The sequence below is a fragment of the Oncorhynchus tshawytscha genome, linkage group LG03, assembly GCF_018296145.1.
Source record: "Oncorhynchus tshawytscha isolate Ot180627B linkage group LG03, Otsh_v2.0, whole genome shotgun sequence".
Taxonomy (NCBI): Eukaryota; Metazoa; Chordata; class Actinopteri; order Salmoniformes; family Salmonidae; genus Oncorhynchus; species Oncorhynchus tshawytscha.
In genome coordinates this window covers 34,397,374-34,541,552 of record NC_056431.1, presented here as the reverse complement: position 1 = coordinate 34,541,552, position 144,179 = coordinate 34,397,374, and the positions used below count along the sequence as shown (strand labels likewise).

The window sequence follows — 144,179 nt, the reverse complement described above, 5'->3', positions numbered from 1 at the left end:
GTCGAATTGGAGTAACAACTTCAGTTCTTCAAACATGAAAGTTAAAACACCACTACTACAGATGTGTGGGTCCTGCTATTTCTTATGAAACACTGCTCAGTTTTTAGAGAACAACTGACAACAGTAAGGTATTCATACAGAAGTATGTTTGGATTACAGAAAAACTTACTTTTTTCATTCTTTGCTCGATACCTTTGATTCAAGTTAGAACCCAATGGAACATTTATCTGACATATGTAACACTGAATGGGCTTCTCGGCATGAAATATTTTGGAAACAATTCAAAGTTTGGCTGGACCTCTGCTCACAGATACTTCTGAATTAATTTTCATGACCGGCTCCTCTCTACTCCGCTCTGCGCTGAAGACTTGGCTACTGCAACCTGGAGTCTGTTCCTGCTACAACATTCTAAACTATTACCCCTCAGAGTGCACTGTGATTTAACACATTTAGCATTACCAACATAAGACCCCTTTTTTCACCCCAATTTCTGTCCAAGTGTCTTTCCGTTGTGACACCCTGGGACCAGTTAAGAGTGACATCTATTTGCACCGCTCTGGTGGTGGTGTGTGGGTGCACATGTGTGCACATACTGAAGAGAGAGCACAGATTGCATAGTAGTGAAAAAATAACCAGGGTGGAAGAATTTCTTTTAAGAAAGAAAGGCTACAAAGCAGCTTACTGTAGCAAGCTTAGCATGTGCTTATTGGGCCTGGCATTGTAGCGGCATTGCTGACACTTTGGCTGATGAGAGTGAGTAGAGTTATTTGGTAACTGGTAGAGACACAGCGACACACACGAGGACACACACGAGGAGGAAGCCCCAGAGTTACCTGTGTGGCTTTGGGCTGCTCTCTCAGAAAACAGAAAATAAATACATTTATCAGAATTGGATAAACTAATATGGTTGTGTCTGTGGACACAACTAGAAATTAACCAAAACGTTGTTTAGAATTTTGTTTTAGTTGACTGGTTTGCTAGATTGACATATATTAAATACATTTTTAAACAGGTAGATTTATTGGTGTGAAAATACACAAAAATACACAAACGACAAGTTTGATGTCAGACGACGCTAGAATGTTCATTATGTCACTGCGACAACTGTCGCTAGACTTAGTATAAACCAGCTTTTAGTCTTAAACTTTGTTTAGTACATGGCCTCACATGTGAATCCTTAAATAGATGGGTACTTCTTTAGGCTTAAGAGGGTGTGAACGATGCTGAATGGGTGTAGGCAAAGAGCTCTCCAGTAGGTTTACCAAAACATTTAAGTACCATTTTCTCAAAAGTGAGGTTACAAGTTTAACGCAGAATTACTTTCCCATTATTCCTCAACTGTAGTGTATGATATAAACAACACAATTTCAAATTTGTGACTCACCACTTGGATTCGGTCATATGTAGCAAAATTTGAACTTTAGATTTTTACATTGGATAAAAGTAGAGACTCAGAGCTACAAAATGGTATGTCATACACAGCCTTTTTGAGGAACAGTGGGAAAGTAATTCTACTTTGAAAGTTGGTACACTTGTAAACTCACTTTTGAGAAAATGGCCTTTGAATGTTTTGGTACCTACTCCAGCTCTCGTTTGTCTACACCCATTCAGCATTGTTCACACCCTCTTAAGCCAGCCCCACCCAACTATTTAAGGATTCACATGAGGTCATGTGCTAATGACTAAAAGTGGTAGTAGTCTACAATAAGGAACATTTCCAGGTAAACAAACTGTCCAGATACAAATATTTTAGAAATAGATGACGCTTACCCAGATACACTTGTCTAAATTGATGGGTCATGTGAAAAAAATGCTATAACCCCCCAGCCACATCCTGTGGTGGAAAACAGACTAAATTGTCATACTTGAGTAAAAGTATAAATCATTTCAAATTCCTTACGTTAAACCACATGGCACAATTGTATTTATTTTTAAATAGCAAGGGGTACAATGTACCTAGGTATCAAAAGTAAAAATATAAACCATTTGAACTTCCTTATATTAAACCAGATGGCACAATTTTATACTTTTAAAAAAATTGACAGATAGCCAGGGGCACACTCCAACACTCAGACATCATTTACAAACAAAGCATTTGTGTTTAGTGAGTCTGCTAGATCAGAGGTTGTATGGATAACCAGGGATGTTCTCTTGAAAAGTGATTAAATTTGTCAATTTTCCTGTCAAAATGTAACAAGTACTTTTGGGTGTCAAGGAAAATGTATGGAGTAAAAAGTATATTATTTTCTTTACGAATGTTGTGAAGTAAAAGTTACAGATACCACAGAACGACTTAAGTAGTACTTTACATCACTCCCCAAATGCCTTCACACCAGTACATTAGCATATGTTATATACTGTTACACATGCACTTAACTTATGTATGGAATACTATGTGATAAGGCCATGTAACCTGAGTGAGATGCACATGTACAGCACATAAACAGATGCATGCGCCATATATTCAAGTGGTGGACAATTGATACGTTCACATGATATTGTTGTGTTGTCACAAAATCATGTTACGACCACACATATCAATATTCATTTTATTTATCAATATTTTGCTAAGTCTTGTGAAGTGGATGGTCTCTACAGAAGGTGTAAACGGTACAGCCAAATGGTTACTTGCATAGTAGCAATATCAGAAATAGTGTCAATATAAATAAAATATACAGTATGAAGAACAATAACGATATCAGTGATAGACGAGGTAGTTATATGCATACAATCAGGGATAAAGTGGCTGAGCAGCAGGAAAGGATAAAAAATAAATAGCAGCAACGTATGTTCCTAACGTGTGTTAGGAGTCATATAAATAGAGGCACTGCAGATAGCGCTGATGACTGGTCCGTCCAAACCAGGTATGAACAAGGGAATCTATATTCTGATTGCCTGTTTCTATCCTGCCCTTGACTTTGGTGCAGGGACTCTTCGTTGCAAAAATATAGTTTGTCTAGCTTTGTCCAGTCCAGGTGGTGTTTTTACAGGCAGAACATCTATGGGAGGAAGAATGTCAGCGTTGCACAGCAGCTGAAACCTGGTTCCGACAGTCCGAATGCTCCTTGGCGACAAAACCAGGCTCCAGAGCATCGAAGCTGTAAAACAGGGAATAACAAAAATGTTGAAGACTTTACAGCCCTGCACAACATCAATTCACCTCCCAAGTTCAAATAAGAATCACCTTCATACAAATAAAATATTTTTTTTACCTGAAGAACTGTACTGCTTGATCTGTGGCAGTGGCCTGATGTACAAAGTCAGCTGTTGTGTAACGGTCCTCTTTTGGTGAAGGAGAGTCGGACCAAAATGCGGCGTGTAGATTGCGATCCATGTTTAATCAACAAACGTAAAACACGAATCAATACAAAAACTACAACAAAAAAAACAACAAACGTGGAAACGTAACGAAAACCGAAACAGCCCTATCTGGTGAAAACACAGAGACAGGAACAATCACCCACAAACACACAGTGAAACCCAGGCTACCTAAATATGGTTCCCAATCAGAGACAATGACTAACACCTGCCTCTGATTGAGAACCATATCAGGCCAGACATAGAAATAGACAAACTAGACATGAAACATAGAATGCCCACTCAGCTCACACCCTGACCAACCAAAACATAGAAATATACAAAGTAAACTATGGTCAGGGTGTGACATGTTGTTGCCAACCATAGCTATCCACCAGCACCGTACCATCCTCCAGTTAATGTTAGCTAGCAAGCCAGCCACCTAACCTCAGCTAACGTTAGATAGCTAAAAGCAAGCTTTAACTTGGGATCTTTTGTTTAGGCATGTCACGTTAACGTTAGCTAGATGAACTATAATCCCAATCCATAGAGTAAGGTTACTAGCAATACAAACCGATTGTCATAGCAAGGTAAAGTTACCCAAATAACTGTAGGTTCATTGTTAGTTAGCAAGCCAGCCATCGAGCTGCAGCTTTAGCCTTCAATGAAAACAACTTCATGACAAAATTTGAAACGTATAATATCTGAATCTGTAGCCAGATTCCTACCTGTATACATGGATGAAAGCTTCACGTTACGTTCATTGTGAGTTCATTGTTAGTTAGCAAGCCAGCCATCGAACTCCAGCTGGCTAGCTAACATCTAACGTAAACTCACCCCATTCCGTACAAATGTGCGCAGCCGCAACATTCAAACGAGGCTACAAAGAAAACTAATGGGACTGTAGCGACTGTGTTGACGTCAAAATCGGGGGGGTGAACTAGGTTTCTATTCAAGCGTTGATCGACATGGTAATGGCTCTATAGTATTGGAGAAAAGTTGAAAAAACTGACCCTCCGTTACATCTTGACGTGTCATGTCGTAACGTACAGCACACATAAAGCAACTATTTCTGTCTTACAATCTCGCTCCACCAGGTGTAGCACTTCTATCATCCTTTAAAAACAAGAAATGGACAGTGACCGGGGTAAGGGGGGATACCTAGTCATTTTTTTCGTCATCATTGCATGCGATCATCATTCTTAAAGCCTCTGTTTACTTCTAAGATCACTTTAGCACCGCCCTAAAAACCCAATTCAAATTCAACAAACCTTCAAATAGGTATGTAATGACACATTGTATAAACTCTTTATAGTGTTTTATTTACATTTTAGAGGCAATAAGGTGATAAGTTGGACAGATCGAGTGAAAAATAAGCAAAATAAGCATCTCTCCTTACTATCACGCATTACTTTCGCTTCCCCACCCGGCATTTTTAAAAAGACCTGACGGGACTCATTGCCTGCTTAAATTATGCAGAAACGGGCAGCGTTTAGGTCATGTAATTGATTATGTTGGAAAGGGGAGAAATTGTGCTTTACAATGGTATTGACATTACAGTTGATCTGGAAGTATTACGTTTTGGGGGTGCTAAAATAAGGGCAATCGTACGGACCAAGGCGATGTACGAGTTTACGTGAGTTTACGTTAGCTTTAGCTTTTGCAATGAAAATAACTTTCCGACAAAAGTAGAAATGTATAATATCTGAATCTGTAGCTTGATTCTTACCTGTATTAATGAATGAAAGCTTCACGGCAGACTGCAACCCCTTTTATAAAAGACACATTGTGTTGTTTCCGTTTAGTTAACACAGCTTGTTTGGCCCATTGTGTTCCACTGATTCCACTGACACACAAAACGTGTTATGAAATGGAAGAGTAAGCAATGCAAGGCACAATCGTCATCCAGAAAGTAGTCCATCACCACTTTTTCCCACTGAGCTTTGACGATAGTGCCTGATATCTTCGGGGCAGCAATGTTATTGAGAGCAGTAGCAACATATTTGCAGTTCTCCATGGCTAACAATATATATTTTTTAAATGCAGTATGAGCAGCTCATTTTGTAGGCACAAGATGCAACACCGACCAATCCAAACTCATCTCTCGTCATAATCAGCCCACTCATTATCTCAGCCAATCATGGCTAGCGTGAAGGTTGCTGGCTTTTTCTGTGGCTAAACCAACTAGGCTACCAATTTTATTGGTATTTACAGATGACATGCAAGTTTGATATTAAGGCACATGAAAGTTCACATGTTTGAGAAGGCATTTCTGCCAAAAAATACATTTTGATAAAAAATAATTTTTTTAATGTTCAAAAGGCTCTCCTGTGAAGTCGTGACATGTGCCTAGTTTCCTGAATCGGGTCATATTTTGCGACATAAGACCGAATCGAGCTGGTCGTTAACATTTGGTCGAAGACCCACATTTTTCAAGTGGTAAATCAACTAAAAATTACGTCCGCTGCAATTTGATGAATGCACAGTAAATCCAACTATCTTACTCAGCATATCATAGTTAAGACCTCCCCAATAGGAATACAGTCTCTCTAATAATATACAATCACCATGACATACAGTACCAGTCAAATGTTTGGACATACCTACTCATTTCAGGGTTTTACTTTATTTTTTATTATTTTCAACATTGTACAATAATAGTGAAAGACGTCAACACGATGAAATAACACATATGAAATCATGTAGTAACCAAAAAGGTGTCAAAGTAGCCACACTGCCTTGATGATAGCTTTGCACACTTTTGGCATTCTCTCAACCAGCTTCACATGGAATGCTATTCCAACAGTCTTGAAGGAGTTCCCACATATGCTGAGCACTTGTTGGATGCTATCCCTTCAATCTGCGGTCCAACTCATTGCAAACCTTCTCAATTGGATTGAGGTCGGGTGATTGTGGAGGCCAAGTCATCTGATGCAGCACTCAATCAATCTCCTTCTCGGTTAAATAGCTTTTACACAGCCTGGAGGTATGTTGGGTCATTGTCCTTTTGAAAAACAAATGATTGTCCCACTAAGTTCAAACCAAATGCGATGGCGTATCTCTGCAGTATGCTGTGGTAGCCATGCTGGTTAAGTGTGCCTTGAATACTAAATAAATAACAGACAGTGTCACTAGCAAAGCACCCCCACCCCATTCCACCTCCTCCTCCATGTTTCACGGTGGGAACCACACATGGGAAGAACATCCGTTCACCTACTCTGTGTCTCACAAAGACACGACAGTTGGAACCGAAAATCTCAAATGTAGACTCATCAGACCAAAGGACAGAATTCCTCCAGTCTAATGTTCATTGCTCGTGTTTCTTGAACCAAGCAAGTCTCAAATTCTTATTGGTGTCCTTTAGTACTGGTTTCTATGCAGCATTTCGACCATGAAGGCCTGATTCAGGCAGTCTTCTCTGACCAGTTGATGTTGAGTTGTGTCGTTACTTGAACTCTGTGAAGCACTTTTGGGCAGCAATATCTGAGGCTGATAACTCTAATGAAGCAGCAGAGGTAACTCTGGGTATTCCTTTCCTGTGGTGGTCCTCATGAGAGCCAGTTCCATCAGAGCACTCGAAGAAACTTTCCAAGTTTTTTACATTTTTCGGATTGACTGACCTTCATGTCTTAAAGTAATGATGGACTGTCGTTTCTCTTTGCTTATTTGAGCTGTTCTTTCCATAATATGCACTTGGTCTTTTACCAAACAGGGCTATCTTCTGTATACCAACCCTACATTGTCACAACACAACTTATTGTCTCAAACACATTAAGAAGTAAAGACATTTAAAAATGAACTCTTAACAATTAATTAATTGAAATGCATTCCAGGTGACCACCTCATGAAGCTGGTTGAGAGAGTGCAAACAGTGTGCAAAGCTGTCGTCAAGTCAAAGGGTGGCTACTTTGAAGAACCTCAAATATAAAATATATTTTGATTTGTTGGAAACATATTTAACTTTTTTTGTTACGACATAATTCCATGTGTGTTATTTCATAGTTTTTATGTCTTCACTTTTATTCTACAATGTAGAAAATCCTGGAATGAGTAGGTGTGTCCAATCTTTTGACTGGTACTGTGCATACAGTGCATTTGGAAAGTATTCAGACCACTTCACTTTTTCCACATTTTGATATGTCTTATTTTAAAATGGACTAAATAGCTTTTTTCCCTCATCAGTCTACACACAGTACACCACAATGATGAAGCAAAAACTGTTTTTTAGACATTTTTGCAAAAGTATTAAAACTATGAAACTTAAATATCACATTGACATAAGTATTCAAACCCTTTACTCAGTACGTTGTTGAAGCACCTTTGGCAGTGATTATAGCCTCGAGTCTTCTTGGGTACACTTCCTCAACTTGGCACACCTGATTTGGGGAGTTTCTTTCATTCTTCTCTGCAGATCCTCTCAAGCTCTGTCAGGTTGGATGGGGAGTGTCGCTGCACAGCTATTTTCAGGTCTCTCCAGAGATATTTGATCGGATTCAAGTCCGGGCTCTGGCTGGTCCACTCAAGGACATTCAGAGACTTGCGTTGTCTTGGCTGTGTGCTTAGGGTCATTGTCCTGTTGAAGGTGAACCTTCACCCAGTCTGAGGTTCTGAGCGCTCTGGAGCAAGTTTTCATCAAGGATCTCTCTGTACTCTGCTCCATTCATCTTTCCCTTGATCCTGACTAGTCTCCCAGTCCTTTCCAAATCATGTCCAACCAATTGAAATTAGAACAGGTTGACTCCAATCAAGTTGTAGAAACAGCTCAAGGATGATCGATGGAATCAGGATGCACCTGAGCTCAATTTCATAGAAAAGGGTCTGAATACTTATGTAAGTAAGGTATTTTTGTATTCATATTTTGTATAAATTAGCAAAAAAATCTAAAAACCTGTTTTTACTTTGTCATTATGGGGTATTGTGTGGATTGATGAGGAAAATGTGTTTTACAATCAATTTTAGAATAAGACTGTAACGTAACAAAATGTGGAAAAAGTCAAGGGGTCTGAATACTTTCCGAATGCACTGTACATACAGTGCCTTGCGAAAGTATTCGGCCCCCTTGAACTTTGCGACCTTTTGCCACATTTCAGGCTTCAAACATAAAGATATAAAACTGTATTTTTTTGTGAAGAATCAACAACAAGTGGGACACAATCATGAAGTGGAACGACATTTATTGGATATTTCAAACTTTTTTAACAAATCAAAAACTGAAAAATTGGGCATTCTTTTGAGGCATGTCTTTTTAAAATATCAAAACATCACATACTGTTTAAAGTTCATCACTCTGTAATAAAGTTTTGAAATACACCATCTTTCTCTCTTTCTAAACCCATCTCTTTCTCATCTCTCTGACTACTATTTTCTCACTTTCTCTGTCCATCTTTCCGACTCTCTCTCTCTCTAGAATGTAAAGGCGAGGTCTCAGTTTATTAATCTGAAGCTGAAAATTCACCAAACGCTCAATCTTGGCTCTTCTTTGATCTGGAGAAACTTTGGGAAATTCTCCGGTCTTGAGCTCGCTCCCGTCCCCCCAGCCCCCATCAGCCACTGCTTCATTAGCCAACCTTTAGCTGCCGTGCAACAATTAGGCCTGTCGGGCGTTCACTGTAGATCGAACTCCGCTTGCCAGCTCCGCTCGCTATCTATACCCAGGAACAAATCCTCACTAATGACTGGCTAAAGAGACCTGACAGCGTGTTACAGCTGGAGACGTAATTTCATAGAAGCTCTAACAAGCCTTTGAAGGAGTGGAAGAAATATTTCATAAGCTTGATGCAATTTGGTGGGTGCACATAATGAAAATAATGAGTGCGCTCCCTTCAGATTTTAACACAAAATTGATGCCTCTTCTTTTTGTTCATTGCAAATAATAACAAGCGCAGACACAGACAGCAGATCATCAGATGTGGTTCCTTTCTCCCTCTGCATGTTGAGTAGGCTAGATAAAACCATTGTTTCCTGCCATTTTACATACTAATATTTTTTTGGTCCCTTGCGTTTTTAACGAGATTGATGTTCCCATCTGCGAAACACCTGTTATACACCGAACATGGTGGCCCTTGACAACCAACTTATTAATACATGGGCAATGCACAATGAAACCAATGTGTTCTTCCATGGAAAACCATTCTGGTTGTATTTAATCATTAAGCTATATCCATCTGTTACAGCTCTGCCTCTTTTAGTGTCAGCCTGTTTTTATCTATCTTGTCGCACCCAGTCAAACTGGCTTAGTTTGTAATTCAACTATGTAAAAACACACGGTAATCAGGACCTTCTGAAAAACAAACATTTTGTTATGTTAAGCACCCAGACTATCAAAATAATGAAGCATGTATGAATAATAATCCTGTTTTGTTGGCGATGGAATCTGCTCATCCTAAGAGTTAGAGAAAGGAGCAACAGAGAGGGAGAAAAGTTTTCGGCCCCCACAGTGGCCAATAAATGATGCCAAAAGAAGAAAAATATGGAACATCAAAAGATAACCCGATATCATAGAGTCCGGTTAATCAGGACATCTAGATCAGAGTGATGCCACAGGAGCCAGTAAATTAAAGGAACAAAATGATTAATTGGACCAAATGACATTGAAAAAAACAATCAAATATTAAAAGAGTGTACACTACGTTTAACTTTGGCATCAAGGGTGCACAGAGAGTAATCGCCAGGCTGAAGTATCATCATTTCCTCCATTTAGTGTAACAGTAATAAAAGACTTGTCAGAGGTTTGAAGTGAAGCCCAGGCCCCTCATTACCGCCATGGGAAATACAATGTTTTCTGGCCCCTAATAATGACAATATTTTGCCAAATAAAGTCATTTTGTTAATAGGAACGCTAATAATAAGGCACTTTCTGCTTGTTTGTTTTCTAGTTTTGACATATTTACATTATATTACACTGATGAACAAAAGGACAGTCCATTTGATTGCATCCATGTCTTTGATTTTGGTTCTGGGCGCAGAGGATGGGTACGTGTGCTTTGAATTCACTAGGGATGAATCTAGATGGGGTTTGAATATTTAAACAAGGCCCTCCTCTGAGCTTGTTTTATGAGATGATATTCCTCTTTGTATTAGGCTCCTCTATAGGAAATCATTACCTGGGCTAGTTAAGTCTAAAGTAGGTTACCACCGGTCAAAGTTTGGTTGTATTGAAAAGTCCTCAGAACTCAATTGGTTTGGTAGAGTAAACTTGAGACATTTTCTAAACTCTTCATTATGTGCCAATATTCCCTGTAGAAGGCAAATAAGTAAACAGATGGTCATACTATCAACAAACTATCTGTTGATAAGCAACTGCTTATATAGGGTTTGGTTTAGAATAAGCATTAGGGTAAGGGTTAAGGTTATGCTTAAAGCTAGGGTTAGTAGATAGTAGAAATGTTACGATAGTCAGTAGATAGTGTGTAGAGAGGATCTAGAGATGGACTATCCAAATAAACTGTTACAGCTCGTTACAGTTTTTGACGTTTATTCAACAGCCACAAATGGCTGCAAACTGCGAATTAGGAAAATACGAATATGACGATCCATATGGGAGATGCACCTTGTCAATATTATGAGTTTTGCTCATAAAAAGATTACTTACGCTTATAGATGCACCTTGGGTGAGGTGCCATTGCATGTCTAACAGAGCAGATTGACAGTCAACTGGAATTGAAGGCACCATTTTTTTTCTTTTTTTTTCTTGCTTGTATATATTTTTTTCTTATGGGACACCTGGAGAAGGAAGCAAATAACATTGTTGTGTATCTGTATTTACCTCTGTATGTATCTCTATAATGTACTAGGGCCTCTACCAAGAGGTTTGGACTTTTACTGTGTGCCACAGGAGGTTGTGTGCTTGTCCTGCTTTCACATGATTGATGGTTCAAGACCTGCTTTGTCTGTTCCCTTTTAATCACTACAACAGTATTTACCAAGAGACCATCCCTGGGCCTTGTGTCAACAGACAAAGGGCTGTGTGGCCTATCCAGCAGAAGTCAGACAGCAACAGAGTGAGGTATTTTCCTTTTGAAACCTCTCCCCCTGAAGTCAATTAAGTGATGCTGACATCTGCAACACCCGGCCCTGATCAAAGGTTAGATCGCCTGCTCGGCGGAGGGACATTACATCTTAGCTGCCTCGCTACAAGGCCGGAGACGAGGCCTAATGCAGATCAACAGGTCAGGTAATTATCAGAAAGTTGGTGTTTTGCTACCGCTGCATCACCAGCGATCCCTTTTATTTATTTTGTTACTATTATAGGCACGGAATTCCCGGAGAGAGGTAGGAAAATAGCTCCTCCAGGAGAGGAGCGTGTGACATGAAACGGTCCCTGCCTCAGACAAGGGCAAGAGGGAAAAAATACGGAATTAATTTGACTATGAGTAAGTGCCAGCCATTCCTGTCGTTTAATGCATCGCTCACTCTCTTCCTATTCTAATTGCACTGTAGACAGCTTCAAGCACGTTGGGGAATTCCTGGCAGAGAATACCAGTCCCCCAATCCTTTGTTGCGGAGTTATTTGCATGATAATTAGTTGATGGCAATATCTATTCTAATTAATTTATTATTTCACAACCGCAGTGATAGGGATAGTGTGTAAGAAAGACGGGGAGACCCCATACATTAATTATAGTGATCATAGCATTCACTGAACTTGAATGTTTTATTAAATTAGTAAGTCAATTTACAGATGAGTCTTTGGTTTCCTCATTGTCATTTACTCTGATCTATTTCAGTGAATCCATATCCATTTTCCAGCTCCTACACTTCTCCACCAGGGTCTCTATCCTTATATGGCTTTCTACGGAACATGCTGCTCAGGTTATAGCCTGTGTATTTACACTGGTTTGAACACATGACACATTAGGGCACATATAGACATGAATGAGGTGTGCTTCAACAGGGTTGGAGCAGGAACCTGCATACCTATAGTTGCACTCCAGTCCCTGATTTAAACCAAAGTGAGTACAATTCATCAGTGCTATGCAGTGCTAACATCCTTTAAAAAATGTATGAATATCAGTACATATTACTGAGAGAAAAAAGTTAATTATGACCCCATTATCCACGAACAGTGGAGAATCGGTGCTCTGCGAAATTCAGAGCAACACAAAATAAAGGTTGCAGGCCAAACAAAAACGCATCAACACAAAAGTGTAGAAAGACCCTTGGTACTTCGTTGCTCCTTGACAGATGGAGAAGCCATCTCCCCCTATTCTCTCCTACTTTCCTCTTTCCTGGAGGGTCTGGGATAGGACAATGGAGGAACCACTGTGGTCCCGTTATGTTTGTGTACACACACACCACCCCAGCCTACATAACACTACAGCACATTAAAATTAAAGCACAACCTTATTGTTTTCCTGTGTGTCCATCTCGCTCCCCCAACACATCTCAAGGTGGAGCAAAGGGAACAATATGTGTGTGATAGAAGCCAACAGTTGGTAAGATATTTGAGATGAGTGCGTGGAGTGGTGTATGATGCTATTTGCCTAGAGAGCGCCTGAGGATTCAGGCCAGTCGGTGCTAGTGGTGGAATAGGCCTGTCAGCTGGCAACCAGCAATAATTGCTTCCTATGGCAGGGCCTGATGAAGAGCGGAGAGGAGGTATAAGCGGTCCAGGTATCCCATCTCCACAACAGCCCTAATAATTGTTTTGTGAGGGATGCAGAGAGTTGTTGCCAATCTGCACGCCGGGCCGAGGCTCTGATTGACCGGAGAGATCTGGGGAGATGGAAGGGAATGGGTATCACAGCATTTTTCATTCAGAGAGAGGAGATGAGAAAGGGCAAAGTGGGGGAAAAGTTAGAGGAGAAAAGAGGGAGTGGGGAAAAGGTAACAATAATTTGGCTATATAACACGGTACCAGTACTGAGTCGATGTGAAGGGGCACAAGGTAATTGAGGTATATATGTACATCTAACTAGGTATAAAGTGTCAGATAATAAACAATAACAGCAGCATATGTGATGAGACGGAAAAGTTAGTGCAAAAAGGGTTAATGCAGATAGTCCAGGTATCTATTTGGTTAACCATTTAACGAGCTATTTAGCAATCTTATGGCATGGGGGAAGAAGCTGTTCAGGGTCCTGTTGGTTCCAAACTTGGTGCATCGGAATTGCTGGCCGTGCAGTAGCCGAGAGAACAGTCTGTGACTTGGGTGGCTGGAGTCTTTGACAATTTGTAGGGCCTTCCTCTGACACTGCCTGGTATAGAGGTCCTGGATGGCAGGCAGCTCGGCCCCAGTGATGTACTGGGCTATACGCACTACCCTCTGTTGCCATACCAATGGTGATGTAGCCAGTCAAGATGCTCTCAGTGGTGGAGCTGTAGAACTTTTGGGGAATCTCAAGGCCCATGCCAAATGTTTACAGCCTCCCAAGATATTCTCTTGCCCTCTTCACAACTGTATTGGTGTGTGTGGACCATGATAGATCCTTAGTGATGTGGACACTTGGAAGCTCTTAGCCTGCTCCACTACAGCCCCATCGATGTGAATGGGGGCGAATTCGGCCCTCAATTTGCTGTAGTCCACGATCAGCTTTGTCTTTCAGGAAACCCTCTTGTGCTGCAACTTTGCCGTATAATTATCCACACGTAACATTATTATTCATTTGACATGTGTTGAATTTGATAAGTGTTTCAAAAGGGTTCTTTGCAGAGGGATAGGGTTCTACCAAGAACCATTTTCATCTGAAGAACACTTTTTGGAAGACAAGGGTTATTTGTAAGGCAAATAACCTTTTTTTATTGTAAGAACTGTTTATGAAAGAAAACAAGGAGCATTCTTTGGAAGACAGAAAGGGTTATACATAGAACCCTGCTGAATCTGAATAAGCTTTTATAAAAGGTATTTTTTCTTTATTTCTTTTAAATAGCGCCTTGGAACATTAGTGTTTACCTTAGTGTTTGAACTTTAACCCTCTAGAAATAAAAACAAATTGCTGTGAGGATTTTTTAACTGTACCTACATTATATGGGAAGATTTGTACACAGCAAACTGGCCAGTGTTACCAAGTGTAGATTTTTCTGTGTAACATTTCTAGAGTTGATTCAGGATTTAAATTAACACTGTAAAGAGGTAAATTAACATTCAGTATAAAATAACCCCAGTGCTGGTGTTAATAACCAGAGGTGAGTGTGATTTCCGGCGCCGACAGAGATGGCCGCCTCGCTTCGCGTTCCTAGGAAACTATGCAGTTTTTTGTTTTTTTTACGTGTTATTTCTTACATTGGTACCCCAGGTCATCTTAGGTTTCATTACATACAGTCGAGAAGAACTACTGAATATAAGAGCAGCGTCAACTCCCCATCAGTACGACCAAGAATATGACTTTCGCGAAGCGGATCCTGTGTTCTGCCTTTCACCCAGGACAACGGAACGGATCCCAGCCGGCGACCCAAAAAAACGACTTCGTAAAAGAGGGAAACGAAGCGGTCTTCTGGTCAGACTCCGGAGACGGGCACATCGCGCACCACTCCCTAGCATATTTCTCGCCAATGTCCAGTCTCTTGACAACAAGGTTGATGAAATCCGAGCATCTGTTCTTTGCTTCACGGAAACATGGCTCACTCGAGAGACGCTATCGGAGTTGGTGCAGCCAGCTGGTTTCTCCACGCATCGCGCCGACTGAAACAAACATCTTTCTGGTAAGAAGAGGGGCGGGGGCGTATGCTTTATGGTTAACGAGACGTGGTGTGGTCACACAACAACATACAGGAACTCAAGTCCTTCTGTTCACCTGATTTAGAATTCCTCACAATCAAATGTCGACCGCATTATCTACCAAGGGAATTCTCTTCGATTATAATCACAGCCGTATATATTCCCCCCCAAGCAGACACATCGATGGCTCTGAACAAACTTTATTTGACTCTTTGCAAACTGGAATCCACATATCCTGAGGCTGCATTCATTGTAGCTGGGGATTTTAACAAGGCTATTGTATCAGCATATCGATTGCGCAATTAGGGCTGGTAAAACCTTGGATCATTGTTATTCTAACTTCCGCGATGCATATAAGGCCCTCCCCCGCCCTCCTTTCAGAAAAGCTGACCACGACTCCATTTTGTTGCTCCCTGCCTATAGACAGAAGCTAAAACAAGAAGCTCCCGCGCTGAGGTCTGTTCAACGCTGGTCCGACCAATCTGATTCCACGCTCCAAGACTGCTTCCATCACGTGGACTGGGATATGTTTCGTATTGCGTCAAACAACAACATTGACGAATACGCTGATTCGGTGAGCGAGTTCATTAGAACATGCGTTGAAGATGTCGTTCTCATAGCAACGATTAAAACATTCCCAAACCAGAAACCGTGGATTGATGGCAGCATTCGCGTGAAATTGAAAGCGCGAACCACTGCTTTTAATCAGGGCAAGGTGACCGGAAACATGACCGAATACAAACAGTGTAGCTATTCCCTCCGCAAGGCAATCTAACAAGCTAAGCGTCAGTATAGAGACAAAGTAGAATCGCAATTCAACAGCTCAGACACAAGAGGTATGTGGCAGGGTCTACAGTCAATCACGGATTACAAAAAGAAAACCAGCCCAGTCAAGGACCAGGATGTCTTGCTCCCAGGCAGACTAAATAACTTTTTTGCCCGCTTTGAGGACAATACAGTGCCACTGACACGGCCCGCAACCAAAACATGCGGACTCTCCTTCACTGCAGCCGAGGTGAGTAAAACATTTAAACGTGTTAACCCTCGCAAGGCTGCAGGCCCAGACGGCATCCCCAGCCGCACCCTCAGAGCATGCGCAGACCAGCTGGCTGGTGTGTTTACGGACATATTCAATCAATCCCTATCCCAGTCTGCTGTTCCCACATGCTTCAAGAGGGCCACCATTGTTCCTGTTCCCAAGAAAGCTAAGATAACTGAGCTAAACGACTACCTCTCTCACTCACTTCCGTCATCATGAAGTGCTTTGAGAGACTAGTCAAGGAACATATCACCTCCACCCTACCTGACACCCTAGACCCACTCCAATTTGCTTACCGCCCAAATAGGTCCACAGACAATGCAATCTCAACCACACTGCACACTGCCCTAACCCATCTGGACAAGAGGAATACCTATGTGAGAATGCTGTTCATCGACTACAGCTCAGCATTTAACACCATAGTACCCTCCAGACTCGTCATCAAGCTCGAGACCCTGGGTCTCGACCCCGCCCTGTGCAACTGGGTACTGGACTTCCTGACGGGCCGCCCCCAGGTGGTGAGGGTAGGTAACAACATCTCCACCCCGCTGATCCTCAACACTGGGGCCCCACAAGGGTGCGTTCTGAGCCCTCTCCTGTACTCCCTGTTCACCCACGACTGCGTGGCCACGCACGCCTCCAACTCAATCATCAAGTTTGCGGACGACACAACAGTGGTATGCTTGATTACCAAGAACGACGAGACGGCCTACAGGGAGGAGGTGAGGGCCCTCGGAGCGTGGTGTCAGGAAAATAACCTCACACTCAACGTCAACAAAACTAAGGAGATGATTGTGGACTTCAGGAAACAGCAGATGGAACAGTAGTGGAGAGGGTAGTAAGTTTTAAGTTCCTCGGCGTACACATCACAGACAAACTGAATTGGTCCACCCACACAGACAGCATCGTGAAGAAGGCACAGCAGCGCCTCTTCAACCTCAGGAGGCTGAAGAAATTCGGCTTGTCACCAAAAGCACTCACAAACTTCTACAGATGCACAATCGACAGCATCCTGTCGGGCTGTATCACTGCCTGGTACAGCAACTGCTCCGCCCACAACCGCAAGGCTCTCCAGAGGGTAGTGAGGTCTGCACAACGCATCACCGGGGGCAAACTACCTGCCTTCCAGGACACATACACCACCCGATGTCACAGGGAGGCCATAAAGATCATCAAGGACAACAACCACCCGAGCCACTGCCTGTTCACCCCGCTATCATCCAGAAGGCGAGGTCAGTACAGGTGCATCAAAGCTGGGACCGAGAGACTGAAAAACAGCTTCTATCTCAAGGCCATCAGACTGTTAAACAGCCACCACTAACATTGATTGGCTGCTGCCAACACACTGACTCAACTCCAGCCACTTTAATAATGGGAATTGATGTAAAATATATCACTAGCCACTTTAAACAATGCTACTTAATATAATGTTTACATACCCTACATTATTTATCTCATATGTATACGTATATACTGTACTCTATATCATCTACTGCATCTTTAGGTAATACATGTATCACTAGCCACTTTAAACTATGCCACGTTGTTTACATACTCATCTCATATGTATATACTGTACTCGATACCATCTACTGCATCTTGCCTATGCCGCTCTGTACCATCACTCATTCATATATCTTTATGTACATATTCTTTATCCCTTTACACTTGTGTGTATAAGGTAGTAGTTTTGGAATTGTTAGCTAGATTACTCGTTGGTTATTACTGCATTGTCGGAACTAGAAGCACAAGCATTTCGCTACACTTGCATTAACATCTGCTAACCATGTGTATGTGACAAATAAAATTTGATTTGATTTGTAAGTTTTACTCTGTGTAGAGTAAAACATTCAAAACCATGCCCATCCTTATCATATTTCCCAGCATACTCCACAGCAGGTCGATTTTTATTGTTTCAAAATCTGTTGTTTTTGCATCGATTGATTCAGCTTGTGCAACACAAAGATACATAACATCCATTTTTCTACACTAATCAAATCTGTTAGTAGTTGGACTTATTGCACCCATTACTGAGGTGATTTTTCCAGTTTAGATGGTAGTGTCATTTATCAATCTTCCCTACCCTGGCTGTCATTCTGAATGTATGTTGCGAGTGATTAAAAGTTTGAATTGTTGGATATCCTAGCACTGGATTCCAATAGGAATTACATATCACTTTGCAAGCCAGCATAATGTGACTTGTAGATCTTGCACCACTGTGGTAGGGTATAACTAGGCCATCAAAGAAAGATAAATGATAATGATAAATGTAATGTACAGTGTATTCTCATAAAGAGTTTAATTTAAAAGCTAATAAGTCTGGTGGAACTGTTCTATGAGGATTCTAGGTAGAACCCTTCAAAGATAAAATGGTTCTAGGTAGAAGCCTTCATAGAGGGTTCTAGGAAGGAACCCTTCACAGAGGGTTGTAGGTAGAACCATTTACAGAGGGTTCTATGAAGAACCCTACAAAAGGGTCCTACCAAGTACCCATATTTGTATCCTATGTATCCCATGTGAGCTATCAGTTAGCAAATGTCAATAAAAGTGTAACCCTGACAGCTTATGACAATGTTCTATGGGGAGTGAGGCATATTTCATCCTCCGTAAAATGCAGGAAAACTCTTGATCAGACAAATAATTGATACGCTTGTCTTTAGAGACTCAAATCTCTGTCTGCCGATCTCAAGAGATGATATCTATCATTGACCGTTTTTAAATGGGTCATTATCATATCCTTTTACTGTTCAATATCTCTCTTCAGGCACGACCTAATCTGTCTCGCTACCGCAACACTCTGGTCTTCTCTGATCCTGGTGAAAGTAGTGCTCTGTCCCAAATGGCACCCTGTTCCCTATGTAGTGCACTACCTTTTATCAAAACATTATGGACCTGTGAAAAGTATTGCACTAGATAGGGAATAAGGTGCCGTTTGGGATGCAACCCAGGACCTTATCACTCACCTGTCTAAAGCAAATTCCTGCCAGTGTCAAGCATAGGATTGGATTTAAAGGCACTGGAGATGCGTGGGTCGGTCTACTGTCAGCAGGTCCCGGTGCCCCTACTTAGATGTCACTTCTGGAAGAAGGCTAGCTGAACCGCTATCACAAGACATTCAATGTCACTTCTAGAGAGCGCTAACATGCTAAATTGCTAGCACGGAGCATCTTAGGTCCTCAGTGACAAGTGACAAGTGACGTGCTATTATCTGTCAAGGAGAGAAAGGAGAGAGAGAGCACTGTGTTGTCAAGTCTCTACATGTGTATCCATCACAGACGTCTGGGGTGTCGTGTTAAAAATGGTCCCTCATGAAGGTTTGAAATCTGACATGGCCGCATATACTTCCTGTATGGAGGATAATAGAAAAGCATCTTGGGAGAAGTCAGCGACGTGGCCAAGGGTGGGATTTGGGTGTTTTTGTTTTACATGTAGCTAAGCTACAGTTCAAACATAATTTAAGAGAATGGAGCGTTTCTCTATGATTCATGTATCCATTTATCAATCTTTCAATCAGAGGGCTTCCATTTTCAGGCTAGATAATCAAAGACACACAAACATGAACACACACAGAAGTGTGTTGCGCATGTGTTTGTGTGTGGGGTCGCTGACGGCAAAAATTCAGAGGGAAATAATAACCACACACAACCACATCACCAAATCCACACAAAAAAATCACAATGTTCAAATATAGCTAAATCAGTACAAAGCAACCCATAGAAACTCTAAGTGTATGGCTTTCTTGTCATAGCTGTATTTAAGGGCCTACCAGATTTAAGCCAGTGATTTGTGGGTCTCCCATTCCCCCTCAGGGTGCCATAGCAATGACAGAACACTGCAGCGCTACCTTCGCTAAAGCACTGTACAACACATGCCCTAAATAAAATTGTGTATAATACAGGCCTCACTAAGGAATAATCTACACCTGCTGCTGTATTCCCCCTAGCTCACTCCACTCTGAAAACACATGATTAGGTGCATCTCATTGGGGATGTTTGCACATATTAATGTTAATAATTGACGGATGCTTTTGCTTCTTGCCCCTACCTCATGTCGTTAAAGAGACAGATTGGCAGGTAGTTGCTGTGTGGTAGAAGGATGTCTACAGTATGTGTGTTTGTCTGTTGTGTGTGTTTGTTGACTCTGTGTGTGTGTTACCGCTACTGTCCTATGATCTGTATCCTTCCACCTGCATTTACACTAAGCATACGGGTGCTGTAATTACTGTGTGCCGATAGACACCCCACTGAGTGTGTGTGGATGCGGTGGCTGTCGTTTTCTGTCACACTTTGTAACGCCTGCCGCAGGTCAGTGCACACCGCTAACATCCATGGAAGAGCCCAGTAATTGCCGTAGTAACAGAGCTGTTTAGGGATTGGTCGTGGTCAAGGGTGAGGGATTATCCTGAAAATCTTTCCTGATTTAAATGGCTGCCTCAGCTATCTGCCTGCCTGGTTGGTTGGCCTTGAGGCATTCAAATTGACAGGATTCAAGTTTCTCACACACCCCCAATTCTCTTGTCTTTCTCCCATCTTGTGCAGTCTCAGTCCAAACCTGCGTGTCCATCTACTTACACTGTATCACATCACCACTCTCTTCACCAGACACAGCTCAGAGCCATAGCAGGAGAGTGTATATGTGTGTAATTAACTTACCTGTCTGATATCTTCTTGTGTGTTTGCCTGCATGTCTTTGTGTGCATAAAATGGGCCTGTTGGCTGACAGTCTGACAAGGTTCCCCTTGTAAACAAACCTCAACAACTACCATGATCTGATCTTACCCACAGCATTGTGCTTTGAATTAGAATTAGATTGAATCCTCTGTCTGTCTCTTATCACACACACACACACACACACACACACACACACACACACACACACACACACACACACACACACACACACACACTCACACACACACACACACACACAGTCAGTACCTCTGCAGAATCTTAAGTACCTTATGCAAACTGTGTGTTTGTTGGGGAAAGCACAGGCAGAGCGCTGATGAGTGTCTCATTAAGGCAACACCAGCAGTACACACTGGGTATCGCATAATCAAAGCCTGGGGGTACGGATTAATTATCTGTTTGAATAGTGATGACATTTAAAAAATGTTCTCCTTAAGGCTCCCATCATCAGCAGATGAAACAAAGAGCGATACAGCTTGCGCACTCGGGCTCACATGTGTCTTTACATCTGTTCAGGATATTTCAATTTGGTGCTCAACAAGCTGAGACTCAGATTAAAGGATAATAGTGTGTCATCCTCTCTCACAAACATCTCTTCCACGGCGTGGTAATAGTACGTTGCTAGACAAGCAGCTCTGCTCCTGGAGAAAAGAAGCTAGCAGCTGTCACAGATGACACAGACTCTACAGTCACGCATGTGTCTCCTATTCGTCTATAGCCACGGCGGCTGAGGCAGTGCCTCTCTCACATCACATGTACAAGTTGTCGAGGAAGAGAGGGAGAAAGAGAGAGAGGGAGTTTTTGTATCGAGATTTGCTTGATATAAATATTTATGAGATGCTTTTCTTTTTAAGAAAGCATTGTCTTTAATGAACATGTTTCAGTATTGTTTCAGCATCTATACAGGTAATTTATAAGGTAAGGCTTCATTGGCAAACAGGGCTAGTTTGTAAGTGTGAATTCTTAATAATGATGAAAAAGTGCATCCTGCACAGCCGCTGCTGCACTGGAGTAGAGGGCGGCAGGAAACCTAGCGGTTAGCGCGTTGGGGCCAGTAACCGAAAGGTTGCTAGTTCGAAACCCAGGGGTGACAAGGTGAAAAATCTATTGTTCTGCCCTTGATCAAAACAGTTAACCCTCCACAACAACAGCTCCCCAGGCATCCAATGTGGCAAACCCCCACACCTCTTTCATTCAGAGAGGTTGAATTAAAAGCAGAAGTCAAGTTTCGGTTGGACCTTGTTTGCAATTGACCATAAAATACATGTATTTATTTAAGACATTTCTGGAGCAGGGTAAAATGTTCCATAGAAGGACTATGTGTGTTTGTGTGGGCACTTGTATGTGTGTGTGTTCAAAATTGCAGCTAGGCTAAGCCAAATCCAACTAGGCTCGACCTACAAGCCAAGTCCAGCTAGGCCGGATTACAAGCAAAGTCCAGCTAGGCCCGACCTATATTGCCGTACAGCTCACCAGTGATCCACAGAAAAAGCCTTTCATCTGCACTAGTGGCAAATCCCCCATTAAAAAAAAGCCTCCCACAAAACCGAGACATTAAACTTTGTGTTTTTGAATTCAAACAGGATCCTAAGTCAAGGAGCTAAACCCAAACACAACACACATTAGACTTCCGTTGGATTTGTGTAACAAGTTTGTCTGGGTGTCTCCTTTTATGACCATGGTAGAACAGTTGGAGATACACGCTTGGGAATGACAGTGTTGGTGAACAGATGAGGTTACAACCAATAACCAAAGAATAAAAGGGAGATCAGCCTCGGCACTATAAGTCTGGAGAAACTCTATATTCTGTGTATTTGGGTGGGTGCATTAGCATAGAAAAAAAAAAAAAAATACTGTAGCTGTCAAGCTTTCACCCTGTCTAAGTTTCACTTTTAGGAGTGTCTCACTCTATGCACACACCACACACACTGTTTGCAAGATATTCTTCCATTTGTCAGGGATGTTGGCAAACCTGTCACCCTCACAGAGAAAATCAAATGTCTTTATTTGGCTTCTAAGTAATTAGAGGCCTTACTGTGGCGCCTCACCGTGACAACCCTTTCTACAATCAAGTGTCAGAGTGCGGAGAGTTAAGACATGCCAGGAGAGAACGCGAGAGTTCTCCTCTTCTAATCTTTAATGAAATTAAATAGGTGAGCACTGTTTTTCCCTCTTTTGCCCACCCCTCCCTCTCTCTCTCGAATATGGCAGAAAGTAAAAACATTGTGGAACAGCTAGGAATACATCCAGATAGCACTGAAAACATTTCCAATCAGGACTTCGATAGATGTTGGTCCTCAGGAATTGTTCAATTTGACTCACTCTGTACAAATGAAGAAGGCACAGCGAAACACCAGTGCCAAGAATCCAATGGAAGGTATTTGTTTCCATGTCCAGCTATTTGGCAAAGACGAGACTAGATAGATATGAACGCAAAGGCTTAAGAGGAAATATGTTGATACTGTTGCCTCTTTTCTTTGACTCAAAATAATTGAACAGAGAGAGGAAGGCCTCTGCAGGGTTTACAGTATATTGAATTTGACAGTTTCACCCACATCTGTTTCACCCACTTGTCTCCACACACACACACATCTCTGCATACACCAGGTGACAAAGTGCCTGTCTGTGCTTCAATTTCTTTTAGCTTTTTGACAAGGCGAAAAAGATTAACACTAGCATACAGGTACGACGTGGTCAGACTCTGCTGGGTTTGGCCAGCAGTAACACTCCTCCTCTACCACTAGACACCCACGCCCCAGAGCCCTGACAGGAGAGATATGACATATTAAAAACAGAGGACTAGAACAAAAACAACTTCCCCTTTTAAAGCTGCCTGTGTTCTACATCTCCCTCACACGACAGCTTCGGGGACAGTTTATGTGAGAAAGACAAAGACTTTGACACTGTCAGCTTCTGTCACTGATGCAGCAGATGGGTTGAGAGTTACAGTCATTGTTACAGCAAAGCCATACACAATTCATTCCCGCACCACTTGTGTGTTCTGTGCTGTCTTTGGCACCTTGTAAAAGTGTGTGACTTGACTAACTCGTTTGTGCGATTGACTGAATGTCTGAGGGGTCTTATGATAATGAGTGCATGAGCCAAGCAGTAGGTTAGGTCTTCCCACACTAAAAGAGTTCAATAATACATGAAACATTGCAGCTCCTGGTTGATTCACCAACATCATTGGAACGACCAGAGGAGCGGAAGAGCTTACTTTCACTTTAACACAGCAAAGTCGAGCTTTGATACGCATGCACTATCCTAAGCCACCTAAGAGCAAGAAGAAGGTTGCTTTTCCGGGGCAAAGGGAGGATAATTTAGAGAGTCAAGTGTAAAGATGTAATCATCTGGGTTGTTGATTATCCTGATTACCATTATAAAGTAGCTTTTAAAGAAACATGACTGTGAGACATATTTACAAGGGTTGATTTATTAATCAGCAGCTATTTGTTCGAGCACACGAGATACAGTAGTAGAGGTATTAGCTTGGTTATACTGTTGCGTTAGGGAGAAACATACAAACAGTACAGTGGTGCAGAATAGGGGGTTCCCCAAAAGCTTCAGAGATAACAGGGATTTTGTATTTAAATGCATGAGTTGCTGAGAGTTATTTGTCATGCAGGTGTTTTTTTCTGAGCAGCATACTCACAGAATGCTAGGTAGAACCAAGTATCAATAGTCTTTCCATCACAGGCTGGAAGCTATCAAGCCTCGATTGGTCAATTACACATGCGATTTTGCCCGGAATTTGCATATAGTTCAGCTTCTCCAACTTTATGCATGCTCTGTTTACCGAGCTCCTCTTACTGAAAATTAATGGTACATCATTTTGTCAGCAGCCATCACCCCCAGTGGACCAGATATTGAGTACCGCATTGTTGGGAAAGAGCTTGTAAGTAAGCGTTTTACTGCACTGTTTAACACCTGCTCTCCTGTGCACGTGACAAATGAACTTACCGTTAAACATCGACTGAGTTCTACAATTCTCTCTCACTGCAGTGTGGAGAAACAAAGTAACACATTAGCTAGAAGGCTCTCAGTTCAGTACTGTAAGATAGGGGTGCACTGACAGTGATACATGCACTCCGACTTTATAAACTATGTGTGAAGAGTATTTACTAAGACAATGGTCCTTTAACACACACCATTATATTTATTAACCATTATCCTATCTTGCCAAATATTTTGAGAGTTATTGATATACAATGTATCCCGTACTCAGGTTTTTTGTGGCAATAAGTCATTATACCATTAAACCAGAATTTATTCATATTATTGTTATCTGCAGTTTTTATGGAAGTCTGTGCCACCTTTCCTGGTTGTTGAGTTGCCATAAAAATAAATTATTGATTGCACATACAAAACAAATACATATTTCAGACTGTACACAATTCTCAATCTCTTATAGTCTTGCTACCTTTCACACTACAGTAGTTCTAATTTTAAAATCATAAGATGTGACTTTCCAATAGAACAGCAAAGCTTTATGGAATATGCATTTGGGCAATAATTATCAACCAATAATTATCAACCAGATTTTGTTTGGGAACCTGTCCATCAAAGCCCGTAGACAGCTCATTTCACATTACACAAATTTTGCCCCATTATTTCCATAGGATGCTTGCCTGACGACTCATCCTGAATTTAAGTCCACTGCTCTATTGATCGCTCCATGCATTCAGTCTGAAACTGCCATCCTGTCATTTATTTGTGTTGATGTCAAAATGAGGGGCATTGTACAAAATAAGTTAATCAGCGATTGGATCTTCTCTAACCAATCAGAGTATCAAAGGCAATTATGTGATTCATGTAGGACGGTTCTGGCCCAACCCATCAGTATTGTCACAATCGTCGTAAAGAGGAGACCAAGGCGCAGCGTGATATGAATACATGTTCTATATTTAATGAAGAAAACTGAAACAAACCGTGACGGTATATAATCTAAATGTGCAGCCACAGGCAACTAGACATAGACATAGATAATAACCCACAAAATACCCAAAGAAGATGGCTGCCTAAATATGGTTCCCAATCAGAGACAACGATAAACACCTGCCTCTAATTGAGAACCAATCTAGGCAACTATATACATATTTAAACACCTAGATGATAAACAACCCCATAAACCTACAAAACCCCTAGACAGTACAAAAACACATACATCACCCATATCACACCCTGACCTAACCAAAACAATGAAGAAAACAAAGAATACTCAGGTCAGGGCGTGACAAGTATATGGAACCAATCAGAATGGTCAGAATAGGTTTACGGTCTACAAGACATGGGGGAGGAAAGCAAATCCAGACTCATTGTGGGAAAAAACACTAGTGGGCATGGCCTTTGGCTGGAGCGATGTGTATGGGTAGTCAGACTAATAAGATGCCCAGAAGTCCCGAAGAATTTTGGGAATTCCTAGTGAACATTCATGGTGAATATTGTGTTATGTGAAAGCAGCTGAAGGCTGTCCTGCAGACCAGGCCCAATAAATGTAACCAACCCGCTTAGTCATCTTAAAAGTTTGGTGAAGACATTTAGAGAGCCTCAATTTTGTTGAAGGACGATGAATTCGACTAGAACACATTCACGATCACTGATAATGAAACATTTAAAGAGAAATCCCATGATGCTCTCCACTTTGATTATCATAGAGACAAACAAATTAGCAACTGGTCAGTCCCTTCTGCCCTTTAGAAAAAAAATAGACCTCTGTTTTCCCCTGATTGTAATAGTCAGGTTGTGAGTGGTCCCCCAATGTAAGGTTAGAGCTTAGGTGCCTGCAGGTTGACTCTTCAAAGAGATGTTACCCACCACAGACTAGTTGGTTGTAAAAAAAAAAGAAGAAACATTGAGAAAAAAAGGGAGAAAAAATATAGAACTATTTTTCCAGAAGCATGGTTGTAGTTATGAGAAGATCAAATTAGTTACATTTGATGAGGTGATGGTATAAGGGCACAAGGCGAGATAAAGATGCAGACATGAGAGCAGATGGTTTGAGTCTTTGATATTTATTATAATCCAAAAGGGTAGGCAAGAGAATAGTCATGGACAGGCAAAAGGTCAAAACCAGTTCAGAGTCCAGGAGGTACAGAGTGGCAGGCAGGCTTGAGGTCAAGGCAGGCAGAATGGTCACGGTCTACAAGACATCTAGATAGGCGGGTACAGTCCAGAAACAAGCAAGGATCAAAACCGGGAGGACCAAAAAGGGAATAGAAAACGCAGGCGCACAGGAAAAACACACTGTGACAGACGGTTTGATTTAGCCTGGATGACTCGTGACACGTGACTACACAGTGAGTCAAGAACGTAGAGAGGCTGGGGTTAGCAAAATTAGGTTTGATGATGATGTGATGGATGTTAATTATTTAGTTGTGTATTCATGAATACATTACACGTACTATGTCAATGGTAATTTTTCCAGACACTAATTTAAAAAATATATATATATATATGCTGTACACTGAGTGAGTGTGGCTTAATAGTGGAAATATGGTAATAAGATGATCAAAGAATTTGTTCATTGGTTTGTCAATGTGGCAATACGCACTAGAGTATTCAGCCAGGCTCTTTCTATAACCTGTGTGCTGCTGTGTCCTACCCAATGATGTATATAAACCCTGGTGATGTTATGTATTGACCTTTAAGAGGCTTTGAAGCCCCCGGTTGGCCATATTGGCACTCTCCCTTATGAGCAGTCCTCCATATCAATCAATCAAATGTATTTATAAAGCCCTTTTACATCAGCCGATGTCACAAAGCTCGATACAGAAACCCAGCCTAAAACCCCAGACAGCAAGCAACGCAGATGTAGAAGCACGGTGGCAAGGACAACTCCCTGAAAGGCAGGAACCTAGTTAGAAACCTAGAGAAGAACCAGGCTGAGGGGTGGCCAGTCCTCTTCTGGGTGTGCCGGATTGAGATTATAACAGTACATGGCCAAATTGAAATTAATGGAATCCTACAGTATTTCAAATATATTTTTCAAGGACAAAATTATAACAATTATTTGTTGTTGTGGTGGGGAAAGTAAAATTAGCAATCTATAAAATTATACTTGAAGGAAGCTTTATAAGTAAATTTTTTCTATTTTTATTTGTATGTTTAGCTCAAATAATTTAATTATAATTTTAAAGTATGCATTAACGTGTAATGCAAAATGTGGCAAAAACTATATAAATTAATTTATATAGCTTCCAACAGTGGGGTTGTGCTAAGATTGAGGCACGGTGGCTTCAACACAGTGCACCCCATCAGTCATTTAGTGTATAGATAAATCATTGGTTCTATCCCTCAATTTCCTGTGTCTATTTTCCTATTGCTCCAATTCATCAGTTACAGAGTTCCGGCATGGTAGAATTCCAGACATTGTCAGGATTCCCCTTACAAAAAAAGATCGCAGTATTTTGGATGCAGTAATTTTTGGATCCCTTTTTCGTATCTGAATGTTTCTCTCCATCGCCTTGGTCTCCGGACCAGACAGGGAATAAAGTCACCCCCGAGGTGGTGTAGTGCCGGGGAGAAGGTCGATGGCACAGTCATAGGGCCGAAGGAAGACGTCCCGGGGCAATGAGCGTGGCAGAACGGGCTCCAACCCTTGATCAAAATCAAATCCAATTTAATTGGTCACATACACATGGTTCGCAGATGTTAATGCGACTGTAGCGAAATGCTTGTGCTTCTAGTTCCGACAGTACAATAATATCTAACAAGTAATATCTAACAATTCCACAACAATTTCCTAATACACACAAATCTAAAGGGATGGAATAAGAATATGAACATATAAATACATGGATGAGCGATGACCGAGCGGCACAGGCAAAATGCAATAGATGGTATAAAATACAGTATATACATATGAGATGAGTATGTAAGATATGCAAACATTATGTGGTATCCCAGGAGGTCTACCCCGGGGGGTGGTAATAGAGGGGAGATACGTGATGCAACGTTGTCTCCCTCTGCTGGGAGTACACGAGCTGGGCACCCCCAACACGGATGGCTCCAAGTGGAGGTAATTAGGAGAAAGTGCCAACCAGCCGTGGAGTCCACATAAATGGAGCACTATGGCACACCGTGAGAGAAAACTGTGAGGGACTGACACAGAGCCAAAGCTGAGAAGAAGAACTGAGCCAAACCTATGTGATTTCTATGTTATGTTTATTTTATGGCCTAGTAAAGTTGTGTTTGCTGACTAAACCCTCCCTGTCTCTGTGTTAATATCTGCAAGCTCAACCCAACACCCCAAGGGTAACCACAATTATTAAAGTGATTAGTGATGCATTTATTAAAGTGGCCAATTATTTCCAGTATGTGTATGCAGGCAGCAGCCTCTCTGTGTTAGTGATGGCTGTTTAACAGTCTGGCATTGGCATTGAGATAGAAGCTGTTTTTCAGTCTCTCGGTCCCAGCTTTGATGCACCTGTGCTGACCTCGCCTTCTGGATGGTAACGAGGTGAACAGGCAGTGGCTCGGGTGGTTGTTGTCCTTGATGATCTTTTTGGCCTTCCTGTGATATCAGGTGCTGTAGGTGTCCTGGAGGGCAGGTAGTTTGCCCCCGGTGATGCGTTGTTCAGACCGCACTTGCGGTGCAGTTGCCGTACCAGGCGGTGATACAGCCCGACAGGATGCTCTCAATTGTGCATCTCTAAAAGTTTGTGAGGGTTTTAGGTGACAGGCCAAATATCTTCGCGCCTTCTTCACCACACTCCGTGTGTGTGGACCATTTCAGTTTGTCTGTGATGTGTACGCCGAAGAACTTAAAACTTTCCACCTTCTCCACTCCCTCTCCCTTCAATGTGGATAGGGGGGTGCTCCCTCTGCTGTTTCCTGAAGTCCACGATCATGTCCTTTGTTTTGTTGACGTTGAGTGAGAGGTTGTTTCCTGACACCACACTCCGAGGGCCCTCACCTCCTCCCTGTAGGCTGTCTCCTTGTTGTTGGTAATCAAGACTACTACTGTTGTGTCATCTGAAAACTTGATTGAGTTGGAGGTGTGCATGACCACGCAGTCTAGGGTGAACAGGAGGGGGCTGAGCATGCAACCTTGTGGGGCCCCAGTGTTGAGGATCAGTGACGTGGAGATGTTTCCTACCTTCACCCCCTGGGGGCAGCCCGTCAGAAAGTCCAGGACCCAATTGCACAGGGTGGGGTTGAGACCCAAGGCCTCAAGCTTAATGATGAGCTTGTAGGGTACTATGGTGTTGAATGCTGAGCTGTAGTCAATGAACAGCATTCTTACATAGGTATTCCTCTTGTCCAGATGGGATAGGGCAGTGTGATGGCGATTGCATCGTCTGTGGACCTATTGGAGCGATATGAAAATTGAAGTTGGTCTAGGGTGGCAGGTAAGACTAGTCTCTCAAAGCACTTCATGACAGAAGTGAGTGCTACGAGGCGATAGTCATTTAGTTCAGTTATCTTTGCCTTCTTGAGAACTGGGACAATGGTGGCCATCTTCAAGCATGTGGGGACAACAGACTGGGTTAGGGAGAGATTGAATAGGTCCGTAAACACACCAGCAAGTTGGCCTACGTATACTCTGAGGATGTGCCTAGGGAAATCAACCAGCCTTGCGAGGGTTAACACGTTTAAATGTCTTCCTCACGTCAGCCACGGAGAAGGAAGGGGGAAGGGGCCGCAGTCCTTGGTAGCGGGCCACGTTGGTGGCACTGTTTCCTCAAAGCGGGCAAAGAATGTGTTTAGTTTGTCTGGAAGCAAGACGTCAGTGGCCGTGACATGGCTGTTTTTCTTTTTGTAGTCAGTGATTGCCTGTAGACCCTGCCACATTCTGTACGTCTCGTGTCTGAGCCGTTGAATTGCGACTCCACTTTGTCCCTATACCGACATTTAGTTTATTTGATTGCCTTGCGGAGGGAATAACGACACTGTTTATATTCCGCCATATTCACAGTCATCTTTCCATGGTTAAATGCGGTGGGTCAAGCTTTCAGTTTTGCACAAATGACGCCATCTATCCACAGTTTCAGGTTAGGGTAGGTTTTAATAGTCACAGTCGGTACAACATCTCCAATGCATTTCCTTATGAACTCACTCACCGAATCAGCGTATAAATCGATGTTATTCTCTGAGGCTGCCCAGATCATTTCCCAGTCTGCGTGTTCAAATCAATCTTGTGTGTGTGTGGATTCCGATATGTCAGACCAGCGTTGAATAGTTCTTGTCACGGGCACATCTTGTTTGAGTTTCTGTCTCTTTGATGGTAGTAGCAAAATGTAGTCGTGGTCGGATTTTTCAAAGGGAGGGCGGGGGAGGGCTTTGTATGCATTACGTACGTTAGAGTAACAATGATCCATTGTATTGCCCGCACAGGAGACCACTTTAAATCTGGCTTTAAACTTCTTCACAACAGTATCTCGGACCTGCCTGGTGTGTTCCTTGTTCTTCATGATGCTCTCTGCGCTTTTAACGGACCTCTGAGACTATCACAGTGCAGGTGCATTTATGCGGAGACTTGATTACACACAGGTGGATTGTATTTATCATCATTAGTCATTTAGGTCAACATTGGATCATTCAGAGATCCTCACTGAACTTCTGGAGAAAGTTTGCTGCACTGAAAGTAAAGGGGCTGAATAATTTTGCACGCCCAATTTTTCAGTTTTTGATTTGTTAAAAAAGTTTGAAATATCCAATAAATGTCGTTCCACTTCATGATTGTGTCCCACTGGTTGTTGATTCTTCACAAAAAAATACAGTTTTATATCTTTATGTTTGAAGCCTGAAATGTGGCAAAAGGTCGCAAAGTTCAAGGGGGCCGAATACTTTCGCAAGGCACTGTATACATGGCTGTGACCATTACCGATGAGAATTCTCTTGGAGATAATATGGTCAGCATTTCATTGGTCAGGTGAACAAAAGGAATGGAGTTCCTGCATGTTATGATTACACCATGAGTTGTTAATCATGAAGCATACACTCCCGCCCTTGTTCTTCCCAGTGTGAATCCCGGTGGTTCTACCAACTCTGACAACATATCCCGAGAGAGCCATGTTTCAGTGAAACAGAGAATGTTACAATCTCTCTCTGTAAAGCAATCCTTGCCCTAATTTTGTTTATCTAGTTTTCTAGAGACTGGACATTGGTGACTAATATACTCGAAAGCGGTGAGTGATGTGCACTCCTTCGAAGTCTGACCAGGAGACCATTCTGTTTACTTCTTCTGCAGCGACGTTGTTTTGGGTTGGCCTTTGGGATTCGACCCAATGTCCTGGGTGGTGGTTCGAACAAAGAATCTGCTTCGGGAAAGTTGTATTCCTGGTCGTAACATTGGTAAGTTGATGTCGCTCTCATTTCCAAAAGTTCTTCCCGGCTGTATGTAATAACACTTAAGATTGTTGGGCTAACAATGCAAGAAATTATACATTAAAAAACTAAATACTGCATAGTTTCCTAAGGACTAGAAGTGAGGCGACTATCTCTGTCGGCGCCATCTTACATCTTACGTCTAACCCACAGTCCGGTCAACAAGGGGATTGTGTCTCTGGAGCCATGAAAACCCCAACACAACGGGAACCTGAAGGGATTCGATAAGTAGAAACTGGATCGACTCGCTGTGGTTGCCTGACACTCACAGGTTGAGAGGAACTGTGATAGGAATGTGTCGAACAAGGCTTCCGGGTTCCTGGCTCTCTTGGCGGCCAACGTGCGGAAATCGAAACCGCATAGTCGGCCATGCTACAGGAGACTTGGCATAGCCGGTGTAGCTTCTGAGCAGCCTCTCTCTCGGACAATGATGAATCAAACACTTTCTTCACCTCTGCCATGAACTCCTCTAGAATTAAACAAATGGTGGCTTGTAGCTCCAATAACGCTGTAGCCCAGGCGAATGGCTTGCGATAGTGTTCATCCCCCTTTTTCCTATTTTGTTGGCTTACAACCTGGAAATAAAATAGATTTTTGGGGGGTTTGTACCATTTGATTTCCACAACATGCCTACCACCATGAAGATGCAAAATGTATTTTTTTGTAAAACAAACAAGAAATAAGACTAAAAAAACAGAAAACGTTGATCGTGCATAACTATTCACCCACCCAAAGTCAATACTTTGTAGAGCCACCTTTTGCAGCAATTACAGCTGCAAGTCTCTTCGGGTATGTCTCTATAAACTTGGCACATATAGCCACTGGGATTTTTGCCCATTCTTCAAAGCAAAACTGCTCCAGCTCTTTCAAGTTGGATGGGTTCCGCTGGTGTACAGCAATATTTAAGTCATACCACAGTGTCACGCCCTGACCTTATTTCTCTATTTGGTTAGGTCAGGGTGTGATTTGGGGTGGGCATTCTATGTTATATATCCCTCACTAGCTTTAAGCACCAACTGTCAGAGCAGCTCACAGATTACTGCACCTGTACATAGCCCACCTATAATTTAGCCCAAACAACTACCTCTTTCCCTACTGTATTTTATTTATTTATTTTGCTCCTTTGCACCCCATTATTTTTATTTCTACTTTGCACATTCTTCCACTGCCAATCTACCATTCCGGTGTTTTACTTGCTATATTGTATTTACTTTGCCACCATGGCCTTTTTTTGCCTTTACCTCCCTTATCTCACCTCATTTGCTCACATCGTATATAGACTTGTTTACTGTATGTTTGTTTTACTCCATGTGTAACTCTGTGTCGTTGTATGTGTCGAACTGCTTTGCTTTATCTTGGCCAGGTCGCAATTGTAAATGAGAACTTGTTCTCAACTTGCCTACCTGGTTAAATAAAGGTGAAATAAATGTTCTCTATTTCTTTGTGTATGGCCGAGTGTGGTTCCCAATCAGAGGCAGCTGTCTTTCATTGTCTCTGATTGGGGATCTTGTCTAGTTTGCACGGCAAAGCTTTTCATTTGTTGTATTGTTCCTCCCCCCTCTCGCCGTAGTTGGTGAAGAAATGGTGCATGTAGTTGGTGAAGAAATGGTGCATGTAGTTGGTGAAGAAATGGTGCATGTAGTTGATGAATGAGCTGCTGCCTTTGCTGGATGACATGCCTTCATCAATCAAGTAGTTGACTTGTTGTGGTATTCCTTCACAACAGACACCAAACAAGCCAAACTTGCGAGGAGTTAAAAAGTAGCTGTATAAGGTCAGAAGGATGCACCTGCACCTGCGCCTGCACCTGCAAACAACAAAATAATATTAAGATAAATTAATTGTCTCACCCCTGTTAATCTGTCTTTACACCACTCAGTGAAATGTATTTGCCTGCCTCCCATATGTGTGTAAATATATATATATATATATATATATATATATTGGTGTATATCTATCCACCTATTTCGTTAATCAGTATAATGGAGGAAATGTTTCTTACTTGTTGAGCAAATCAAAGCTGGAATGCATCCTGATGTCTTTGCTTGCTGGTTCAGAAGGGGCCCTCAGACAACTGCAGGTCTTGACAGGTGGTTTTGCAGTCAGCAACCATTTCTGGTAGACAGACCGCTCACTCTGAACAAGCAGGAGATGCTGCTCTTGCTTCTTCAGCTTGGCTGACTTAACAGCTTCTGGAAGATTAGCAGATCTGAAGACCTGATAGTTGTTCCTCTGGCACTGCCAGTAAAGGTCTGTCCTGGGCTAAGTACTTGAGACGTGGGGGCATCAATTTTCTCCACAGATTCCTGAAGGAAGACAGCCCGACTCCACATACCACTGGAAAATACATAAAAAAATGTGAGATCAATAAAAGTACTGCCAATTATGTTGGAAGCCAATTAAATAATCAAAATGTGTTTATGCTTTACATACCAAGTGTTGTCATCGATTCCTTGTTGAGATGCCACACTGCTGCACACTCCTGGTAATACTATTCATTATTCTCTGCGTAGTTCTTAATGAAGTTCACCAATCGCTGCAAGTCCTCATGCTTCAGGTGTAAACTGATCTTTCTTGGGCCAGCTCTCTTTCTGATTGGAGGCATTAGACCATTCTCCTTGTATGACTGGTGGAAAAGAGTCAGGCGTGTTCTACTGATGCTGAAAGACAAACTCCAGATACTAACGTTACACACACCTCATACATGTAAGTTAATGTTAGCTAGCAAGCCAGCCATCTAAACTCGGCTAACATTAGCTAGCTAACAGCTAGCTTTAACTTGGTCTTTTGTTTAGACATGTAATGTTAACGTTAGCTAGCTAGTTAAAAAATGAACTAAAATCCCAATCCATAGAGTAACGTAACCATCGAACTCCAGCTGGCTAGCTAACAGCAGGCTTTAACTAGCAATACAAATTGTCATAGCTAGCTAAAGTTAACCAAATTAGGTTCAATGTTAGATTCTTACCCATATACATGGATGAAAGCTTCACGGCAGACTGCAACCCCTAGTGTTGTTTCAGTTTAACTTGAACAGTATGTATGGCCCGTTGTGTCAAGTCACTCTGGTTCACACTGACCGTGTGCAATGCCATAAGAATCATCAGATCTTTCTCCTTCTCTGTCACCAATGCCATGGTTGCCCTTAGTTTGAAGATGTAATCAGGAGACGTGTTTTATACAATAGCCTTCTGTGTTCTCTTTTCGACTCCCATTTGTCTTCAAACGCCAGAATTCTATTCATCTCCTTATCATTTGGGGCGGCAGGTAGCCTAGTGATTAGAGTGTTGGACAAGTAACCGAAAGGTTGCACGATCGAATCCCCGAGCTGACAAGGTAAAAATGTGTCGTTCTACCCTAGATCAAGGCAGTTAACCCACTGTTTCTAGGTCATAATTGAAAATAAGAATTTGTTCTTAACTGACTTGCCTAGTTAAATAAAGGTAAAATATATATTTTTTTAAATCATACCAGACATTCCACAGATTTCAAAACTCGGTCAACTTCTTCCATGACAGCAACACTGTTGATTGTAGCCGTTTCTTCTATATCACTGTCATCAGAAGACTCAAATGTTTTTACCTAAATCAGGGATTTCCTCCTCTGATTAATTTTCATTGTCAGAGAGAGTCAGCATGGCACGATCGTCCTACAGAAAGTAGTCCATCACAAATTTTTCCCACTGACCTTTGTTGATAGCGCCTCATAAATTCAGGGCAGTAATGTTATTGAGAGCAGTAGGAACATATTTTCAGTTCTCCATGGCTAACGTTATATCTTTTGAAAAAACTGCAATAGAAAGGATTATCTACGCATTTACGACCAGCTCATTTTATAGACACAAGATGCTACACCGCAGACCAATCCAAATTCATCTCTCGGCTTGTCCAGGCCACTTATTATCTCAGCCAATCATGGCTAATGGGAAGGTTGCCCCGTTTTTCTGTTGGTAAACCAACTAGGCTCATAATTTAACAATTGTATTCGTATTTACAGATGGCATACAAGTTTGATATTAAGGCAAATTAAAGTTCACATGTTCGAGAAGGCATTTCTGCCAAAAAACGCATTTTGATAAAATATTTTTTACATTCAAACGGCTCTCCTGTGAAGTCGTGACTTCTGACATACGCCTATTTTTCTGAATCGGGTCACATATAGATAAATATATGGCTTTGGCCCTAGCTAAGTGCAGGAGCAAACTAGCCCAACCTTTACATGATGTCAATTAAAACATTTAGAATATCAGCTCATGCCCTGAATTGACATGTAATGACTGACTCTGTTTTCTACCAGTCAACATCACCAATGACTCTCTGTTTATACCTGCCAGGGAGGAAATGGAAGAATGAGAGGGTTGGTGGTAATTACTGACTCTGTTTTCTACCAAAGAAGAGAAGAGAAGACATTCACCTTTAGAACCCGATTGGTCCAGCAGTCTGTCAAGCGGTGGGAAGATGAACGGATTCATATACAAAGACCCAGTCTTCAAATTTGACACACCAGACCAACCTACCAACTTTAACCCTGTTGAAACTCCTGTAACCAACGAGGAGTTGGTGGAATAACTTTCACCCTAATTTTGGAACTAACTGGCCTAATGATGTTGTGGAACGTTATCAAAAACATGTCATGCAATCATTGGGGTTGTGTGCAATATGACTGCTATGTAGACCACCCGGAACAGCACTATTCTCCATCTAAGGGGTGTATTCATTCTGGTAAATTCATGGGAATAGAAATCAGAATGACTAGAACGGGCTTTGAACGGCTAACCCTGGTAAACTCATGGGTACATTTGCAATGGTGCCTGGTATTGTCTTGAAATCAAATATTATTGGTTGCAAATGCTTTGTAAACAACAGGTGTAGACTAACAGTGAAATGGTTACTTATGGGCCCTTCCCAACAATGCAGAGAGAAAGAAAATAGAGAAAGTAAAACACATAATAATTAAAATAGTAAATACACAACTTGGCTATATATGCGGTGTACCAGTACTGAGTTGATGTGCAGGGGTACGAGGTAATTGAGGTAGATATGTATGTATAACTAGGAATAAAGTGACAGATAATAAACAGCAATAACAACGTATCAGTTAAGTCAGTTAAGAACAAATTCTTATTCACAATGACGGCCTTGGAACAGTGGGTTAACCGCCTTGTTCAGGGGCAGAATGACAGATTTTTACCTTGTCAGCTAGGGGATTCAATCTAGCAACCTTTCGGTTACTGGCTCAACGCTCTAACCACTAGGCTACCTGCCAGCCCAATCATGTGATAATTGAAAACGTTTTTTTGTTTATTGTATGTTTTATTCAGCATTTACATTTGTGTTGTGTTATTCTTTGTTTATCATTCTATAACACTCAAAATAATATAAACATCCAGACGATATAACATGTACATAATTCAAAAACATATTTTTTAACATGTATGTATTAACTAACGCTGCAAAATGTACAAAATGTGTAAGAATATGTCAAAGCAACAATATACACTGAACAAAAATATAAACGCAACATGTTAAGTGTTGGTTACAAGCATTTCGCTATACTCGCAATAATATCTGCTAAACATGTGAATGTGACCAATACAATTTGATTTGATTTGGTCCCATGTTTCACGAGCTGAAATAAAAGATCCCAGAAATGTTCCAAATGCACTGAAAGCTTACTTCTCTAAAGGTGTGTGCACAAAGTTGTTTACATCCCTGTTAGTGAGCATATCTCCTATGCCAAGATAATCCATCCACCTGACAGGTGTGGCATATCAACAGATTAAATTGCCTGATCATTACACAGGTGTACCTTGTGCTGGGGGACAATAAAAGGCCACTCTAAAATGTGACTTTTTGTCACATAGCTCAATGCCACAGATATCTCTAGTTTTGAGGGAGAGTGTGCTGTTGGCGTGCTGACTGCAGGAATATCCACCAGAGCTGTTACCAGAGAATTGAATGTTAATTTCTCTACCATAAGCCACTTCCAACATCGTTTTTAGAATTTGCCAGTACATAAAACCGGCTTCACAACCACAGACCAAGGGTATGGCGTTGTGTGGGCAAGCACTTTGCTGATGTCAATGTTGTGAACAGAGTGCCCCATGGTGGTGGTGGACTTATGGTATGGGCAGGCACAAGCTACAGACAACTAACAAAATTGTATTTTATCAATGGCAATTTGAATGCACAGAAATACCGTGATGAGATCCTGAGGCTCATTGTGAGGCACATTTTTTTAAAGGTATATGTGACCAACAGATGCATATCTGTATTCCCAGTCATGTGAAATGCATAGATTAGGGCCTAATTAATTCATTTAAATTGACTGATTTCCTTATATGAACTGTAACTCAGTAAAATCTTTGTAAATTGTTGCCAGCTCTTATATTTTTGTTCAATATATAATATAAATTGTCCTTATTATTATTTATTGTACTACTTTTGTTTTATCTATCAGAAATAACGAGATAAATAAGATTTCAAATAATCTATACAAGTGTGCAAAATTTCAAGTCCTTTGGTTCAATCATGTCACATACAGTTATATACAGTACATCATTGGTCCAAGGCCATCATCGTCACAAGCACCTCATCAGCACAATTTCAGTAATGTTAATTTAATTTAAAATGAAATGAAGATCTTGGTCCGTCCCTCACCAGAACACGTACGTTCCATTGACCTCCAAGTCAGGGTAGCTCTGGAGGCCTAGGTCTGTTAGATGAGAAACCGGGTCAATATGAGTGGATTCTTCTTCAGCTTGTCCATCTTCCTTCTCTGCTTCTTCTTCCTCCTCAGTCTTTCCTGTGCTGACAATTTCTATGTCAACTGTCTCACATTCCACACTGGGCTCTGTGAAAGTACTGTGCCACTGCCAACAGAGAGATAGAAAGGTAAGAGGTTAATTGAGGTACTGTAGGTCGCTACAACTCTTGTGCAACTCTGTAGAACTTAAACTCCATATGAATGGTGTTAAATCGATGTATTGTGAAGAATACCTTGTTCATACAGGTTTTATGACTGCTTTATGTATACCCCTCAAAGTAAAGGTAAAGTAAGTGTTTACCAACCTATATTATCAACTATGAATATAACTTCAGTCTGCTACCTGAAACTGGTCCATACTGAAGAGAGTTTCACAGGTGTGTTTGGGGTCTGGGATGTGAGGTAGGAAGAGTCTTCTGACCCTGTTGGCAAACAATTATTGCATTATGATTATATGTATGTATGACCTACTCAGGATCTACACAATTCTAAATTGCTCTTTAATCATTAGCATATCATTGCAGAATAGAATAGACTTGACCACTTGCCTTTTCTGTGAGAAAGTGACTATCAGCAGGAAACAGATCAACAAAGGTAAAATGGTCACAACATAAACAATGGCATTTATCTCTGTGGCACAGGGACCTGTTGACAGAAAGAGTATGAGTATTTGAAAAGTCATTTCAGCCTCATTCATCAAATATACTACTGTTCCCTTATTTTGTTAATGGGCTAAACAATTGACCTATGGTTAAATGTGAGAGAGTGAGAAATAAAAGGAAAGTGAGGGGGAGAAGGAATGGAACATAGAAAGCCAAAGGCAGAAATAATCGCTCTACCTGTCTCGGTCTCATTTCTCCAGTATCTAGTTGGTGTCCATCCACTCCAAGTCTTCAGGTCACCAAACAGACAGTCGTATCTCATCCGTATCCTGAAGTAATATCTCCTCTTCCTGTCTGGCTTGTCCACCTGGTAGGAGAACTCCTTCAGTACAACAACCTGTTCAGAATAAAACACAGTAATATACAGTTCATTTGAAAAGTATTCAGACCCCCTGACTTTTTCCAAATTTTGTTAAATTACATCCATGCACAGTGCCTTGCAAAAGTATTCACCCCCTTGGCATTTTTCCTATTTTGTTGCATTACAGCCTGTAATTTAAATGGATTTTTATTTGGATTTCATGTAATGGACATACACAGAATAGTCCAAATTGTTGAAGTGAAATAAAATAAAATAACTTGTTTAAAAATATTCTAAAAAGAAGAAAAAGAAAAGAGGTGTGTGCATATGTATTCACCCCCTTTGATATGAAGCCCCTAAATAAGATCTGGTGCAACCAATTATCGTCAGAAGTCACAAAACAAATTAAATAAAGTCCACCTGTGTGCAATCTGTGTCATCTGATCTGCCACATGATCTTAGTATATATACACCTGTTGTGAAAGTCCTAAGAGTCTGCAACACCACAAAGTAAGTGGCACCACCAAGCAAGCTGCACTATGAAGACCAAGGAGCTTTCCAAACAGGTCAGGGACAAAGTTGTGGAGAAGTACAGATTAGGGTTGGGTTATAAATAAATATCCAAAACTTCGATCATCCCACGGAGCACCATTTAACCCATTAATAAAAAATGTAAAGAATATGGCACCACAACAAACCTGCCAAGGAAGGGCCACCCACGAAAACTCAAGGACCGGGCAAGTAGGGCATTAATCAGAGAGGCAACAAAGAGACCAAAGATAACCCTGAAGGAGCTGCAAAGCTCCACAGCAGAGATTGGAGTGTCTGACCACTTTAAGCCATACACTCCACAGAGCTGGGCTTTATGGAAGAGTGGCCAGAAAAAGCCATTGCTTTAAGACAAAAATAAGCAAACACATGTGGTGTTCGCCAAAAGGCATGTGGGAGACTGACCAAACATAAGGAAAATGCTATGTCTGGCACAAACCCAACACCTCTCATCACCCCGAGAACACCATCCCCACAGTGAAGCATGGTGGTGGCAGCATCCTGCTGTGGTGATGTTTTTCATCGGCAGGGACTGGGCAGCGCTAAATACAGGGAATTCTTGAGGGAAACCTGTTTCAGTCTTCCAGAGATTTGAGACTGGGATGGAGGTTCACCTTCCAGCAGGACAATGACCCTAAGCATACTGCTAAAGCAACACTTGAGTGGTTTAAGGGGAAACATTTAAATGTCTTGGAATGGCCTAGTCAAAGCCCAGACCTCAATCCAATTGAAAATCTGTGGTATGACATAAAGATTGCTGTACACCAGCGGAACCCATCCAACTTGAAGGAGCTGGAGCAGTTTTGACTTGAAGAATGGGCAAAAAACCCAGTGGCTAGATGTGCCAAGCATATAGAGACATAACCCAAGAGTCTTGTGGCTGTAATTGCTGCAAAAGGTGTCTCTACAAAATATTGACTTTGGGGTGGTGGATGGTTATCCATTTTTTTGTCTTATTTCTTGTTTGTTTGACAATAAAAAATATTTAGCATCTTCTAAGTGGTAGGCATGTTGTGTAAATTAAATGATACCAACCAAGGTTTCCTCCAGACGTGACATTTGGCATTCAGGCAAAATAGTTCAATATTGGTTTCATCAAACCAGAGAATCTTGTTTCTCATGGTCTGAAAGTCCTTCACGTGTCTTTTGGAAAACTTCAAGCGGGCTGTCATGTGCCTTTTACTGAGGAGTGGCTTCCGTCTGGCCACTCAACCATAAATGCCAGATCGGTGGAGTGTTGCAGAGATGGTTGTCCTTCTGGAAGGTTCTCCCATATCCACAGAGAAACTCTGGATCTCTGTCAGAGTGAGCATTGGGTTCTTGGTCAGCCCCCTGTCTAAGGCCCTTCACCCCCGATGGCTCAGTTTGGCCAGGCGGCCAGCTCTAGGAAGAGTCTTTGTGGTTACAAACTTATTCCATTTAAAAATGGAGGTCACTGTGTTCTTTGGGATATTCAATACTGCAGACGTTTTTTGCTAACCTTTCCGAGATCTGTGTCTCGACACAATCCTGTCTCCGAGCTCTACAGATAATTCCTTTCACCTCATGGCTTGGTTTTGCTCTGACATGCACTGTCAACTGTGGGACCTTATATAGGAGAGGTGTGTTCCTTTCCAAATCATGTCCAATCAATTGAATTTACCCCAGGTGGACTCCAATCAAGTTGTAGAACATCTCAAGGATGATCATGGAAACAGAATGTACCTGAGCTCAATTTTGAGTCTGAATACTTATGTAAATAAGGTTTTTCAGTTTAATGTTTAAAACATTTGGGAAAATCTCTTAAAATCTGTTTTTGCATTGTCATTATGGGGTATTGTGTTTAGATTTATCAGATTATTTTTGAATAAGGTTGCAACGTAACAAAATGTGGAAAAGGTCAAGGGGTCTGAATACTTTCCGAATGCACTGTAATTCATATCTAGTATCAATATAACCTGTTTCCACATCTTTACGTAAGCTGGCAATGGCAAGATATCTGAGCCTCTATATTGGATTTTTTAAAAACCCTTTGGCAGTGTGTGGGTATTTATCTTTCTGTTCGAAACTTATGCACCTGTGACTGACCGTTTATTAGGGACTGAGAAAAAGGAGCAGACAGCAACCTTCTGTTTCTATGGTAGCAACCATTTTACTTTCATTAGCTATTATCCTACTATAGCTAACATGCGTCCTAAAATAGTTTCTCTCTGTAGGAACTTAGAAGAGCATTGAAAGTCCTGTACCTGCCAGTCCGTGTCACAGTGGTTCCTGTATTGTAGTGTGCTCTCATAGCAGTGGTCTCCTACTACACGGTTAGGGTTCCTCCACGACACAAAGACAACATCAGAGCTGTCAGATAGGTCCAAACAAATTTTGTTTGGGTTTATAGCTGGGGAAAAAAATGTTGTCCGTCACTTTTAGGGTTATATAAAAAGGTTAAGGTCCCAAATAGCTTTAATACCCTGTCAGTTTGGATGAGGCCTCAACAGTCCAGTGTTATGGATAGTATCCGTAAGAAATAATATATTAATTTAGGATATGAGAAAAAAAATAATGCATTATTATGTCATTATGCTGTGGTTTGGCTATGCATTGTAAGACTTGTCATAACCATGTGTGACCCCCTAATGTCTAATTGTCATCTGGTAATGATCCTGATAAATGGCAGCCATTTTTTATCAGTCAAAAATGCCCTTCATATAGAGACATAACATATATTATAATACATTATAAAAGCATACCCAATTGTTGTTATTAAATAATTGCTTGCAAAAAAGTAAAGAAAGCCATATGCAGTGCCTTTGGAAAGTATTCAGACCCCTTGACTTTTTCCACATTTTGTTAAGTTACATCCTCATTCTAAAATGGATTAAATAGTTTTTTCCCTCATCAATGTACACACAATATCCCATAATGACAAAGCAAAAACAGTTCATTTTTTTATAGGGTGTGTGCTTTTATAGAGAGCTGTGTGCTTTTTTTCATGCTCATTAAACCATTCAGTTACCACTCGTACCATGTGGATGTGGCAGTGGTGTAAAGTAACTAAGTAAAACAATGTTGAAGGGTTGTTACACATAAACGTACAACGCTTGATGTCAAATATGGACCTTCTGGATGTCTGGGTGCATGACACAAACCCTGACATTCTGGTTCTCACAGAGACCTAGCTAAACGGCTCAATCATGGAGAACAACATTGAAATGGACATTGCAACATTTTCAGATGTGATAGGCTGACAAAAGAAGGGAGGGGTGGCTATATATGTGCTACACATGTAGCATAATGTCACTATTCCCAACAGGTTTGAATGTTTGGTTATAGAGGCCTTGTTTGTATGCACTTGTTTGTAGCAGGGATTTATCACCCTCCTTCTGCACTGGCGGATGCTGTTTGGCACTATCTTGGGGTATATAACAAGTTTTCTGTCATCTACATTATTGCCTTATTCTAAAATGTACGAAATAAAAAAATCCTTATCAATCTACACACAATACAAACCAAAAACAGGTTTCTAGAAATTTTTGCAAATGTATTAAATATGAAAAACATGAATACCTTATTTACATAAGTATTCAGACCCTTTGCTATGAGTCTCGAAATTGAGCTCAGGTGCATCCTGTTTTCATTGATCATCCTTGAGATATTTCTACAACTTGATTGGAATCCACCTGGGGTAAATTCTTGTTGATTAGACATGATTTGGAAAGGCACATAACTGTCTATATAAGGTCCCACAGTTGACAGTGCATGTCAAACCAAAAACCAAGACATGAGCTCAAAGGAATTGTCCGTAGAGCTCAGAGACAGGATTGTGTCGAGACACAGATCTGGGGAAAAGTACTAAAGAATTTCTGCAGATTTGAAGGTCCCCAAGAACACAGTGGCCTCCATCATTCTTAAATGGAAGAAGTTGGGAACCACCAAAACTCTTCCTAGAGCTGGCCGCCTTGCCAAGCTGAGCAATCGGGGGAGAAGGGCCTTGTGCAGGGAGGTGACCAAGAACCCAATGATCACTCTGACAGAGTTCCTCTGTGGAAATGGGAGAACCTTCCAGAAGGACAAACATCTCTGCAGCACTCCACCAATCAGGCCTTTATGGTAGAGTGGCCAGACGGAAGCCACTCCTCAGTAAAAGGCACATGACAGCCCCATTGGAGTTGGCCTAAAGGCACGCAAAGGATTCTCAGACGATGAGACACAAGATTCTCTGGTCTGATGAAACCAAGATTGAACTCTTTGGCCTGAATGCCAAGCTTCACATCTGGAGGAAACTGGCACCATCCCTACAGTGAAGCATGGTGGTGGCAGCATCATATGCTGTGGGGATGTTTTTCAGCAGTAGGGACTGGGAGACTAGTCAAGATCAAGGGATATGTGAACGGAGCAAAGTACAGAGAGGTCCGTGATGAAAACCTTCTCCAGAGCACTCAGGACCTCAGACTGGGGTGAAGATTTACCTTCCAAAAGGACCCTAAGCACACAGCCAAGACAATGCAGGAGTGGCTTCGGGAGAATAAATGTCATTGAATGGCCTTGAATGTCCTGAATGTCCTTGAGTAGCCTAGCCAGAGACCAATCAACATCTCTGAAGAGACTTGAAAACAGCTGTGCAGCTGACGCTCCCCATCCAACCTGACCGAGCTTGAGAGGATCTGCAGAGAAGAATGGGAGAAACGCCCCAAATACAGGTGTGCCAAGCTAGTAACATCATTCCCAAGAAGACTTGAGGCTGAAATCGCTGCCAAAGGTGCTTCAACAAAGTACAGAGTAAAGGGTCTGAATACTTATGTAATGTGATATTTCTTTCTTTATACAGTGGGGAGAACAAGTATTTGATACACTGCCGATTTTGCAGGTTTTCCTACTTACAAAGCATGTAGAGGTCTGTAATTTATATCATAGGTACACTTCAACTGTGAGAGACGGAATTTAAAACAAAATTCCAGAAAATCGCATTGTATAATTTTAAAGTAATTCATTTGCATTTTATTGCATGACATAAGTATTTGATAAATCAGAAAAGCAGAACTTAATATTTGGTACAGAAACCTTTGTTTGCAATTACAGAGATCATACGTTTCCTGTAGTTCTTGACCAGGTTTGCACACACTGCAGCAGGGATTTTGGCCCACTCCTCCATACAGACCTTCTCCAGATCCTTCAGGTTTCGGGGCTGTAGCTGGGCAATACAGACTTTCAGCTCCCTCCAAAGAATTTCTATTGGGTTCAGGTCTGGAGACTGGCTAGGCCAACTTGAGACCTTGAGATGCTTCTTACGGAGCCACTCCTTATTTGCCCTGGCTGTGTGTTTCGGATCGTTGTCATGCTGGAAGACCCAGCCACGACCCATCTTCAATGCTCTTACTGAGGGAAGGAGGTTGTTGGCCAAGATCTCGTGATACATGGCCCCCTCCATCCTCCCCTCAATACGGTGCAGGTGTCCTGTCCCCTTTGCAGAAAAGCATCCCCAAAGAATGATGTTTCCACCTCCATGCTTCACTGTTGGGATGGTGTGCTTGGGGTTGTACTCATCCTTCTTCTTCCTCCAAACACAGCAAGTGGAGTTTAGACCAAAAAGCTCTATTTTTGTCTCATCAGACCACATGACCTTCTCCCATTCCTCCTCCGGATCATCCAGATGGTCATTGGCAAACTTCAGACGGGCCTGGACATGCGCTGGCTTGAGCAGGGGGACCTTGCGTGCGCTGCAGGATTTTAATCCATGGCGGCGTAGTGTGTTGCTAATGGTTGTCTTTGAGACTGTGGTCCCAGATCTCTTCAGGTCATTGACCAGGTCCTGCCGTGTAGTTCTGGGCTGATCCCTCACCTTCCTCATGATCATTGATGCCCCACGAGGTGAGATCTTGCATGGAGCCCCAGACCGAGGATGATTGACCATCATCTTGAACTTCTTCCATTTTCAAATAATTGCGCCAACAGTTGTTGCCTTCTCACCAAGCTGCTTGCCTATTGTCCTGTAGCCCATCCCAGCCTTGTGCAGGTCTACAATTTTATCCCTGTTGTCCTTACACAGCTCACTGGTCTTGGCCATTGTGGAGAGGTTGGAGTCTGTTTGATTGAGTGTGTGGACATGTCTTTTATAAAGGTAACGAGTTCAAACAGGTGCAGGTAATACAGGTAATGAGTGGAGAACAGGAGGGCTTCTTAAAGAAAAACTAACAGGTCTGTGAGAGCCGGAATTCTTACTGGTTGGTAGGTGATCAAATACTTATGTCATGCAATAAAATGCTATTTAATTACTTAAAAATCATACAATGTGATTTTCTGGATTTTTGTTTTAGATTCCGCCTCTCACAGTTGAAGTGTACCTATGATAACAAATAACAGACCTCTACATGCTTTGTAAGTAGAAAAACCTGCAAAATCGGCAGTGTATCAAATACTTGTTCTCCCCACTGTATATATATATATATATATATATATATATATATATATATATATATATATATATATATAAATTGGCAAACATATCTAAAACCTGTTTTTGCTTTGTCATTATGGGGTATTGTGTGTAGATTGATGGATGAGGGATAAATAACTTTTTAATCAATTTTAGAATAAAATAACATAACAAAATGTGGGAAAAGTCAAGGGGTCTGAATACTTTCCAAAATGCACTGTATTTCACCATTTACCATAATGAGATACAAGATTTAATTCTATTATAAGATATGTTTGTAAACTTACCATGAAAAAGTACCATGATGATTTAGTGTCCATATAGCTGTTACATGATATTTGCACTGCTACTAAGTAAGTTCTCCAGTATTTCACCCGCTAAAACCTCCCCCCATCCCAAGTTGGGTTGTTGTCCCAGGGACAGGCAGACCACCCCTGTCCACCTGGATCCTAGGGCCTTTGAGAAATGGGGACCCATCCTTTAAAAAGAGCACACAGTGCCACTCACAGAACAGAAGCAGATTAACTGCCAACATCATTTCCAACACCCTCCTCGATTGTATTGTATACAGTTATTTAGCAAATACAGCTATACATATTTTTAAAAAATGGCATATCTTAATCTATTTCCACAATTAAAACAATTATTCATAATAATGTAGACAGTTCATATGAAAGAGTTGTTACCTAAAACCAGGATTGCCATGACAAAAATTACATTTTGGAAAGCAATTATTATTTTGGCGAACAACTATTGTGATTCATCCTATATCCAAACACCATTACCCCATAGCAACAGATGTGGGATACACACACCACTCATACACACTCCCCACCCTTCCCCCCAAAACGACCACAAGCTCAGATGTTCAACAGATGTTCCATCCCCAAGCCCAACTGAAGAGAAGACTTGATGTGGAAATGCATGTACAGTTGTAGCTGTTTGGGAAGGAATGCAAAATTGAGAATGAATGGGGAGATTTGATTAACCAATGTCAAGTCCTAGCTGATGGAGCTCAGATACACCCCTAATTACAAATCATTTGCAGATTGCAAATGGACCGCAAGAAGCCCAAACAGATACAATTTTTAAAACTTCTTCAGGCTAGGGTCCTTTTTTCTCAATGTCCACCTGACTGACATGCCCAAAGTAAACTGCCTGTTGCTCAGGCCCTGAAGCATATATAATATAATTGGTACCATTGGAAAGAAAACACTTTGAAGTTTGTAGAAATGTTTAAATTATGGGGAATATTCCGCCTAATATTCTGCCAATTATATGAGACTATAACACAATAGATATGGTAGGAGAAAATCCAAAGAAAAACCAACTGGAAATGTTTTGTTTTTGAGAGACCAGCTCTTACAGTGGAACTTATAGGGAATAATGAAATCTACCTCCCAGTATGCAATTCCTATGGCTTCCACAGGGTGTCAGCACTCTATGTTCAAGGATTCAGCCTTGTTTCTTCCAAAATTAGTAAGAATAATTTGTTTTAGTACTGGGACACACTATTGGAAATTCATGTATGCGAGCTATGAAGACAAGATGCACCTGCTAATATCGGTTTCCTATTGAACATAATTCTTTCCGTATGAAATATTATAGTTTGATTACATCTGAGGAGTCAATGGAAACGTATTTTGACTTGTTTTAACCTCATGGTGTTCGGGGGCAGTATTTTCATTTTTGGGAAAAAAAAGTTCCCGTTTTCAACGGGATATTTTGTCAGGAAAAGATGCTAGAATATGGATTGACAGCTTTGGATAGAAAACACTCTACCGTTTCCAAAACTGTAAAGATATTGTCTGTGAGTATAACAGAACTGATGTTGCATGCAAAAGCCTGAGAAAAATCCAATCGGGAAGTGCCCCAGGTTTTGAAAGCGCTTCGTTCCAATGACTCCCTATTCAGCTGTGAATGTACCATCAAACACTTTCTACGTATTCCCCAAGGTGTCTACAGCATTGTGACGTAGTTTTACGCATTTCTATTGAAGAATAGCCGTAGGCAGCCACATTGTGTGGTCACATGGTGGCTCCGAGAGAGATTCTCGCGTAAAATACAGAGGTAGCCATTACTCCAATCGGTCCTAGTGAAAAACGAATTGTCCCGACGGATGTATTATCGAATAGATATTAGAAAAACATCTTGAGGATGGATTCTAAACAACGTTTGCCGTGTTTCTGTCGATATTATGGAGCTAATTTGGAATATTTTTCAGCATTGTGGTGACCGCAATTTCCGGGCGATTTCTCAGCCAAACGTGGAGAACAAACGGAGCTATTTCGCCTACAAAAATAATATTTTGGGAAAAAATTAACTTTGGCTGTCTACCTGGCAGTCTCGTGAGTGAAAACATCCAAAGTTCATCAAAGGTAAACGATTTAATTTGATTGCTTTTCTGATTTCCGTGACAAGGTTGCCTGCTGCTAGCAAGGCATAATGCTATGCTAGGCTATGATAAACTTACACAAATGCTTGTCTAGCGTTGGCTGTAAAGCATATTTTGAAAATCTGAGATGACAGGGTGATTAACAAAAGGCTAAGCTGTGTTCCAATATATTTCACTTGTGATTTTCATGAATAGGAATATTTTCTAGGACGATTTATGTCCGTTGCGTTATTAGTGTCAGATGATGACAACGGTCCCGTTCACGGGATGGCGTGTCACTACAGGTTAACAAAGTTTAGCGGTAGATTTTAGGATTCCTTTCTCTGCATGTTGAACAAGTGGATTACTCAAATCTATGGTGCCAACTAAACAGACGTTTTAGGATATAAAAAATGATTTTATCTAACAAACAACAATACATGTTATAGCTGGGACCCTTTGGATGACAAATCAGAGGAAGATTTTCAAAAAGTAAGTGAATATTTAATCACTGTTTGTGAATTTATGAAACCTGTGCCGGTGGAAAAATATTTGTATGTAGGGTGCCGTCCTCAAACAATCGCATGGCATGCTTTCGCAGTAATGGCTACTGTACATCGGACTGTGCAGTTAGATTAACAAGAATTTAAGCTTTCAACCGATATAAGACACTTGTATATACCTAAATGTTTAATATCTATCATTTTTATGATTATATATTTGAATTGCTCGCCCTCCAGTTTCACCAGAAGTTGTCCCGCTAGTCCATATTATGGCAAGAACAGCTCAAATAAGCAAAGAAAAACGACAGTCCATCATTACTTTAAGACATGAAGGTCAGTCAATCCGGAAAATTTCAAGAACTTTGAAAGTTTCTTCAAGTGCAGTCACAAAATCCATCAAGCGCTATGATGAAACTGACTCTCATGAGGTCCGCCACAGGATAGGAAGACCCAGAGTTAGCTCTGCTGCAGAGAATAAGTTCAGCCTCAGAAATTGCAGCCCAAATAAATGCTTCAGAGTTCAAGTAACAGACACATCTCGACATCAACTGTTCAGAGGAGACTACGGGAATCATGGTAGAATTGCTGCAAAGAAACCACTACTTAAGGACACCAATAAGAAGAAGAGACTTGCTTGGGCCAAGAAACAGCAATGGACATTTAGACCGGTGGAAATCTGTCCTTTGGTCTGATGAGTCCAAATTTGAGATTTTTGGTTCCAACCGCTCTGTCTTTGATGAGATGCAGAGTAGGTGAACCGATGATCTCCACATGTGTGGTTCCCACGTGAAGCATGGAGGAGGAGGTGTGATGGTGTGGGGGTGCTTTGCTGGTGACACTCAGTGATTTATTTAGAATTCAAGGCACACTTACCCTGCATGGCAACCACAACATTCTGCAGGGATACGCCATCCCATCTGGTTTGCGCTTAGTGGGACTATAATTTGTTTTCAACAGGACAATGACCCAACACACCTCCAGCATGGGTAAGGTCTATTTGACCAAGAAGGAGAGTGATGGAGTGCTGCCTCAGTTGGGTTGAGGTCGGGTGATTGTGGAGGCCAGGTCACATGATTTCATGTGTTATTTCATAGTTTTATACAATGTAGAAAATTGTAAAAAATAAAGAAAAACTTTTGACTGGTACAATACACTGAGTGTACAAAACCATTAGGAATGCTCTTTCCATGACATAGACGTAGATTGACCAGGTGAATCCAGATAAAAGCTATGATCCCTTATTGATGTCACCTGTTAAATCCACTTCAAATTAGTGTAGCTGAAGGGGAGAAGACAGGATTTTTATGCCTTGAGACAACTGAGACATGGATCTTGTATGTGTGCCATTCAGAGGGTGAATGGGAAAGACAAACGATTTAATAAGGGCCTTTGAACGGGGTATGGTAGTAGGTGCCAGGTGCTGCTGGGTTTTTCAACAGTTTCCCGTGTGTATCAAGAATGGTCCACCACACAAAGGACATCCAGTCAACGGCAGGCCAGTGGTCAAAAGCGGGTCATTGATGAAAGGAGGCTGACACATTGTGCAGAGAAACAGACGGGCTACAGACAGTCAACTGACAGTCCAGTACATCACTGGTGCCCAAAGACCCATAAAAGAATGCACAACTCATCATACCTTGACTTGAATGGGTTATGGCAGCTGACGACCTTACAGATTTCCACTTTCAGCAAAAATCAAGAAATTGCGGTTGCAGTGGGCTAACGAACGAAAACGTTGGACACTGGAGAATTGGAAAAACATTGCCTAGTCTGATGAATCCCGGTTCCTGCTGTTTCACGCTGATGTGAGGACTAGAGTATGGAGAAACCCACATGAGGTAGGTGCATACATCATGCCACCTGTCAACATTGCAGGCTGGTGGTGGTGGTAGTGTGATGGTGTGGGGTGTGTTTTCATGGCACACATTGGGCCCTTGATAAAAGTTGAGCAACGTTTTGAATGTCACAGGATATCTGAAAATCATTGCCAATCAGGTGTATCCCTTCATGGTAGCAGTGTATCCATCTGCAAATTGATTTTTTTCAGCAGGATAATGCCCCATGACAGTGAATTCAGCTTAATGCAGTGACCTGCCAGGTTACCAGATCTCAATCTAATTGATCATATGTGGGATTAGATGGAACAAGCTATTCAGAGTAGTGATCCACTACCACTAACGTAAAGGATTTTGGGATTTTTTTCACCCAACTTTTAACCAAAATCTAAAGACATGGTGACATTTTTTTGTTGATTTCATATTTAATTCATGTTAGTTGACAACTCAACCAAATGTAAATCAAAACTAGACATTGAAATGATGTCTGTGCCCAGTGGGTTGTCACTTTGTAATCATGAACCTTTAATAAATAACCTTTTTCATTGTACATACCTGTCTCTGTGGCTGTGTTTGCCTTGGGATCCTAGAACTCTGCTGCTTTTGACATACATTTACGATAAGTGCAAATATGATTTGTTTTCTTTCAAATATTTTGAGCGTGTTGAGCCTTGCACGTTTGGGACTATTACATTGATTCCATTGTGCCGGGCAAGCTCAATCAAGCACAGCAAAGATACAGTATTTGAAAGAAACTGTATGCTATTTGAGCCCAGGTATGCAATCCGCGATCATGAACGAGAGGGGGAAAGGAACTCCTAAAAAGTTTTGGAAAACAGATTTGCGTATTTTGTTTGGAGATGGTTTGCTGTGGCAACCTGATATATTTTGCACGTAACTATCAATTTGCACATTATTCCTAAAGACCATAGCTGATTCTTACCATGGCACAGTATAGAGTGGCACCAATGTGTGAATATTTACATGTAATTACATCATAAAATGCTAATTATGAAGGGTAACCTGATCATTTACAGTAAAGCACCTCTTACCTTCTCTAATGGACTTTTGATGATCTAATGGTATTCTTCTTTCTTTGGTCTTCTTTGGATGGTCTTTCCTAGCTTCGGAGCACAGCACCAGCATAGACAAGAGCCAAGCGAAGAGAGCACTGGTACACATGGCATGCTACCCTAAAAAAAATCTCCCTACACATACACAACACTCCACACACACACACCTGCCCCTCTTACTCTGCAGATACACACTCCTGAACCGTCTGTATGCAGGCACAAACACGTGAAGGCACCTGCCCTCTGCTCCTAAAAAAACTCTCTGTATCCTGAACGTTAGATTCACAAACACACACTCAAAATCTGAGCTACTGTCACTAGTCCCCACAGAAGGACACAGTCTCAGCTACTGAAGTCAGTGTCAACCACATCAAGACACCTCCACCTAACTCAGAGGTGGCTCATATTCTGACGTGTGATGCCTCACCAGTCAAATGTCATATTTTATATTTTCCCATGCCTCCCACTGCCTTCCTGTAGAACCCATGATGCTACAGTGTATTCTTGCTCTTCTGCCTTTCAAAGGGCATCCGTACCCACACACAGGGGTCTCCCCAGATACTTGATGCCCACCTTGTTACCCCCCACCAAAGGCTGGTAGTAGGGGAAAAATGTGCTAGTGTTAGAGGTAACAAAGGCACAATAACCTTGCAGTGATTCTACGTGTGACGAGGCTCTCTTCTTCGCTCACAAATACCCGTATTAGGGGCAAAATGACCCCTCAAAATTAGGGGTCAACGGGATAGGACACAAACCATTTTGATTATATTGACGCGTTGTTGTATCAAAGCTCCCCTAAGCTCCCCTACTTCTGCTCTCAAGATTTTCAATCACATAGCTGAATGGCGAAGGTGTAGATACTATCTGAGTTTGGTGTACAGAATATTATAATACATGTATCTGCTCCCATTAATGTGATTCTTGTGTCGTCTTGCGTAAATTCACCTCAATATGAATTTTCTTGACAAAAATGTATGCTTGTTTTCTTATCTCGTATGAGGTGTGTGTGTGTGTGTGTGTGTGTGTGTGTGTGTGTGTGTGTGTGTGTGTGTGTGTGTGTGTGTGTGTGTGTGTGTGTGTGTGTGTGTGTGTTAGTGTTAGATGTGGTCCAGTAATCTACCAGACCTGAGCAGACTGGACAGTCTGCGAGTGAAAAGTTTGCTTTCCATCACAGCACCACTGATATAAGAGATATCGCTGTGGGAGTGACCATAGAATGTTATGGGAGGGAACCCACTGAGTAAAGTATTTGTTATTTACTTTTTGCGAATCAAATGACTGCAAGGCTTGGTTCAGGAACTTGTGGTGTGCTAGCAAAAGCATTCCCCTTGGCCTCAAAGAGAGACAAAACTACAGGCCCTACCATAGCTAGCTATGGCTTCACTGAGGAGAAGAATGACTCCACCCTTTAAATCGGTGGTCGATGTGTGTTGCGCTTGTGGGGAATACTATCCCAATAAGAGTTACAAACACAATATCTTTAATGCCAAGATGTTGGACCGATATGACAGAGGTGTACAAGACAAGTGAGGGAAGGTGTTGTGGAATATGATTGGTTGGTAGATTTAGCCGATTAAACCAATTCCTATCATGGCAGGAGTTTCACAAGTCTTTCTTATTGGCTAACAAAGGCCAAGTCTGACGCATTGGCCAGTTTCTCCTCACAATTGGGGCGGAAGTGAGTCTGGGAACAAGATTATCGATATGCTAAGATTCCATTTTTTGTACAACCTTAAATATATATGATCGAATTCACAGCTAGGCAATTTTTTAAGAAGCTATTGATCCTCTGTGGCTAATTATAGGCATTTTCATGATGTAGTAGGCTATTCTAAATTATTTCATTTCTTTCTGAACAGATAGCAGTAACTCTATAACTTTAGCAAATTTATTTCAATTTATCACGGGTGCTGCAGCTCCTCCAGAACCCTTCACGCAGCTATGATTCTATAAGGAAATAAATGATGAAGTGCAACACTGTAGAGATGAGAGTTGTAGGCTCACGTCTATCACAGCATAGAGAGATCATAAAAAGTGAATCTCAAATTGGTTCTGAAAAGAAACAGTCCAAAATGGAGAGGTGCAGGATCCAGCTCAAATTAAGCACTGGGAAAAGCGCGATTGCACATTCAGGTGACACCTTCTCAGTATGGATGAGTAGTATGTTAGTATTTGTTGCTTACTGCATACGTTTTCACTAAACAGTATGTTCTAAATAGTATGTAGTAAAATGAGTACACAGTCACCACCACTGTGATATGGCTGCACAAGCAGATGCTCAAAGCTGTAAAATCACTAAGGCATTTTTATCCTAATGTGAATGAGTATGATAGTAATCATACATCGACATAAAAATCATCCTTATCCTCTTCAAAAATGTCTTTAAATGTTTTCAATTGTGATTTTTTGTTCCATGACTGATAACACAATGCATCTTCACCCGGGCCACCCATTCTCAATCAAACCATCAACACTCGGATGGAAACCAAACAATTTCAAAGGCGCTCGTGATCAAATCAACAAGAGGACAACAATGGAAATACATTTCTAAATGTTTTTGTGTTATCCTCAAGGAATTTTAAATGCATTGCATATTTAGTTTTTTTGGTCAAATAAAAACATTTCCCCACAGTTTCCACAGCTACTAATTACAGTTGACTCTGTGACATGCAAGAGGATGAGTGTGAACCGTTTATCTCCACAGCCCATCAGACAGTTCTGTGAACATCTCACCTCAGCCAGACAACAACATTACTTAGAAGCTGTCCCCAGTATTAGGAGGAGGAAGAGGGGGGAAGACAGAGATGATAGCCAAGCTCTCTTTCTCTCTCTCCCCCTCTGTAGGATGGGGGCAAGAGGTGTGTCGCAGTGCTCTAGTCATATCAATCGTGATATTTTAATGTGGTCTGGAAATGTGCCTGTTGTGTTAATGCATGTACTTGGCATTTGACTTCTGTGCATTTAACTTCTGTTTGGTAGTGTTGAGGATATGTAGATCTGTGTTGCTGTAACAGAAACCACTACATGGTATTGCAAATTTTCAAATTTGACTTCTCTGGGGTCATCTATGGGAATTGTCTTTTTTGGGCTAGATTTCAGCTAAACTGCAATACTGGAGCTAGCCTGTAGATGCAGTGTAAAGCGTGCTTCCAGACCCGAACCCTGGGGCCTTCCTTGCACGCTGCACTTTCTATTACACACTCACTGGCTACTCTTAGTTTCTACACTGGACTGTGAATCCAAACCAAAACATACAAACAATTGTGACAAATTAAAATACCCAACATTTTTTTCCAGTTCAGCACACCTGTCTCAAATAATAAACTAATTATAATCGTCCAAAAAGATCTCAATCAAGTTGAAAACAATTAAGAGCTAGGCTGGAACAAAAACTTGCACACCAGGGCTGCAGTTCCTCAGCCTTGACTCTCTACTCATGGTACTCCTGGGCTGGGCTGTGGGTTCGGGATGAGAGGCGTCAGACACTCACAGACAGAACAGGTCAACGTAGGGAGGGGGAAGGAAAGCAAAGAGTCAAAGAAAGAAAACGGAGAGGATAGGTAAAGTCTTTGAATCCCGCAGACTTCCTCTCCTCCTCCACTGCATGCATCCTCTGGGAAGAGATTGGAGCCTGTGGTGAGAGCAAGGTAAGACAAGGCCTGTCAGGAACAAAGCTCCAAATTCACATGATATGTTTAGCTAAAAGGGTGAAAGAGAAAATGAATCAAAGCTTTGGCAGGATAAGAGACGACGGAACAATAAAGACAAGGCATTTGCCGTGGGAGCAGCAGGAGATGAACATCATTTATAAGTTGTTCTCTGGGTGGGTTGGGGGTTAAAATAGTATGGGGGTTAAGAGCAGGGGTCAGCGTATCACAGTGAGAGACAGCTACTGCCTCGTCTGTTTTAACCAGCAGCATTCTGTTATCTGTGGCTGAGGGCCACCAACTTCACTTGCACTTGCACAAAAACAGATTCACAGTGCTCTCCGTAGCCAACATAAATATCTAATCAACACAAACCACATAGGCTAAGTTGTCTATTTGTTTTGTGGTATGCGAAGGGTTACGAATGTTCTTGTGAATTATTTGAAAGGAAATTACATCCTGCCAGATGTAGTAAAAGAATGCTGTTCATACATGTAACTATAGATTTGAAAAGCAGAATATTGTTGCCTATTGATGTAGTTCTCCGCATACACAGTAAAATTCACCATCTTTGATAGAGATCAGCTTATAATAATTGTCATGGGAACAGTGACGTCATGACAACTTGTGTTTAGTGTAATAGTTCCACAGGTGTCAACCACAACCCAGACCACAGGTTCCTCTCAGCAGACAAGACGGAACTCGAGTTACAATATACGGTAAAAAAAAAAGAACAAAAAAAAAGCCTAGAACAAGTCATATCTGTTGCTGTGTTTCCTTCCGTTATTGGGGGAGGACTTACATTTTTGGCAAAATATCCAGAAAAAAATATTAATGATACAGTGCCTTTAGAAAGTATTCATACCGCTGAACTTATCCCCTTTTCTGACCAATCTCCACACAATACCGCATAATGACAAAGTGAAAACATGTTTTTAGAAAGGTTAACAAATGAATTGAAAATTAAATACAGAAATATCTCATTTACATAAGTATTCACAACGCATTGCTATTGATCCTTCTTGAGATGTCACAACAAACATGATTGGAGTCAACCTGTTTCCAATGCAATTGTTTGGACATTATTTACAGTATAATTGGCTCATTCATCCCCCTCCTCTTCCCTGTAACTGTTCCCCAGGTTGTTGCTGTAAATGAGAATGTGTTCTCAGTCAACCTACCTGGTAAAATAGCGGTAAAATAACATTTGGAAGGAAACACACGTGTCTATATAAGGTCCCACAGTTGACAGTGCATGTTAGAGCAGAAACTATACTATGAAGTCCAAGGAACTGTCCGTAGATCTCCAAGACAGAATTGTGATAAGGCATATATCTGGGGAAGGGTATGAATCCATTTCTAGTGTGTTGAAAGTTTCCAAGAGCACAGTGGTCTCATCATTTAAAAAATATGAAACTACCCAGACTGCCTAGAGCGGACTATCCGACCAAACTGAACAACCGAGCAAGAAGGACCTTGGTCAGGGTGACCAAGAACCCAATGACCTCTCTGACAGAACTGGAGAACAGAAGGACAACAATATCTACAGCACTTTACCATTCTGGCCTTTATGGGAGAGTGGCCAGACGGAAGCCACTCCTGAGAAAAAGGCACAGAGCATAAGGCAAAATGTTCTGATGAGACAAACATTTTACTGCAAAGCACCATGTCTGGGAAAAAAAACAGGCACAGCTCATCACCCGCCTAACACCATCCCTACCATGAAGCATGGTGGGGGCAGCATCAGTGCAGCAGGGACTTGGAGACTGGTAAGGATAGAGGGAACAATGAATGGAGCCAAATAAAGGCAAATCCTTGATGAGAACCTGCTTCAGAGTGAAAACGACATTAGAATGGGGCATAGATTTACATTCCAACAGGACAATGGCCCCAAGGTTACAGCCAAAGCAACACAGAACAAGAATGTGAAAGTCCGGGGCCCAGCCAAAGCCCAGACTTGAATCCCATTGAAAATCTGTGGAACGACTTGAAGATTGCTGTTCACTGCCGCTCCCCATCGAACTAACAGAACTTGAGAAAATCTGCAAAGAATGGGAGAAAATCACCAAATCCCGATGTGCAAAGCTGATACAGACATACCCATGATGACTCAAAGCTGTAATCGCCACCAAAGGTGCTTCTAAAGTATTGACTCAGGTTTGACTACTAATGTAAATGAGATATTTCTGTATTCCATTTTCAAAATTTTTAATTGTGATGTATGGGTAATTAATGTTACTATTAGGCTACATAAATAACTTAGCCGTTTCTAAGTCAAATGATGTAGGGTAGTAGAGCGTTCAATATGTGTATTGTGTGGTTAAGGCAAAAGGAGTATGTGAAGCGGTATGAAAACGATAAAACATCTTCCAATTAAAGCTCTGAAAATATAAACCAAGTGGCCCAAATACTAAAAGGCAACTATTTTCATTTTCCATCCTATAGTCGAAGTGACAGCAATGATTCAATGGCCAAAATAATGAGGGGTAAAACAGGTGATTATATTGAAAGCACAAAATTAAGAAATACAGTGCTTTCAGAAAGCAGTCACACCCCTTGACTTTTTCCACATTGTGTTGTATTACAGCCTGAATTTAAGATATTTTGTGTCACTGACCTTTGTCACACAATACCACAATGTCAAAGTAGAATTATGTTTTTCGAATTCTTACAAATTAATAAAAAATGAAAAGCTGAACATTTGGACTTGGTGTGCAATAATAGTGTTTAACATTATTTTATGAATGACTACCTCATCTCTGTACCCCACACATAAAATTGTTTATAAGTTCCCTCAGTCGAGCAGTGAATTTCAAACACAGGTTCAACCACAAAGACCACAGAGGTTTTCCAATGCCTCGAAAAGGGCACTTATTGGTAGAAGTAAAAAAAAAATGTAAGCAGACACTGAATATCCCTTTGAGCATGGTGAAGTTATTAATTACACTTTGGATAGGGTATCATAAACCCATTCACTACAAAGATACATTCGTCTTTCCTAACTCAGTAGCCCGAAAGGAAGGAAACAGTTAAGAAATTTCATCATGAGGCCAATGGTGACTTTAGGAGTTTAATGGCTGTGTTAGGGGAAAACTGAGGATGGATCAACAGCATTGTAGTTACTCCACAATACTAACATAATTGAAAAGAAGGAAGCATGTACAGAATAAAAATATTCTAAAACATGTACAGAATAAAATATTTCAAAACATGCACCCTGTTTGCAACAAGGCACTAAAGTAATACCGCAAAACATATGGCAATGCAATTCTCTTTTTGTCCTGAATAGAAAGTGTTATGTTTGGGGGCAAATCCAATACTGAATACCACTCTCCATATTTTCAAGCAAAGTGGTGGCTATACCATGTTATGGGTATGCTTGTAATCGTTAATGACTGGGGAGTTTTTTAGGATAAAAAGAAATGGAATGGAGCTGAGCACAGGCAAAATCCTAGAGGAAAACCTGGTACAGTTTGCTTTCCGCCAGACAATGGGAGATTAATTCACCATCCAGCAGGACAATAACCTAAAACACAAGCCAAATCTACACTTGAGTTGCTTACCAAGAACACAGTGAATGTTCCTGTTACAGGTTTGACTTAAAACTGCTTGAAAATCTATGGCAAGACCAGAAAATGGTTTGTTTTGAAAATAATAATGGCCGAATGTTGCACAATCCAAGTTTGGAAAGCTCTTACAGTCTTACCCACAAAGACTCACAGCTGTTATCGCTGCCAAAGGTGATTCTAAAATGTATTGACTCAGGGGTGTTGAATACTTAACTAATGAAGATATATTAGTGTTTTATTTTTCATAACATTTTGACATGTTAGAATTCTTCTTCCACTTTCACATTACATAGTAGATTGTTGACAAAAAAATGACAAATCCATTTTTGTCCAAAATGTTGAAAAAGTCAAGGGGTGTGAATACTTTCTGAAGGCACTGTAAGTCAAAACACACCTAACACACACAAACACACACTCCTCTCCACCACAACATGCAAGCTGGTATGATTGACAGTCACAGTGAACATGTTGCAGCGTATTGTGTGTGTGTGTGTGTGAATGAGTGGAGATTGGACCAAGTCTGTCTGCTGCTAGCTGAGATTGCCCCCGTGAGAGATCCAAAATAACAAGAAAGGGGCCCTCAGTGGGTCGGATGAAAGCCTGTCTCCAACCATTTCAGCACGGAAAGAAACGGAAAGTCCCCTCCCCTACTGTAGGTCTGACTAACTGACATCACACTCATCTTTAAGGAAAGGAAAGAGAGGAAATCTCTAGTTATCTGTTTGACTATGATGCGGTTTTCCCAAATACAATGTTACCTAATGAGATAATATCAAAATGAACACTCAATTCTCTCCATTTACTCTATTCTATTTTTCACATGTTCCATCCTACATGGGTGAGTGAGTGAGTGAGTGAGTGAGTGAGTGAGTGTTTTACACAAATTAATGTTAGTTGAGGAGCTAGCTATCGATATATACTCATTGTTTGCTGAAGTAGTGGTCTAGTCAGTAATTATTTACAGTTGAATTCAGAAGTTTGCATACACTTAGGTTGGAGTCATTAAAACTAGTTTTCAACCACTCCACAAATTTCTTGTTAACAATCAATAGTTTTGGAAGGTTGGTTAGGACATCTACTTTGTGCAGGACACAAGTAATATTTCCAACAATTGTTTACAGACAGATTATTTCACTTATTTTCCCTCAATCACAATTCCAGTGGGTCAGAAGTTTACATACATTAAGTTGACTCTGGCTTTAAACAGCTTGAAAAATTCCAGAAAATTATGTAATGGCTTTAGAAGCTTCTGATAGGCTAATTCACATCGTTTAAATCAATTTGAGGTGTACCTGTGGCTGTAATTCAAGGCCTACCTTCAAACTCAGTGCCTATGTGCTTGACATCATGGGAAAATCAAAATAAATCAGCCAAGACCTCAGAAAGAAAATTCTGGGTCATCCTTGGGAGCAATTTTCAAATGCCTGAAGATACCACGTTCATCTGTATAAATAATAAAATGCATGTATAAACACCATGGGACCACGCAGCCGTCATACCGCTCAGGAAGGAGACGCGTCTGTTTCCTGGAGATGAACGTACTTTGGTGCGAAAAGTGCAAATCAATCCCAGAACAACAGCAAAGGACCATGTGAAGATGCTGGAGGAAACAGGCACAAAAGTATCTATATCCACAGTAAAACGAGTCCTATATCGACATAAACTGAAAAGCCGCTCAGCAAGGAAGAAGCCACTGCTCCAAAGCCGCCATAAAAAAGGCAGACTACGGTTTGCAACTGCACATGGGGACAAAGATCGTACTTTTGGGAGAAATGTCCTCTGGTCTGATGAAACAAAAATGTAACTGTTTGGCCATAATGACCATTGTTATGTTTGGAGGAAAAGGGGGGACGCTTGCAAGCCGAAGAACACCATCCCGACCGTGAAGCACGGGGGTGGCAGCATCATGCTGTGGGGGTGCTTTGCTGCAGGAGGGACTGGTGAACTTCACAAAATAGATGGCATCATGAGGGAGGATAAATATGTAAATATATTTAAGGAACATCTCAAGACATCAGTCAGGAAGTTATAGCTTGGTCGCAAATGGGTCTTCCAAATCAACAATGACCCCAAGCATACTTCCAAAGTTGTGGCAAAATGGCTTAAGGACAACAGGGTCAAGGTATTGGAGCGGCCATCACAAAGCCCTGATCTCATCCTATAGAAAATTTGTGGGCAGAACTGAAAAAGCATGTGCGAGCAAGGAGGACTACTAACCTGACTCAGTTACACCAGCTCTGTCAGGAGGAATGGGCCAAAATTCACCCAACTTATTGTGGGAAGCTTCTGGAAGGCTACATAAAACATTTGAGTTAAACAAGTTAAACATTTTAAAGGCAATGCTACCAAATACTAATTGAGTGTATGTAAACTTCTGACCCACTGGGAATGTGATGAAAGAAATAAAAGCTGAAATAAATCACTCTCTCTACAATTATTCTGACATTTCACATTCTTAAAATAAAGTGGTGATCGTAACTGAATTTTTACAAGGTTTAAATGTCAGGAATGGTGAAAAACTGAGTTTAAATGTATTTGGCTAAGGTGTATGTAAACGTCCGACTTCAATGGTAGGTGCCTTTTTGTTCCATTTTAAAGAATGATTAGACAATTAACTAATTGATTGTCTAAAAGCACACATGAATAGCAGTGATACTGTACTTAACAAATTATTGTAAAAAATGTTGATCATCACACATTTATTTGAATTGATAGTTTTGTCAACTCTGAAAAATAGCACAATATAGTACGACATAATAATAATTGGACAACAATTAAACAAAATGGGAGTAGACAGACAATCTCAAAATGTATATATTTTTTAGTCCAGATCCCGAGTGGCGCAACGGTCTAAGACATAGCATCTCAGTGCTTGAGGCGTCACTACAGACACCCTGGTTCAAATCCAGACTGTATCACAACTGGCTGTGACTCAGAGACCCACAGGGCTGCGCACAACTGGTCCAGTATCGTCCAGGATTGGCTGGTGTAGGCCATCATTGTAAATAACAATTTGTTCTTAACTGACATGGCTAGTTAAATTAAATAAAGAAATCAAATGCTCTGTCGCAGCTGGCTGCAACCGGGAGATGGCACACAACTGGACCAGAGTCATCCGGGTTAGGGGAGGGTTTAGTCGGCAGGGATGTCCTTGTCCCATCGTGCTCTAGCAACTCCTGTGGCGGGCCAGGCGCATGCATGCTGACACAGTCGCCAGGTGTACAGCGTTTCCTCTGACACTTTGGTTCAGCTGGTTTCCGGGTTAAGCGGGCATTGTGTCAAGAAGCGGCTTGGCTGGATTGTGTTTCAGAGGACGCACAGCTCTCAACCTTCCCGAGTCCGTACGGGAGCTGCAGCGATGGGACAAGACTGTAACTACCAATTGGATACCACAAAAAGGGATGCAAATTGTTTATTGTTAACCATATTTGTGTAAGAACTTGTTCCTTTTGAGGTTTACATTTTTTGCAAAGAGAAAAATAGCACTATATTGGTGAAGACATACTGTGTATTGGTGTAGCTTCACTTTAACTCTAAATTATTCACGTTGCTGTTTTCTTGGCCAACATTGCCCTCATGTGGGTAAACTATGGGGTGCACTAAATGCCTCACTACGCAACAAAACAGGTCCATGTGTCTATCTATACTGCTCAAAAAAATAAAGGGAACACAAAAATAACACATCCCAGATCTGAATGAATGAAATACTCTTATTAAATACTTTTTTCTTTCCATAGTTGAATGTGCTGACAAAATCACACAAAAATTATCAATGGAAATCAAATTTATCAACCCATGGAGGTCTGGATTTGGAGTCACACTCGAAATTAAAGTGGAAAACCACACTACAGGCTGATCCAACTTTGATATAATGTCCTTAAAACAAGTCAAAATGAGGCTCAGTAGTGTGTGTGGCCTCCACGTGCCTGTATGACCTCCCTACATCGCCCAGACCTGGACTAAAGCATCCTGGACAGTCTGTGGTGCAACGTGGCATTGGTGAATGGAGCGAGACATGATGTCCCAGATGTGCTCAATTGGATTCAGGTCTGGGGAACAGGCGGGCCAGTCCATAGCATCAATGCCTTCCTCTTGCAGGAACTGCTGACACACTCCAGTCACATGAGGTCTAGCATTGTCTTGCATTATAAGGAACCCAGGGCCAACCGCACCAGCATATGGTTTCACAAGGGGTCTGAGGATCTCATCTCGGTACCTAATGGCAGTCAGGCTACCTCTGGCGAGCACATGGAGGGCTGTGCGGCCCACCAAAGAAATGCCACCCCACACCATGACTGACCCACCGCCAAACCGGTCATGCTGGAGGATGTTGCAGGCAGCAGAACGTTCTCCACGTTCTCCAGACTCTGTCACATCTGTCACATGTGCTCAGTGTGAACCTGCTTTCATCTGTGAAAAGCACAGGGCGCCAGTGGCGAATTTGCCAATCTTGGTGTTCTCTGGCAAATGCCAAACGTCCTGCAAGGTGTGGACGTCGGGCCCTCATACCACCCTCATGGAGTCTGTTTCTGACCGTTTGAGCAGACACATGCACATTTGTGGCCTGCTGGAGGTCATTTTTCAGGGCTCTGGCAGTGCTCCTCCTGCTCCTCCTTGCACAAAGGCGGAGGTAGCGGTCCTGCTGCTGGATTGTTGCCCTCCTACGGCCTCCTCCATGTCTCCTGATGTACTGGCCTATTTGATTTCACAGAAGTGTGATTGACTTGGAGTTACATTGTGTTGTTTAAGTGTTCCCTTTATCTTTTTGAGCAGTGTATATACCTTAGGGATCCCATACTTGATATGGTGTACTATAAGTACACCAAGTAAATATCAGAAAATAAAGTGTGAAATGTCATAAAAGTCCACACAAAAGTAAGTACCCGTCAAAAGTTTGGACACACCTACCCATTCAAGAGATTTTCTTTATGTATTACTATTTTATACATTGTGGAATAATAGTGAAGACATCAACGCTATGAAATAACACATATGGTATCATGTAGTAAACATGTGTTAAACAAATCAAAATATACTTTCTTCAAAAGTAGCCACCCTTTGCCTTGATGGCAGTTTTGTACACTCTTGGCATTCTCTCAACCAGCTTCACCTGGAATGCTTTTCCAACAACCTTGAAGGAGTTCCCACATATGCTGTCACTTGTTGGTTGCATTTCCTTCACTCTGTGGTCCAACTCATCCCAAATGATCTCAATTGGGTTGAGGTCGGGTGATTGTGGAGGCCAGGTCATCTGATGCAGCACTCCATCACTCTCCTTCTTGGTCAAATAGCCTTTACACAGCCTGGAGGTGTGTTTTGGGTCATTGTCCTGTTAAAAAACAAATGATCGTCCCACTAAGTGCAAATCAAATGGGATTGAGTATTACTGCAGAATGCTGTGGGAGCCATGCTGGTTAAAGTGTGCCTTGAATTCTAAATAAATCACTGACAGTGTCACCAGCAAAGCACCCCCACACCATCACACCTCCTACTCCATGCTTCACGGTGGGAACCATACTTGCAGAGATCATTCGTTCACTGACTGCGTCTCACAAAGACATGGCGGTTGGAAACAAAAATCTAAAATTTGGACTCTTCAGACCAAAGGACACATTTCCACCGGTCTAATGTCCATTGCTCATGTTTCTTGGCTCAAACAAGTCTCTCCTTCTTATTGGTGTCCTTTAGTAGTGGTTTCTTTGCAGCAATTTGATCATGAAGGCTTGATTCGTGTAGTCTCCTCTGAACAGTAGATGTTGAGATGTGTCTGTTACTTGAACTCTGAAGTATTTATTTGGGCTGCAATTTCTGAGGCTGGAACTTATCCTATGCAGCAGAGGTAACTCTGGGTCTTCCATTCTTGTGGCGGTCCTCATGAGAGCCAGTTTCATCATAGCCCCTGATGGTTTTTGCTACTGTACATTCAAAATTCTTGACATTTTCTGGATTGACTGACCATGTTTTAAAGTAATGATGGGCTGTCATTTATCTTTGCTTATTTGAGTTGTTCTTGACATAATATGGTCTTTGTCTTTTACCAAATAGGGCTAGCTTCTGTATACCAGACACAAAAAGGAAAGAAATTCCACAAATTAACTTTTAACAAGGCACACCTGTTAATTGAAATGCATTCCTTATGTGTTATTTCATAGTTTAATGTCTTTTCTACAATGTAGAAAATAGTCAAAATAATGAAAAACCTTGGAACGTGTCGGTGTGTCCAAACCCTTTGACTGGTACTGTATGTATATACACATACACACTGAACAAAAATATAAACGCAACATCTAAAGTGTGGGTCCCATGTTTCATGAGCTGAAATAAAATATCCCAGAAATGTTCTATAGGCACAAAAAGCTTATTTCGCTCAAATTTTGGGCACAAATTTGGTTACATCCCTGTTAGTGAGCATTTCTCCTTTGCCAAGATAATCCATCCACCTGACAGGTGTGGCATATCAAGAAGCTGATTAAACAGCCTGTGCTAGGGACAATAAAAGGAAACACTAAAATGTGCAGTTTTGTCGCACAACTCAGTTGGCATGATGACTGCAAGAATGTCCATCAGAGCTGTTGCCAGATAATTGAATGTTAATTTCTCTATCACAAGCCGCCTCCTGCGTTTTTAGAGAATTTGGCAATAATTCCAACCTGCCTCACAATCGTAGACCATCTGCAACCAAGCCAGCCAAGGATCTACACTTCTTACCTGCGGGATCATCTGTGACCAACCACCCGGACAGCTGATAAACTGTGGGTTTGCACAACCAAATAATTTCTGCACAAACTGTCAGAAACCGCCGCCAGGAGCTCATCTGCATGAAGTTTTGAACAGACTGCAGTTCGGCATTGTAACCGACTTCAGTGGGCAAATGCTCACCTTCGATTGCCACTGGCACGCTGGAGAAGTGTGCTCTTCACGGATGAATGCCGGTTTGAACTGTACCAGGCAGATGATAGACCGCATGCGTGTATGGCATTGAGTGGGCGAATGGTTTGCTGATATCAACGTTGTAAACAGCGTGCCCCATGGCGGCGGTGGGGTTATGGTATGGGCAGGCATAAGCTAAGGACAATGAGCACAATTGCATTTTATCGATGGCAATTTAAATGCACAGAGATACCGTGACAAGATCCTGTGGCCCTTTGTTGTGCTATTCATCTGCCACCATAACCTCATGTTTTTGCACGATAATGCACGGCCCAATGTCGCAAGGATCTGTACACAATTCCTGGAAGCTGAAAAAGTCCCAGTTCTTTCATGGCCTGCACACTCATCAGACATGTCACCCAAGTTTGTGATGCTCTGAATCGACGTGTACGACAGTGGGTTCCAGTTCCTGCCAATATTCAGCAACTTCGCACTGCCATTGAAGAGGAGTGGGTCGACATTCCACAGGCCACAATCAACAGCCTGATCAACTCTATGCAAAGGTGAGTCACGCTGCATGAGGCAAATGATGGTCACATCTGATACTGATCCAGATCCCTACATTTTTTGAAGCCATCTGTATTCCCATTCATGTGATATCCATAGATTACGGCCTACTTGATGTATTTCAATTTCAATTGGAACTGTAAATCTTTAGAATTGTTCCATATTGCATCTATATTGTTGTTCAGTGTACATGTATTCAAATATCTGTTTTGATGAAACAAAAAAAAAATCCACAGAAACTTTGATTTCACAATTTAAGCAGTATCATGGCTTCCATGAAAGGTTGGTTTCTGCTGCTCTGCATGCATGCGCTCCTAAACCCATGTCCATACAGAAGGTAGGTCCTGTCCCTCTCCTCCCCTTCAGTCTAGAACAGCATGTTGAGATACTGGAGATTCGTGTAGGTTCCACCCACCATGGTCTCTCTCTGCTATGATCAAAGCACCTCCTGGTCCAAAACACAAGGCCGTTTTTTAGAGTTTGACTGGGTACTTTATCACTTTATCCAGAAACGAACCCATTCATTGTGCAGGCTTTCCAACTCAACACTTAAATGAAAGTTTCAATCAATAAACCTATCATCAAGACCTATCTCATATCAAATCAACTTTTATTGGTCACATACAAGTGTTTAGCAGATGTTATTGCGTGTGTAGCGAAATGCTTGCATTTCTAGCTCCGACAGTGCAGCAATATCTAACAATGTCACATATACCCAATACACACAAAAAAAGTAAAGGAATGGAATTAAGAATATATAAATATATGGATTAGCAATGTCAGAGCAGCATAGACTAAGATACAGTATATACATATGAGTAATGCAAAATATGTAAACATTATTAAAGTGGCCAGTGATTTCAGGTCTATGTAGATAAGCAGCAGCCTCTAATGTGCTAGTGATGGCTATTTAACAGTCTGATGGCCTTGAGATAGAAGCTGTTTTTCACCCTCTCGGTCCCATCTGTGATGCACCTGTAATGACCTCACCTTCTGGATGATAGCGGTGTGAACAGGCAGTGGCGGTCCTTGATCTTTTTGGCCTTCCTGTGACATCGGGTGCTCTAGGTGTCCTGGAAGGTAGGCAGTTTACCCCAGGTGATGCGTTGGGCAGACCGCACCACCCTCTGGAAAGCCCTGCGGTTGCGGGCAGTGCAGTTGCCATACCTGGCAGTGATACAGCCCGACAGGATACTCTGAATTGTGCATCTGTAAAGGTTTGAGGGTTTTTAAGGTACCAAGCTAAATTTCTTCAGCCTCCTGAAAATTGATGTGGGTTTAGGGTGACAGGTAAGGTAAGGTAGAGGTGATATGATCCTTGACTCGTCTCTCAAAGCACTTCATGATGACAGAAGTGAGTTCTAGGGGGCGATAGTCATTTAGTTCAGTTACCTTTGCTTTCTTGGGCACAGGAACAATGGTGGCCATCTTGTAGCACGTGGGGACAGCAGACTGTGATAAGGAGAGATTGAATATGTCCTTAAACACACTAGCCAGCTGGTCTGCCCATGCTTTGAGGATGTGGCTAGGGGTGCCGCCTGGGCCGGTAGCCTTGCGAAGGTTAACACGCTTAAATGTCTTATTCACGTCGGTCACGGAGGAGAGTCCACAGTCCTTGGTAGCGGGCCGCGTTGGTGGCACTGGGTTTTCCTCAAAGCGGGTGAAGGAGTTTAGCTTGTCTTAGCTCATCTTAGTTTAATCAGGTGTGACAGTGCTGGGCTGGAGTAAAATCCTGCACACCATAGCTTTCTGAGACCAGGATTAGGTGATCACTGATCACACAGTTGCATTAACATTTAATGAAATGTTATTCAAAACACAGAGACAAATCAGATTTCAGACAAGCCCTGCAAAAGCAGAAATACCGTAAACACATGGTTACAAATAGTGTACACAGAAGAGAAAAAAAACAACAGCTGAATTATTTCAGACAAAATATTTAATTCTTGAAACAATTCAGACAGGAAAATTGTCAAACGACAAACAACGAAGTGTTGTGGTGGTCTCAAAAGTCTCACAATGTTGGTCGTCTTTGCTGTCATCAGCTGTCATGACAGTTTTATGCTACCAGTTCTCACAGTCTCAGAATTAGAAGTTCATCCATGTTTCTCAAACGTCAAATTTAGAAGTTGTTCCAACCATCACATTTTTAAGTGATTAAGGTCAAGTTTAGGTATTAACTCTGAATTGTTATGGTTAAGTTCAGGCATTATCTCCAAATGGTTAAGGTTCGGGATAGGCTTACGCTCATCCATCATCCCCAACACCCTTAGTATAGCGTTTCCCAAACTCGGTCCTCGGGACAGCAGATTAAAATGACCAAAGCTTGATGATTAGTTTATTATTTGAGTCCGCTGTGTAGTGCTAGGGCAAAAAACTAAACATGCACCCCTTTGGGGTCCCGAGGACCGAATTGGGGAAACCCTGGCCTACCAAAACCTACTTGAAGGTAAAGGCACTCACTGTTGCCACCAGTGGCCGGTTTCCACGTCATCTCCCTGCGTCCTCAGAAATGGACGGACATCAAATACTGACTTATATCACAGGTGACCTGGCTGGCTTAATGACAGAGACTTCAAGGATTACTGTGAGATCAAAGTCAGCTGCATAGACAGACCTCTGATAGTCTATATTGCAGTGTTTGAAAGAAATGCCTTCAATGTGGTCCATTGAAATTCACAACATTGTGGTCCATTTTTATAATGAATTAAAAGTCTAATTAAACTGTCTTGGTCATTGTGGGGAACAGTAACATGTCTCACAGCCAAGGGAGGTGGCGGCTCCGTAGTCACAGAATCTATCATCCAAAATAAACCCCTAGCCCCATTTCCCCAACATTTCCTGACCCCTTTGAAGATCAACATGAAATGGATGGGTAAAAGTAATGGAGTGAGGCCCTGTTTGAACAATTCTAAAAAGAGTCCTTCCTTCCTTTCTTGAAGTAATCGTTGATCTGACATGACAGGATGGCTGTAAGCAGTTTGCGATCAGTGAACCTTTAGTATTTAAACAGGGCCTCAGTGTCTAGTGGTTGGGGCAAGAGTTTGATTCTAGACTGGGGAGGCATTTCATTGATTTATATTCTTTATTGGTTTCAAGGTTGTTTGTCTCCAAGTCACTCAGTGACACACAGGATGGCATCCAGTAGGTTGTGTGTGTGTTTGACTTGTGCTGCGGTGAAGCCGTGGCTCTTCAGTAGGAGGCTGTATTCGGAGGCGCTCCTTTGTCTCCCCTCGGTCATACTGAGGGCCTGAAGTAGGCCTCTGCTCGGCCCCTTCCTGTCCTCATCCAAAAAGATCTCACTCACCAGCACGCAGCAGCCTGGGACGGAGATGGCGTACACAGGATGTATGCATACATATTTAACGTTGTGTATACAATCAGTATTTACATTAGCATGTGAAAGTCACATTCATAATATGCAATAAAGGCATTTTGAACTACGATACACATAAATTGGACTAGTCAATTGGTCGTTTTTTTAATAAGGCAATAATGTAGTATTTCTTAAAAGCAGAAACAGTCAGGTACCTAGGCTAGTCAATGATGTGTGCCCTCTGCTTCTCACTTTTGATTTGAAGAGTTTAACATGCAACTTGCACACTGTTAAAACACTACGCTGTTATAACCTTGTGGTTCATTCCGTTTAGGCTTGAGCCAACTCCTCTGTGTTCATTCAAGTTCATTAGAACTTATTTAATCTGCCTAATAAACCTTTGCTTTTTGCACACTTTGGTGGGGGCAACATAACAGAACAAATCATCGCGTGACTCAAAGTTTACTTTGACATGATGGTTGTTATTACCAATATTTGCGTATATGAAAGCATTTACAACGCAAATATCACAATCTATTTCACCGACTAGAATGTCAACACTAGAACATTTTACCGAAAGATTTTCTGTTTTTAATCAGGCCTGCCGTGAGTATTTTTTATGGGTCAGGTAATTCATCCACATAAAATTGTTGGATGGAAATGTTAATTCTGTTGCTAAATGTATGAGTGAGGTATGGCATGACAACAACAGATGAGTTGGCTTTGGCACATACAGCATGGGACCAGGCTAACTCTTTACATAAGCGATACACAAAAGAATGTCTAGCCAATGTGTGAATCATTATCCTTATCAGGGTCAGAAATCAGAATCCAAAAATAATATATTGTTTTTCACTCTTACCAGGATTGCATGCTTTCGCAATTTTACTCAGCAAAATGTGTACTTTCTCATCCGACCAGTCGTGGAGAATTCTTGCCAATATGTATACGTCTGCCTTGGGAAGCTCATCTTTGAAGAAATCTCCTGTTCAGACATTAAAAAGAAAAACCATTCATTACATTTTACATGTACACTGACAGAAAACAAATTCATGATCAAAATGGCACTTATTGCTAAATGTTTTTTTGTTAAAACATTTTTATTATGAACACAACAAATACAAAAAAAACAGAAATATACAAACAAGAGTACAAGAAAGTAGCAAACTCGATTTGGATATCAGATATTACATAACAAGATTCATTTTCAATTTGTTAAATACTTTTATGGTGCATATTGCTTTTTACATTTACTGATCATTTAAATTGATCATCTTAAATCATGTGAAAAGGGGTTTGTTCTCTGCCCACTTCATTTTATGGACAAAGAATCTTCCATGAAAGATAAACAAATTAACACTAAAAGTTGAATCTAGGTCCATATCATTTGATTAAAAATAAAACATAATATCAGAGTCTTTCAAATTAACATTAATAGTTGTTTCTTTTAAAATAAAATATTCTGACATAAGAGCAGTCCCAAAATAAATGGTCAAGAGTCTCTGGGTCACAATCACAAAATACACATTTGAAATCAATAGATATTTTAAAACTGTGTATAATAAAGGTCTTTACAGGGTAGAGTCTATGAATGAGTGTGTATGATACTTCTTTCACCTTATTAGATATACAATATTTACCAGATAACAACTAAACTTTTTTCCAGTTCACTTATCCGAGGGCTGCATTCCAGTACATTTTAGCAGAGGGAATAGTAACATATTGACATAGTTTCCTTATATACCTGTTATTACATTTATAGTTTAAAATGTAAATTCCTTCTAGTTGTATTGAGGCTACAAAATCCTCAACAGTTGCAATTGGGGTACTGTTATATTCTCCTAAAAGAAGAATAGCACATTTAGGGACAGCTCTAACAACAATTTGATACTCCTCAGGAGTGAATGTAACATTGTGTGTTCTAATAAATTCTGGATAATCATATAGTTGTCCATCATTATTCAATAATTGTTTAACCCAAATAATGTCGTCAAACCAGTTCTGGAAAAACAAAGATTTGTTTTGTAATTTATGTCTTTATTATTCCAGATTGTATACCTATGAGGGGAAAATTGTGTTTGTACATGAGGTTCCAAGTTAGAAGTACTTGTTTATGAAAGTTTGCAAGCTTAATAGGGATTTTACCCACATCAAAGTTGCATTTGAGTAAGAATTCTAGACCACCAATTTGTTGGAATATTAATTCATTATATTAATTAATTAATTAATAATTAATTATAGTTTTGTATCCATTTAATCTTAAATATTATATTAGAGGTTTTAAAATTGAGCATTCAAACCTCCCTCACCTTGGGTGGTACATATTACCGCTTTTCTTAAATAATGAGGTTTATTCCACCATATGAAGTTAAATAATTTAGTATCAACCATTTTAGTTACTGACAGAGGAACACCCAAGGCAAGGGAGGTATAAACTAATCTGGACAGACCTTCAGATTTTGATAAAAGTACACATCCAGATAAAAAAAATCTCTCAATAACCAGGAGTTAAATCTCTTTCCAATTTTCTCTACAATAGGAGATACATTTAAGTTGGCCCTTTCTTTCTGATCTTTGCTAACTGTAATACCAAGATAAATGATCACATATTTTACAGGGATATTACATACTGAGTTTAAGTCACAACTTTTCAACGCAAATAATTCTCATTTCCTAATATTCAGAGATAAACCTGATACATGTGTGAAGGCATTAATACACTCAATAGCTTTCTTGACTTCATTATGATCTTTCAAAAAAATGGTGGTGTCGTCAGCCAATTGTGAACATTTTATCTCTTTGTCTTGTATCTGAATACCCCTAAAACTATCCTTATTTATATGAAGTGCCATAACATGTGTGACCAATAAAAATAAGAAAGGAGAAATTGGTCATCCTTGTTTAATTCCACGTCTAATGTCGAATCTTTGTGAAGTTCCATGGGATAATTTAACAGAGCTGTTACTATTATTGTAAAGTGTCTTAATTACACTTAATTTATATATATATTATAATATTGACCAAAGCCAAAAAATCAAAGAGTTTCAAAAATAAAATAATGTTCAACTGTATCAAATGCCTTGTAAAAGTCTAAAATAAAATAAATCTATCTTCCATAATGTGCTCATTGTAGTCTATCAAGTCCAATACTATTACATGTATATCTGCCCTTCATAAAAACAGACTGGGTATCGTCAATGATTTGGTCAAGACCTTTTTTAAGTCTTTCTGCAAAGATGGATGCAAGTATCTTTCCATTATTGTTCATTAATGTGATTGGTCTCCAATTTTCTAACATCATAGAATCTTTGTTTGGTTTGGGTATTACAGAAATTAGGCCCTGCGTCATAGAAAAACGCAGGATCCCTAAATCAATTGCCTCCTTAAAAACTTTAAATATAAATTCAATAATATCTTCCTGAAAATATTTATAGAATTCACTGATAATGCCATCATTCGCTGGAGAGTTGTTCTCTTTTAACTTGCCAATAAATTTTTTTATTTCATTAATATAAATTATTTCATCACAAGACTTTTGGAAGTCTTCATCTATGAATTTTGCACAGTCTTTGACAGAGTCTAGAAAGGCAGATATGTCACTAGGACAGGCATTACTGGTATAAAGGTTACCATAGAATTCTGAAACATATTTTGAAATATCTTTGGGGTTTTCATTTTTTTTTCATCTATATTGAGCTTATGAATAGATGTAAATTCAGAATTCTTTCTTTCTAAATTGTAAAACTATTTTGTATTTTTTTCACCTTCCTCCAACCATCTCCTTCTTGATCTTACAAATGCCCCTTTTGCTCTCTCTTCACACATTGGGTCAATTTCTAGTTGTAAAGAGAATAACTGACCCTTTCCCTCTTCATCAAGGTCTTCCATAGAGATTAGAGAAAATATTTCCTTAACAAGTTTATCTTTCCTCAATATTTTAAGTTCAGCAATTTGTTTACCTCTCTTCATGGTTGTTTGTCTTATTTCATACTTCATTAATTCCCAATATTTCCCATAAGACTTAAATAGTTGGGCTTTCCTCCAATTGTCTTGTATAATATCTTTGGCATCCATCTTGAAATTATCATCTTCCACCAGTCTACTATTGAGTTTTCAATAACTCCGATTCGGTTTAACTTCAGATCCATTCATATTTAAAGATAAGAATATAACTTTATGATCAGTAAAAATTGATGGTTCAATTGACACCTTGACTATAGAATTATCTAAGGAATTAGAAATCAACCAGAAGTCAATTCCTGACCGTCTGGACATGACCTTGTTACTCCAAGTGAATTCCTTTTTATCAGGATATTTAGATCTCCAAATATCTGCTAATCCAAGACCAAGACATAGGTTATTAAACTCAGGATTAACTATGCTGGATCTGTTAGGAGGGGGATATCTGTCATTAGATACAGAATTAAAATCTCCACCTAAGACAATTTTGATATCCTGAAATAAGGTCATCGGTAGTAAGACTCATCACTCTGGACGTTGGGTAAATTTCAAAGATATTTCAAAATATGTTTCAGAATTCTAAAGTAACCTTTATACCAGTAATGCCTGTCCTACTAGTGACATATCTGCCTTTCTAGACTCTGTCAAAGACTGTGCAAAATTCATAGATGAAGACATCCAAAAGTCTTGTGATGAAATGATTTATATTAATGAAATTAAAAAAATGTATCGGCAAGTTAAGAGAACAAATCTCCAGCAAATGATGGCATTTCATTGGGTATTAATTTATTATTCAAATTCTTTAAATCATATCCTGTTGTTTTGTTTGTTGTTGGTTGCATAAATATTCCCTAATAAAAACATTTCACTGTTGAAATTTACCCAACGTCCAGAGTGGTGAGTCTTACTACTGATGACCTTCCCTTTAAATGCACCTCTTAAAATTGCTACACCGCAGAGTGGTTGTTGCCATATGATACCTAGATATGGTTACCTCATTGATTTTTCCCCAAAAAATTGATCGGAAGAACAAGCATGAGTCTCTTGTAAAAAGTAAAAGTCTGCATTAAACCGTTTGCAATACAGGAAAATAGCCTTACGCTTAAGTAAATTTCGAATACCCCTGACATTAATTGAACAAAGAGATAAAGACAAACTTCAACCAACAACTTTGTTATGCTAATATAAGCTTTTCCTAAGGATATGTAACTCAAAAGGATTTCCGTCCCATTATTTAACCTCTCCAACAAAAAACATATATTGGTCATAAAGTTATCAAAGTATTCTTACTCCCACAAGGGGGAGACATTGTGTAGATTTTACAATAAGCAGTTATTCACCTATAGTTAGTGTTTAGCTTACCAGTTCTCAGGTCAGCCTTTTCTCATTCAAGTGTTTGTGTACATTTTTATAATAAAAGGCAGCTTTTCCCCTGGTAATCTGTTTTTTGGCCTGACAGTTCTGTCCAAGTTAGACTCTGGCTCTCACTCAAATGTTCTGATTTGGCCGCATTTCTTTCCCATCGATGATCACTCTTGCACCGATAAAAAAAATGCAGTTTTCCCTGCCTTTCGAGCTGTAGCCACCATCGTCTCTTGTCACTTTGTCTGCTGAGGTCAGATCCTCAGTGAATCTCAATTTTTGCTTGATGAGGAATTCACAATTCTTCGCTCGCCTCCAAAGAAGATCCTGTGTAGATCTGTTGGTGAACTCTGATGATGGTCGTCCTCGGTCTCTTGTCTTGATCCTTAAGTCTTCCCAAACGATGGACGATGTCTACATTTTCCTGAAGTTTGGCTTTTGATTCAGGAATGACAGCTCCACAGATGTCAACAACTCTGCATTTGATGTCCTCACCCGCCTGCTCTGGAATTCCATGGAGCCTCAGGTTCCACCTGCGCTGGTATCTCTCCGCCTCATTCACCTTTTGCTCGAGTTCAGCCACCTTCTTTTCATTTTCCTGGCAGATAACTTCCACTTTCTTCATGTCACTTTTGAGGGTTTTCACTTCTCCAAAGAAAGTCAACAGATTTTTTTAATGGCCTCAATTTTCATCGTATTCTCCCTAACCATGAGCTCCAAGCCATTTGCCCTTTCATCTATCTTTGCTGTCAAAAGCATTACAATATTGTTTTGCATAAAGAAATGACATACCCTCTTGGCCTCATCTTTTTCCCCTGGGGCTTGACTGGAGTGCCGGGGTCGTAAGGTAAAGGCCTGAGCCGTGGACTGGATGGGCGCAAGTTGTAAGCATTGTTGCTCACCACATTTTCATCACCCATCACCACATTTTCATCATCCATTGCAGTATTTCCCCCCAGTTACATTCTGAAGAGGAGTACCCAAAATCATACTTAAGAGGAGTACCCAAAATCATACTATCTTTTGTGGTTAATTGTCCATCTGACGATCTTTCCATTTCTTTCCTTTTGGTTCTGGTCATGGCAGTTTCCATGTACGTTCGACAAGCTAGTTTTTGAGCTAGCTAGCTTATCAGGCTATCTAGTGTTGTTGCAAACTTTGTTTTAGAGGTGAATAACTTGCAGAAAGTAATCAATTACTTTGGTAAATGAACTAAACCATATTCATACGGAGTTTTATGACCGTAGAAATAATCCAAAACAAATTATCTGCACCGACTGCCATCTTGCGCGCCCAACGCTAAATGTTATTGTGCTTCTACAGACCACATTACCCATGATGATAACAGTATTCTAAAATCCATTCCACCCGCTGTAAGTCATTAAACAAACCTGCTACAAAAGATACTCTGTCATCTGCGTCATGTGGCCGGAAGTGACTGCTCATCTCAATGACTTCGGGTAAGTCGAACATGGTCACAGACAACCCCGGGTGTGCTTTGGCAAACTCATATGCCATGGCCCCAGTGCATCCTGGGTGAAGGAAAAAAACACTGATGATTGGTATGGATTGATTCTGATAGGCTACACCCGATTCCCTATTTAAGGGCATAGCCAGAGGCTTTCTAATGTAAATCACATTGAAGATAATAACGGAAGGGCCATTTGAGATTTTACTACAATATTGTAGCAAAACAATGTGATGGCCATTTTAAATGGAACTGAGGTTTAGGTTACTATGACCTCACCTCCCAGGTCGCAGGCCGTCTTATATTTGGAGAGGTCAAAGGCCGTCGCCACATCTCTACCAGAAACCTTTGCGATGCTGTGCATGGCCTTCATGAATCGCAGCTTCACTTCATGTCTGCTGTAGTAGGCATCCTATAACAATGAACAACAAGGACGAAAACAAAAACAGTTACCACTCCAATACTCAGTTCTACAGTGAGAAAACAAAACATTAGGAAAACTTTCCTAATATTGAGTTGCACCCCCTTTTGTCCTCATAACAGCCTCAATTTGCCAGGGCATGGACTCTACAAGGTGTTGAAAGCATTCCACAGGGATGCTGGCCCATGTTGACTACAATGCTTCCCACAGTTGGCTGGATGTCCTTTGGGTGGTGGACCCTTCTTGATACACACAGGAAACTGTTGAGCATGAAAATCCCAGCAGCGTTACAGTTCTTGACACAAACCGGTGCACCTGGCACCTACTACCATACCCCATTCAAAGGCACTTAAATATTTTGTCATGCCCATTCACCATCTGATGGCACACATACACAATCCATGTCTCAATTGTCTCAAGGCTTGAAAATCCTTCTTTAAACTGTCTCCTCCCCTTCATCTACAAGGATGAAGTGGATTCAACAAATGACATCAATAAGTGATCATAGCTTTCACCTGGATTCACCTGGTCATTCTATGTCATGGAAAGAGTAGGTGTTCTTAATGTTTGTATATTCAATTGTTTACTTATAAACAATAATACAAAACCATTCTATCTAGTGTTAACTGGAGAGCTGCATTGACTGTATATTTTAATCCCAGTTTAGTGCCTTCACACCTGATACAACTAATCAACACGTCTCCCACACCTTGACTAGCTGATTCTGCTAAGCTTGAACAAAAAGCTGACGTACTGTGGCTCCCCAGGAACAAGACTGATCTGTTGAATAATTACCAAGGTAACTGGAATGTGACATGAAACTTGAGATTGTTATTACCTGGAAAAGGTTAGAGGTTTTCCCAAAGGCCTTCTCGTGCTGGTTGGTCCCCTCCCTCACAGCAGTCTCCAGGTGGGTGAAGAGAGGCCACACCAGTTCGTTACAGTGCTGGATGTACCCCTGCAGAGAGAGGGGACCGTCCGACAGCAGGAAATGCCTGGACATCGCTGTGTTTGTGTACTCTAGGGAGAAATTGGCATGTCAGAAGGCATGTCATAAATCACTCCTTGACACACACAGCTTAGACGCCATGAACAATGTCTAGGAAAAAAGAAAGAATATGTCTAACAGAAGGAAACAAATTATAGAGGGAGACAATGTGAGAAATTGAGACAGTATACCTTTTCCCGTTCTTTGCAGGAGTCCCAGAGAGACGCAGGCCTCCAGCAGGCGTTCGGTCCCCTTAATAGATGCTTTGATCTCCTGGGCCACATCCTCAGCCTGCAGCTCCCCTGTCTTACTGCTCCTTAACACGTCAAACACACGCAGCTTGGATGCTGTGAACAACACCTAGGATACAAAACAAAGGGAAAACGTTCAATGCGAGACTAGAAAAAGAAGAGGAGTAATAGAAAATTCCAAGTCATGTTTTAACATACCTCAAGCAAAAGTAGTTTGATTAATAAGCCTAAAATTAAACTTCCTGCAACCTCAGCTTGAACATGACTACATGAGCAACATAAAACCTAGCTGTATGGGGAATTAAAACACAATAGCAAGGAACTCAATGTTTTGTTATGGTATATACAGTTGAAGACAGAAGTTTACATACACCTTAGCCAAATACATTTAAACTCAGTTTTTCACAATTCCTGACATTTAATCCTAGTAAAAAGTCCTTGTTTTAGGTCAGTTAGGATCACCACTTTATTTTAAGAATGTGAAATGTCAGAATAATAGTAGAGAGAATCATTTCTTTCAGCTTTAATTTCTTTCATCACATTCCCAGTCGGCCAGAAGTTTACATACACTCAATTAGTATTTGGTAGGGTCGCCTTTCAATTGTTTAACTTGGGTCAAGCATTTTGTGTAGCTTTCCACAAGCTCCCCACAATAAGTTGGGTGAATTTTGGCCCATCCCTCCTGACAGAGCTTGTGTAACTGAGTCAGGTTTGTAGGCCTCCTTGCTCGCACACGCTTTTTCAGGTCTGCCCACAAAGTTTATAAGGGATTGAGGTCAGGGCATTGTGATGGCCACTCCAATATCTTGACTTTGTTGTCCTTACGCCATTTTGCCACAACTTTGGAAGTATGCTTGGGGTCCTTGTCCATTTGGAAGATCCATTTGCGACCAAGCTTTAACTTCATGACTGATGTCTTGAAATGTTGCTAAAATATATTCACATAATTATCCTCCCTCGTGATGCCATCTATTTTGTGAAGTGCACCAGTCCCACCTGCAGCAAAGCACCCCCACAACATGATGCTGCCACCCCCGTGCTTCACGGTCGGGATGGTGTTCTTTGGTTTGCAAGCATCCCCCTTTTTCCTCCAAACAAAACAATGGTAATTATGGCCAAACAGTTCTATTTTTGTTTCATCAGACCAGAGGACATGTCTCCAAAAAGTACAATCTTTGACCCCATGTGCAGGTGCAAACCGTAGTCTGGCTTTTTATGGCGGTTTTTGAGCAGTGGCTTCTTCCTTGCTGAGCGGCCTTTCAGGTTATGTCAATATAGGACTCATTTTACTGTGGATATAGATACGTTTGTACCTGTATCCTCAAGCATCTTCACAAGGTCCTTTGCTGTTGTTCTGGGAATGATTTACACTTTTCGCACCAAAGTACGTTCATCTCTAGGAGATTGCACTTACTGTATATAGACTTTTTTTGTTTTATTTGTGGAGTGGTTGAAAAACGAGTTTTAATGACTCCAACCTAAGTGTATGTAAACTTCCAACTTCAACTGTAAATACATATCCATCCACAGGATACCTTTGAGGCTTTAAATCCATCCATGAGCTCGATCATCTTGCTCAACTTTTCCTTGCCGTCTTCTGTCTCGTGCTCCCTCACATTCTGCATCTGAATGGTGCCCCTGCTGGTCAAGTCTAGTGCTGCAGGGTCGCTGATGCCCTGGGGCTCAGCCTCCCCGTTCTCAGAGCACTTAGACAGGTTGTTGACCAACGTCCAGGGCACCTCGCCCTCTCCACACCCACTCTCCTCCTGTTTCACCTAGATGGATGAATGAATGGGATACATTATAAATGGATTCAATTCAATTAACTTTATTGTCCATGTAACACATTAAAAACAATTCATTGAAAACACCAACACTGACATATGACAAATTAAGTGTTGTGCAATAATTGCATGTGTACTGACATTATGGGCTGTACTGGCTGAAGGGATGTTTTGTCCTTGGCTGTCCGGAGGGCCGTTATGGGTTGGGCTGCCTGGGGGGCTGCTGGCGGCTGGCTCGGCTGGTGGGACCGTGTCGACAGGGCTGCCTTGGGGGCTGGTCTGGGTGCTGTTGTGTGTCAGACTGCCTGGGGGGCTGAAGATGAGACCCAGCTTCTTGCAGAACTGGTTGAGCGGGAAGCCCACCACATTCAGGAAGTCTCCGTGTACATACTCCACCAGCATACCACCCAGAGCCTGGATACCATAGCCACCAGCCTTGTCCCTGTCACACACACACATACAGAGAGACCCAGATGCATGCATACACAAACAGAGACACAACAAACACACACGTCTCACATAAATTGACAGACAGTGAGACCCACAGAGACAGAGAGCGATAGAGAGAGGGGCCACATAGAAAGACAGGACACCAAGACACAGGGAACACACACACGCACACACAGAGGTGACAATCATGTGACGTGTCAGGCAATACTGTGTCAGAACTGGCCACGGTATACGAGACCACACAGCAGAACATGCTTCTATGATTGAACTAAGGCTCATTGACCCTCACTTGTTTCTTTCAGGCTGAAATGATATAACAAAATCCATACCTTATCTCAATAAAGCGACACAAAATGAACTGGTTGGCTGTATCAAAGTCCACAAAACCATGGGTTCACAAGGTTTGAATTCAGGGAAGTGACCCCAATTGCCTCTGCGAGAGGTGAGGTGAGGTTCTAAACTTAGACAAATCTATTGGCATTACACCATAGCCAGTAATGCAAACAGAAGAAGAGAGGTGAAACTCACATGGGTTCTCCGCTATTGATGTACTCCCAGAGTAAATCATCAGACAGATCTGCAAACTTCACCTTGGTCTCCTCATAGAAGTCAATAACTTGATAATCAATCTCTTCATCTGGAAAGAACGGGACCTAGTCAGTTGTAAAACTGAATGCATTCAACTGAAATGTGTCTTCCCATTTAACCCAACCCCTCTGAATCAGAGAGGGAACCATTGAAATAAATAAGCATGTACAACTTTAAAGCAGGCAACTTCCCAACCTACCCTTTTACCTATTTTATGTTTAAGGCATACCTTCTTTCTCATGGCAGAGAATGATCGCCACTCCGGTAAAAACACTGTGTTCTTTACCACTCAACCTGTTCAGAAACACAAAAACAAAGATAAAATGGGATAACTACCTTTTCCTATTGTTATTATTATTTTTTAAATGTACACAGAATTCTCTCAAAACCTTGAAAGCATTCGGTAGGCATCTTGCTTGTCCACTGGCTTCTCAAGAATCAGTCCATCCACTGTCTGAGAAAAGAAGACAACCAATACAGTGTAAAGGAAATAATAACCACTATGATATGAAGGATAGAAGATATTGATATAGCTGACTTTGCTTACAACAACAGTGTCTGCTCCGATCACAATGTCTGGAGTTTTCAGGTGTTTCTAGAACAAATTAAGAAACCACAGACATTCAAAAGTATATATTTGTTTCTTCAGTGAGGAAAGAATATCAACAGACAAATATGGTAATGATATTGTAATAATAATAACAGTAAGCAAAGGCTTCACTGACAAACGGCATCCTCTTGGCCACCTCCAGGGCCTTCTGCTTGGCAGTCTCCACAGCATACTCATGGGGTGTTTTGAACAGCCTCTTGTCTAACGTTTCCTTGAACCAGGATGGGACAACCTCAAATCGTAAACCCTGTGACATAAATGGAATAACAAGGCATCATCACCATCAGATACTACATGTCATTACTGTACCTTAGAGGCTCAGTTTGATTAGGCTTTAAAAAAAGTTTGGTTTCTTACTCCCTTAACGGAAGTAATCATTGAACTTTCATGACATGGATAGGTGATTGCAAATGTCCAATATTGTAGAAACCTTGCATTCACTTATTTATCCTATCAAAGCGGAAGAGGGTAAGGAAGGAGGCCTCGGTCTTACCACATTGGTGAGTATCTCCAGCCTCCTTGGAGATGCACTAGCCAGGACGACCAGCTTACCGGTCAACTTGGAAATGACAGGATTCATCAACACCATGGTGACCTCCTCACTGCAGCATATACAAGTTAAACATTAGGCTACTAGTTCGTCTCAGTCAGCTGTTTGGTGTCAGATGCCTGTGACTTTGCCTTGAAGTAGCGTACTTACCATTTGCGGTCACACTTTACTGCCTACATACAATGCACGTATTCAGGTCAATATGCTTTTGTAGGCTACACCTCATTGTTCTCTTGTATCAAAAATACACTGACGTGAAATGTGTGGCAAGGGATCAAAGGGCTATCCTAGAATGAACCTATCCATTGATGCGAAATACCTTTCGCACCTATTGGCAATATTATTTTCTGGTCTGGCTGGTGTAGCTTTGTTGACAGCCCGGACGATCGTTCTGAACGTTAAAACACATTGCATGCGGTACGGTTTTGGAAACACAAGGAACATACCCTTGATATCAGCTATACTTTTTTTTTTTTAACTAAAGGTTAAATGATTTCACACCTTTATAGGGTTATGGTTAAGGTTCCCACACGACCATTTGTCCATGTTACTGCACTTGTTTACAAAAAATACTGCTGCAACTGTGTTAAAACAGTGTACAGTATCTGTATATTTAACATTTGTGAAATTATGTAGAGCGTTTTATGTTTATAGAAGCATCCCGCAATTAAGAATCCATTCACGTTTAGATTGAGTGTTTTATCTGCCAGAGCCATTTCCCATTTAAAAAGAAAATGTAAGGTCACTGGACAATAAGGTCAGAGTAACGTTAGGCTCCATTTAGTCGTTTATTGGGCTATCCTAGAATATGCCATGAACAGACCGAATTATTATGTTAGCTGAGTTAGAAGTTAGTTGACAACTTAAAAGGGAAAGGTCTGGTTAGTGTTTGTATGGATCAGTGATAATTATTGACATGGAAACAAGTAACGTTAACGTTACCATGTCGCACATTTCACTGCTTAGCTTGAGAAACTCTTCCTCAGATCATGCAAGTTCAGCTATTCAGTTACGACATCTCAAACCTCAAGAAATGTTTACAACATGCAGCATACAACCTTTGGCAAAGCTGCTTTGAAGTGTAATTCAATAAATTACACTTTGAAATCTTCGACGGCTAAATGAAAAAACATTACCTGCAGATCTTCCATGCGAATGAATTCCTTGTTGCGTTTACAAGAGACAACGCATGCGCAAGCATAGCGGAAGAAGAATCGAGAGATTCAGCCAATCCTATGACATCTTTTTGCGTGTCATCATAAAACGTAACAGAGGGCGTACATCAAGTAAGAGTAGAATTAATGGAGTTCAATGGAGATTCATGGCAATCAACCCTCATTGCACAAACATTGCGTCAGAATATTGATTATATCATTTAGCTTTCTAAAACATTGTGCTGTCTTTGTCGGCTTGTGATGCTTTATTAATAGAACAGCTATGCACCTATGTTGAGCAGCATAATGCCAGTATGCATAGCCCATGAGGCATTACAATGTACTCCATGAAAAGTGTATTCATAGAAAGTGTAATGGAAATATTAAGATATTACTGAGTGGATATTATACATGTACTCCTAGTCATAAAAGAAGTGGACATCCTTTTTTTCCAAACAGAAAAATTATTAATTCAATCGAGGAACAAGAAAACCTCTATTGGATAATTGTATTTAACTTTTTTTCAAATCTCTTCATGAAAACAAACAAACAGAAGGAAACTGTCTTAACCAGAATGTGATTTTACTGTCATGTGCAAAAAATATCTAAGGCATGTTACACATATCTGTAACATAACATACTGCAGTTCAGGAATCAACTGAATCCAACAGTTCACAATTTGGTAGAAAACCGTGCAAACAGTTTAGAAAATGTAGACTTCTAACAGCATCAAACTCAGCACCTTTAATGTTATTTTGCCTCCTTTTCATCATGACATTTAAGTGGCAGAAGTTTTTGTTGATTGTGTAACTTGACCAGGAAACACTCTGGGCTCTAAATCCATGATGAATACTTTTGTTCTTCTTGGCTCAAGTGTGAAATACTGTTTTATAAGACAGTTCACGTCACCTTGTTTCCTAACACAAATAGCTGCTGTCTATGACAACTAGAAACACGATGATGTAAGAATTGTCATAAGTCACATTATACAAGGGAACAATTGACAAAGCATATTGTTGACAACCTAAACATTTTCCTCTCTGGCTCCTATCACACACTCAAAACACTGAAACACACACGCACATATGCACACACAATTATTTGCTTAATATATTCTAAAAGGTTCTACATCCAACACTGCAAATACATTTTGAATATCTTAAATATAATTCTCACTACTTCATATATTTTTGTTGTGATAAAATCTATAGACTTTCTTTGAAAAACATCCCAGTCAAATGGAATCACTAAAAAGGCTTATAAATATGATCTCACTTGCTGAGATATTCCTTAGTACAGACAGACACATAGGGGAAGTTTACAGGACACAGATACATTTTAGCCCTGGACTAGAAAACTTCTCCGTTGACCATGCTTTTTTATTCCAGGACTAGGAGTAATCTGTGTCCGGGAAACTGGCTTGTAATGTGCTGCCTCAGGTACACTCTCATTAAAACAATGACACAATGTCTCATGTGGAATATACAAAATATAACATATATATATAAATAACTTATCAGGCAGTGGTTTCTGAAATGAGTGAATGTACCAGATGTGTAAACTCCACGGATTAACTATCCTGTCATGAAACAACTGTACATATAGGGTAAAAAAAACAAAAAAACATAATTAATGAAGGTCATTATTGTGCTATTGTACCCAAGGGTGAACCAAGATGGGAATAACACACAGGCAATAAACAAACAACTTCCTATAACTTCGGTCCCATCATGCTTAGAGAACATTCTCTTGTGATGCACAGTATACAACCAAATGGGAACACAATGAAAATGTTCCCATTATGTTTTGGGAATGATTGATTTTTGTTACCCTCCTCCTCCTGTCAGGGCAGGCCAATCTTACAAGCCTTTCACATTATTTGCACAAAGGTTTTGATGCAGAAGTGTCGGAAAGTTCAAATGATGTGACCTGTGAGTGCAGCTCCATCAACCCCAAAGCCTTGCGCATAGGTGTTGTTTAGTAATGCACAAGCCTACAATCTGGCAGCCCAATACGCATAAAGAATGTGAAAGGCCTATCAGAGCGGACCACGGACTGGACTAATCTTCACTACTCTTTTCCGAGCCTGTTCCCATGGCAATGGCCTCATAGCAGTGATCTACCGCAACGTGTTCTGGCGACTGGCCGATGGGGAGCTCGTAACCTTTGCTCGCTGGGCCCATGCATTTGCGAGTGCCAGGCTGGTAGAGCTGCATGGCCGGTCGGTCCTGTATGGAGAGGAGGAAGGAACACGGGAGAGAAAAGCGACACAATCTGGTTCACAACAACAACAACAAGCAAAATGGCTGCTAAACTATCCGAGTTGTTTTCCTTGCCACACATTGAGCCTAGTTCTGGACAAAAAAAGCTATTTCAATGGAGATTCTACATTGAGAGCGCTTTTAATCCAGGACTAGGCTTAATCTTTGTCCGGGAAATCATCCATAAGAGGGCTATTTACAGTAAGTGAATAACGTTCAGGACAGAAAGAAAATGAAACCTGTCTAATGGAAGTTTACTGTAAGATTCTGATATTGTCAGAGTTTTGTGCCTATTCTGTACTATTCTTTCAAGATCTACATTTTTATCATTGAGAATGGGAGTGTCTATATTAATTAATTAAACGACTTTGGGTAATGGAAAAGCTCTATATAAGTCCCATATAAACTCAACAAAAAAAGAAACGTACTCACTGTCACTGCGTTTATTTTCAGCAAATTAACATGTGTAAATATTTGTATGAACATAAGATTCAACAACTGATACATAAACTGAACAATTTCACAGACATGTGACTAACAGAAATGGAATAATGTGCACATTTAAAAGTAACAGTCAGTGTCCACCAACTGCATTAAGTACTGCAGTGCATCACGTCCTCAAGGACTGCACCAGATTTGCCAGTTCTTGCTGTGAGATGTTACCCCACTCTTCCACCAAGGCACCTGCAAGTTCCCAGACATTTCTGGGGGGGGGAATGGCCCTAGCCCTCATTCTCTGATCAAACAGGTCCCAGACATGCTCAATGGGATTGAGATCCGGGCTCTTCGCTGGCCATGGCAGAACACTGACATTACTGTCTTGGAGGGGAAAGGAAATCACGCACAGAACGAGCAGTATGGCTGGTAGCGTTGTCATGCTGGAGGGTCATGTCAGGATGAGCCTGCAGAAAGGGTACCACATGAGGGAGGAGGATGTCTTTCCTGTAACGCACAGAGTTGAGATTGCCTGCAATAACAACAAGCTCAGTCCGATGATGCTGTGACACACCGCCCCAGACCATGATGGACCCTCCACCTCGATCCGACTCCAGAGTACAGGCCTCGGTGTAATGCTCATTCCTTCAACAATAAACGCGAATCCGACCATCACCACTGGTGAGACAAAACCTTGACTCGTCAGTGAAGAACACTTTTTGCCAGTCCTGTCTGGTCCAGCGACGGTGGGTTTGCGCCCATAGACAATGTTGTTGCCGTGATGTCTGGTGAGGACCTGCCTTACAACAGGCCTACAAGCCCTCAGTCCATCCTCTCTCAGCCTATTGCGGACAGTCTGAGCACTGATGGAGGGATTGTGCATTCCTGGTGTAACTCGGGCTGTTGTTGTTGCCATCCTGTACCTGTCCTGCAGGTGTGATGTTCGGATGTACCGATCCTGTGCAGGTGTTGTTACACAGTCTGCCACTGCGTGGACGATCAGCTGTCCGTCAGGTCTCCTTGTAGCACTGTCTTAGGCGTCTTACAGTATGGAAATTGCAATTTATTTCCCTGGCCACATCTGCAGTCCTCATGCCTCCTTGCAGCATGCCTAAGGTACATTCACACAGATGAGCAGGGAGCCTGGACATCTTTCGTTTGATGTTTTTCAGAGTCAGTAGAAAGGCCTCTTTAGTGTCCTAAGTTTTCATAACTGTGACCTTAATTGCCTACCGTCTGTAAGCTGCTATTGTCTTAACGACCGTTCCACAGGTGCATGTTCATTAATTGCTTATGGTTCATTGAACAAGCATGGGAAACAGTGTTTAAACCCTTTACAATGAAGATCTGTGAAGTTATTTGGATTTATCTTTGAAAGGCAGGGTCCTGAAATTTCCTTTTTTGCTGAGTTTATTATTATTATTATTATTATTATTATTATTATTATTATTATTATTAGGGGTTCAGCACCTAAGCTGGTGAAATCCTATTGTATTTGTTGCCGTTGATTATTAGGGGTTCAAGCAGTGAAGCTGGTGAAACCATTTTTGTATTTCTCGTCATTATTATTATACCAATTCTGCAAATTTGGTGAGAAAAAAATATATATTCCTGTGAGATAATAAGGCCTATGAGGAAGTAAAGTTGCATGATGGTAAATGGCCATGAGCCACACCCGCTGATGCAATGCTATTAGCCACATGGTGGCGCTACAACAAGCAATTGAAAATGCAACCTTTAAAAGGTCACGCCCCTCAGCTCATAATTCGGTACATTGGTCCCTCTCCTCACAAGGAACAAATTTGCCTCATGAACCCATAAGGTCCACCATAATGGATTTTCTGCCATTTAGAATTTTGTGAAAAACACTTAAATGACATCTACTCTGGAACCACTGGACAGATCTAGAATAAATGTAATATATAGCATCTATGGATCAAGGTCTCTCAACACAATATGTTCCAGGTTAGCATCTAAAACCACATGGTCGCTACTGACCAATACACATTCAAATTCTAAACACTGTCAAGACTCAAAATATGCAATCACTTTGAGATTGACACAGTGGTGCTATAATGGGGACGTTTATATGTCTTGTTCTGTTTTCCTCAGAGTGATACAATTTGTCATAAATGCTCAGGGATAGGAATCTAAATAACCTGTAAAGTATGGTTCAATTCGGCAGCATGGTGGTACTGTTGGACAGGAAATAAATATTCATGCAAGCTCATTGGCTTCTAGCGGCCATATTGTTTCAGCTACAGTCTTGGAAATATTGAAGATGTGTATCCATAGATGCTATATAACGAATTTGGTGCCGATTGCTCCAGTGATTCTGGAGAAGAAGATGTTTAATCATTTTTTTCTCCAAATTACATCAAAAGCATATTGTTAGATGTTGATATGTTAGATGCTGTACTAGCCCCAACCCCCAGCCCCCACCGATCAGACCTGGGTTTAAAAAGTATTTGGTCTTTCTTTATCTGCTTTTAAATGGAGCTTGCCTGGTGCAATAAATTATTCCCAAAAGTGCAAACCCTGCCCCCCCCCCCCTCATCACCCATGTAGATAGCCTAGCTGTACCTTAGCTGGTAGTGGAAAGGATAGCTGACTGTACCTTGTTTGGCAGAGCCCCTCCTATCTGGTGTGGCCCCTCTGACTGGGACGTCCCTCTGTCCTGATGGGCTAACACAGACTGACAGACACGAGCCTGGATCAATAGGAGTAACATGTAGATATGTAATGTTCTTATTTGTGGTGCATATGTACTGTAATTTTCACTGTTTTCAACACGATGTAGGATGACAGTACATACGATCAACTTATGCTGTAAATCATCTCGTTTACAATAAAGTTGTATTGAAATAAAAATGTCTCCACTGCAACAGTATAACACTGTCTTCACAGCTGACGAAACACAGACTTGGGTATACATGCTGCGTGACAAGCAGCTGGAAATGTGTTCAGTGGTTCCTCCTTTAAAAGTCGCGTCTTACTGTGGCACACCTTGTGTGCTGCCGCAGCATTCTGTGGCACTGCATTTAATTCTCAACCAATGATTCTGTTACTGCAAGTTATTGTTAGTTTGACCACCAGAGGGCATCTTTGAGAAGCATTTGATCGTGTTCCGTATTGGCATTACCAGAGAATTTAAAACCTTTTTTGAAATAACATAGAATATGGGAATGATTAAGAAATTTGGCTTAATTAATTTGATTAATGTTATGGCGTTTCTATTCAGAGAAAAACGAAAAACAAAACCCTCAGGGTTTCCGTTAGGATGGAAAATACGGCTGGGAGTAGGCTCCCAACATGACGGTTGGGAGTAGGCTACAGAACTGGAGGATTCTAAATTGTTTGCCTTCATTAGATTCCTCTTCTGACAACAGAACTTGACAAACTGCTCACCAGGCATAGCAAGGGCCGCCCGGACCGTTATGCTGTTCTGCTATTCCAAGGATGTGTAACCGAAGAGAGATACCACGAGTGGGCACAGAATGCATAGCCGCTGTGGTTACAACTTTGTTCCAATATTTCTGTAAATCAGTGATATTTATTCCCATAGTAATTCATTTTGGATCCATAACTAAATCAACTTCTCTAACTCCCCCTTGTGGTGGTCTGGAGCAATGAAGCTGTGACACTGGGTACCTCTAAGTCCCGCAGTGTAAGCTCACAACTTTTAAAGGAGAAACCACTGTATGGTGGGGTTATATTCTAAAAAAACAGAATATATTACAAGAATGTAAAACAACCTTTGTTAACTTAAAAGTACTTAACAGTCCAAACGAATCCAACCTTGCAACAATACTTTTTACAGTGTACGCACAGGAATAATTACACAGTAATAAAGGCACTGTAATATAAAACGTAACCTACTGTACATCACCATTGTTATTTCAATAAAAATTAACCACAAAAAGAACAACCTACCCCAACACCAGAACCTCTCTTTGCTCACCTTGTCGCTCACCTTGTTCCGGGTGCGGTCCTTCCTGCTAGCGCCAATGCCCTCCCTGTCCTCCTTACCCACTTTGTCACCCGTACTGGGGCAGTAGGAGTAGGAGCCGTGGTGGTGGCCATCTTTCTTGGCCCGGTCCTGGCAGTAGCCTTTGCCCCACTTGGTCTCCTCCTTGCGCCGTATGAACTTGTCAAACTCATAGTGGTGGCGCTGTCGTTTCCTCTCCTCGTCTCTTCCTCTATGGTCTTTGTCTCTCTGCCTGCGGCCGTGTTCTCCCTTATCGCTCTCCATCTGACCCCTAGTGGCAGAAAAGGGAAGAACAGTTATCACACTGGAGGGTTGTGGTATCAGTTTAAAACCTTGGCCCTGAATAGAAACATTCGTTTTGTAAAGGTAAGGTTGTAGGTGGGTCATGGACAAAGTTGGCATCCCACTGTGAAAAGGAAGTTTCGCTCAAAGTAAAAGGCTCTTTCTCACCAAGTCCGTGATTTGGACGGAAAAAATTAATGTGAGCACATCGTGTATTTTTTGTTTTTTTCCCACCCCTTTTCTCTCTCCCCAATTTTGTGGTATCTAATTGGTAGTTGTTACAGTCCGGTCTCATCGCTGCAACTCCGTACGGACTCGAGAGCCATGCGTCCTCCGAAACACAACCCAACCCAACCCAAGCGGCTTGGTTGGGTTGTGTTTCGGAGGACGCATGGCTCTCGAGTCCGTACGGAGTTGCAGCGATGAGACAGGACTGTAACAACTACCAATTAGATTGACACAATGCCCATCCAACCCAGAAGCCAGCCGCACCAATGTGTCAGAGGAAACACCGTACACCTGGCGACCGTGTCAGCGTGCACTGCTCCCGGCCCGCCACAGGTGTTATTAGTGGGCGATGAGACAAGGATATTCCTGCCGGCCAAACTCTCCCTAACCCGGCCGACGCTGGGCCAATTGTGCGCCGCCCCACGGGCCTCCCGGTTGGGGCCGGCTGCGACAGAGCCTGGACTTGAATCTCTAATGGCACCACTGCGCCACTCGGGAGGCCCATGTCTCATTTAAAAAAAATCTGTATTGTTGTCTATCACTTGTTTTCTTTGGTGCATTAAATAAAACAAGAACAATAAAACAAAAATATTGTCCTGCTGCAATCTGTCATATTTATTCAGTACTGGATCGATTTTTGCTTTCACATGTGAAAATAGAGGGGTTGGTTGTTTAGCAACAACCACTGCGCTGACAACTATGGGGCAAAACAGACAGTTGGCTGAGATTGTTGACAATATGTCAACTATATTTAATCTCCAAATGTTTATTGAAAACATAAATACATTTGCACAACGAGCACTCTCTCAAGTAGATCGTTACAGTTGTTGGTTAGCTAGCTAGCAAATTTTTTGCCATATTAGCATTAACATGAAATCAGTCAAAACACCTCAAAACAAGACATGGTGTCAAGAACAAGATAAAACTAGCTGAAATGAGCCACCATCGATTCCCGACCTTGTCATTTTTGCTAGCTATCTGACTGTTCAGAATCATAACAAAGCATGGCTTCCGGCCACATTGATGCGCACAAATCATTTGCGTGAACTTGTCACCGTCTATAAGCTGAAATTGTTATCTGGGACACTGACAGGTCTGTGGGTTTCGTTCTGTGAATGAATGAATTAATACATTTCTCTGCCTGTTTTTTACATTACATCAGTGCATCAATGTATCAATAGCCAATCTAATCACATCACACTAGCTACACGTCGCTCTCGCCATTCAAACGTCCCTGCCAGTTCATTACCAACTGTAGCCAAGAGGATCGATCTATGCTTGTCTCCTCGAATAGGCCTAGGCTTGAAATAAGTTTCAAACTATATTGCTGTTCATTGTCAATATAGGTTGCTCATTCAAGAGCTAGAGAGAGGGGGAAGAGAAAGTCGAGTTGCCAGCAGAGATGCATGAATTGCGCATGAAGGGAATAGTAAGGAAGACGGAGAGCTGTGTAACATGCTGACTACACCGCTCGCGTCGCAAAATAAATTTACACATACATGTTATTCAATCATTGCACCCATACCGTGTCAGCGAGCATCTGCATGGTCAGGCGCTAAAATAGAAATTGGTTATATTTGTGACGCAAGTCCTGCCTCTCCCATCTCCTCACTGGCTTTTATGAGCATATACCAACATGCCATCACCTCATTGGTTTTTAGGAGCATATACCCACGAGGGTGATTGAAAGATGAACTTAGGTGCACACTCCAGTAGGTTGCTGTAAAGTTGATTGCCAACCGAGTCTATGTGCAGGGGCATAATAATATATTAATGAATAATCCGTATAGCATATATATATATATATATTTTTTAAAGTGAATCTAGGCGATCACCTGTTCGATAAGCAACCCTAAAAGACAGAAAAAATCCGTCAGAGTTTACCCTAATCAATAAGTGGTTGCACAGATTTAGATAAAGCACTCAAGTTAAAATGAAGTGTCAAAATAATCGCACACTGCTTAAAAAAAAATGGCTGATCATTAGGCTATGGAAAGGTTGAATGCATGTGTTATTTTCTAATAGTTGTCAATTTCATCTTCATGTAGCCTATATCAACGCTGTCTCTATATCTCCCACATAAAACTTTCCTAATCAATTTTAATGATAGGCTTCATTGATTGAGCACTACTCTATAACGTAGACTAGTTTTTGATATCCAACAGAAATTATTTTGAAGTTAATGGAGAAATGTGATGTGTCTTGAGTAAGATGCGCTGCAGGAGGCTTTGATTGATGGGTCCTTTTCGGTGGGTGTACGTGTAGGCTATGAGTTTGTTAATTCTTTATGTCCATTCACATAGTTTAATAAAATAGACCTAGCTTGTCTGGACTTCATCTCTTTAATCAGATAGAAAGAAAACTGTAGGTAGCAAGCATCATGACGGTCAGCATATTTTATGTGTGAGAAATGACGACAAGTGCCAGTTTTGCGTTCCCTCTCTTATTAAATGTGCCACTGAATGAAACGTAGCCAATAATATCATATTGAGTCATGATCCATCCTATAGATGAATAGCCTATCCTAATATTTTCAGTCGCATATTGTTTTTCCAGTAGTGTATTATTTTTCTCATTACTGCATCCTCTCCAGCTACTATGAACAGCATATTAGTACTGAGAATGACCGCAGCAGCATTGGTGATATTATACGAATTGTTTGGAAAAGTGGAAGGAAATATGCATCAGATTTTATGTGAATGGTTTAGTGCGTCAAAATCTGAATCTGTATTTTTTGTGAATTCGGATGAAAAGATTGCTATGCAGTTGGTGAGAAAAGGGCTTAAGGCACTAGCTAACTCCAATTTTGGTTTGTTATAACTTAGAAAAAAACACAAAAAAAAACAGTTATCTACATGAATAGTTCACTTAAAAAAAATGTACTTACTTGTCCTTGGCTTCCTTGAACTTCATTTGTCCACTGGGTTTGTCCCACTTGGCCCTCTCCGTATCCCCACTGTCCCCTTTGTCCTTGAGCCTGTCAGAGTCCATGTCATCGTCCCAGTCACTCTTCTTTAGGAGCTGAGGCAAGCCCAAAACACACTTACTACCCAAAAACTACAAACACTTATTAGCAAAACACAGTAACTGACTATCTGATCTTTCTTTAAGCCTTAAATGGCCAGTTGCTACATACATTTTTTGACTTATAAATGATATTTGATTCTTGAAAAATCCATTAAAAATGCCTCATGAGCTGAATTCAACTCTTCTACCCAATCAGAACCCAAAATACAGTTGAAGTCAGAAGTTTACATATACCTTAGACAAATACATTTAATCCTAGTAGAAATTCCCTGTCTTACATCAGTTACGATCACCACTTTATTTTAAGAATGTAAAATGTCAGAATAATAGTAGAGAGAAGGATTTATTGCAGCTATTATTTCTTTCATCACATTCCCAGTGGGTCAGAAGTTTACATACACTCAATTAGTATTTGGTAGCATTGCCTTTAAATTGTTTAACTTGGGTCAAACGTTTCAGGGGGGCCTTCCACAAGCTTTTTGGCCCATTCCTCCTGACAGAGCTTGTGTGGCTGAGTCAGGTTTGTTCGCACACGCTTTTTCAGTTCTGCCCACAATTGTTCTATAGGATTGAGATCAGGGCTTTGTGATGGCCACTCCAATACCTTGACCAGGTTGTCCTTAAGCCATTTTGACACAGCTTTGGAAGTATGCTTGGGGTCATTGTTGATTTGGAAGACCCATTTGCGACCAAGCTTTAACTTCCTGACTGATGTCGAGATGTTGCTTAAAGATATTAACATAATTATCCTCCCTCATGATGCCATCTATTTTGTGAAGTGCACCAGTCCCTCCTGCAGCAAAGCACCCCCACAACATGTTGCTGCCACCCCCGTGCTTCACAGTTGGGATGGTGTTCTTTGGCTTGCAAGCCTCCCCCTTTTTCTTCCAAACATAAGGATGGTCATTATGGCCAAACAGTTACATTTTTGTTTCATTAGACCAGAGGACATTTCTCCAAAAAGTATGATCTTTGTCCCCATGTGCAGTTGCAAATCGTAGTCTGCCTTTTCTATGGCGGTTTTGGAGCAGTGGCTTCTTCCTTGCTGAGCGGCCATTCAGGTTAAGTTGATTAAGGACTTGTTTTACTGGGAATATAGATACTTTTGTACCGGTTTCCTCCAGCATCTTCACAAGGTCCTTTGCTGCTGTTCTAGGACTGATTTGCACTTTTCGCACCAGAGTACATTTATTTCTAGGAGACAGAACGAGTCTCCTTCCTGAGCGGTACGACGGCTGCGTGGTTCCAAGGTGTTTATACTTGCGTACTATTGTTTGTACAGATGAACATGGTACCTTCAGGCATTTAGAAATTGCTCCCAAGGATGAACCAGACCTGTGGAGGTCTACAGTCTTTTCTGAGGTCTTGGCTGATTTCTTTTGATTTTCCCATGATGTCAACCAAAGAGGCACGGAGTTTGAAGGTAGTAGGCCTTGAAATACATCCACAGGTACACCTCCAATTGACTCAAATGTTGTCAATTAGCCTATCAGAAGCTTCTAAAGCCATGACATAATTTTCTGGAATTTTCCAACCTGTTTAAAGGCACAGTCAACTTAGTGTCTGTAAACTTCTGACCCACTGGAATTGTGATACAGTGAATTATAAGTGAAATAATCTGTCTGTAAACAATTGTTGGGAAAATTACTTGTGTTATGCACAAAGTGGATGTCCTAACTGACTTGCCAAAACTATAGTTTGTTAACAAGAAATTTGTGGAGTGGTTGAAAAACAAGGCTCAATGACTCCAACCTAAGTGTATGTAAACTTCCGACTTCAACTGTATATGTTTGTTTTACTCCAATGTTTGTAAACAAAGTAAATGTACACAAACAGTATATAGCATCAAAATATGGCTAAAACTCAAATTTTGGTCATCCTTAGAACTATGAATTTGAGAGTGATTACATTTCTCCAGCCCCATCCCTCAGTTTTTTACCGAAACCGGCTGGGAGGGCGATTTGTTATTATTTTTACTGCTGATTGCAGCTTTAACTCTAGGTCCCAAGTTTACTAACTAACTAACTAATACTTAAAACTAACAAAATCCAGCACACAAAGGGCTTCCTAAACTCTTGAATTTAGTGAATGTGCATATACTACTCAAAATGAACCAGTGACCACCTTTATCTTGATCTCCTTCTCCGACAGCTTCTTCAGTTTATCCGCCTCCTTGCGTTTGCGTCTCTCCTCCTCCCTCCGCTTCCTTTTCTCTTCCTCCCTCTGGCGTTTCTTCTCCATCTCCCTGCGTCGACGCTCCTCTCTCTTTTCCTCTCTTATCCTCTGCAGAAAAATGGCATCTCATAGTGAGAATTAATCTACAATGGTTCCTAAATTAAAAGTTTTGAGTTTATGCTGTAGAGCACAGAGGTAGATTGTGGTATAGTGTGGTACTTTGCATCACTGCAAGGGGGAGCTAGAACACTGGTTATGCATTTGGGTTTGGAGTAAAGCGCTGGTACCCAGGTGCTAATTTGTCTCTCTTCTCACTGAATGATGTGCATTGATGAATGGGTGATAGAAACTGAAAATTGCCTCTTGAAAGACAAACAAAAAATGTAATGTTATATTCCATTATAGTGTTAAAATATATATGTGTTGACTCCTAAATTAATAAATTGATGGTACAGCCATATAGTTTCGGCTACTAAGCAGGGGTAAATAAAACTCAAAACATGCTATTCTGTTATTTTGAAATGCATTGTCATAGTATCATATCAATAGACCCTTGACGCAGAGTTGATTTCTATTTTTAGACTTGTATCAAACAGGTGAACTATCTTTTTTACCATTTGGAACAGTGTAAACAACACAAATACAAAAATCATTTAGAAAGAATGGCTAAGATGAAAAACATTTGCATTTATTTGTGAATGCAATTCCTTTAGCCAACATGTTGCGGTTTATTTATTGTTTACTTAGTCAAGGCTCCCTTTGATTTGATGAATTAAGGTCACTAATTAGTAAAGAATTCCCCTCGCATGGTTGTCTAGGTCTTAATTGAAAGGAAAAACCCAAAACCCAAGTTAGATATACTGTAGGCCTATCCAGATGTAGGTGACACTTCACCCTTTGGAACCACACAATTACCAGGTGAAGAGTAGGCCATTTGCCTGCCTCAACGGCGAGTGTGGCCTCTGAAGCGATAAGAGGAAATCAACAACATCCCTGTTTCACAATAGCTGTTATCTGCAGTTTTGTGCTGGGAACTGTCCCACTCCGTGATCAATAGCTCCCTCTTCACAAGCACCCACTCTTTGTTTATATAATGGGCTGTAAGGCACAAGTATCCTTTTTTTTTCTCTCTCGCTCAACTCCAGGACCACCCGCCAACTGATTTTTGGGCTGATGAGATAGCTCTTTATTTTTATTCATGGTAATTCACAACAAAGCTGTATTTTTTCAAACCTCTATAGTGTGAGAGGAGAGACTCTCGGACAGAAACATTCACACCACCAATAACTCAGCAAGGTGTTAAACCCCCAGTTTGTGCCACAGTTTAGGCTACCGCTAAAGGCTGCGTGCGGTCAGTCATCTGAGCGAGGATAGGGGCGAGCGCAGTGTGCCTATTGATTTTGACCTTCTGAATGAATAGATTTATGGAATGTTACCGAATAGATAACAATAGAAATAAACATCTGGTGGCATCTCGATTTACTGAATATCCCTCCCTCATTTACACAACAAATATACAAAAGTATCCAAATTAGCGGGAGAGATAGGGGCATCTTGTCACACAGTGCTGAAGTTTATAATGGCTGTCAGTCAAAACCCATACAGTGCTGTGAATAAGAGAACAAAATTTGAGAGGTGCACAGCGATGTGGTACGGAGCTCAATTTGGCCTCTCTATGACTACGGAGACTCCGTAATTGCGTCAGACCATCCATGCGGTGGCTTCGACCACATTTTCAGATCAAGCATAAATTGGCTTTACCGTGGTATAACGCAACTTTTAATTGAGGAACCACTGTATGTCTGGATAAGTGTCCACAATGGACAACTATAAACACATTATTTTTCACTGTTACATTGCTCTTACCTGCTTCTCAAGTTTCTTATTCTTGATGTACTCCAGAAGAGGTGTTGTTCTTTTGGCTGAAATTAAATCACATATAATGCAAAGTCAGATTGATTGAATGCCTGACTCATTGGTTGACTGATTGATCCTAGTACCTATGAGTTCCCTTGTCTTGGCCTCTATCTCTCCCAGCAGGGTTTCAGGGTTGGCCATGGACTTCTCCTCATCACAGGAGTAGTTCTCCAGAAACCGACAGTACTCTGGGTCTGCGAGGGGAGAAGGACTAGGATGAGTCAAGAAGAGGGATGAGGTCCATCAGTCACATTGTTACCAAGGATGTGGTGGTAAAGAAAAAGGGGGGTATAATATAGGGTTAAAGCTTTAGATGACAGGAGGTGATGTTATCAAAGCTAAATACGCTAATTTGGTGTAATAGGTGTGTATCTCTATTCAGAAAATAGAATGGTTTGTTATCTGCATTTATGTGCGTTTATCCTTCACTACATCCCAGATTTTTTTTATTTGCGTTATTTATCAGATGCTGGATAAATGCATAAAGTACAATGAGGGGGCTGAAACCCCATATACTATAAATGTAAAGGGTAGCATGGGTTCCTTTCTGTGTTTGCCAGTCCCGACATGTTTTGACATTGAATGCAGAAACAAATCAGGCATCCAGGCTATATGTCTGAATAGTTTCTAAAAAAGTCACAGGTCCAGCACCCACCTTCTTCAATGCTTCCGGCTTTGGCATCTTTCTTTTTGAGTTTCTTCTTGGATACTTTCTGAAAGGGTGCAAACTCTACCACAGCTGGGTACTCCTGGCCTGAGCAAATATTGACATGGAGACAGATCATCATTAGACAACACCTGACACAATGATCAAACCATTACCATGGCATCTGGGGTTGCGAAACCCTCCTGTCTCATGACAGATTGGAGCCTACACACACACACACACACACACACACACAATAAAGCACCACAAAAAAAAGAAGCATCACAAGAAAACACTGAACGTTAACCATTCAGGATGTGTTTAATTGCATTATATATATCCAGCAGCACTATACTTCTACCCACTATTTACAGTGCCTTCAGAAAGTATTCAGACCACTTGACTTTTTCCACAATTTGTTAAGTTACAGCCTTATTCTAAAATTGATAATATAGTTTTTTCCCCTCTCAATCTACACACAAAACCCCATAATGGCAAAGTAAAACCAGGTTTAGAAATGTTTGCCAATTTGTAAAACAAAAATCTGAAATATCACATTTACATAAGTATTCAGACCCTTTACTCAGCACTTTATTGAAGCACATTTGGCAGTGATTACAGCCTTGAGTCTTCTTGGGTATGACACTATAAGCTTGGCACACCTGTATTTGGAGAGTTTCTCCCATTCTTCTCTGCAGAACCTCTCAAGCTCTGTCAGGTTGGCTGGGGAGTGTTGCTGCACAGCTATTTTCAGGTCTCTCCAGAGATGTTCGATCGGGTTAAAGTCCGGGCTCTGGCTGGGCCACTCAAGGACATTCAGAGACTTGTCCCGAAGCCACTCCTGCCTTGCCTTGGCTGTGTACTTAAGGGCGTTGTCCTGTTGGAAGGTGAACCTTCGCCCCAGTCTGATGACATGAGCGCTCTGGAGCAGGTTTTCATCAAGGATCTCTGTACTCTGCTCCGTTCATCTTTGCCTCGATCCTGACTTCTCTCCCAGTCCCTGCCGCTGAAAAACATCCCCACAGCATGATGCTGCCACTGCCATGCTTCACCATAGGGATGGTGCCAGGTTTCCTCCAGACGTAATGCTTGGCAATTAGGCCAAAGAGTTCAAGTTTGGTTTCATCAGACCAGAGAATCTTGTTTCTCATGGTCTGAGATTCTTTAGGTGCTTTTTGGCAAACTCCAACTCATGTGCCTTTTACTGAGGTTTGGCTTCTGTCTGGCCACTCTACCATAAAGGCCTGATTTGTGGAGTGCTGCAGAGATGGCTGTCCTTCTGGAAGGTTTTCCCATCTCCACAGATGAACTCGAGAGCTCTGTCATCGGGTTCTTGTTCACCTTGACCAAGGCCCTTCTCCCCCGATTGCTCAGTTTGGGGCAGCCAGTCCTGGTGGTTCCAAACTTCTTCCTTTTAAGAATGTTGGAGGCCACTGTGTTCTTGGGAACCTTCAATGCTGCAGAAATGTTTTGGTACCCTTTCTCAGATCTGTCTCTGACATGCACTGTCAACTGTGGGACCTTACATAGACAGGTGTGTGCCTTTTTCAAATCATGTCCAATCAATTGAATTTACCACAGGTGGAGTCCAATAAAGTCATAGAAACATCTAAAGGATGATGAAAGGAAACATGATTGACCTGAGCTCAATTTCGAGTCTTACAGCGAATGGTCTGAATAATGTAAATAAGGTATCAGTTTTTTATTTTACATAAATTAGCAAAACATTCTAAAAACCTGTTTTCACTTTGTCATTATGGGTTATTGTGCGTAGATTGCTGAGGAATTATTTGTATGTAATACATTTTAGAATAAGGCTGTAAACATAACAAAATGTGGAAAAGTCAAGGGTTCCAAATACTTTCCAAAGGCACTGTACTTCTACCTACAGGACTATCTGCTCAAAAACATTGTGTAAACACTAACTACTAAGCACTAAGACATTGGTAATAGGAAATATTTAGGATAGGTTTCCCAGACACAGATTTAAGCCTAGTCCTGCACTAAAAAGCAAGATCGATGGAGAATCTCCAGAATAGGAAGAAGAGTGGCAGGCCCCGGTGCACAACTGAGCAAAAGGACAAGTACATCAGAGTGTCTAGTTTGAGAAACAGACGCCTCACAAGTCCTCAACTGGCAGCTTCATTAAATAGTACCCGCAAAACACCAGTCTCAACGTCAACAGTAAAGAGGCGTCCCCCGGGATGCTGGCCTTCTAGGCAGAGTTACTCTGTCCAGTGTCTGTGTTCTTTTGCCCATCTTAACCTTTTCTTTTTATTGGCCAATCTGAGATATGGCTTTTTCTTTGCAACTCTGCCTAAAAGGCCAGCATCCTGGAGTCACCATTTCTCAGAACAAGAATAGAATGACAAGTTTCAATAGAAAGGTCTTTGTTTCTGGACATTTTGAGCCTGTAATCGAACCCACAAATGCTGATGCTCCAGATACTCAACTAGTCTAAAGAAGGACAGTTTTATTGCTTCTTTAAATCAGGACACCATTTTTCAGCTGTGCTAACATAATTGCAAAAGGGTTTTCTAATGATCAATTAGCCTTTTAAAATTATAAACTTGGATTAGCTAACACAACGTGCCATTGGTACACAGGAGTGAAGGTTGCTGATAATGGGCCTCTGTAAGCCTATGTAGATTTTCAGCTACAATAGTAATTTACAGCATTCATAATGTCTACACTGTATTTCTGATCAAATTGTTGTTATTTTAATGGGCAAAAATGTTTTGCTTTTCTTTCATAAACAAGGACATTTCTAAGTGACCCCAAACTTTTGAATGGTAGTGTACATAAAAAAATATACCTTTGTTATCAATGAAAACATAGCCATCAAAGCGGTCTCTGAAGAGCAGGATGTCCTCTGGGTTTTTGAAGTTGATGTAAGCTCTGGAGAACAAGTGTGGGTAGAGGCTGCATGGAATTAACAGGTTGTTTTAGAAAGCCATTCCATCAAGAGCAGCCCATCTAAAATGTGGCGTTAAAAGAGTGATGATGACATATTCTCTGATACACCCTGATTTTAGGTGGTAACCTAATGATTAGATTACTGTGCTAGTGTTTTAGCTTTGTTTTGGCAAGATCATTTAGAATTCATTCTCTCAGGCTGAATTGGCATTAACAGCAAAGGCGGTATGGATTTCACAAACCAAGGTTTGGTGAAGCCAATTGTTTAATATCTGTGGGTAATGTCAATATCATGATGTTGGCATCACCCGATGCAGATCTGAGAAAAACAATGATCTGTGCAGGCACCCTGTCCCAACACATGGAGTATCCTACTAAATATTCACCTTTGATCTGCAGGGAAGAACTCAAAGTAGTCAAAGGATGGAAGAGGACTGAGCTGTTCTTCCAGCTGGTCCTTGGACAGGTTGGGTGGAAGTCGCCTTATTACTACCTGGAACCAAGAAGGACATACATGCACAAACACAAAATAGTGGGTTGAAATTACACTAGAATTGGCAAGACACCAAAGACATTCATGGTCACGTTAATATTTGGATGGAATTTACTCTTAATCAATGAATTTGTACTGTGTGTCTTGGTTGTTTGATTACATACACTTCAACTATGACAGACAAAATGAGAAAAAAAAATCCAGAAAATCACATTGTAGGATTTTTAATGAATTTATTTGCAAATTATGGTGGAAAATAAGTATTTGGTCAATAACAAAAGTTTCTCAATACTTTGTTATATACCCTTTGTTGGCAACGACAGAGGTCAAACGTTTTCTGTACGTCTTCACACACTGTTGCTGGTATTTTGGCCCATTCCTCCATGCAGATCTCCTCTAGAGCAGTGATGTTTTGGGGCTGTTGCTGGGCAACACGGACTTTCAACTCCCTCCAAGGATTTTCTATAGGGTTGAGATCTGGAGACTGGCTAGGCCACTCCAGGACCTTGAAATGCTTCTTACGAAGCCACTCCTTCGTTGCCCGGGCAGTGTGTTTGGGATTATTGTCATGCTGAAAGACCCAGCCACGTTTCATCTTCAATGCCCTTGCTGATGGAAGGAGGTTTTCACTCAAAATCTCACGATACATGGCCCCATTCATTCTTTCCTTTACACGGATCAGTCGTCCTGGTCCCTTTGCAGAAAAACAGCCCCAAAGCATGAGGTTTCCACCCCCATGCTTCACAGTAGGTATGGTGTTCTTTGGATGCAACTCCGCATTCTTTGTCCTCCAAACACGACGAGTTGAGTTTACCAAAAAGTTTTATTTTGGTTTCATCTGACCATATGACATTCTCCCAATCTTCTTCTGGATCATCCAAATGCTCTCTAGCAAACTTCAGACGGGCCTGGACATGTACTGGCTTAAGCCGGGGAACACGTCTGGCACTGCAGGATTTGAGTCCCTGGCGGCGTAGTGTGTTACTGATGGTAGGCTTTGTTACTTTGGTCCCAGCTCTCTGCAGGTCATTCACTAGGTCCCCCCGTGTGCTTCTTGGATTTTTGCTCACCGTTCTTGTGATTATTTTGACCCCACGGGGTGAGATCTTGCGTGGAGCCCAAGATTGAGGGAGATTATCAGTGGTCTTGTATGTCTTCCATTTCCTAATAATTGCTCCCACAGTTGATTTCTTCAAACCAAGCTGCTTACCTATTGCAGATTCAGTCTTCCCAGCCTGGTGCAGGTCTACAATTGTGTTTCTGGTGTCCTTTGACAGCTCCTTGGTCTTGGCCATAGTGGAGTTTGGAGTGTGACTGTTTGAGGTTGTGGACAGGTGTCTTTTCTACTGATAACAAGTTCAAACAGGTGCCATTAATACAGGTAACGACTGGAGGACAGAGGAGCCTCTTAAAGAAGAAGTTACAGGTCTGTGAGAGCCAGAAATCTTGCTAGTTTGTAGGTGACCAAATACTTATTTTCCACCATAATTTGCAAATATATATTTTTTTTTAATCCTACAGTGATTTCTGCATTTTTTTTTCTCATTTTGTCTGTCATAGTTGAAGTGTACCTATGATGAAAATTACAGGCCTCTCATCTTTTTAAGTGGGAGAACTTGCACAATTGGTGGCTGACTAAATACTTTTTTGCCCCACTGTATATTCATTGAATTGAGCAATGTGATGTAGGCATTCTTTGGGGCAGAAGTGCACCACCTATACCTTTGCAACTTTATCAACATAGCATAAGCTACAGTAGCGTTACATGCATACGATAGTACAGCAAACATACATATTACTTTGTTCAAACATAAGCCTACTACATCAGATACACTATATATACAAAAGTATGTGGACACCTCTTCAAATTAGTGGAATCGGTTATTTCAGATGGTTCCGACCTAGAATATGTGGACATCTATAAGTACCTAGGTGTCTGGCTAGACTGTAAACTCTCCTTCCAGACTCATATCAAACATCTCCAATCTAAAATCAAATCTAGAGTCGGCTTTCTATTCCGCAACAAAGCCTCCTTCACTCACGCCGCCTAGTAAAACTGACTATCCTACCGATCCTCCACTTCGGCGATGTCATCTACAAAATAGCTTCCAATACTCTACTCAGCAAACTGGATGCAGTTTATTACAGTGCCATCCGTTTTGTTACTAAAGCACCTTATACCACCCACCACTGTGACCTGTATGCTCTAGTCGGCTGGCCCTCGCTACATATTCGTCGCCAGACCCACTGGCTCCAGGTCATCTACAAGTCCATGCTAGGTAAAGCTCCGCCTTATCTCAGTTCACTGGTCACGATGGCAACACGCGCTCCAGCAGGTGTATCTCACTGATCATCCCTAAAGCCAACACCTCATTCGGCCGCCTTTCCTTCCAGTTCTCTGCTGCCTGTGACTGGAACGAATTGCAAAAATCGCTGAAGTTGGAGACTTTTATCTCCCTCAACAACTTCAAACATCTGCTATCTGAGCAGCTAACCGATCGCTACAGCTGTACATAGTCTATTGGTAAATAGCCCACCCAATTTACCTTCCTCATCCCCACACTGTTTTTATTTATTTACTTTTCTGCTCTTTTGCACAACAGTATCTCTACCTGCACATGACCATCTGATCATTTATCACTCCAGTATTAATCTGCTAAATTGTAATTATTCGCCTACCTCCTCATGCCTTTTGCACACAATGTACATAGACACTTTTTCTTTTTTTTTCTACTGTGTTATTGACTTGTTCATTGTTTACTCCATGTGTAACTCTGTGTTGTTGTCTGTTCACACTGCTATGCTTTATCTTGGCCAGGTCGCAGTTGTAAATGAGAACTTGTTCTCAACTAGCCTACCTGGTTAAATAAAGGTGAAATAAAAAATATAAAAAAATTCGGCCACACCCGTTGTTGACAGGTGTATAAAATCAAGCACACAGCCATGCAATCTCCATAGACAAACATTGGCAGGATTATGGCCTTACTAAAGAGCTCAGTGACTTTCAACGTGGCACTGTCATCAGATGGCACCTTTCCAGTAAATCAGTTTGTCAAATTTCTGCCCTGGAAATGCGTTCTATGGAGTGATGAACCACGCTTCACCATCTGGCAGTCCGATAGACGAATATGGGTTTGGCAGATACCAGGAGAACGCTACCTGCCCGAACGCTTAGTGCCAACTGTAAAGTCTGGCGGAGGAGGAAAAATGGTCTGAGGCTGTATTTCATGGTTGAGCAAGGCCCCTTACTTCCAGTTACATTCTAGATGATTCTGTGCTTCAACTTTGTGGCAACAGTTTGTGGAAGGCCCTTTCCTGGTTCAGAATGCTACCATGCACAAAGTGAGGTCCATACAGAAATGTTGTGTCGAGATTGGCGAGGAAGAACTTGACTGGCCTGCACAGAGCCCTGACCTCAACCCCATCAAACACTTTTGTGATTAAATTGGTAGGCCGACTGCGAGCCAGGCCTAATCGCCCAACATCAGTGCCCGACCTCACTAATGCTCGTGGCTAAATGGAAGCAAGTCCCCGCAGCAAAGTTCCAACATCTAGTGGAAAGCCTTCCCAAAAGAGTGGAGGCAGTTATAGCAGCAAAGGGGGAGGAACAACTCAATTTGAATGATTTTGGAAAGAACTGTTCAACAGCAGGTGTCAACATACTTTTGGTCATGTAATGTATGTTGTTGTTGACATATATTGCATGCACCTAATGCAGATCGTTAAATTTGGTAGGCGCATGGCGATGCAGTACAGAGAGCTCAATTCGGCCTCTGCGTGCCTTTCAGAGGCTCCGTAAATGCGTCACACCCTCCATAAGGAGAACCGACAACATTTTCGGATCAAGCATAAATTGTATCTTAGCATACCTCTCGCGTTCGCTGCCTGTGGTGCCGATTATGTTGCCTCGTCCATATCTGCGGCCGACTGCAATAACAAACACGCCATCACAGCGCTCTGCCTACCTTAGTAAATACCTCCTTCTTCTCTTCTTTCTGCTTTGAGTTGACAAAGACGGCGTCCTGTTCCCTCGGAATGTCTCTAAATTGTATCTCGACGACACTTTTCTCCCTGCCTCCGGGCATTTGGTCCTTTTCAGACCTCATCTCTCTCCATCTCTCTTCCTCTCCTGTGGAAGTCACTATGTCCCCTCGCGAGAGTTCTAAACCAAGTACCGCGATTATTCAATGCCTCAGCAACGACGTGGCCGCAAGAGCTTGTGCTGCTGTGTTGTTTATGTCGTGCGCACTTCTCATTTATCAGTTTGAGAAAATATCTATAAAAAAATGCGTTGTTAATATACAATAAGTGCGACTTCAATAGTTTATTGATTTATTTAGTATTCACATGTTATAAACAGTCTTTACAGGTCTGAGCTGCGATTAGGACAATATTATGTTAGTAGGCTGGTAGTAAGCTATGTGGTTGTGTTCAGTAGTAGTGGTCAGTTATGTGGTTGTGGTCAGAAGTGATGTGCAGTAGTTGTGGTCAATAGGTGTGTAGTTGTGGTTAGTAGTTGTATTCATTCAGTAGTTGTGGTCAGTATACAAGCACACTACTCCAGACTGGTCTGCACATTTTAAAGTTTGAATGGCATTTCTCAGGCACCTGAAATACATTGGGATTCATGCAAATATGGTGTAGTAGTATAACATTTTTTTTACAATCAACAGTACCAGTACCAATTTTTAAGTTGTTTTTGTGTTGGTAGCTTTAACAGTTTATGAGGAGTGGCATATCCAAATATTTTCCATTGGGGTCTATGGAGTTCCAAAAGTATAAATGGTATCAAAAAGCTGTACAGTTGTTGGCCAAAAGTTTTGAGAATGACACAAATATTAACTTTCACAAAGTTTGCTGCGTCAGTGTCTTTAGATATTTTTGACAGATGTTACAATGGAATACTGAAGTATAATTACAAGCATTTCATCAGTGTCAAAGGGTTTTATTGACAATTTACATGAAGTTTATGCGAAGAGTCAATATTTTCAGTGTTGACCCTTCTTCTTCAAGACCTCTGCAATCCGCCCTGGCGTGCTGTCAATTAACTTCTGGGCCACATCCTGACTGATGGAAGCCCATTGTTGCATAATCATTGCTTGGAGTTTGTCAAAAAAAGTGTTTGTTTGTCCACCCGCCTCTTGAGGATTGACCACAAGTTCTCAATGGGATTAAGGTCTGGGGAGTTTCCTGGCCATGGACCCAAAATATTGATGTTTTGTTCCCCCGAGCCACTCAGTCATCACTTTTGCCTTATGGCAAGGTGCTCCATCATGCTGGAAAAGGCATTGTTCGTCACCAAACTGTTCCTGGATGGTTGGGAGAAGTTTCTCTCGAGGACCATTCTTTATTCATGGCTGTGTTCTTAGGCAAAATTGTGAGTGAGTCCACTCCCTTGGCTGAGAAGCTACCCCACAGCTACCCCCCGCATCTCAGGATGCTTTACTGTTGGCATGACACAGGACTGATGGTCCCGCTCACCTTGTCTTCTCCAGACAAGCTTTTTTCCCGGATGCCCCAAACAATCGGAAAGGGGATTCATCAAAGAAAATGACTTTACCTCAGTCCTCAGCAGTCTGTCCCTGTTGCAGAATATCAGTCTGTCCCTGATGTTTTTCCTGGAGAGAAGTGGCTTCATTGCTGCACTTCTTGACACCAGGCCATCCTCAAAGTCTTCGCCTCACTGTGTGTGCAGATGCACTCACTCACACATGCCTGCTACCATTCCTGAGCAAGCTCTGTACTGGTGGTGACCCGATTCCGCAGCTGAATCAACTTTAGGAGACGGTCCTGGCGCTTGCTGGACTTTCTTGGGCGCCCTGAAGCCTTCTTCACAACAATTTAACCGCTCTCCTTGAAGATCCGATAAATGGTTGATTTAGGTGCAATCTTACTGGCAGCAATATCCTTACCTGTGAAGCCCTTTTTGTGCAGAGCAATGATGACGGCATGTGTTTCCTTGCAGGTAACCATGGTTGACAGAGGATGAACAATGATTCTAAGCAACACCCTCCTTTTGAAGCTTCCAGTCTTTTATTGGAACTCAATCAGCATGACAGAGTGATCTCCAGCCTTGTCCTCATCAACACTCACACCTGTGACATGATGTCAGCTGGTCCTTTTGTGGCAGGCCTGAAATGCAGTGGAAATGTTTGTTTTTTTAGGATTCAGTTCATTTGCATGGCAAAGAGGGACTTTGCAATTCATCTGATCACTCTTCATATCATTCTGGAGTATATGCAAATTGCCATCATACAAACTGAGGCAGCAGTCTTTGTGAAAATTAATATTTGTGTCATTCTCAAAACGTTTGGCCACGACTGTATACAAGCAACCTATTCCAGACCACGTTTTAAAGTTTGAATGCCGTTTAAACCACATTTTAAGGTTTGAATTCCGTTTCTAGCTTAAACGGTGGAAGACTAGTTACGACCAGAATTTTTTTCATTCATGTCTATAGCAATTGAAATGCATTGGGATGTATACAAATATGGTTGGTAGTGTTTTTTTTTTTTTAAAGCAACCTGACCAAGACTGCAATGATCACAAAAAAAAAACAGAGTATAAAAAGATAAACGTATGGTTTATTGTAAGTATTACCAATATTTTCATCAAAACGCTCTTGTATTCAGCATTTTTTGTTTGTTTATTCAAAGTAAAAATCCACAGGTAGCAACACACATTCCTGCTAGTGGGCAGGAGTAGCGGGCAGTCAGTTACTGCTGCATTCATTCCATTCTGTTAAGCATCAGAGTACCATGTCTTTGCTTTCCCCACTGTCTTCAGACTACCCGCCTGAGGCACAAATCCAAACCAAGCCCACACCTCACATCCCCAGGTCCCTTTCAACCTCCCTTGGGAATATGAAAGGATTGAAATAGTGTGAGCAATATTCATTCAGCCAAAAAATATATATTTTACAATACGGTACTGAGCGTGACATCTTTTTCCAACAAAACCAATTGGACTGAATGTCAAATTCATGCTAAAAAGCTCTGCCTTAACCTCTTCCCCAACGCTTAGTCTATTCCAATCCCATCATTTCAAATCCCCAAGAGAGGAACACGACGAGAAACCTATAGATAAGTGCCAACTGTCTGGTTGGTAATGGGTCCCGAGGCTGGGACCAGGCAACCTGCCACTACTATGATATCATCAGTGACATCACGCGCTGGTGTCGGACATCGAGGTCTCGAGCATCATGTCACTCTCGTACATGTTGCATTCCAGGGGCAGCGAGCTCCGTAGGGGCGTGTCCAACGAGGCCTTGTCCTGATTGGACTGCGGCGTCTCCAGGGCCATGATGCCGCTCTCCTCCAGAAGAACCGTGGTTTGAGCGTTACTGGGTTCCGTCGACGTGTTCAGCATCTTCATCAACCCCGGGGTGCTCAGCGTCCCACGGACTTTGTCTTTTATGTCCGTTCCTGAAAAGACACATACACTATTAAATGCCTTAGACACACACATACACTATTAAATGCCTTAGACACACACATACACTATTAAATGCCTTAGACACACACACACACACACATACACACATACACACATACACACATACACACATACACACACACACACACCCAAAAGTGCTTCCATTCAGTCATAAGAGCATTAGTGAGGTCCACCACTGATGTTGGGCGATTAGGCCGCGCTCGCAGTCAGCGTTCCAATTTATCCCAAAGGTGGTAGATGGGGTTGAGGTCAGGGCTCTGTGCAGGCTAGTCAAGTTCTTCCACACCGATCTCGACAAACCATTTCTGTATGGACCTCACGGGCAAGGGGGCATTTTCATGCTTAAACAGGAAATGGCCTTGGAAGCACAATATCGTCTCGAATATCATTGTGTTGTAGCGTTAAGATTTCCCTTCACTGGAACTAAGGGGCCTGGCCCGAACCATGAAAAACAGCCCCACACTATTATTCCTCAAACTTTACAGTTTGCATTATGCAGTTGGGCAGGTAGCGTTCTCCTGCCATCCGTCAAATCCAGATTCGTCCGTCAGCCTGTCAGATTGTGAAGCATGATTCATCACTACAGAGAATGCGTTTCCACTGTTCCAGAGTCCAATGACGGCGAGCTTTACACCACTCCAGCCAACGCTTGGCATTGGCATGGTGATCTTATGCTTGTGTGTGTGGCTGTTCGGCCACGGAAACCCATTTTATAAAACTCCCGATAAACAGTTCTTGTGCTGACGTTGCTTTCAGAGGAAGTTTGGTACTCGTTAGTGAGTGTCGCAACCGAGGACAGACAATTTGTACGCGCTACAAATTGCACTCGGTTGTCCCGTTCTGTGAGCTTGTGTGGCCTACATCTTTGTGGCTGAGCCGTTGTTGCTCCTAGACGTTTGCACTACACAATATCATAACTTACAGTTGACCGGGGCAGCTCTAGCAGGGCATAAATTTGACTAAGTGATTTGTTGGCATATGACAACAACAACTATGACAGTGCCACGTTGAAAGTCACTGAGCTCTTCAGTAAGGCCATTCTACTGCCAATGTTTGTCTATGGCAATTGCAAGGCTTTGTGCTCGATTTTATACACCTATCAGCAACGGGTGTGGCTGAAATAGCCGAATCTTGTTTGTTAGAATTAAACCTTTGACAGTGGATCACTGACTTGCAGGGTGTTTCTAACAGATGACACAGGGGCTCGGGTCGCAATCCCAGTGCATAATGCACATAGTATCCAAAAGTGTCCCTCAGAAAAAGCGACATTATTTCTTAACACAATTCGCCGGCAAGGCACACACTGTCAACAAGACTCGGAAAAAGCAAAAAAGAAACGCAAAATCAACAGTACTTAAATGTCTTGTAAGTCATTGATGTTTACAGGCAAAAATATAACAAATGCATCCACAAATGATTGTCGCAAATCTGTTTTAGCGTGGGTTGCAAAGGAAGTCATTTTACCTATGTAGGAAGTTTTACCTATGTAGGCATCCGTATCGCCAATGTACATCTCAATGCAGTGGCCGAGCATCGTCACAGAAAAGGTGTCATCTCGCTTAAGACCGAGTGCCTGTCAGAAAAAGAAGCAAAAAACTCACATCAATTGCTGTAATAACATTGAAATGCACAGCAACGTGTCACACAGGTTCTGTGTCTATGGATTTAAAATGTAAATAAAACGGACAAAAAAAAATAAACAGTACCGTGTGGAAGTAGTCGATGGCGCTCTCGAAGTCTCCCATGAGGCTGTGCACATATCCGATGGCGGAGTAGGTTGACGCGTGTTGGGGGATGAGAACCAGGGCCTGGCGGTGGTACTCCAACGCCTGGACATACTTCCTATTGGAGGACAGAACAAAACAACCAATTGGACAGTTCTCTAATGACCAGAGCCAAATAAAGAGTTCTGCCTGGGCTGGGTGGGTTCAGAGACAAAAAAAGGATGTAACCAAACAATACCTTCCCTATCAGAACTAGGTAAAAAAAAGTATGTTTTATTTTTGATATTGTTCCATAGTTGCCATGGCGCCTAGTGGCAGCCTTGGTAATTTACTCTTGCAAACTTAATCCTTAGAACAGCAATTAGAAGTCAAAATAATAAATATGCTGAGCGATAGAGCTGGAGAAATGTAAGCACTCAAATTCATAGACAGAGCTATGGATACCAATAATGGAAGGACTGACCAATAATGTTTTACAAGTTATAGTTTAAACCATGCTTTGAGGCTTTCTAGTGTTGCTTTTTATTTTTTACATTTATTCACAAACAATGGAGTGAAACAAGCTTGTATTTTGGGTTCTGATGGGGTACAACAGCTGACAGCTTGGTAGCAAATGGATCTTCCAAATGGATAATGACTCCAAGCATACTTCCAAAGTTGTGGCAAAATGGCTGAAGGACAACAAAGTCATGGTGGTGGTTGAAGATATCCCTCTAGTGGTGTGGGGGCTGTGCTTTGGCAAAGTGGGTGGGGTTATATCCTGCCTGTTTGGCCCTGTCCGAGGGTATTGTCAGACAGGGCCACATTGTCTCCCGATCCCTCCTGTCTCAGCCTCCAGTATTTATGCTGCAGTAGTTTGTGTCGGGGTGCTAGGATCAGTCTGTTATATCTGGAGTATTTCTCCTGTCTTATCCGGTGTCCTGTGTGAATGTAAGTAAGTATGTTCTCTCTAATTCGCTATTTCCTCTCGTTTTCTTTCTTTCTCACTCTCGGAGGACCTGAGCACTAGGACCATGCCTCAGGACTACCTGGCCTGATGACTCCCTGCTGTCCCCAGTCCACCTGGCCGTGCTGCTGCTCCAGTTTCAACTGTTCTGCCTGCGGCTGTGGAAACCTGACCTGTTCACCGGACGTGTTACCTGTCCCAGACCTGCGGTTTTCAACTCTCAGATTCTCTCTACCGCTCCTGCTGTCTCTAGAATGATCGGCTATGAAAAACCAACTGACATTTACTCCTGAGGTGCTGACCTGTTGCACCCTCGACAACCACTGATTATTATTATTATTATTTGACCCTGTTGGTCATCTATGAACATTTGAACATCTTGGCCATGTTCTGTTATAATCTCCACCCGGCACAGCCAGAAGAGGACTGGCCACCCCTCATAGCCGGATTCCTCTCTAGGTTCTGGCCTTCCTAGGGAGTTTTTCCTAACCACCGTGCTTCTACACCTGCATTGCTTGTTTGGGGTTTTAGGCTGAGTTTCTGTACAGCACTTTGAGATATCAGCTAATGTAAGAAGGGCTTTATAAATACATGATTGACTGAAGGTATTGGAGTGACCATCACAAAGCCGTGACCTCATTCCTATAGAACATTTATGGGAAGAACTGAAAAAGTGTGTGCGAGCGAGGAGGCCTACAAACCTGACTCAGTTACACCAGCTCTGTCAGGAGGAATGGGCCAAAATTCACCAAACTTATTGTGGGAAGCTTGTGGAAGGCTACCTGAAACATTTGACCCCAGATAAACAATTTAAAGGCAATGCTACCAAATACTAATTGAGTGTATGTAAACTTCTGACCCACTGGGAATGTGATGTAAGAAATAAAAGCTGAAATAAACCACTCTCTCTACTATTATTCTGACATTTCACATTCTTAAAATAAAGTGGTGATCCTAACTGACCTAAGACAGGGAATTTTTTACATGGATTTGGCTAAGATGTATGTCAACTTCTGACTTTGACTGTAGTTATTTGGATTTAAATAGCAGCTCCAATCCTCCTAGGATCCTAGGGTGACAAATAGCCTAGCGGTTAGAGTATTGGGCTAGTAACTGAAAGCTTTGAATATCCAAGCTGACAAGGAAAATATTTTTTTGCTCCAGGGGCTCTGTACTACTATCGCTGACCTTGTAACACAACACATTTCACTGCACAAATCCAGAGTGTTATTATATATATATATAAAAAAGGTTTATCATCATCTTGTCTCCCATCTACAGGACCAAAGGCTGGACCAAAAGATACAGAAATGGGACCAAAGGCTGGAACTATCGTTCACTACACCCAAGGATTCCTCAGATGTTTTGGAACATTTGAAAAGAAAACCTGTGCAGGAAACTGAAGAAAAGCCTATACGGGATCCTCCAGAAAAAAATGCAGACCGCAAGGATAATGGGGTGGTAGACTAAAGAACAAACCTATTGTAAGTGAATTGTATACACTACCCAGTTCAATACAATACAGTACATCATGCACACCGGAGGTGGATGATAAAGGACACTGGACAGTTCTGCATGCTGTGCCTCAGGCAACTTCGTAAAGTAAGTCAACTGGGGCTTTTAAATGCAAGATCCCATAAACAAAGGCTTACTACTGAATGACATCATTGCTGATAGAGGTCTTGGTCTCGGTCTCACAGACTTGGCATCAGCCCAATGAGCATGGTGCCTTCAGAAAGTATTCATACCCCTTTGACTTTTTTCAACATTTTGTGTTATAACCTGAATTTAAAAATTATTACATTGAGTGTCACTGGCCCACCCATAATGTAAAAGTGGAATTGTTTTTTTTACATTTTTACAAATGAATAAAAAATGTAAAACTGAAATGTTTTGAGTCAAGTATTCAACCCCTTTGTTATGACAAGCCTAAATAAAGTTATTTTGAATGGACTCATGGTGTGTGCAAGTGTTTAACATGATTTTTGAATGACTACCTCATACAGATAACTGTAAAAATCCCCCAGTCGAGCAGTGAATTTCTAACAAAGACTCAACCACAAAGATCAGGGAGGTTTTCCAATTTTTTAAGCAGACACTGAATATCACTTTGAGCATGGTATTAATTACACTTTGGATAGTGTATCCTAAACCCATTCACTACAAAGATACAGGCATCTTTCCTAACTCAGCTGCAAGAGAGGAAGGAAACCATCCGGGGATTTCACCATGAGGCCAATGGTGACTTTAGAACAGTTAGAGTTGAACGGCTGTGATAGGAGGAAACTGAGGACGGATCAATAACATTGTAGTTACTCCACAATACTAACCCAAATGACAGAATACATTTTTTTTTTATTGCAAAACATGCATCCTGTTTGCAATAAGGCACTAAAATAGAATTGCAAAATATGTGGTCAAAGAAATGAACAATTTCCTGAATACAAAGTGTTATGTTTGGGGCAAATCTAACATCACCGAGTACCACTCTTCATATTTTCAAACATGGTTGTGGCTGCATCGTGTTATGGATATGCTTGTCATCTGCAAGGGAGTTTTTTTAAGCTAAAAAGAAAGAGGAAAACCTGGTTCAGTCTGCATTCCAACAGACACTGGGAGAAATTCACCTTTCAGCAGAATAACCTAAAACACAAGGCCAACTATACACTGGAGTTGCTTACCAAGAAGACTGAATGTTCCTGAGTGGCCTAGCTACAGTTTTTATTTAAAAATCTACGGCAAAACTTCAATTTCTGTCTAGCAATGATCAACAACCAACTTGACATGGCTTGAAGATTTTTTTGAAAGAATGTGCAAATATTGTACAAACTAGGCGTTTAGAGAATTACCCAGAAAGACTCCCAGTTGTAATCCCTGCAAAAGATGATTCTACCATGTATTGGCTCAGGGGAATACTTATGTAAATAAGATATTTCTGTATCTCATTTTCAATAAATTTGCAAACATGTCTAAAACAGATTCACTTTGTCATTATGGGTTGTGAAGATGTGAGAAAAATATATTTAATCCATTCTGAATTCATGATGCAACAAAATGTGGAGTAAGTCAAGGGGTATGAATACTTTCTGAAGGCACTATGTTTTACAAAATGTTTACAAATGAATTAAAAATGAAAACCTGAAATGTCTTCAGTCAATACATATTTAAACACTTGGTTATGGCAAGCCTAAATAAGTTCAGGAGTAAAACATGTTTTTAATTGCATAACAATTTACATAACAGTAAGTTGTATGCAGACAATGAATAGGCAATGGTTTTGCTGGTGATGTCTGGTTGAGGACCTGCCTTACAACGGGCCTACAAGCCCTCAGTCCAGCCTCTTTCAGCCAATTGCGGGCAGTATGAGCAGTGATGGAGGATTGTGCATTCCTGGTGTAACTCAGGCAGTTGTTGCCATCCTGTACCTGTCCCGCAGGTGTGATGTTCGGATGTACCAATCCCGTGAAGGTGTTGTTACACATGGTCTGCCACTCAGATGTCCGTCCTGACGCCCTGTAGCACCGTCTTAGGCGCCTCACAGTACGGACATTGCAATTTATTGCCCTGGTCACATCTGCAGTCCTCCTGCCTCCTTGCAGCATGCCTAAGGCACATTCACGCAGATGAGCATTCAGTAGAAAGGCCTCTATAGTGTCCTACATTTTCATAACTGTCTCAATGACCTTTCCACAGGTGCATGTTCATTAATTGTTTATTGAACAAGCATGAGAAACAGTGTTAAAACCGTTTATTACAATAAAGATCTGTGAAGTTATTTGGATTTTTACGAATTATCTTTGAAAGACAGGGTCCTGCAAAAGGGACGAGTTTATAAGTACCAGTCAAAGTTGGGCACACCAAGTCATTCAAGGGTTTCTTTATTTTTTATACTCATTGTAAAATAATATTTAAGATGTCAAAACTATAAAATAGCACATATGGAATCACTTAGTAACCAAAAAATATATTTATATACGAGATTCTTCAAAGTTGCCACCCTTCGCCTTGATGACAACCTTGCACACTCCTGGCATTCTCTCAACCAGCTTCATGACTGTCAATCACAACATTCTTATTGGCAGACTCAACAGCCTTGGTTTCTCAATTGATTGCCTCGCCTGGTTCACCAACTACTTCTCTGATAGAGTTCAGTGTGTCAAATCGGAGGGCCTGTTGTCCGGACCTCTGGCGGTCTCTATGGGGGTGCCACAGGGTTCAATTCTCGGGCTGACTTCTCTGTGTGTGTGTGTGTGTGTGTATGTAATGTAATGTAAGTATTAATGTATGTGTGTATGTATGTATGTATGTATGTATGTATGTATGTATGTAAGTATGTATATATATTAATGTATTGTAATGTATTAATGTATGTATGTAATATATATATATATATCAATGTTGCTCTTGCTGCTCGTGACTCTCTGATCCACCTCTATGCAGATGACACCATTCTGTATACATCTGGCCATTCTTTGGACACTGTTAACTAACCTTCAGATGAGCTTCAATGCCATACAACACTCCTTCAGTGGCCTCCAACTGCTCTTAAATGCAAGCTCTTCAACTGATCGCTGCCCGCACCTGCTCTGGACGGTTCTGACTTAAAATATGTGGACAACTTAAAATACCTAGGTGTCTGGTTAGACTGTAAACTCTCCTTCCAGACTCACATTAAGCATCTCCAATCCAAAATTAAATCTAGAATTGGCTTCCTATTTCACAACAAAGCATTCTTCTCTCATGCTGCCAAACATACCATCCTACCGATCCTTGACTTCAGCGATGTCATTTAAAAAATAGCCTCCAACACTCTACTCAACAAATTGGATGCAGTCTATCACAGTGCCATCCATTTTGTCACCCAAGCCCCATATACTACCCACCACTGCGACCTGTACGTTCTCGTTGGCTGGCCCTCGCTTCATACTCGTCGCCAAACCCACTGGATCCTGGTCATCTACAAGTCTCTGCTAGGTAAAGCCCCGCCTTATCTCAGCTCACTAGTCACCATAGCAGCACCCATCCGTAGCTCGCGCTCCAGGAGGTATATCTCACTGTTCACCCCCAAAGCCAATTCTTCCTTTGGCCACCTCTGCTGCCAATGACTGGAACAAACTGCATAAAATTTTTTTTTTAAATAACTAAATCTGGAGACTTAAGTCCCTCACTAGCTTTAAGCACAAGCTGTCAGAGCAGCTCACAGATCACTGCTCCTGTACATAGCTCATCTCTAAATAGCCTATCCAAGCTACCTCATCCCCATACTGTATTTATTCATTCAACTTGCTCCTTTGCACCCCAGTATCTCTACTTGCACATTCATCTTCTGCACATTCTACCATTCCAGTGTTTAATTTCTATATTGTAATTACTTCGCCACCATGACCTATTTATTGCCTTTACCACTCTTATCCTACCTCATTTGCACATGCTGTATATAGACTATTTTTTCTACTGTATTATTGATTGTATGTTTGTTTATTCCATGCGTGTTGCTGTGTGTCGAACTGCTTTGCTTTATCTTGGCCAGGTCGCAAATGACAACTTGTTCTCAACTAGCCTACCTGGTTAAATAAAGGTGGAAAAAAGCAATTAAATTAACAGGTGTGACTTGTTAAAAGTACATTTGTGGAATGCAGTTGAGAACAAGTTGAGCCCATCAGTTGTGTTGTGACAAGGTAGGGGGGGTTATACAGAAGATAACACTATTTGGTAAAATACCAAGTCCATATTATGGCAAGAACAGCTCAAATAAGCAAAGAGAAATGACAGTCCGTCTATAATTTAAAAGACATGAAGGTCAGTCAATCCAGAACATTTCAAGTTTCTTCCAAGTGCATTCGCAATAACCATCAAGCACTACGATGAAACTGGCTCTCATGAGGACCGCCACAGGAAAGGAAGACCCAGAGTTACCTCTGCTGCAGAGGATAAGTTCATTAGAGTTACCAGCCTCAGAAATTGCAGCCCAAATAAATGCTTCACAGAGTTAAAGTAACAGACATCTCAACAACTGTTCAGAGTAGACTGTGTGAATCAGGCCTTCAAGGTCAAATTACTGCAAAGAACCCACTACTAAAAGAACACCAATAATGAGAAGAGACTTGCTTAGGCCAAGCAACAAGGTCAATGGACATTAGACCAGTCAAAATCTGTCCTTTGGTCTGAGGAGTCCAAATTTGAGATTTTTGATTCCAACCACCATGTCTTTGTGAGACGCAGAGTAGATGATCTCCGAACGGGTGGTTCCCACTGTGAAGCATGGAGGTGTGATGGTGCCTTGCTGGTGACACGTTCAGTGATTTATTTAGAATTCAAGGCATGCATAACCAGCATGGCTACCACAGCATTTTGCAGCGATACACCATCCCATCTGGTTTGCGCTTCGTGGGACTATCATTTGTTTTTCAACAGGAAAATGACCCAACACACCTCCAGGCTGTGTAAGGGCTATTTGACCAATAAGGAGAGTGATGGAGTGCTTCATCAGATGACCTGGCCTCCACAAGCACCCAACCTCAACTCAATTGAGATGATTGGGACCGCAAATTGAAGGAAATGCAGCCAACAAGTGCTCAGCATATGTGGGAACACCTTCAAGAAGGATGGAAAAGCAGTCCAGGTGAAGCTGGTTGAGAGAATGCCAATAGTGTGCAAAGTTGTCATCAAAGACAAAGGGTGGCTACTTTGAAGAATCTCAAATATATTTTGATTTGTTGGACACCTTTCTGGTTACTACATGATTCCATGTGTTATTTCATAGTTTGTCTTCACTATTATGTAGAAAATATTAAAAATAAAATCCCCTGAATGGTTAGGTGTGTCAAAACTTTTATATTTTATTTTTACTGTTTGGACCCGAATAAACACTTATGCGGCCAGTCCAATACTTTTCTATTTAGAAAAAGCTAACCACTCCATTCCTGGTAAGCTGCCTTCAGGACATCAATGCGTGGTTGCAGTTGAGTTTTTTTTTTCCATTTTTAAAAAAAAAACCTTTATTAACTAGGCAAGTAAGTTATGAACAAATTCTTATTTTCAATGACGGCCTAGGAACAGTGGGTTTACTGCCTTGTTCAGGGGCAGAATGACAGATTTTTACCTTGGCAGCTCTGGGTTTCGATCTTGCAACCTTTCGGTTACTGGCCCAACGCTCTAACCGCTAGACTACCTGCCGCCTCTTACAGTTAAACTGCAAAAAGACAGATTGGCACTCACACCATCATAAATATCAGCAGCTACAGCCTCAATAGTGATGGTGTCAAGATCCTCCCCTTCAGTGAGGTTCGCAACCTGGGTGTGATATGACAGTATGCTCTCGTTTGAGGCCCACATCCAGTGTGACCAAAGTCTCATTTTCCATCTACAGAACATTGCCAGGTTACGACCTATACTATCACAACCTTAGGCTGATCGACTCATCCACGCCTTTATTTCATCCCGTCTGGACTATTGTAAACGCCCTGTTTGTTGGCGCATCTGCCAAGTCCATAAACAAGCTACACTACAGTGCATTCAGAAAGTATTCAGACCCCTTCCCTTTCTCAACATTTGTTTACAGCGTTATTCTAAAACAGATTAAATAAAACATCTCAATCTACACACAATACCCCATAATGACAAAGTGAAAACAAGTTTAGAAACTATTGCAAATGTATTAACAAATAAACAGAAATACCTTATTTACATAAGCATTCAGACCCTTTGATATGAAACTCGAAATTGAGCTCAGGGGAATTCTGTTTCCATTGATCACCCTTGAGATGTTTGTACAACTTTGAGTCCACCTGTGGTCAATTCAATTGATTGCCTTTCCAAAATCATGTCCACACACTTGTCTATAAAAAAAATGGTCCCACACTTGACAGTGCATTTCAGAGCAAAACCAAGCCATGAGGTCAATGGAATTGTTCGTAGAGCTCCGAGACAGGATTGTGTCGAAGCACAGATCTGGAGAAAGGTACCAAAACATTTCTGCAGCACTGAAAGTCCCAAGAACACAGCGGCCGCCATCATTCTTAAATGGAAGAAGTTTGGAACAACCTAGACTCTTCCTAGAGCTGGCCACCTGGCCAAACTGAGCTTTAGGGGAAGAAGGGCCTTGGTCAGGATGGTGACCAAGAACCCGATGGTCACTGACAGAGCTCCAGAGTTTCTCTGTAAAGATGGGAGAACCTTCCAGAAGGACAACTATCTCTGTAGCAATTCACGATGGAAGCCACTCCTCAGCAAAAGCCACAACAGCCCACTTAGAGTTTGATTGAACCCTTTGGCCTGAATGCCAAACGTCACGTCTGGAGGAAACCTGGCACCGTCCCTACGGTGAAGCATGATGGAGGCAGCATCATGCTGTGGGGATGTTTTTCAGCGGCAGGGACTTGGAGACTAGTCAAGAGAGGGAGTGATGAACGGAGAAAGTACAGAGAGGTCCTTGAAGTCCTGAGTGCTCTGCAGCAGGTTATCAGACTTGGGTGACGGTTCACTTTCCAACAGGACAACAACCCTAAGAACACAGCGAAGACAACGCAGGAGTGACTTCGGGACAAGTCTCTGAATGTCTTGAGTGGCCCAGCCAGAGCATGGACTTGAACCCTATCAAACATCTCTGGAGAGACCCAAAAATAGATTTGCAGAGAAGAATGGGAGAAACTCTCCAAATACAGGTGTGCCAAGCTTGTAGCATCATACCCAACCAGACACAAGGCTGTTCAGAAATGCTTTCATGGACCTTGCAGTTTCGGGACTATTCAATTGGTTCCATTGTGCCAATCTCAATCAAGAACTGCTTATAATACTAATAAGTCATTTAATTTGTAAATCACCTCACACCCAAGGTGCAAATTATTCTTTTTTTGTATATACACTTCTGTTCAAAAGTTTGGGGTCACTTAGAAATGTCCAGGTTTTGAAAGAAAAGCTCATTTCTTTTGTCAATTAAAATATCAAATTGATCAGAAATAGTCTACACATTGTTAATGTTGTAAATGACTATTGTAGCTGGAAACAGCTGATTTTTAATGGAATATCTACATAGGCATACAAAGGCCCATTATGAGCAACCATCACTCCTGTGTTCCAATGGCACGTTGTGTTAGCTAATCCAAGTTTATCATTTTAAAAGTCTAATTGATCATTTAAAATCAGAACAGTTTTCAGCTGTGCTAACATAATTGCAAAAGGGTTTTCTAAATGATCAATTAGCCTTTTAAAATGATTAACTTGGATTGTGTTTGAATAATTATTAGCAGTTCTTGATTGAGATTGGCACAATGGAACCAATTAAATAGTCCCAAAACTGCAAACCCTGCCTCTCACTCCACTCAGGTTCAATTAATGGCTCAATATTTTACCATAATCAAATTCACCACATAGGAAAACATCCCATCATCTCTTGAACAAATCAATTACGGAACCATGTGCATGTTGTTTGCAGGGCTTTACCAACTGATTAATTCAATAGATCAGTGAACACTGCAATCCTGTTAAGAAGCCTTCATTAAAATAAAAACATGCATTAACTGCAAGATGTGGATTACCAAAGGTGCCCCTTTAGATATGAAGTAACCAAACATTTTCAAAACAGCCACTTGCACTGCAAAGCCTCTCTTTATCCAACAGCTTCCACTAATTCAAACCAGGTTTGTAACTGCGTGTGCATGTCGCACATGGAAAACCCAGAGTCCAACAGTTACCCTAGTAATTTACCTGGCTAAAAAGGTGTTGACCCCTTCGTGACAATAGATATCCCAATTCAGAATAAACCAAAGTGAGCTCGCAACTCCATCCTGCTTCGTGACATACCCCTCTGGTGTCCTGATGAGTAAATACTTGCAGAGGATCTTTATACTCACTTCAGTTTTCGACATACGTGACCCAGGTTGTTCAGGAGTGGCTCCCACTTGTCCACTGTTACCTGGAAGAAAACACAACTTTCACTAAAAGAGGAATTTTTGCATTGAAAATAAACACAGCTACTACACTGGCTGCCAGTTCTTCTTAAGAAGTTTTTTTTTAAATGTAAGAATGGCGTATGACACAGTACATGTGGGGCTAGAGTTAGTTGAGTCAAATGATCAGCTACCTCATTCCCAATGGCTTTGATCTTGTCCATTGCATCCAGGAACAACTTCTCAGCTGTTTTCCAGCTGAAAATTGCAGAATTGAGCACATTTCAGCACAATCAAACCCAACACATGAACAAATAAAAAAATAAGGCATAAGCACTATCGTGTCAACCCGAACCATACGGTGCCAGCACAGATTTTTTCTTTACAAATGGTCCTTTCCGGCACGGTTCCAGCAACTATGATGGAGGCGTGGCCAGGTGCAGCTAAACCTCAATAAATAGACAGAATCCATGTTTATCGTCACGATCCAAACCGAATCATTCTTGGGTTTAAACCCATCGTTAGGAGAACACTCTTCTAACCCATTTGCTAATAGCTATGATGAGAGCCCTCAAGCGTGTATGTGTGCATGTGGGGGTATTGCAGAGTGTGTTAAACACTGAGTGTACAAAACACTCAGTGTATTTCCATGACATAGACTGACCAGGTGAAAGCTTTGATCCTTTTAATGTCACTTGTTAAATCAACTTCATAATCAGTGTAGATGAAAGGGAGGAGACAGTTTAAAGAAAGATTTTTAAGCCTTGAAACAATTGAGACACGGATTGCGTGTGTGTGCCCTTCAGAGGGTGAATGGGCAAGACAAAATATTTAAGGTGTCTTTGAACAAGGTATGGTAGTAGGTGCCCAGGTGCACCGGTTTGAGTGTGTCAAGAACTGCAACACAGCTGTGTTTTTCACACTCAACAGATTCCTGTGTGTCCCAAGAATGGTCCACCACCCAAAGGAGATCCGGCCAACTTGACACAAATGTGGAAAGCATTGGAGTCAACAAGGGCCAGCATCCCTGTGGACTGCTTTCGACACCATGTAGAGTCCATGCCCGACAAATTGAGGCTGTTCTGAGGGTAACAGGGGTAGAAACTCAATATTAGGGAGGTGTTCCTAATGCTTTGTACACTCAGTGTAGTATGTGAGCACGTGAGGGTATTACAGTGTATGCTATATATCCTCTTTGGTGTACGTGTGTGAGTATGCACATATGTACATTTTCCCAATGTGTGGGTGTTTGCATACACATTATCTCTGTATGTATTTGTGTGTGTGACTCACTCTCCATTCTGAAAGGCCACAACGGCCACCTCATGCATGACAAAGGGGTCTTCTGGTGCTATGCTCAGGGCCTGGCTGAAGAAGCGCTCGGCCAGTTTAGAGTTGTTTGTAAGACCGTACTCCAGCCCTATGTACAACATGGGGAGATGACATCTGGACAAGAGAGATGAGAGCAAGGGTTAGGGGTCAAGTCTAATGGGCAAGGTTGTGAAGGTACATGCTATTATATATTCGTTATGATACTGTACATTACATGTTTTCAATGACTAAGGCACACCTGCTTTTAGCAGGATACATCTTTGAACAGACGCTAACAAATGTGTTCATGTTCAATATTGCTTTTCAGCACGTGACAGCCCTGTTCTGTGGATGTGTGGTGTTGTGTCTGGGTAACAGTACATACCCCTTCATCAGTTGAGCAGCAGTGAAGTAGGCAGCCATGGCCTGGTCGTGTTCACTCTCCACTGCAAACGAGTGACCGTAGGCGATCCATGCCGGACCGTACGTCCGCTCCAGAGTGGTCGCCTTGCTGTGGGAGACAGTGTAAATAAGAGAGATATTCTAGTCTGAGTGAATGATAATCAATTATGTTTTGTTTTTTTATAATACTTTGAAATTTGTAGATTTGATTCAGCAGCAAGTGAATCAAAATATTTTAATTTACAATATATAGAATATCAATGTCTGACTGCTGAATATAAAATACACTTGGTGATAAGAAAAACATGATATCTGGTACCTGAGATATCTACGCGCGTGTTCATTTTTGTGACCAACCATTAGATAGTAGCATCCCACAGCAAACCAAGAGACCTGGATGAAAACAACGTTTACCATTTGTCTAATGGTCAAAAAATAAAATACACACAAAACAAAACATACCGTACCAATCAGTGCTTGGATATGTGGAATGGCAAGATTGTGGGGGGGGGGCAACACTTTGCACTATATAGGGCAGGGACTATACTTACCGGGTTGTTGGGATACAAGTCCACAAGCCTGTGCGAAAGGTAAAACAGTTCTGTGGTAGTAAAAAGAGGAGAATCATGGTACACCTTCAGATGTTAAATGTATCTTTCACATGTATGAATAACCAAACTTAAGAGCTTCAACGGTCTTACCATTTGCTTTGCTGAGTTCCACCAGTGTTCCTATATGAACAGGTAGACAGTTGGCATGGAATGGGTCTTTCACCATCACCCTTGAAGAAACACAAAACATTCACGTTTTACAGACAGGATCAAATGATATGTGTGAAATGTATATCCTTTTTACACAACTGAGCCGAGCCGAGAGAGAATAATATTCCACTAACAAACCTATATGAATATCACAACAGTTCTTATTAAAAAAAATAAAAGTTCAGATTGGCCAGTTAACACTTGCAGACTGCCAACAAATCTCAATTTGTAGTTAAAAGGTTAAGGTGGGCCAGCGGTTAGTTACCAAACTTACATGGAAGTGAGTTTGTAGCACATTTTGAAGTCACAGTTGTAATAATGCCTCTCAGCAAGGGAGACCACCACATCCAAATTGTCCTGGAGACCGTTGACCATCTCTGGGACCACCATATCACTGGGTTTGTTATACTGAGGGAAGGAAAGAGGAAAGGATGGATGGAGAAAAAAAAGTGGAGAAAGTGAGGGGGAAACAAATGTGGAATTGGAACAAAAGCACCATCAACACTAATTTGAGACAGATGACCACGTAACTTTAGTAAAATCAGAGAGAACATTTCTGGGTTGTTGTTATCGGCAACTGTAGACAACCAATATTAACCAAATATGAGTGATTGTAATATTTAGAAAATAATCATATGGTTCATTCTGAACTGTAGGGCAAAATCCAAAGTGACATGATGACCTGTGTATTCCTACAAAGAAGCACAACATAGTGATCAACATTGCACATGACAAATGTAAAATATTGAAACTTAACATAGGAATCTGAACGCAACTGATGTCCTGACATGGAGGATAACAGTGGACGTACCTTCTTCAATTTATTCTCAAACAGGAAGTGAAGTAATTTGTCTTCTTCCTCTGTGCACTGTTGGCTCAAAGGAAGCAAGTCCAGGAAGTCCTTTTCTACAAACACAAAAATGACAAAAGGTCTTCAAAATGAGGGGTTTGGGAAAAAATGTAATACATTTACCCTACAGACACCTCTATAAACCATTAATGGCATAAAACAAAGCAACATACATACCTATATTTCAGGGATGCAAACTGGTAAGGGCCCAAAAAGGGGCACAGAAACACACAAACAATCTGTAGATATTATCAGAGTGGGGTTGTCACAATACCAACATTTTACTAACAATGTGGCCCATGGGAGCCCAAGAAGCAACAAAAAAAAGTTATCAATAAAAAAAAATATATATATAATCACATACAAAACGCCTAAATGTTTCAGAACACCCCCATTTTTCCAGTTTTGAAATTTAAGCAGTTCAAGTCCAATGAATAACCTGAAATGGTACAAAGATAATCAGTAAACTGCCAGAGGTTAATACATTTAAAAAAGTTTAGGTTACAGAAAAACAATGTACATTTCAGAGTTACAAAAAAGGCCTTTTCAGGGAACAAATTACAGCTGTTCTACAGCAATTGAAGTAAATTAAGCCTTGAAAGTTGATACTAACAATTCCTACAGGTGTCCCAACTTTTGTTGACTACTTACAAAACCTCTGTCTGTATAAAAGCAGTGTTGGAACAGACTGTGTACCTACTAGTGGTCGACCGATTATGGTTTTTCAACGCCGATACCGATTATTGGAGGACCCAAAAAGCCGGTACCGATTAATCGGCCAATTTTTTTAATTTATTTGTAATAATGACAATTACAAGAATACTGAATAAACTCTTATTTTAACTTAATATAATACATCAAAAATCCATTTAGCCTCAAGTAAATAATGAAACATGTTCAATTTTGTTTAAATAATGCAAAAACAAAGTGTTGGAGAAGAAAGTAAAAGTGCAAGATGTGCCATGTAAGAAAACTTGCTCAGAACATGAGAACATATGAAAGCTGGTGGTTCCTTTTAAAATGAGTCTTCAATATTTCCAGGTAAGAGGTTTTAGGTTGTAGTTATTATAGGAATTATAGGACTATTTCTCTATACGATTTGTATTTCATATACCTTTGACTATCGGATGTTCTTATAGGCACTTTAGTATTGCCAGTGTAACAGTATAGCTTCCGTCCCTCACCTCGCCGCTACCTGGGCTCGAACCAGGAACACATCAACAACAGCCACCCTGGAAGCAGCGTTACCCATGCAGGGCAAGGGGAACAACTACTCCAAGTCTCAGAGCAAGTGACATTTGAAGCACTGCGACGAGCTGCTGGCAAAACGCACGAAAGTGCTGTTTGAATGAGTGCTTACGAGCCTGCTGGTGCCTACCATCGCTCAGTCAGACTGCTCTATCAAATCATACTTAATTATAGAAATAGGAACCTTAGGTCATTAATATGGTCGGATCCGGAAACAAAAGTTTTGTTTTTGAAATTATAGTTTCAGTGAAATACGGATGGCATCCCTAAGTCTAAATATTGCTGTTACATTGCACAACCTTCAATGTTATGTCATAATTACGTAAAATTCTGGCAAATTAGTTCGCAATGAGCCAGGCAGCCCAAACTGTTGCATATACCCTGACTCTGCGTGCAATGTACGCAAGAGAAGTGACAATTTCACCTGGTTAAGATTGCCTGCTAACCTTTCTTTTAGCTAAATATGCAGGTTTAAAAATATATACTTACGTGTATTGATTTTAAGAAAGTCATTGATGTTTATGTTAGGTACACGTTGGAGCAACGAGTCCTTTTTCGCAAATGCACACCGCATCGATTATATGCAACGCAGGACACGCTAGATAAACTAGTAATATCATCAACCATGTGTAGTTATAACTAGTGATTATGATTGATTGATTGTTTTTTATAAGATAAGTTCAAATACTAGCTAGCAACTTACCTTGGCTTCTTACTACATTCGCGTAACAGGCAGGCTCCTCATGAGGCAGGTGGTTAGAGCGTTGGACTAGTTAACTGTAAGGTTGCAAGATTGAATCCCTGAGCTGACAAGGTAAAAGTCTGTCGTTTTGCCCCTGAACAAGGCAGTTGACCCACCGTTCCTAGGCCGTCATTGAAAATAAGAATGTGTTCTTAACGGACGTGCCTCTTTAAATAAAGTTGTTTTAAAAAATCTAATTAAAAAAAAAGGCAAAATCGGCATCCAAAAATACTTATTTCCGATTGTTATGAAAACTTTTTTTAAATTTAAAAAAAAATAAAAAATAAAATCGGGCCTCATTAAATCGCCCATTTCGATTAATCGGTCGACCTCTAGTTACTACATACACCCTCTTAAGCATTATTTGGACAGTATTGTTTGAGATTTAACAGCTTGCATGATAGGTGGCTCACAGTGCAACAGCTTCAAGCACAGCTTAACACTGGTCGAAGCAAGCAAATGTATTAACATTTATTTAACTAGGCAAGTCGGTTACAGAACCTCAAGGATCCGCCCCTTTTCCCCCAATTTTTTGCTTAAAATGACATACCGAAATCTAACTGCCTATAGCTAAGGCCCTGAAGTAATGATATGCATATTCGTGGTACCATTTGAAAGAAAAAACTTTGTGGAAATGTGAAAGGAATGTAGGAGAATATAACAATAGATCTGGCAAAAGATTTTTTTTAAAACACAATATTTTCTATTTTTTTTGTACCATCATCTTTGAAATGCAAGAGAAAGGCCTTAATGTATTATTCTAGCCCAGGTGAAATTTAGATTTTGGCCACTAGATGGCAGTATGTGCAATGTTTAAGACTGATCCAATGAACCATTTCATTTCTGTTGATTTTTGTCTCAAGACAGCCCAAATGTTCCTAATTTGTTCATTAATAACTTTATGTTCAAAATTGTGCACTCTCCTCAAACAATAGCATGGTATTTGTTCACTGTAATAGCTACTGTAAATTGGACAGTGCAGTTAGATTAACAAGAATTTAAGCTTTCTGCCAATATCAGATATGTTTATGTCCTGGGAAATTATCTTGTTACTTAGAACTTCATGCTAATCGCATTAGCCTACATTTGCTCAACCGTCCCTAGGACGGGACACCGATCCCGAAGAAGTTTTAAGAACAAATTCAACCCCAGCCAAACCCCAACTACGCTGGGCCAATTGTGCAAAGCACTATGGGACTCCAATCACAGCCGATTGTGATACAGCCTGGCATCGAACCAGGGTCTGTAGTGACACCTCTAGCACTGAGATGCAGTTCCTTAGGGCTCCCGAGTGGCGCAGCTGTCTTAGTCTCAACTGTGAAGAGAAGACTTCGAGCTGCAAGTTTGACAGGTCAAGTTGCAGTAAGGAAGCCATTGCTAAGATGGCAAAATAAGAAAAAGAGGCTTTTGTACACCATATTGTGGGCGAAAGGATGATTCCACGGAGGAGGAAGCGTGGATCCAGAGTCGTTGACTTGCACAGATTGGGTGGCACCCAGAACCAAAATGGCTACCACATCATTTTGCAGCACCATGCAATACCCTCTGGTGTACGCCTAGTTGTTAGGGGTTCATCCTACAGCAAGATAATGCACCAAAACATACCTCCAGGCTATGTCAGAACTACCTTAGAAGAAAATAACATGGTAGGCTTCAAATCATGGAATAGCCAGCACAGTCTCCAGATTTAAACCCCATCGAGCTAGTGTTTTTTTTCCTGAAAGATCTACACGATTCCAGTGGAGGACCTACATTTTGAGATCAAAATTGCAAATATCTCCAAAAAGTGACAAGTTCGCATCCCTGTACATTACTTCTGATGCACACGTGCAAAAAATGTTACTCTTATTTTTTGATTCGACAGTCCTTAAGTCTGTTTCTGTTCCAAGTCTTGCTCTGGCCTCACCTTCCTGAGCGGTCAACATGTGGTGGGACGTTAGAAGGTCGAAGGCTTCAAAGCAGTACACATCCAGTTTCAAGGCCTCTTTGTAGCTGGACGTGGCCAGAGGCCGGTTGTCCATGGCATCATAGATCTTCCCCCGCAACAGGCAGATGGAACTGTTGATCTGAAAAAGAGAGGAAAAGAAAGACGTTAAAAGGGACCACAAGGGGTCAGAACTACTAAAGCAGCATCAGTCGGAAAACTCGAGAGGACTCTGACATTCAAAAAAAGACCCACACATGAGTTTTGTATGAATATGGCAGGTGATGTGGCTACCGGGTGAATGACAGAACCCCTTTAATAATATGATGGTGAGAATGACAAAAGGACATTATTATAGCTTAGAAAGGAACAAAATCATAAAAATTCAGCCAAAGGGTCTTTGACATGGCAACATGGTATTCAATCTCTGCCTCAGTCACCTATAGTACAGTATCTAACTAGTTAACCTGTAATCACAACACCATAAATGTGAAGAGACTGGAAAATCCTATTGAAAGACCACAAACGTGGTATTACAGGGCCACAAAAATACATGGGACCCTATTATCTCAAAGCTGAGACTCACAGAAGCAGGGGTCATCTCCCAGTCTGACTCTTGTATCCTGTTCTCCTCTTTGACACTCCGGTCCAGCAGCTTCTTGCTGGTTGGCTCCTCCATGTCCAGGATGTCTAAGGCCTGCTGGAACTCTTTGGCAGCATACTGCACAAAACACAAACACTAGGTTAGTGCTTCCAATGGCGCAGCTCAGTTAAGAGTATGGTGTTGGGAAATTTAGGGTTGTGGGTTTTTGTACCTGAATGTAAAAAATATTCAAGAGATAAAAAGTGCTTTAAAAGTTGACCCATTTTGCATACCATGAGACATTAACGGTTGAGATTGATACCATTTAAAAGCTTACAAAACAGGGTTGTGAAACCATTTTCTTTCTTGAATTTTTCTATAAATTTTTTGATTATCCAAAAATGTGTAAACCCCAATGCATGTTGTAGCTTAGATTATTTTACATCTGAGGTTTGTTGTGCCCGCCATCGGTTGAGACATAACATGCTATTGAATATAGGGTGGGGTGTCATGTTTTGGCTGATAAATGTACAACCATTTCAACTTTCAAACGATACCACAAAGACACTTGGAGGTCCACACATCAGAGAATGTTGACTTGAATAGGAATCTGTTGTTTTAAATTACTGTTCATTGGAAACCTATTGAAATCATAGAAATAGATAGACATAACCATTTAAGTTGACATTGGACGGAAAGTGGACCGGTGGCCAGAATTTAAAATGTCACTTAAAACATAAATTTTTCAATAAGAGACACAGGAAATTATTTGGTTGATAGTTAATCCATGAGGTGCTCTTTGATCATGGGATGAAATACTACAGAACAAAGTTGATGCTGCATAGTATTTTTTTATTCCTGCTATGCATAAGCTGTAAAAACAATAAAGGCTTTCTCATTTAGCCACTACATGAGTGCGCCTTGATTACTTCTGGAAGTTTGTTTGCACAAAGGCTTTTCCGGCATTATTTACTATCCAGCATCAACTTATTTTTGTTCTATTCAAGTTCAGTAAAATTGCAGTGATCTGAAGGGATAGGTCCATTCTATTCATTATATTTCTATGATAAAATAACATCCACTGTTTACATGAGCATGTTGTGTCTCAACCAATGGCCGCACAACATAAAAACCTCAGATGATGGAAAATAGGGTCTAAGCTATAACATAAGAGAATATGAAAAAAATTGTAGTTTACGCAATTTTAGATTCTTTGCGGTAATTGTTAAAATACACTTCTTTAATAAATTAGAAAATAGTTAGACAACTGTGTGTAAGGTTTCAAATAATATCAAAGTCAAATTTTTATATTTTTCAGCAATGAAGACATGGGTCTCACAATATGGTGGGGTATGCAAAATGAGTCAACTTTTAACACATTTATCTTCTAAATGTTTTGGCATAAAGGTCCAAGAACTCACGTTCTGACCACTCATTTCATGGGCAAACATGTTTGAAAAGATATGTTTAAATCAAAAGGGATACTGTAGAAAAGTAATTGAATTTAAGTGGATTGACCCATGGGATCGTGGAGAGTTTGAACAGGTATATTTCATCACAAGAAGTAGCCTAAGATTAATACTCACGTGGCACCTAGCAGCAAGATATTGACAAGCGCCATACAACTGAAATGAAAGATAAATATTAGGAACAAGCTGACTGACAACAATTTTTTCAGATTAGAGGTCGACCGATTGTGATTTTTTTCAACGCCGATACCGATATCGATTATTGGAGGACCAAAAAACCCAAAATAAGGACAATTACTACAATACTGAATGAACACTTATTTTAACTTAATATAATACATCAATAAAATCAATTTAGCCTCAAGTAAATAATGAAACATGTTCAATTTGGTTTAAATAATGAAAAACAAAGTGTTGGAGAAGAAAGTAAAAATTACTTGCTCAAAACATGAGAACATATGAAAGCTGGTGGTTCCTTTTAACATGAGTCTTCAATATTCCCAACTTTTAAGTTGTAGTTATTATAGGAATTATAGGACTATTTCCCTCTATACCATTTGTATTTCATTAACCTTTTGACTATTGGATGTTCTTATAGGCACTTTAGTATTGTCAGTGTAACAGTATAGCTTCTGTCCCTCTCCTCGCTCCTCCCTGGGCTCGAACCAGCAACACAACGACAGCCGCCACCATCGAAGCAGCGTTACCCATGTAGAGCAAGGGGAACAACTACTAGAAGGCTCAGAGCGAGTGACGTTTGAAACACTATTAGCGCGCGCTAACTAGCTAGCCATTTCACTTTGGTTACACCAGCCTCATCTCGGGAGTTGATAGGCTTGAAGTCATAAGCAGCGTAATGCTTGACGCACAACGAAGAGCTGCTGGCAAAACGCACTAAAGTGCTGTTTGAATGAATGTTTACGCGCCTGCTTCTGCCTACCACCACTCAGTCAGATTCTTGTATGCTCAGTCAGATTATATGCAACGCAGGACACGCTAGATAATATCTAGTAATATCATCAACCATGTGTAGTTAACTAGTGATGATTGATTGTTTTTTATAAGATAAGTTTAATGCTAACTAGCAACTTAACTTGGCTTACTGCATTCGCGTAACAGGCAGTCTCCTTGTGGAGTGCAACGAGAGAGAGGCAGGTCGTTATTGCATTGGACTAGTTAACTATAAGGTAGCAAGATTGGAGCCCCCGAGCTGACAAGGTGAAAATCTGTCGTTCTGCCCCTGAACAAGGCAGTTAACCGACTGTTCCTAGGCAGTTATGAAAATAAGAATGTGTTCTTAACTGACTTGCCTAGTTAAATAAAAACGTATAAAAAAAAGTAAAAATAATAATTAATAAATATTTTTTTTAAATATTAGAAAAAATAAAAGGCAAATTGGCGCCCCAAAATACCGATTTCCGATGGTTATGAAAACTTGAAATTGGCCCTAATTAAATCGGCCATTCCGATGAATCGGTCGACCTCTAGTTCAGATCACCAAGGACATGCCGCACACCCAGTACAATGCTTCTTCAATCAAAAATATCAAAGGCATACTCTGGATGGCACAAAGTAATGAAAGCTACATAGAAGAGTAACGTATAGACTGGACAGACTCATAATGACAAGTCAGAATATGCAGAGTATCCAACATGTCATTAGTCCTTCTGTATGCTAGTGCATGAGGGCCCCTCAGTGAGACGTGTAGAACAGGGAGGCACCCAAAGTACCTGCATGCCCCATTGCAACAAATTGGGGGAAGCCAACCAGGTGGTCTTACCTTATCTAGTTTACGTGAGCGGAGGGCATGGGAGGCTCTATGGTACTGAGAGGTGAGGTAAAGGCACTGTGCTAGCCAGTAGATATCCTGGGGGTCTTCTGCAAGGACAGGAAAAAGGCATCACCTCCGTTAGATACCTTACCAACTAACATTTTATACTAACTAGCCAGATGAACACAAAACATTTGTTACATCTTATCAATCAGGAAGATCACTCACCATGTGACAGGGATGCAATCTTATCTGCCCAAAATAGAGCACTTTGATACTGTTGCTGCAAACAAAACAGACAGGGAAGGCAGCATGAAACCAAACATTCTGAATGTGTTTACTACAAGTATGAAACTGACATTGTCAGGGGCTGTCAACACTCACTGATACAAGTTAGCTGGCCCTGATATAATGTGGCTAACCTCCAAGTACATATAGTAGCTAGCTCAGGCCACTGACTTAGTAGCAAGCACAAGCAGGGTAGCTAACTAGTTACTAGCTAATTTCTAAAAGGTTATGTTAATTGACTGATATCTCAGAACAAAACATATTAGATCTCCTAAACCTGTGTTAAGCTCAGACCTTATTTTCAGCACTTATCCCAAACCCCCATAGGAATAGACAAACGAACCAGAGGTTACTCATTTCCGTTTTTTAGGACTACAACACAGATCGAACAATGAGCCGCATAAATCTGAAGCATCCGGTTGGCATTTCCACTCACCAAATATGGTGATGGCAGGAAGCCCAGTGGCTGGCAGTTGGGTGAAAATGGAGCGAGATGGATTTTGTCCAACATTCTGCACATTTCCTCATTGATTAAACATTTGATCTCAGTAGTTTCCTGTTCTCCAAACTAGAATGTTACAAAGAGTGTGTGTGGACTACGTTTTGTAGACTTTACCAAAAACATTTTTTAAATTTCGTTGTTTAGGAGTACTATGGCGAATTGAGTTATTGCACACCCTCGCTTGGCGTTCCTTAACGGATATAGGCAAATAAATGCTAGAAAGCGCCAGTAGGACCTCGCTATGCCCACTATGATTAATTTACCCCCGTTGGAAACCCAGGTAAATATTGGGTTACTTTTTTTTTTTTTTTGACAACAAGTTGGCAAGTTCTATTTACATTATGCTATCGCAAATATAACCTTACACAGCTGGATAACGTTCCTGTAGACTTGTCATTCTGAACAGTACCTAGCCCATTTACTTAGCTAGCAGGAGCAATAAATTTTTCCAATCAGATAGCTAAATTAGGTTACCGCTGTCAGACGTTAGCTACCTCGATTCTTATCAAGACCTAGTCTAGGTAGCTACATTTCTTACCTGATCAATGTAGTGTCGTACACGTTTTCGAAGTCTGTCGAGATTCATTGTAATTGTCCGAATGCTTTTTACAAATCAAAGCGTATCATTATCATGTGAAAATGTACTCCCTATAGTAGTAGCTAGCTACGCGGCTTCTTCTGCAGCAGTAGTGTCACTTAAACTCCGCAAGGAAACTCGGGCCTTTGATTAAGGGTTCCGGTCATTTCACAGAAAATAAAATGCTATGAATAGTTTAATTGCGGCGGAGAACATTTGACAATAGTTAATTACATGATAGATATAGCCAATTAAAATGTGTATTTATGTGTATTTAAAATATGAGGCGAAATCCTTTTATCTGTATTATAACTACAGGTTCACCCACTTGTAATGTTATATTGTTTTTGTGCATCTCTGAGTGATGTTCTATCGAAGGTATAGGAGTTAAATAGATATACAGTAAAATTACATTTAATATTTAAAGTGCTCAGGATGTAAAGGAAATTAAAACAATTCTTTAAAAAAAAACTTTTTCCTGACATAAGTGGTCTTTTTTTCAGCATAACACCGGTTAATATAAATTCAAGTTGTAAACCTTTTCAAACTAACTTCTTCAAGCATTAACCATACAATCTGTATGTTTCTCAGTTCACCATGTAACAATTCACTCCGCTCCCCGTTCAGTGATGATGCTGTCCAAAATCAAGAAGTTTGTTGGTGATTATTGAAGCCATTCCCGATTTGCCCTCCAAGGGTTCGGCAATTATCCATTAGCTGAAGAGGTCAGTCATGGTTAGGGCGTATTGTTACCAGCTTGTTAGAGTCGCGGTTCTCTTTTCATGCCTGTAACTTCGATAGGATGCCCGCGTTTTCATGTATCAACCTTATAGAATGTGAAAACATGGTACATTAGATATAAAAGGCAAACATTAATCTTAATTTATAATAACTGCAATAGCACCGTTTTTTTTTATGGTTGTTTGGGTCCTGGTTGCTGATTGGTTGATAGTAGGGAGTTATAGCGCCACAATCTCCATATATTCCCTGGGTAATGCCTGTTAACAATTTAATTAAATGTATCAATTTGCAGCCAGTGTCCCACAGCCCATCCAGTCAATGTATAAACTTAATATCCCCTGGAAAAAAAATGTGTCTAGACAATATTTCTTCCACATGCTACCAGCCTAGCATTTGGTTTGGTACAGCAGCGGTTAATATAAACCTTGCTGTGTGCCTATCCAACCTATGCAAAACGTTGCTGTTTTTTGTTAGTCATCTCCACAGTGCCATGCAGATATGAACGTCACGAGACTGACAGCTTCTCTCAACCCGGCAAAATAATTTCAGGAATCATTATTATAGTGGATATATTCTGAGAATTGGCAATAGAAACAATGTTAAACAAATGAAATTAATGCAGTTTGCTGTTATTTCAACTGCTTGATGTGATTGTGTTACGCTGTAAACACTGAATTCCCGCGATATGGGAGAAGTAACGTTAGCGTGTGATTACTTGTGAGTGAGGAAGATAGAAAGTTAGCACTTACCTAGTAGATCGTTTCCTTCAGCAGATGTTCCCAGGTACTGTTTTCAGATAGCAGTCTTGAACAAATATATGTGCTATCATCGAAAAAGTAGAGCCAAGTCTTCGCAATTGCAAAAAACCTCCTTACATCAACCCTCAGCACTTAGACGCGCGAGTCCGGATTGGCAAAATGTAGCAAATGCACACATCCACAGGTGGAGCTCATTTTTAGCAAGAAAAAAAATATTGTAAACATTTTTTTGCTCTCTTGCGATGCAATGCAACAAGGTTGCAGGCAATGTTTTGGTGGTGACATACCTTGATAAAGTGACCAGATTTGAGAGAAAAAATTAAATGGGGTCGATTTTGTTTTAAGAGATTCTCTGGAAATGTTGTATACTTTTTAGCCATGCAAGTACTTCTGAAAGTAGCACTCATGACCAGAAGTGGTCAACGAAAATTGCATACTATGTCACATGTGCAGATATGTGCAAAAAAAGAATAATAATCTCACCCATCGACACACAATACCCCTTAATGACAAAGTGAAAACATAATTGTTTTCATTTTTCCAAATGTATTGAAAATTAAATACTGAAATATCTCATTTACATAAGTGTTCACACCCCTGAGTCAACACATGTTAGAATCACCTTTAGCAGAGATTACAGATCTTAGCGCTACTGGATTGTACAATATTTACACATTTTTTCTTTAAAAAATTATTCAAGCTCTATCAAGTTAGTTGTTAATCATTGCTAGACAGCCATTTAAGTCTTACCATAGATTTTCAAGTTGATTTAATAAAATATGTTAACTAGGCCACTCAGGAACATTCAATATCGTCTTGGTAAGCAACTCCAGTGTATACATTTGGCCTTGTGCATTAGGTTTTTGTCTGGCTGAAAGGTGAATTGGTTTCCCAGTGTCCATTGGAAAGCAGCCAGAACCAGGTTTGCTCTAAGATTTAGCCAGAGCTTAGGTCTATTCAGTTTATTTTTATCCTAAAAAAATACTCTCTAGTACTTGCCAATGACAAGCATACCCATCACATGATGCAGCCACCACCATGCTTAAATTTGAAGAGTTGTACTTAGTGATGTGTAATGTTGGATTTGCCCCAAACATAATGCTTTGTATTCAGGACAAAGTTAATTTATTTTCCACATTTTCTGCAGTTTCACTATAGTGCCTTGTTAAAAATAGGATGTATGTTTTGGATATTTTTATTCTGTAAAGGCTTCCTTCTTTTCACTCTGTCATTTAGATTACTATTGTGGAGTAACTACAATGTTGTTGATCCTGCCTCAGTTTTTTCCTATCACAGCCATTAAACTCCGTAACTGTTTTAAAGTCACTATTGAGGGAATCCCTGAGCAGTTTCCATCCTCTCCGTCAACTGAGTTAGGAAGGCTGCATGTCTTTTTGTAGTGACTGGGTGTATTGATACACCATAGAAAGTGTAATGTAAAACTTCACCATGCTCAAAGGGATATTCAAAATTCGCTTTTTTTACCCATCGATCAATAGGTGCCCTTCTTTAAGAGGCATTGGAAAACCTCTCTGGTCTTCGTGGTTGAATCTGTGTTTAACATTCACTGCTCGACTGAGTGCACTTACAGATAATTGTATGTGTGGGGTAGAGGGATGAGGTAGTCATTAAAAAAATCCTGTTAAACACTATTATTGCACACAGTGAGACTATGCAACTTATGTGACTTGTTAAGCACATTTTTACTCCTGAACTTATTTTGGCTTGCCATAGCAAAGGGGTAGAATACCTATTGATTCAAAACATTTCAGCTTTAAATTTGTAAAAACGTTTTTTAATTTTTTTTATTATAGGGTATATTGCCAGTGACACATCTCATTTTTAATTCAGACTGTAACACTACAAAATACACTATGAACACTGAACAAAAATATAAATACAATATGTAAAGTGTTGGTCCCATTTTTCGTGAGCTGAAATAAAAGATTAAAGACATTTTCCATATGCGCAAAAAACGTATTTCTCTAAAATATTGTGCACAGAGAGTGGCCAGACGGACACCACTCCTGAGAAAAAGGCACATGACAGCAGACCTGGAGTTTGCAAAAAGTCACGTGAAAGACTGTTGACTGATAAGACAAAAATGTAACTCTTTGGACTAAACGCAAAACGATATGTCAGGAAAAAAATAGGCACAGGTCATCACCTGTCAAACCATCCATACCATGAATAATGGTGGTGGCAGCATCATGCTAAGGGGATGCTCTTCAGCAGCAGGGACTGGGAGACTTAAGGATAGAGGGAACAATGAATGGAGCAAAATACAGGTAAATCCTTGATGAGAACTTGTTTCAGAGTGCAAAAGACCTTAGACTGGGGTGAAGATTTATGTTTTAACAGGACAATGACCCCAAGCATATAGCCAAGCAATGCTGGAATGGCTTTTGAACAAGAATGTTTAGGTCCTTGAGTGGCCCAGCCAAAGCCCAGACTTGAATCTGTGGAAAGACTGAACAGAGCTTGAGAAAGTCTGCAAGAAAGAATGGAATAAAATTCCCAAAACCAGATGTGCAAAGCTGATGTGCTACCTTCCTTTCTGTCAAACCGTCTTGCCATCGCCACAACCTGGACAGTGTATAAGGCCTGTTTCAGGGACTTGCTTCTGAAGACCATTCTTCACAATAAGTTTTGATATTTTTAAATGTGCGATTCAAATGCATCTGAATGTTATTTCTTTGTGTATAGGAGCCATTCGGAAGAACCTGCAAGACCGGATGCCACATACAGTGCCTTGCGAAAGTATTCGGCCCCCTTGAACTTTGCGACCTTTTGCCACATTTCAGGCTTCAAACATAAATATACAAAACTGTATTTTTTTGTGAAGAATCAACAACAAGTGGGACACAATCATGAAGTGGAACGACATTTATTGGATATTTCAAACTTTAACAAATCAAAAATTGAAAAATTGGGCGTGCAAAATTATTCAGCCCCCTTAAGTAAATACTTTGTAGCGCCACCTTTTGCTGCGATTACAGCTGTAAGTCACTTGGGGTATGTCTCTATCAGTTTTGCACATCGAGAGACTGACATTTTTTCCCATTCCTCCTTGCAAAACAGCTCGAGCTCAGTGAGGTTGGATGGAGAGCATTTGTGAACAGCAGTTTTCAGTTCTTTCCACAGATTCTCGATTAGATTCAGGTCTGGACTTTGACTTGGCCATTCTAACACCTGGATATGTTTATTTTTGAACCATTCCATTGTAGATTTTGCTTTATGTTTTGGATCATTGTCTTGTTGGAAGACAAATCTCCGTCCCAGTCTCAGGTCTTTTGCAGACTCCATCAGGTTTTCTTCCAGAATGGTCCTGTATTTGGCTCCATCCATCTTCCCATCAATTTTAACCATCTTCCCTGTCCCTGCTGAAGAAAAGCAGGCCCAAACCATGATGCTGCCACCACCATGTTTGACAGTGGGGATGGTGTGGTCAGGGTGATGAGCTGTGTTGCTTTTACGCCAAACATAACATTTTGCATTGTTGCCAAAAAGTTCAATTTTGGTTTCATCTGACCAGAGCACCTTCTTCCACATGTTTGGTGTGTCTCCCAGGTGGCTTGTGGCAAACTTTAAACAACACTTTTTATGGATATCTTAAATGGCTTTCTTCTTGCCACTCTTCCATAAAGGCCAGATTTGTGCAATATACAACTGATTGTTGTCCTATGGACAGAGTCTCCCACCTCAGCTGTAGATCTCTGCAGTTCATCCAGAGTGATCAAGGGCCTCTTGGCTGCATCTCTGATCAGTATTCTCCTTGTATTGGAAAGTTTAGAGGGACGGCCAGGTCTTGGTAGATTTGCAGTGGTCTGATACTCCTTCCATTTCAATATTATCGCTTGCACAGTGCTCCTTGGGATGTTTAAAGCTTGGGAAATCTTTTTGTATCCAAATCCGGCTTTAAACTTCTTCACAACAGTATCTCGGACCTGCCTGGTGTGTTCCTTGTTCTTCATGATGCTCTCTGCGCTTTTAACGGACCTCTGAGACTATCACAGTGCCGGTGCATTTATACAGAGACTTGATTACACACAGGTGGATTGTATTTATCATCATTAGTCATTTAGGTCAACATTGGATCATTGAGATCCTCACTGAACTTCTGGAGAGAGTTTGCTGCACTGAAAGTAAAGGGGCTGAATAATTTTGCACGCCCAATTTTTCAGTTTTTGATTTGTTAAAAAAGTTTGAAATATCCAATATATGTCGTTCCACTTCATGATTGTGTCCCACTTGTTGTTGATTCTTCACAAAAAAATACAGTTTTATATCTTTAGGTTTGAAGCCTGAAATGTGGCAAAAGGTCGCAAAGTTCAAGGGGGCCGAATACTTTCGCAAGGCACTGTATGAGTTGGTCAGATTTAGATCACCCGTTACCTGAAAGGGGTCTCCGATTGTGAAAGCCAGCCCTTAACTTCAAGTCACAAGACTGTTCCAAAAGCTGAACCCTGGGCTGACTACTGTACCCTACCACACACTTACAATTTATTAATGTTCTGCACTCTGAAATGACTTATGTCTACCAGACCAATAGTTATGTCACCTTACTGCACTACTAATGTGTACATACTTTCATATATTCCAATGCTGCTACTGCACTCACTTTGCACATGGGCAAACAATGTCTCTACAGGCTATAAAAAAGTAGTATTTTAATTTAATCTGTTTTCTTTTATCTGCATGCTTCTTGTACTTTATTTAGTACGTTATATATTTACAATGTTTGATTACTGTGTCACTTTTGTGTGGCCAGATAGTTAGCAACAACAACAAGAAACTAGCGTTGAATCATATGTGGCTCATTTCAGCAAGTTTGATCTTGATACCATGTCTTGTTTTGGGGTGTTTTGACTGATGTCATGTCTATGCTAATATAGCTCAATTTCTAGCTAGCTAACCAACAAATGTAACAATGTATTTGAGCAACAAGTGCTCATTGTGCAACTTTATTTATGTTTTCAACAAACATTGGAGACAAAATATAGTTTACATGTTATCAACAATCTAAGCCAACCCCTTCTGATTTGCCCCATAGTTGGGCATGCGTCAGATTTGTTGCTAAACAACCAAGGTTACGTGTGTAACCACAGTTTTGTGAGCTATATGGATCACTCCAATATATATTGGTATCCCTCCGCGGCGGAGGGATACATCCGAGGTGAGGATTTACAGATTTACTCCTGTGTACACCTGTGTCTCGGCTGGGGTCCGCCCCTATACATAGACCCCATGGCCGTGACACACGTTCTCTACGTATTTTTCAAGGCGCCTCTAGCACCGTAGAGGATTGGAGTGATCCATATAGCTCACATAACCGTGGTTACATACGTAACCTTCGTTTTGTTTCACTATATTGGATCACTCCAATATATTGGTATACCCTACCAGATTTAGTCGGTGCAAGAGGGTCCCAGCGCGGGACCGTCAATGTTAAAGGGGGGATTCCGGCACAGTCCCCGGAAGGGGAGGCGACGCCCAGGACCACTGAACCAACAGCAAAGGGAGGTGCCACATTTACCCGATAGTACCTAGCAAAGGTGCAAGAGGAAGCCCAGCTGGCCACAGCACAGATATCAGTGAGGGGCACTCCTCTCAGTAGAGCCCAGGACGCAGCCACACCTCGTGTTGAATGTGCCATCACAGATCCCAGCCAGGCAGTATACTGTTGTAATCATGTCCACGATCCAGTTAGAGAGCCTCTGCTTTGATAGTCCAGCCCCCAGGACTCTCTCACCATAGCAGACAAAGAGCTGGTCTGTTGTTCTCACTGACCATGTCCACTCCACATTGGCAGCCAGTGCCCTCACAGGGAACAGCATGCCGGAGGGAGGCCCAGACTCCCCCGCCACTGCCGGGGGGTCGTAAGCAGGCAGGATAAAAGGGATGTTCACATGCCTATCTGACATAACCTTGGGGAGGAATGAAGGGTTGGGGCAGAGAGATCTACTCCTCCTCCCGGGGTCCATCCGGTAGCACTCAGAACTTAGCGAAAGAGCATAGAGCTCACCCACCCTCTTCATGGAAGTAATTGCTACCAAGAAAGCCACCTTTATAGAGATGTGTTTCAGGGATGCAGACTCCAACGGTTCAAAAGGCGGTTTTGCCAAAGCTACCAAGACCACATCCAGATCCCAGCTCGCCATTGAGCGGGTCCTAGCTGGATGCAGGCGATGAACCCCCTTCATAAACCTCGAGACCAAGGGATGGCACTGGCCTGTCCATCCACCCCATATGGCAGGCAGATAAAGCAGCCAAATACCCTCTCAGTTGTAGAAGCTGTCAAACCCTCATCCAAGCGAGACTGCAGGTATTGCAGGACATACTGCACCCCAGATGACTCAGGCGCAACCTCAATACCAGTACACCAAGAGCAGAACAACAGCCAGCGCAACTGCTATGCCGCGGTTGTTGCCGGTGCCTTTGCGCTAATGCATGGTGTTCATTACACCCTCCTGTAGACCTAACATGGACCATTGGTGCTGTTCAGTGGCAAAGCCCACAGACCGAGGCGGTGTGGTCTCGGATGCCACAGAGTTCCCCCGGCCAGAGACAGCAGGTCCGGTGTCAGGGAAAGTTGCCAAGGTGTCCCAGACAACAGGGACAGGGGAAGGCTGAACCAGGGTTGTCGGAGCCAGTATGGGGCCACCAGAAGCAGATGATGCTCTGCCATCCTGGTCCTGTCCAGCACAGCCTGGATCCGGGGAAAAGGGGGTTAATGCATAAAGCTCCAGCACTGGCCAATCGTGATCCAGAGCAGATCAGAGGCCCTGGTGGCTTCGACATGGAGTACCACAGGGGGCAGTGTGCATTGTCCAGGGAGGCAAACAGGTCCACCTGCACCCTCCCGAACTTGTTCCACAGGTGCTGCAACACCTGGGGATGTAGGCTCCAGTCCCAAGGTGGTGGCCCTCCCTCAAGAGCATATCTGCTGCCACATTCAGGATGCCAGGTGCATGTGCTGCGAGTAGAGAGGCTAGACGTCGCTGAGCCCAGAGAAGGAGCACCCGTGCCATAAGATGGAGGCGGTGGGAACTCAGTCCACCCTGATGGTTGATGTAATCGACCACTGTGGTGTTGTCCGTTCTCACCAGGACATGTCTTCCATTCAGATGCAGGCCCAACAGTACAGCTCAGAGCTCTAGTGTATCGATGTGCCTGCCGCTCCAAGTGGGTAGCCGACCTGCCCTTGGTTACACCGCCCCCTGCTGATCTGGGAGGCGTCTGTGCTGACCAGCTCCTGGTAGCACATCCTCAGCATCTCCACCCCACCTGAGAGAAAGGAGTGACAGCGCCACCTCAACAATGCCCTGAGGCACTGTGCGGTCACCCGCAGCTGGCGGTGACGATGGCGCTTCGGGTGCAGCTGGTGGGAGTTGAACCACAGTTGAAGAGGCCGGAGATGGAGCAGGCTCAGGAGAATCAACAATGAAGCTGCCGTCAGCAAGACCAACAGGCGTTGGCAGGTTAGGGCCGATACCACCTGCCCCTGCCGAAAGTGGTGGAGGCAAGATAAGATCGCCTGAACCCTTCTGGTGGGCAGGCGTGCTCTCATGAGGACTCAGTCCAGTTCCATGCCAATGAAGTCCACCCTCTGGGTGGGCACCAGATGACTGTTCTTGTCATTTACAGTAATGCCCAGCCCGCCGATGTAGGTCAGGAGCATGTCTCTGCCTGACAGGATCTGGGTCCTGGTCAGGGCACAAATCAGCCAATCATCCAGGTAATTGAGGATCAACAATCCTTGGGACGTGAGGTGCCAGGACAGCATCCATGTACTTTGTGAAAGAGCGGAGTGCCAAGGAGAGACCAAAGGGAAGAACCGT

General features: G+C 41.3%; 4 protein-coding genes across 13 annotated transcripts; all 4 read right to left on the bottom strand.

The window, feature by feature from the left end:
• Positions 1 to 39,251: 39,251 nt before the first annotated feature.
• Positions 39,252 to 52,808, bottom strand: LOC112245439 (cytokine receptor common subunit gamma). Its single transcript, XM_042320085.1, has 4 exons — positions 52,456 to 52,808; positions 42,511 to 42,656; positions 39,613 to 39,772; positions 39,252 to 39,418 (listed from the first exon to the last, which is right to left on the bottom strand). The coding sequence occupies exons 1-4, from the start codon at positions 52,583 to 52,585 to the stop codon at positions 39,252 to 39,254; spliced, it is 603 nt and encodes a 200-aa protein (XP_042176019.1). The 5' UTR covers positions 52,586 to 52,808.
• Positions 52,809 to 69,050: 16,242 nt separating this feature from the next.
• On the bottom strand, positions 69,051 to 84,112 carry asmtl (acetylserotonin O-methyltransferase-like). The gene is made up of 15 exons (XM_024403090.2): positions 84,014 to 84,112; positions 82,821 to 82,929; positions 82,443 to 82,574; positions 82,265 to 82,312; positions 82,107 to 82,171; positions 81,947 to 82,011; positions 81,658 to 81,766; positions 80,821 to 81,121; positions 80,431 to 80,670; positions 78,836 to 79,004; positions 78,495 to 78,676; positions 77,515 to 77,647; positions 77,159 to 77,299; positions 71,308 to 71,430; positions 69,051 to 70,450 (listed from the first exon to the last, which is right to left on the bottom strand). Exons 1-15 carry the CDS (start codon positions 84,076 to 84,078, stop codon positions 70,245 to 70,247), a joined length of 2,088 nt encoding a protein of 695 aa, XP_024258858.1. The 5' UTR covers positions 84,079 to 84,112; the 3' UTR covers positions 69,051 to 70,244.
• Positions 84,113 to 84,596: 484 nt separating this feature from the next.
• Positions 84,597 to 106,597, bottom strand: LOC112234757 (regulator of nonsense transcripts 3A). Of its 5 annotated transcripts, none has more exons than XM_024403072.2 (11): positions 106,365 to 106,597; positions 102,293 to 102,399; positions 101,806 to 101,888; positions 99,000 to 99,098; positions 98,428 to 98,538; positions 98,294 to 98,349; positions 96,377 to 96,535; positions 94,113 to 94,246; positions 90,689 to 90,986; positions 89,345 to 89,437; positions 84,597 to 86,259 (listed from the first exon to the last, which is right to left on the bottom strand). In XM_024403072.2, exons 1-11 carry the CDS (start codon positions 106,503 to 106,505, stop codon positions 86,092 to 86,094), a joined length of 1,449 nt encoding a protein of 482 aa, XP_024258840.1. In that variant the 5' UTR covers positions 106,506 to 106,597; the 3' UTR covers positions 84,597 to 86,091. The 5 variants fall into 5 exon arrangements, with proteins under 5 accessions (XP_024258840.1, XP_024258820.1, XP_024258833.1 ...); XM_024403052.2 differs by having other exon boundaries at positions 101,806 to 101,912; positions 106,365 to 106,596; XM_024403065.2 differs by having other exon boundaries at positions 89,345 to 89,422; positions 101,806 to 101,912; positions 106,365 to 106,596.
• Positions 106,598 to 108,963: 2,366 nt separating this feature from the next.
• Positions 108,964 to 136,462, bottom strand: cdc16 (cell division cycle 16 homolog (S. cerevisiae)). 6 transcript variants are annotated; one of them, XM_042314907.1, is made up of 18 exons: positions 136,330 to 136,462; positions 133,701 to 133,755; positions 133,482 to 133,579; positions 131,819 to 131,857; positions 130,236 to 130,370; positions 129,632 to 129,791; positions 125,697 to 125,791; positions 125,160 to 125,293; positions 124,826 to 124,905; positions 124,676 to 124,725; positions 124,444 to 124,517; positions 124,108 to 124,233; positions 123,705 to 123,857; positions 122,606 to 122,669; positions 122,376 to 122,437; positions 111,561 to 111,696; positions 111,319 to 111,427; positions 108,964 to 109,823 (listed from the first exon to the last, which is right to left on the bottom strand). In XM_042314907.1, exons 5-18 carry the CDS (start codon positions 130,326 to 130,328, stop codon positions 109,564 to 109,566), a joined length of 1,596 nt encoding a protein of 531 aa, XP_042170841.1. In that variant the 5' UTR covers positions 130,329 to 130,370; positions 131,819 to 131,857; positions 133,482 to 133,579; positions 133,701 to 133,755; positions 136,330 to 136,462; the 3' UTR covers positions 108,964 to 109,563. The 6 variants fall into 6 exon arrangements, with proteins under 6 accessions (XP_042170841.1, XP_024258805.1, XP_024258785.1 ...); XM_024403037.2 differs by lacking the exon at positions 136,330 to 136,462 and adding an exon at positions 135,436 to 135,564; XM_024403017.2 differs by lacking the exon at positions 136,330 to 136,462 and adding an exon at positions 134,801 to 134,977.
• Positions 136,463 to 144,179: the final 7,717 nt, after the last annotated feature.

Bases quoted from the DNA above. Each gene is read 5' to 3' on its own strand.
- LOC112245439 (XM_042320085.1), bottom strand. From the start codon at position 52,585: ATGTGTACCAGTGCTCTCTTCGCTTGGCTCTTGTCTATGCTGGTGCTG. The intron at 39,773-42,510 runs GTACAGGACTTT...TATTCTGAACAG, and splicing joins ACTGTGACACGGACTGGCAG to GTTGTTGTACTGAAGGAGTT. The intron at 39,419-39,612 runs GTAGAGCGATTA...TTCTGTCAACAG, and splicing joins GAGAAATGAGACCGAGACAG to GTCCCTGTGCCACAGAGATA.
- asmtl (XM_024403090.2), bottom strand. From the start codon at position 84,078: ATGCTTGCGCATGCGTTGTCTCTTGTAAACGCAACAAGGAATTCATTC. The intron at 82,575-82,820 runs GTAAGACCGAGG...TTTATGTCACAG, and splicing joins TGGAGATACTCACCAATGTG to GGTTTACGATTTGAGGTTGT. The intron at 71,431-77,158 runs GTTTGTTTAATG...ATGTCTGAACAG, and splicing joins CAGAGTATCTTTTGTAGCAG to GAGATTTCTTCAAAGATGAG.
- LOC112234757 (XM_024403052.2), bottom strand. From the start codon at position 106,505: ATGAGGTCTGAAAAGGACCAAATGCCCGGAGGCAGGGAGAAAAGTGTC. The intron at 99,099-101,805 runs GTATATTTTTTT...ATATTTGCTCAG, and splicing joins TGTTTTCATTGATAACAAAG to GCCAGGAGTACCCAGCTGTG. The intron at 89,438-90,688 runs GTGAGCAAAGAG...CTATTGATCCAG, and splicing joins GGAACAAGGTGAGCGACAAG to GCTCGTGTCTGTCAGTCTGT.
- cdc16 (XM_024403008.2), bottom strand. From the start codon at position 134,117: ATGAGTAACCTCTGGTTCGTTTGTCTATTCCTATGGGGGTTTGGGATA. The intron at 125,294-125,696 runs GTACGTCCACTG...TCCTTCCCTCAG, and splicing joins TTGAGAATAAATTGAAGAAG to TATAACAAACCCAGTGATAT. The intron at 122,438-122,605 runs GTAGCTGATCAT...GTTTTCTTCCAG, and splicing joins TCAAAGCCATTGGGAATGAG to GTAACAGTGGACAAGTGGGA.